At 42.4% G+C, this 144,179-nt stretch overlaps 2 protein-coding genes across 6 annotated transcripts; one reads left to right on the forward strand and one right to left on the reverse strand.

The window, feature by feature from the left end:
- Nucleotides 1-5,842: 5,842 nt before the first annotated feature.
- Nucleotides 5,843-101,495, forward strand: ARHGEF6 (Rac/Cdc42 guanine nucleotide exchange factor 6). Of its 4 annotated transcripts, XM_031445388.2 has the most exons (22): nucleotides 5,843-6,222; nucleotides 7,438-7,521; nucleotides 33,506-33,590; nucleotides 35,727-35,851; nucleotides 37,144-37,345; nucleotides 47,988-48,058; nucleotides 57,610-57,704; nucleotides 60,872-60,967; nucleotides 62,513-62,635; nucleotides 79,478-79,616; nucleotides 82,474-82,533; nucleotides 84,338-84,484; nucleotides 85,979-86,065; nucleotides 87,381-87,459; nucleotides 88,477-88,622; nucleotides 89,694-89,819; nucleotides 91,395-91,415; nucleotides 92,520-92,613; nucleotides 93,741-93,830; nucleotides 96,021-96,120; nucleotides 97,922-97,976; nucleotides 99,097-101,495. In XM_031445388.2, the coding sequence occupies exons 1-22, from the start codon at nucleotides 6,058-6,060 to the stop codon at nucleotides 99,235-99,237; spliced, it is 2,331 nt and encodes a 776-aa protein (XP_031301248.2). In that variant the 5' UTR covers nucleotides 5,843-6,057; the 3' UTR covers nucleotides 99,238-101,495. The 4 variants fall into 4 exon arrangements, with proteins under 4 accessions (XP_031301248.2, XP_064339464.1, XP_064339466.1 ...); XM_064483394.1 differs by lacking the exon at nucleotides 91,395-91,415 and having other exon boundaries at nucleotides 6,027-6,222; XM_064483396.1 differs by lacking the exon at nucleotides 89,694-89,819 and having other exon boundaries at nucleotides 6,027-6,222.
- Nucleotides 101,496-109,962: 8,467 nt separating this feature from the next.
- Nucleotides 109,963-122,230, reverse strand: CD40LG (CD40 ligand). Of its 2 annotated transcripts, none has more exons than XM_010994864.3 (5): nucleotides 121,978-122,230; nucleotides 120,008-120,139; nucleotides 115,792-115,849; nucleotides 113,907-113,969; nucleotides 109,963-111,198 (listed from the first exon to the last, which is right to left on the reverse strand). In XM_010994864.3, exons 1-5 carry the CDS (start codon nucleotides 122,131-122,133, stop codon nucleotides 110,822-110,824), a joined length of 786 nt encoding a protein of 261 aa, XP_010993166.1. In that variant the 5' UTR covers nucleotides 122,134-122,230; the 3' UTR covers nucleotides 109,963-110,821. The 2 variants fall into 2 exon arrangements, with proteins under 2 accessions (XP_010993166.1, XP_064339475.1); XM_064483405.1 differs by having other exon boundaries at nucleotides 122,080-122,227.
- Between the last annotated feature and the right edge of the window lie 21,949 nt (nucleotides 122,231-144,179).

The raw sequence follows: 144,179 nt of genomic DNA on the forward strand, positions 1-144,179 counted from the left end.
AAGTAGTTAAAATATATGAAACAGCTCTTTCCAGACATTTGATCTGGCAGACAATACAGGACTTTGATCCCCAAGAGAAGGGAAACAAATGAGGAAGAACCCTGATGGTCACTCAGATTTTTGCCTAGAAGCAAATTCAGTTCTCTGACATGGGGAGGGGCAACTTGATTGAATGCTGCTTTGAAAAAAAAATCTCTGAAAGACATTTTTAGACATAAACGGGGAAGTCTTAGTATAAACTGAAAAGTGGATGGCATCGGTGAATTATTGTTAATTTTCTTAGTTGTGATAACAAGTCTTGGGTTACGTTGAAGGCAACTGTGCATCTACTTCGTATCTCGGTGGATTTGCCTCTTCTGAACACTTCATATAAGTGAAATCATATAATACATGACCTTTTGTGACTGGCTTCTTTCACTTAGCATAATGTTTTTAAGGTTCATCTCTGTTGTAGCATGTATCAATACTTCATTCCTTTTCCTGGCTGTTCGTGGGAATGTAAATTTGTATAATCATGTTGGAAAACGATGCTTTGAATATCCCTATGAGGGTAAGGACTAACTGTAGTGGGAGTAACTGAATAAACAAGCTGAAAGGATGGCAGGTTGTGGTTAGAAAAATGTAACGTTTGAATTCATGATTCAGGAGGCAGTGAAGTTTGTGTGATGACAAAGGTCAAGATGTGATCTTGCAAGTGGCTGGCTAAAGTGGAGGTGTGTTCAGTGAAGCTAACGAGACATCGTAGTCTGGGTCCAATCAGGACAGAGAAACCATGGAGGGATTTTAACAGGCAAAGGTTAACATAAAGAATTATTAACAATGACAGGGGTTGCCTAGTAAGAAGTAAAGGGAAATCTAAAAGAATATAGGAATAGCAGATGTAATCTATAATAGCAGACAATGTATGTCACTCCCCGTAGAGCTGTGATAACCCCTCTTCTCATGCACAGCTGATATCCAGTCTTTGTTAGGGAAGCGGCCATGGTGCTGAGTCAGTGGAACTTGCTGGACACCCACCCTCTGGAACTTGCTGAAAATGTGCCTCCCTAGGATGCTTCCCCTTCACGGGGGAAGTGTCTCACTACAGACACTTTGCTACAGAACCACCCAAGGGTGGTACCAGGGGAAGCTGCCACCCACTCTGCATGGAAGAAGCCAGTGCTGCAGAAGGTGAGCACTAGGAAAGTGGGGAGCTCGGCAGGACCCCATGGAGTAAGCACACAGGAAACAGGAAGTAAAACCCCTTCTTCCTGCCACGTCTTTCCACCACCATCTACCGATAAAACTTCTTATCATGCCAGCTGTCAAGGTAAAACATATTTAAAGGCCCCAGGTCCATTTTCACAGAACAGGAATAAAGAGGGGCTGAGAGGTACTACATCAGTTACAGGTACAGGAGGTCAGGGAACTGTGTGGTCATGACGTTGGATCGTTGTTCTTGTGGATAGTGAAATATCGCAGGGGTTGGCAGATATTGTGATGGAGTGAAAGGTTATGAACATACTTGTTTCTCCAAGTGTGCCTTTGGTCCACCTGCATCAGAATCAAGGGGGTACTTTAATAATACAGATTCCTTTATCTTACCACAGGTCTCCTGAACTAGAGTATTAGTGAATTGGGCCCCCAAATCTTTTTAACAAGTGCCCCAGTCGATTTAAAATTAAAAAAATTAACTATGAATATTTCAAATACACAAAAGTAAGGAAAATAGGATATATAATAGGTTCCAGTACACCCAGAAACCAGTTTTAACAAATGTTAACATTTGCCTTGTTTCCTGCAGGTCTTTTTATTTTTAATATAATATTACCTATTTTGGCTCAAGTTCCACTCTCATTTCTTTCTCCTCCCTCCCTCACAAGAGGTGACTATTTTTGTATATTGTCATTTGTAAATCACTGCTTTAGGCGCTGGAAAGCTTTTGAGAGTTTCTGAGCAGGGATGTTCCATTATTAAAGAGCAACCAAATGGTGCTCGGCCAGACAATTCATTAGGACGAGAGGATGGAGGTGGGAAAGCCAGTGAGGAGGCAGGTTCAGTGGCCCAGGATGTGTGGTACCAAGGACCTGAAGCAGAGCGAGAGACCTTTGCTCTTTTCAAAGCCTGCTCTTTGTGCCTCTGTGACCTCCAGTCTTTTGACCCTCCACTCCGTTCCCCCTTCATCAGCTCCTTCCCACTGCCCTTGCTTCCCTACCCAGTGTGGGTTCCACGCTCAGTCATTTCTTCCATGTGCTTGCTACTGTCCTGGAATTCCTTGCTTTCTTGACATTTGACCATATCAACCATAAGTTTCAATCTTTATACTAGTAGAACTGTTTCTTCTGCCTGGGGGAGGTAGCCTTGCCTTTCTGATTTACTTTATTACTTAGAGTAATTTGCTCTGGCAACTGTCTAAAATGAGGCAGCTTTTCATCCAGGTGACCCCAGTGGGCTCAATCCTATTTTGAACTGGGCTGGATTCCTGAAAGTACTCAGGATTTGTTCTTCATCAAAAGATGTGAGATGTCAATGATATTGCCATATTTGTTTGTCTATAGAGTATAATTTTGATGAGCAGTTGTGAAAACTGGCCAAACGAGATATGAAAATGTGTTTAAGCAGTTCAGAGGTAAGAATTTCATTGATCAACACATGGATTTTGTTTTTATTTTCATTACATAGATTTGGCCATGGGTCCAAAATCAATTAAAACTTTTGATTGGCTATACTTATTTTGCTCATAAATATGGTTATATCAAACCAAACATTTAGAGGGCAAATCTTTGTTCTAGAACTATGGATAGACACAACATGGATGAATCTCAGAGTGATGATGTTAAGTGCAAGAAGTCAGACAAAAGAAGTTTCCATGAGATCCGCTTTCATTTATACAAGATTCTAGAAAATGTAAATTAATCCATAGAGACTGAAAGGGGCTTGTTGGTTGTCTGGAATTTGGGGAGAAGGGAGGGAAGATGGGATTGAAAGGGCACAAGAACACTTTTGGGGGGTTATGGAAAGTCTTATCTGAATTGTGTGTGTGTGTGTGTGTGATTGTATCACAGAGTATATACATAGGTCAAAATTCATTAAACCTTACATCTTAAATATGCCCAGTTTATTATGTCAATTATATCTCAATAAAAGTATAAAAATCATTAGCAAGGAAAAAATGTTTTGAGCCATTAAGACATTTACTGTGTACCAGGCACTCTGCTGAGGACAGTGTTCAACAAGGCAAACTAGACCCCTTTTCTAGGAAGGGTGCCTTCTGTGGAGGAGACAGATCAACAGGTGATAACAGTAAAGTCTGGGAAGCATTACAACAGGGTAAGGAGGGGAGGCTTTGAAAACATTTAGCAGGATTATCTAAGCTGATTATTTTTTAAATTTTGGTATATATATATTTTTTATTGAAGTATAGTCAACTTACAATGTTGTGTCAATTTCTGGTGTACAGCACAATGCTTCAATCATACATGAACATACATATATTTGTTTTCATATTCTTTTTCACCACAAGTTACTACAAGATATTGAATATAGTTCCCTGTGCTATACAGTATGAACTTGTTGTTTACCTATTTTATATATATTAGTTAGTATCTGCAAATCTAGAATTCCCAATTTATCCCTTCCCATCCCTTCCCCCCTGGTAACCACAAGTTTGTTTTCTAGGTCTGTGAGTCTCTTTCTGTTTTGTAAATAAGTTTGTTTGTCTTTTTTATTAGATTCCACATATGAGTGATATCATATAGTATTTTTCTTTCTCTTTCTGGCTTACTTCACTTAGAATGACATTCTCCAAGACCATCCATGTTGCTGCAAATGGCAGTGTTTTATTCTTTTTTATGGCTGAGTAGTATTCCATTGTATAAATATACCACAACTTCTTTATCCAGTCATCTGTTGATGAACATTTAGGTTGTTTCCATGTCTTGGCTATTGTATACAGTGCTGCTATGAACATTGGGGTGCATGTATCTTTTTGAATTAAGATTTCCTCTGGATATATGCCCAGGAGTGGGATTGCTGGATCATATGGTAAGTCTATTTTTAGTTTTTTGTGGAATCTCCATACTGTTTTCCATAACAGCTGCACCAAACTACTTTTGGAAGAGTATGAGAAGTATTGGTATGAGCTCTTCTTTGTATGCTTCATAGAATTCCCCAGTGAAACCATCTGGTCCTGGACTTTTGTTTGTAGGGAAGTTTTTTTTTTTATTACTGATTCTATTTCATTTCTAGTGATTGGTCTGTTCAAATGATCTATTTCTTCATGATTCAGTTTTGGTGGACTGTATGTTTCTAGAAAGTTGTCCATTTCTTCTAAGTTGTCCAGTTTATTGCCATATAGTTGTTTCTGGTGTTCTCTTATGATTTTTTGTATTTCTGTGGTGTTGGTTGTAATTTCTCCGTTTTCATTTCTTACTGTGTCTGTTTGTGCCCTCTCTCTTTTCTTCTTGGTGAACCTGGCCAGAGGTTTGTCAATTTTGTTTACTCTTTCAAAAACCAGCTCTTGGTTTGGTTGATGTTTTTCTATTGTTTTCTTAATCTCTAGTTTATTTATTTCCTTTTGTGCCCAAGTGTGTGGCCTACCCTAGAGAATGTTCCATGAGTGCTTGAAAAGAATGTACATTCTGTTTTGGGGGATGTAATGTCCTAAAAATATCAACAAAGTCCAACTCTTCTATTGTGTCATTCAGTATCTCTGTTGCCTTATTGATTTTCTGTCTGGAAGACCAGTCCAGTGATGTTTAAGCTGATTATTTGGTCGTCGATCCCTAAAGCTGTGTTGAAAAGGATTCTGAGGCTTAGCAGGATCCCATGCACGGGAGGGAGCAGTGATGGGGAGTACCATGAATTTGCCAATACAAGGCTATATTGTTAAAGTTGGCCTTATCAGAAATCTCCTAATTATATGACTATTTCAACTGGTTTTGAAAACATTTGAGAAAAGTGAAGATTTCTGGTTATAGACCATTTTTTTTCCCAGCATTTTTAAGGCCAAGTGTTTCTTATTGGGGAAACATCAACCTTCCAGACTGTAGCGTAGACAGAGGACAAGTGTTCTTTTGTTCTCAAAAATTCTGTTTTCAAGTGCTTTTTACCCTCTTCTGTGACTGTGTCTGAGCCTTTGCTGAGGGTACTGCAGCTGGATTGTGTAGTGGAACCAGGTCCAGAAAAAGAATCGCTAAAGAATGCAAGTAAACAGGATGTCAGATGTTATCCTATTTCCCTAAACATAGCTTTTCGGCTGCAGAGTAAAATGCCATTCTTCTAGCTTGTGTGTATACACAGCGATGGCTGACAGCAGGCACATCTTCATTTGCTTGGCATGCTGTCACTGTGCCACTCGATGTGTTTTGCAAGGCATGATTGTGACACATCATCTTGGTGAGACCGTATGAGGACATCTGGCCATTGCTTGGAAGAATTATCCCAGCCTACCTTCTCTGAGCCCTGTTGTGCCAGCACAGCACCCCACGAGGCTCAGATCTGTCTGACCTCCGAGCCAGTTGGCATCTTCCTCTTGACAGAAGCCAGATCTTCACTGGGGCTAGACTATTTATTGACAGTGTTTTCCCAGGCTGGCCCATGAGTATCTCATTCCCAAGGTCCCCTGAAGTGCTGGCTCACCTCTGGTTCCCCGGAGCATTTGCTTCCTTCTCTCTCCTCCCTCCCCTGCATCCTCCTCACTTCCTTCCCTTACAGCTGCTTGCACCGTTGGGGTTTTTTTTTTTCTTTTTGCGTGTGTGTGTGTGTGTGTGTGTGTGTGTGTGTGTGTGTGTATTTCTTCTTCTTCTTTTTTATCCTAATGAATTTGTTTTGCAGATTTTTGACAAAGAAATCCAGCGTTATCCAGGATTTTTTTCCATTCAATTTCCCCATCTTTGAGTGTGATATCTGGAGTTTTCAAATCCCCTGATTTGTCTAAGAAAAGTTGTTTTAGAGCTTTGCTCTGCAAGCACCAGAAGAGAACTCATAAAAAGGAAGACGACAGCAGATGCAATCACGGATGTGGCTTAGTCCTTGCAGCTGCCCCAGAGAGCTGTTCGGCGGGTACGGTCCTCAGTAATGAATCCCGAAGAGCGAATTGTGACATGGCTCATATCCTTGGGAGTATTAGATTCCCCCAAAAAGACCGTCTGTGATCCGGAGGAGTTCTTGAAGTCCTCACTGAAAAATGGGGTCGTTCTATGCAAACTCATCAACAGACTTAGGCCTGGCTCAGTAGAAAAGGTAAGGGAACTTTGCTTACCACCAGGGAGCGGCAGTCATTAACTCTGGAGATTTCCAATTGCCAGAGTACAGGGACACTGCAACTTTCATCTCTAAGACTTAGATATTCTTTCTTACTGCTTTTTTTGTGTGTGAGTGTGTGGCTGGAAAAAGTCAGAAAGTGAAATGTTATCCTTTAGGAATTGACCACCAAATATTAGTACGTGAAAAACCTGTTACACTGCTGGTACCGGGGACACGGAGAACGCCCGTGTCACAAGCTTGCTCTGTCATAGAGATGCCTGTTACACCTCCCCGGGTACCGAGGACATGTTTTGAACTTAGGGTCCGAAGAGCCTGTGGACTAACAGGACAATTTCTAACAGAGATTGATGGTGCTTACTGACAATTTGGCTAAAATCAATGTAGATTTTCTTCTCAAAGAAATAAGGAGGAGGAGGAAAGAGAGGCTATTTAGCAACCAGGAGAAATAATCCAACGTGTTACATCAGGTTTGTTAAAACAATAGAAGCCAAACGTATGTTTCGAATGCAACGTGTGTTCAAAGTGAAACTAACCTTACTCTCTTCCAAAAATTCAAAATTTTGAATGTTGGAAACCCATGATCATGAGGATGGATAATTTCTAAAGTGGGCACTTTTTATAAGTGTAACGGCAGTGCCCTATAATTATTTTCTTAAGGTCAGCCGGGACTTTGACTGGGAGTAGGTGTCTCTTGCCTCCTTGAATCAGTTTGTATTCTTCTTGAACAAAGTGATTTACTTATAACGTCTCAAACTTAAAAAACAGTGATGAAAAGGTGGGAAATTGTTGAGAAATGTGATCAAATGTAGAGAACAGCAAAGGGGGAAATATAATTTTTAATAAATTATCATGAGGAGGACGGAGGGAGGTAATAGGTTGAGAGCAGGAACCAAGATAAAAAAAAGTTGTCTGGGGCTCTCTAATTTGCTATCACCAGGCTTTGGCAGAAAGCAGGAGAAAAAATTTGTAAGTAGAGATGGCTTGGGACTAAGGGTTTGGTGACATTTGAAACAAGACCGACCGTTTAGATTTTTGCATCACTTCCTTCAGCGGTTAATTTCTCTTCCTGGAGATAGCAATGTTGCCTCTGCCTTAAAAAGCCTGCCTTATCTAGTTAAAAGCGCAGGATGAATATAGTATGCCTGGCATGGGGTGACAGTCTCCAAGTGACATTTGACTATGTTTCTCTAGTACTGTCTGGAGCCCCAAACCGAAGCCGACTGTACCAGCAACATCAACGACTTCCTGAAAGGATGTGCAGCCCTTCAAGTGGAGGTGAGCCCAGCCAGGTTGCCTTCCTTGTCGTCTTTGTCTTCGTTTCATTCTGCTAATGAAGACGGTGTTGTAGTCAAAGTACTTGCTTTATTTTCACGGTTAAACAGTGGCATCTTTTGGAATCCACGGTTAAGATCAGTGGCCCCCAGTTGTGGCTTGCTAGTTTGTCTTTTCCAGAAACCAGTTCCAGAACAAAACAAAATCAAAATTCAAAATATGATACCTTTAAAAAACAGCATCCAAGCCCTGAAGGCAGGCTTCCGGTGCCAGAGCTTGTGCGGCGTCCGTACTAAGTGGTAGCAAAAGTGGGCCACTGGCTGCTGCAGAGGGGATTCCCTCTGATTACCCCAAACTGGGAAGAGTGGGAAGATTTTTCTCACTTTTTCCTATGAACACTTTACAGCAGAGGCCTTAAAGAGCTGAGAGAAGCTGGCCCTGGGGTACACATTGTATGTTAAATTATGTTGCACTATTTTATGTTATATGGAGCCTTACAGTATGTATAGGGGGTGTTGCTGAGAAGGAGCTGAGACTTTCACCCATGTGTCGAATTATTTAATGTCTTTGAGCCTCAGTGTTTTTATCTGTAAAATGGACACAATAATAGCTACTTCAGGGGGTCGTTTGAAGGATCCAATGAGATACTGCATAATAATTTAGAGCTAAGAGCTCCAATGTCCAAGGATCTATATGGTAATGTATGGAGAACATTCAGCACAGGACCAAGGACATAAGAAATGTAGAGATGCATTAATGGTCTTATTTGTGGAGAAGTATTAGTAGTGATTTGATCCTGGACTCTGGTGTTAGACTGCGTAGGTTCAAATCTCAGTTTTCTCTCACTAGTAGCTTTGTGACCTTGAGCATGTTACTTAAGGATGCCTCTATGCCTCAGTCTCCCCACCTGTAAAATGGGAATAAGAGCAGCACTTGTCTCATAGGATTGGCATGAGATTTCAGTGAATTCATGTCCCCGGAAGAGGGCGTGGCTCACAGTAAGTCTTCTCCGAGGGTTAGCTATTTAGGAGTGGCAGTACAAGTACCTTTGCCCCAGATAAACTTTGCTTCCTTCAGAATTTTTCCAAAAGTTAGCATCAGGCCACGCTGGTTTCAGAATATTTTATTCCAGGTTTCCCTGTTGCCTAATTTTAGCTCTGTGTGTGTGTGTGTGTGTCTGTGTCTGTGTGTGTCTCTGTGTCTGTGTGTGTGTGCACAGTATGGACACATGGGTGTATGTGGCTTTTGAGGTAAGTGTAACTTGAGACCGCTCTGTACCCCTGATGGAATGATGTCTGCTATGAACAGGTCATGGTATTTTTTTATTTGTCAAATAAAAATATGGTGAGGTTGCCAATGATTTCTGCACTCTGAAGCTGCCAGAAGGTATACTGAGCTTCTTTACAGCTCTAAGAATACTAGGTGATACAGAAACACCTCCTGGGTCTGGCATTGTTGGAGAATGAGTCGTTTCACAGAAGTGGATTTTTCTGATAACTAAATGCTTACTCTCTTAAGCGCTCATGCTTAAAATATTTGTATCCACTTTGGATACAAATCTCTTGAAAAAAGTAGAACATAATTTTCATTTCTTAACTGAAGGGCACCAGGCATATTTTTATCTCTTTTGATAATCTGAACATCAGATGAATATTGTAAGGAGGGCATGTCTGGCACCCTGGTTAAGCACATACCTTCTCCAGTTTGACAGACAGACTTGGGTCAGAGTCTTGGCTTGGTCATTTACTGACTGTGTGCCTCTGGAAAAAGTTACTTGACCTCTCTCCACTCCAGTTTTCTTATCTATATAACGGAGATATTAATAATATCCACTGTATAGGATTGTTTTAAGGATCAAATGAGATAATGCATTTAAGGCACTTAATATGTCACTGCAAATAAGATCGGCCCAATAGCTGCTCGCTCTAGGTAGTGCTGTCTGCAACATTATACCTGTGATGGGTGTGTGGTGGTCATCTTGAGGTTCTCATAAGGTCACTATATAAGGAATGGGACTGACAGCTGAGCTGGGGTGCACCCAGCACTCAAGAATACTGCCCATCCAGTCTCAAGATCCCAGGTAGCTAGGAGACACACCTAAACACAAATATTTGCAAATTAAAAAATTATTTTAAAATGGAATATATGTGCTATATACAACATTGTGTAAATGTAAGGTGTACAATGTGTTACTTTGATCCAGTCAGATATTGTAATATGATTGTGATACTTAAACCACATCACGTAAGCATAGTAAAGTATTGTCTGTGTTCACTGGAGTGGGCTTTAGGTCACTAAGGCATATTTACTACTGTTGAAAATTTGTAACCTTGAACAATGTCAGTTTTTGTCCCCCCACCTCCCACCCCGTGGCAACCACCATTTGACCCTCTGTTTTTTATGACTTTGACTTTTTTAGATTCCATATATGAGATCCTGCAGTGTTTGTCTTTCTCTGTCAGACTTATCTCACTTAGCATAATGTGCTCAATGTCCATCCCTTTTGTACCAAATGGCAGAATGTCCTCTTTTCTCATGACCAAATAATAGTCCATTGTGTATGTATACCACATCTTTTTTTTTTAAATTGAAGCGTAGTTGACTTAAAATGTTGTGTTATCTTCAGGTGTACAGCAAAGTGATTTGGTTTTTTTATACATATATTCTATATATGTATGTGTGTATATATATATGTGTGTGTGTGTGTGTGTATATATATTCTTCTTTTTTGATTCTTTTCCATTATAGTTTATTATAAGATATTGAATATAGTTCCCTGTGCTGTACAGTACGACCTTGTTATTTATCTATTTTATGTAATATAGTGTGTATTGCTAATCCCGTACCCCCAATTTATACCTCTCCCTGCCCCTTCCCCTGTGGCAAGCATGTGTTTGTTTTCTATGTCTGTGAGTCTGTTTCTGTTTTGTAAATAAGTTCACTTGTAATATTTGTATCTTTTTGAATTAGAGCCTTTATCTTTTCCGGATATATGCCCAGGAGTAGGATTGCTGGATCATATGGTAACTCTATTTTTAGTTTTTTTAAGGAACCGCCATACTGTTCTCCATAGTGAATACACCAATTCACATTCCTATCAACAGTGTAGGAGTGGTCCCTTTTCTCTGCACCCTCTCCAGCATTTATTATTTGTAGACTTTTTGATGGTGGCCATTCTGACCGGTGTGAAGTGGTACCTCACTGTGGTTCTGATTTGCATTTCTCTAATTAGTGATGTTGAGCATCTATTCATGTGCCTGTTAGCCATCTTATATCACATCTTTGTTTTTATCCATTCATCCTTTGATGGGCATTTAGGTTGTTTCCATATCTTGTCACTTTAGATAGAGTATCTCTCAGGCCTGAAGTACCTAGCACAGTGCCTAGTATAGGACATGCTTTATACATTTTTGTTGATGCTAGAAAACTGATAAAGTAGAAAAAGCAAGAAGAGCAGGGCTTGATTATTGCCAAGAACACACTATTATTTTATATAAAGAAAGAGTGCCAGCTTGAAATGGTCAGTTTGGAAATGTAGAAAAATGAAGTCGGGGACACAGCAGCACCCTGACAGTTCTGAGTGTTGGCTGTGGGGCGTGGTGACCATATTAAAGAGCTGCTGCTTTCTGACCCTCTGGGTGGCCAGTTGGCCTTTCCAAGTGACCTCCATCTCTGTGTTCTCATATGACTCTAGTGTCCTAGGGTCTCTACAGGATCACACAGCTAGCAGCTGGTCAGGGAAGTCTGCTGAGACACCTGGGAGACAAAGGTGTCTCTGAAGCCCCTCCCAAACTTTCATAGTATATATTTTTTTAATATTCCCCCTTTTTCTTTTTTAAAATTTAATTTAAAATTTTTTTATTGAATGAAAGAGTCTTTAAATTCTATCGTGCTTTGCAATTCTCAAGAGTTTCACACACATGATTTCATAATAATCCCAGGATAACCCTCTTTTTCCCTCTACCCCTTTACTGTCCCCCCTCCTCCCCTCTCTCCACTGGTAACCACTAGTTTGTTCTCTATATCTATGAGTCTGTGTCTTTTTTGTTTTATTCACTAGTTCGTTGTATTTTTTAGATTCCACATATAAGTGATATCATGCAGTATTTGCCTTTCTCTGTCTGACTTATTTCACTTAGCATAGTGCCCTCCAAGTCCATCCATGTTGCTGCAAATGGAAAAATTTCATTCTTTTTATGGCTGAGTAATTTTCCATTATATTTATATATATATATCTATATCTATATCTATATCTAAAACATCTTTATCCATTCATCTATTGATGGACACTTAGGTTGCTTCCATACCTTGGCAATTGTAAATAATGCTGCTATAAACATGGGGTTGCATGAATCTTTTCAAAATAGTGTTTTTGTTTTTTTCAGATATATACCCAGGAATAGAATTACTGGGTCATATGGTAGTTCTACTTTTACTTTTTTGAGAAACCTCCATACTATTTTCCACAATGGCTGCACCAATTTACATTCCCACCAACAGTGTACAAAGATTCCCTTTTCTCCACATCTTCGCCAGCATTTGTTATTTGTGTACCTTTTGATGATAGCCATTCTGACAGGTGTGAGGTGATACCTCATTGTGGCTTCGGTTTGCATTTCCCTGATGATTAGTGATGTTGAACATCTTTTCATGTGCTTGTTGGCCATCTGCATTTCCTCTTTGGAGAAATGTCTATTCAGTTCTTCTGCCTGTTTTTTAATTGGGTTGTTTGTTTTGATATTGAGTTGTATGAGCTGTTTATATATGCTGGATATTAACTCCTTATTGGTCATATCATTTGCAAATATTTTCTCCTATTCAATAGATTGTCTTTTCATTTTGTCAATGGTTTCCTTTGCTCTGCAAAAGCTTTTAAGTTTCATGAGATCCCATTTGTTTATTTTAGCTTTTATTTCCTTTGCTTTAGGAGATAGACACCCCCCCCCACACACACACACCAGTTGCTGTGATTTATGCCAAAAGAGCGTTCTGCCTATGTTTTCCTCTAGGAGTCTTACAGTATCTGGTCTGACATTTACATCTTTAATCCATTTTGAGTTTCTTTTTGTATATGATGTTAGAAATTTTCTAATCTCATTCTTTTGCATGTAGCTGTCCAGTTTCCGCAGCACCACTTATTGAGGATACATCTTTTTTCCATTGCTTATTCTCACCTCCTTTGTCATAGATTAATTGACCATAAGTGTATGGGCTTATTTCTGGGCTCTCTATTCTGTTCCATTGCTCTATGTGTCTGTTTTTGTGCCAGTACCATACTGTTTTGATGACTGTAGCTTTGCAGCATAGCCTGAAATCAGAGAGTGTGATTCCTCCAGCTCTGTCCTTTCTCAAGATTGTTTTGACTATTCAGGGTCTTTGTGTTTCCATACAAATTTTAAAATTATTTGTTCCAGTTCTGTGAAAAATGTCATTGGTATTTTGATGATAGTATCTTTTGAAACACTAAAATTTTTAAATTTTAATGAAGTCAAATTCATCTATTTTTTCTTTTGTTGCTTGCCTAATGCAAGGTCATGAAGATTTACTCATATGTTTTCTTCTAAGGATGTTAAAGTTTTACCTGTTATATTTAGTTCTTTGATCCATTTTGAATTAATTTTTGTATATGGTGTGAGGTAGGGTCTGAATTCATTCTTTTGCTTGTGGATATCCAGTTGGCTCAACACTATTGGCTGAAAAGACAATTCTTTTCCCCACTGAACTGATTAATGTAGATCTGTAGGAAGTTTTCAAATTGAAAAGCATGCGTCTTCCAACACTGGTCTTCATTTTCAAAATCATTTTTTCTATTCTGGATCCCTTGTGTGCCCATATGAATTTTAAGATCAGCCTGTCCATTTCTGAAAAAAAGTCAGTTGGAATTTGGATAGGGATTGTGTTCAGTCTGTATATTGCTTTGGGGAATCTCATCATCTGAACAATATTAAGTCTTTGGAACCATAAACACAGGGTGTCTTTCCATTGATTTGGGGTCTTTAAAATTTCATTCAGCAATGTTTTGTCATTTTCTGTGTACATGCCTTTTACCTCCTTGGTTCATTTTATTCCAAAGTACTTTATTCCTTTTGATACTATTGCAAATGGAATTGTTTTCTTTAATTTCATATTTGGATTGTTCATTGCAAGCATATAGAAATACGACAGATTTCTATATCTTGATCTCGTATCTTGATCTCGTGTCCTTCAGCTTTGTTTAATTTGTTCATTAATTCCAATAGTTTTTGGACTCTTTGTGGCTTTCTTGTATAAGGTCATGTCATCTGTGCAGAGAGATACTTTTACTTCTTCCTTTCCAATCTGGATGCTTTTTATTTCACTTTCTTGACTAATTTGCCTGGCTAGAGCCTTCAGTACAGTGTTGAATAGAAGTGATAAAGGTGGACACCGTAGTCTTATTTTTGATCTTAAGGGGAAGCCTTCGATCTTTCACCATTAAGTATCATGTTAATTGTGGGTTTTAATAGATGCTCTTTGTCAGGTTGAAGGAGTTCCCTTCTCTTCCTAGCTTTTGAGTGTTTTTGAAAGGGTACCAGATTTTGTCAAATGCTTTTTCTGCATCTGTTAAGATGACCATTGATTTTGTCCTTTATTATACTGATATATTGTATTACATTGATTAATTTTCATATGTTAAATCAATCTTACATTCCTGGGGTAAATACCAGTGGGTCATGTTGTATATGCAGAGATTTGGACACATCTGTGATTATTCTTGAAGTATCTTTCTTCATAGAAATGGAGTTACTGTGTCAAAATTTGATACTTTTGAATTCCCCTCCAAAAAATGCTCTATGACATTATATTCCCACCAGTAATGTAGAAAGTGCCTTCTTCCTCATGTCCCTGGTGGCCCTGGATATTATCTATCTTTAATGTTTGCTAAAATGTTGGGTGAAAATGGTATTTCATTTATTGCTATAATTTGAACTTCATGATTCCTAGTGAGTTGGGCATCTCTCATCCCTTTATAGTTCATTTTGTATTTCCTTTTCTGTGAACCAGATACATCTTTCTTACTTATTTACAGAATGGAGAGGGCAGGGAAGACACTCAGGCCTCAAGAGAAAATTTTCCAGAATGTATGGGAAAATCCTCATGTCTAGGTGGAGTGTCACTGACGTGACCAGCTAGTCCCTTGACAACACTGTTCTCATAATGGTAGTTTTGTTTTTGTTCTGCCTTTGAACTTGGTGCGAGTCAGGGATACAGTTCTTGTGATCCGTTGAGAGTGGCCTGGGCGGTACCTCTCTGACAGTGTTGTCCTGGCTCCAGCCCCATGAATGACGGGTCTGTCCCAGCTCTAGTCTTGTGGCTTTCCTTTCAGCCAGGCTTTTCCCCGCCTCTTCGCCTCATCCGCAGCAGGTACTGCTGCTTCATCATGTGCCACTCTTACTAGCAACCTATTGCCAGGCATACCCTGCCAGCTCCTATTCTGCTCCTGGGCCAAACCTACTTTGTAAAAAGATGTTTTGTTTGTGGCTGATTTTACTGAATGTGGATGAGGCTCAGTTAGTACTTCTTTTTCTCTTTCTCTTTCTCACCTCTTCCTCCTCTTCCTGCTCCTTTTTCTTCCCCTGCTCCTCCTCCTTCTCTCTTTCTTTCTCTCTCACCAACTGGTATCAGTACGACTTTTTCGTTGCCCCCACCCGCTCACAGCCTCCTGTCTCCCTGAGTCACTCCATCTGCCTTGTCACTGGAACAGCATGGGTGCCCTCCGCAAAGTGGGGCCTGTGGGATGGACGATTTGCCATTTCCCAGGGGCTGCTCTGCAAGGAAGTAGTTCTAGAAGGAAAGCAGCTCTACTAATGATCGGGAGTCAAGGCTAAATCTCCCAGCTCGAGGAGAGCAAAACGTCCCTGGAGCAGTGAGGCATAAGGCCAGGCAACCAAGCAGTAGCTGCCATGGGTATCGGGAGACCTTCCTTCAGACCCTGAACCTGCCACTTTCTCCCAGAGAAGTCAGAGTCCTCTTCCCTAGGCCTCGGTTGACTCATTCGTAAAATGAAGAGACTGGAGTAAGGATTGGTAATGCCTCACTGTTGGACACTGTTTTTAACTGGCCCGTTTCCATCAGTTTCCGCTGGGGAAAGCTTTGTATATTTAGCTGCTCAATTTGAGCTAGTGGGAAGACTAAAGAGGATTTGGTAAGTTTTTGGTCCTTTCTTTTTTTTTTTTTTTCTTTTCGTGTTGAGCCAGTCTGACACTCCTACTGGAATTTCCTTGAGTTCCTTTAAATGACACCCATGACTCTGGCTATCCTGATCTACCGACTGCATTGTCTTTCTGTAAAAAATGGACTTCAAGTAAGGTAGTAAATATTTCCCATCAGTCACAAAGCTTTTCATTCACCCTCAAAGAGACTATTTGATGTGGGGCCTGCTGTCAGAGAGTCCGGGAAGGGCATCCAGGATAGTTCGGGGAAGGGAGGGATGTGTAGGGCCCCTGGAGAGTGCTTTCTTGCTGGGGTGTCTCAGCCCCTCAGCAGAGAGCCTGGGAGGTCCGAGCTGCGTCCGGGGCAGGAGGAGGAAGAGGGCCACTGGGCGAGGCTGCTCGGCGAGGCCGGGATTCGGCCCGAGGCTCTGGCGGTGGCCCGCCGCAGGCTAGGCGGCGGCAGCCCTGGGCTCGGAGCCGAGCCGGGTGGCAGCAGCATGCGCAGTGTGGCCGCCGCCGCTGCTCCGCGGCTTCTGCTGCTGCCACGGCTACCCGGGCGGCGGCGGCAGCGGCGGCTGCTGCTGCTGCTGCTGCTGCTGCTCTGCCCTGCGCCGCTGTCACTTCCAGTTCCTACTTCGGCAATCCAGGTCCGGGTCACTGCTTCCCCGCCGCCGGCCCGTCCGTCCAGGCCGCTCTCCCTCTCCGGGCTCTGGCTCCGGGCTGGAGGGGGCCCGCGCGGTACTGAGCGGGGTCCGGAGCGGCCGCCAAGGCAGCTTCGCCGGGCAGCCGCTGCCCGCCCCGCCGCCGCCCCGCGCGCCCTCGGCCGGCTCGCCGCCAGCGCACCCAGCGGGGCGCGTCTCTCGCACCCCGCTTTCGGCCCCGCGATCCTCCGCCCGCTGGGTGGCCCGGCCGCTCTGGAAACAAGAACTTGAGGGCAAGAATCTGGCTTTCCTTTAGGTTAAAAAGAAAAGGCATTAAAAAAAAAAAAATCCCTGGACTGGAGAGGTTGCGGGCGCTGCACGGAGTTTGGAGACGGGCGCCCCCTCCTCGCCCGCGTCCAGGAGCAAAGTTGCAGCCGCCCCTCCCCGCCCGTGCGAGCTCTGCTCTCCAGTTTCGCCCTGGTGGCGGCCGCGCTCGGGGCAGGGTCCCGGCTCCGGCGGGGTTGAACGGCTCCCGCAGCCTTGGCCAGGGCTCGGCCGCCCGCTCCCCGGCCCCGTGACTCGGGAGGGCGAGCGGCTTCCAGGAGGAGGCGGCGGCGGCGCGGCAGGAGCGAGCGAGCAGCCAGAGGACCAGCGGGCAGCGGCCGAGCCAGGTGATCTGCCCGGGGGCGAGAGGTCAGGGGAAGGGGAGCGCGTGAGGGCCTCGGGTGGGGCCGAAGGTTCCCCGCGGGAGAGGAACCGCCCTTCTTCCCCGGGCCGTGGCTTCCAGCCCCAGCCGCGGGGTCCGTTCTCCGCCAGGGCCTCGCTGTGCTCTGAGATCCCGGGTGCAGGGAGCGGGGGCGGGGGCCGAGGGCGCAGAGCGGGGACGCGCCAAACTTAGGGGCGAGTTGTCCGGCTCTGGCCGCGAGGTTTGCATCAGACCGGATTCCTTCTTTCCCTAGGAACCAGGACGGGAGTCAACAGTACTATTTTTTGATACTGATTTGATCCCCCCACCCCAGTCTCCAGCATCGGTACATTTGGGAATATTTTCGGCTTTGAGTACACAGGTCTGTCGCAGGAATGGTTTGTGGATGGCGAAAGTCCTGTATCTACAAGGCGTTCCAACGTACCCGTGGTTAATTTCGAGTTTTCATTTTCGAGTTATTTAGGAACCCAACAGGTATTTGAGCGATTTCATGTCTCAGCTCTAGAGTGGAGAGCCCTTAAGTTTATCTCTGTCTCTTCGAAAATCTTATTATCTTTATTACTGGTTTGTTATTGTTTCTGGATATAGGGGTGACTCACATGATTTTTTTTCTTAATGTAAAAATAGAGTAAGGGAATGTATTTTTCTATGTAACTATGTATTTTTTTTTGTCAAGAAAAGCTTCACATAAACCAAAAACCATTACAGAATGTGATACAATGCTTAAAGCAAGATTCCAGGGTCCAACTGCTTTTCTAACTTATATTTTCCTGGGAACCCCACAATTTGTCCTTGAACTTCCTATCTTAATTTTGACATTGACCGTGGTAAGAGGAGCTCCGATGACATCATTTGCTCCAGCCACAGTCCTGGTGTTCCGTGACTGAGAGGGCCTGTCTCTAATACGTAAGGCCTGGGCCTGCCCTTGTACTTCAGCTGAGACATTTCCAAGGATTTCTCTTAAGCAAAGTATTATGCTACATGCCAGGCAGTGCTGCAGTCTCTTCTTACATAAGCGAGCTTCAGGCTGGTGTAGTCCCTGGGTGCACTTGGAGCAGTTAATATCAGAGTTCTCAGTCTTGGGGAGGGAGGGTGGTGGTTGGTGATTGGAGTTTGGAACAAAGTACATTTCCAGCCTAGAATTCTCATCTTGCGTTTCTTCACTGCTTCATTTTTGGGGAAAGCTTTCTATTTATCTTGTCTGAAACTCACTGTGCCCTTGTAAAGGATGGAGGAGAGATGGCACTACTTTCATTTGCCAGAGAAACAGAAAAGTTGAGTTAACCAAATTCATACAGCCGATCAGGGGTTTCATCAGAACACTCACCTGAATCTCCTGCCCTCAGCCCAGGATTCTGTTTTGTTTGTTTTTATGAAAACATGACATTTGATACAAAAGTGTCTCATTTCGCACATTTTGTGGATGGTATGTCTTCCAAACTACTGTTTTTTTTCTTTCCTTTTTGCCAGCTCACATCCTAGCTTTGTCTTTGCTCGCACAGGGCTGGCACTGTTCTTAGGGGTGAGGACAGGAGCAAAACTTTCCAAAGGAGGGTCTGTGGTTTGGATTTACTTACTGTCTGCCTCCTCTTCGTTCATCTTCAGAGGTAGCAGGTGCTGAACAGAGTGAGCAATTAGGGCCCAGAAATGTCCGATATTCATTTGACCTCACTAGCCCAGGTATAATATTACTTTGGTCTTTACAAAGAAACTCATTCAGGAGGAGAAATTGGAGACTGCGAGTTTTGTTCGTTGACAGCAATCTGCTCATCACTGGGGTGAGACTTAGGAACTTAGACGCAAAGGAGGAAAAGGAATCAAGTACCTTCCATTTCTGAAGCACCCTACTATGTTCTAGGGACTGTACTAGGTCCTTTATGGGTATTATTTGATTTAATCCTCACAACGATCTTGGGAGGGAGGTGATACTGTGCCCATTATACAGTGGTGGAAACTGAGGTTTGGGGGTGATCCAGACAAACGCCACACAATGCCAATGCAAAACAGAGCCAGAATGTAACCCCTGATGTACCTTACTTCAGACCTTGTTCCCCTTGCCACGTGCCAGGCTGTCGCCCCAAGGAGCTATTGCTAAATACAAGAACACTTAGCCTTGGTTTTCACACAGGCCTGGGGCTGTTTTTAAAAAATATAGATGAGGGGGTCTCCCTGCACTGAGCTTTTGGGTTAATCGGTCTGCAGTGAAACCCAAGCTTTGGGATTTCTTCTTCCTTTTTTTAATGTTTAAATAAACTTTATATTGACGTGTAGCATGCATTCAGAAAACTGCACAGATCCTAAGGATAGAGTTTGATGAAACCTTACAAATCGAACACATGCGTATCATCAGCCCACCGATTCAGAATCACACGGTTATCAGCATTCAAAAGCCACCCCCCAACTTGTGTCCCTTCCCAGTCACTACCCCTCGCCAGTAGGCACCACTGCCCTGACTTCTAAGACAATAGATTTGTATTTTTCTGTTTGAGTACTTTATATGAGTGGAATCATACAGTACATACCCATTTGTATATGGTTTCTTTCACTCAGGGTAATGTTTGTACAAGTCACCCATGTTGCTGTGGATATTAGTCATTCCTTCTTTGTTATTGCTAGTAACATTCCATCATGTGGATGTCCCCTATTTGGTTTATCCATTCACCTGTTGATGTACATCTGGGTTGTCTCCAGTTTGGGGTTGCTGAGTACAATGCTACTATGAATATCCTTGTGCATGTCTTCTGGGGCACATTTCGGCTGGGTTTATACATAGAAATGAGACTGGTGGGCCACAGGGTATGTATATGTTTGGCTTGAGTGCCCAGCGTTTTACAGACTGCCCCAAACTTTTCCAAAGTGGCCGAGTCTTCTTATTATTTGGTGATTCTAATGTTACCAACCTCCCCCTAAGCCTCGGATCTTCTAGAAAATCTTCTCTGCTGGATTGGGCAGCTAGCATCCATTTTCCCATAATCCCTTGTGCCAAGCTACCTTTCTGCTGCCTGCCCCCTCTCCCCATGATCATCTGTAGACTCCTGTATCTCTCTACTAGTCTTGGAGCTTCTCAAAGACAGGAACCAGAACTTGACCATCCTTATAATGCCAGCACTCAGGACAGAACGTGGCACAGAGCAGGTGCTCAGGAAATGTTTATTAAGTGAATGATTGATGGAATGACTGAATGGTCGGAGAAGGTCTGGGCTGCAGAAGGGATGCCCCATCTGTATACTTAGACTTGTGCACGTTATTCCTAGGAGGCTGCCTCCGGCCCTCACTCACAGCCTAATTACTTTTATTTATCCAAGCCTGTTGGAATTATGGGTAATCTGCTTGTGAGTCCCCAAACTGATTAGTAACAGCAAATTAGATTAGATGAGATAAGGTATGTGGAAGCACTTTGTAAACTGGAAAACAGCATCTAAATAGAAAGTAGCGATAAAGGGAGAAGAGGGTAGCTCTAGATTAGACGTGCTGACAATGGGCAGGAAGAGTATATATCTGTGTGTAACATGCAAGCAATGAAATCAACAGGGGACAAAAACTATAAAAAGCAGACTGCCAAACACATAACCATCTGGGCCCTTTTGGTGTGGGGTCAACCCCACACATGCTGTGTGGTCTACTGGCTAGAATTTGTGACTCTCTGCCTAGGTCTGGGTCTGATTTCTGCTCAGGGAAACTTTGTTCTTGAGAAGTAGTAGAGTAGGGTAGTGCAGTGGCCAGGAGCTTGAACTTTGGACTTGAACTGACCGGAGGTAGCCACTTATTAGGTATATGCTAATTTCCTTGGTGGTGGTGGTAGGTGATATTCGGTATATGCTACTATGTTGTTACTGGGTATATGCTAATTAGATATATGCTACCTTTTAGCATTAAATGAGAGAAGGCGAATAAAGCACTTAGCCCCAGTGCCTGGCACTGAGTAAACTCTCAGTAAAAGCTAGTTCCTAATTGGAATTTTAATATATCTCAGTAGGCTGATGTTCACAAGCGATAACAGTGCATTATCAAAAAAGGGACACCTCTTTTGTTAGCAGCTATGTTAAGCAAACTCCATTTAAGAAGTGAGTCATGCTTTATAGAAAGATTTCCTTTAGAAATCTGAACATTAGAAAAAAAAAAACCGTGGGTATAGGAGAGGGTAAACTGTGGGCTCTGTGGGATGATGTCTTCTCCAGGGGTTCTGAAGCTTTACACTAGTTACATTGAGAATTTAGACGGGGATGAAGCTTTAAATAAGAAAAAAAAAATCCAGCCATCTTGTTTCTCAGTTTTGTGCTTTATTTGGCAGACTGCTTGTTGTTGGAAAAACATTTTTACAAAATAAAGTCGAAGGTTAAAATTGGCACATATTTTCTAATACTTAACATCTCTCTTCCGAAGACAAAACAAAGTTGAACGTTGCTGGGAATCTTAGATGAAGAATGATGGCAGCCTTGACCTCTGCTCTCATGTTGAACGGCAGAAATTAATCCTGTCCACATTGTTAGCATCTTTCACTCACTAATTGAAGGTTTTTTTTTTCCTTCTTCTGGACTTGAAATTCTGAGTGCCTTGTATCATAGAAAGTATTTGAATTTACAGAGTGTTGAAATATGTTTAAAATTACTTGTATGTTGTATTTCCGTTGTTTACATATATTATTGGGAAGACTGCATTAAGACAGTTTACATTTGTATGATATTATAGCCCAATGATATCCATGGATCAGAAACCAGAATCTTTAATTTCTGACAACAGATGTGTAATCTTAAGAGTTTTATGAACTGGTTATGAAAGTCCATGTTAAGTTTCCAGCTGATTGTCTTACTGCTGTTCTCAGTGCTTTGCGTGGCCAATTTTTAATAACTGCTGAAAAGAATTTGTACACGGTTTCCTTTGTGACAACTCAGGACTGGAAATATGTTTGGGGATCCAGTTCTAAAGAGGAACTGGAGAAGACAAAGAAACCAAATTCTTCAGAGACTATGAATTATTCAGTTGTTAACCACAGTAACTTCTTTAGCTACCATTTTGTGAGCTAATAATAGAAACAGTTTGGATGGATTCCTCTTGGAATTGAAAAATCAGGAAAGCTCTTCACCCTTTTCTAGTCTATATCTAAACTAGCAGAGTGTGTAAAAGGGGTCTTTTCCATTTCTCATGTTTACCTGGATGCAACAGTTTCACTTGTGTATCTTTGAAAACACACGTATTCATTTTCTAATTACCATTGCTTGAAATTTAAAAATCCACCCCAGAGCAAGATGATTCTTGTTTTAGTTAAACAATTCAACAAATGGTTTTTTATTTTTGGTGATGACTGACAAAAACTTGCCCCCTTGCCCCCAGGAAATAAGTAATAAACCTGTTGAATTGGGCATAGTTGAGGGGGGAAAATAAAAATCAATTGCCTCTATACAAAAAATAAAACCCCGCATAGTATGTAATAATTAAAAAGGAAACATGTAGTTTCTGAATTGGGTTGAATGTGTACTGATAATACCAAAAGGAAGGCATTTTGTTAGAAATTTTGGTCAGTTGAATCTCCCGATGTGAGATGTCAAAGTTATCTTATTTTAAATCTAACTTACTCTAATTTGGTTTTAATGTTGATTCTAATCCAGGCTGTTTCTGAAGGCAACAGAGCACAATATAGCCCCTTATTAAAACCACACAGTCTTGGCCAGCTCTCCCCTACGCCAGCCCCATTCTAATTTGGTCCTATGTTATCACTGAGGTGGTCCCCACGGACCCGTCTTGAGCGGTGAAGACGTTGCCAGCACAGCCTAAGTATGCAGAGCCCTGGGTGCTGCTGACTTGGGGCTTGGTATTGAAAGGCAGTGCCAGGTCTGGCCTTTGAATTGCAAATGAAGGAGGGGTGTATGTCCACTCAGTGCAGAAGCTGCGCCATCTCTGCGTTTCAGAGTTGGCATTGCCACTTCTCTTGTCATCTGGAAGAAAGACATATGACACCAGACATCTGTCTAATTAGCTCCCGGCTTTGTCCTACCCTGGCAAACTGGACCCTACCACACCGAGGGGCATGTGGGTTCAGAGATGTGGATCATCCAAGACGACATATGCATCATTTCTGTTTGACTTCTTGGCAGAAGATTTACCTTCCTAATTAAGTTCTGCTTAGACAAATAGAGTAAAATCCCAGCTTTATACTTTCTTGGGGACTTGAATATTATTACAGAGATCAGACATGTCAATTGAGGGATTGGATAAGGCAGTAGGGAAAAGAAGGAATTAAATTAAGGTGAGATGAAATGCAGCCATTTGCAAAGCAATGGGTGAAAGTGTTATAAGAACTTGTCTCCCCCTAGACGACAATGTACAGGTTTCCCTACCTTTTGGAAGCATGGACATTATTTTAAGAGGCATCTTTAAGGTGTCAGGCTCTTAACATCTTTTCTGAAAAGCCCAGCCTGTGAAGCAGGCCTGAACACTGAGAAACATTCCATCTTGTAATTTGTCTGCTCTTCATGGCTAGGTTTCCAACAAACTGGGGCTCCTTTCCTTAATAATTTCTGTGAAATGTATGCAAACCAACAGAATGTGGTATTTTACCAACAAAAGAATTTTTACCACTTCTTTGGGGAAATATATGTTGTGATAGTGTAAATAACCAGTTTGCATTCTTTGAAGATATGTTGGTGTTTGGGAATGTGTTATGGACTGGGGAAAAATCTTGATTGGGGATTAAAAAAATCAATTTCAAGGAAAGAGAACAGAATGAAAGACAATGTTTGATAGTTGGCATACCTGTGGGTGGCTTCTTTATTTGCTAGATTTTATATAGTATCCTTTTGATTTCATATCTCAAAATAAATTTATGTATTAGTGCCTGGCAGATAGATACCAGGTGTTCAGTAAATATTTATTGATTGGGTAAAGAATGGATGAATCTTTAAAAATTTATTTTAGATAGCTTGAATATCTAACAGTCTATATTTAGAGCTGACTTTTACTCCTAGAAATGACTCTTTAGTGGATGAAAATAAGGCTAAAAGGAAAGCTGAGTATCTCCTAATACAGTGTTAACCACTTTCTTTATGCCAAGCTAGAGCACCTGTTTCCCGTTTAAAAAATTTTTTTTTAAATAGAGGTTCTGGGGATTGCACCCAGGACCTCGTGCATGCTGAGGTCCCCCTCCCGTTTCTAAAAGTTAAAAATGAAAAGAATAGAAAATTAAAGGTATGAGAGATTAGGTCCCATAATGTCACATGGAAGACCTTCGCTGCCTTTCCAGCCCTCGGGTCACTTCTTATTTCTTATGCTACCCAAACTCTCGATTTCACAAGGTGGGAGATTTGCACATCTAGGACTCTGTAACTTTGATTCTCCAAAGTGATCCCAGGCAGTAACTTGGGTTGCTTTTGGCGAGGTAAATGCTTTGTCAGCATTCCTCGCTTCTCTCAATCATATTCTTCTAAAAGAAAAATCTATCTTACCAGGTGATGGAAAATATATGAGCCCTGATTTATCAAGTTCTACCAGAAAAAAAAAATGACCTCTTCCCTGTCTTTCCTTCTGTGGAAGGCATGCCCAAAGGACAGGTGTTTCTGATAGAAGAAATACCTGCTTAAATTGTGGATTAAAATGAAAGACTAGCTTAAGAAGGACTTTGAATGCTGGCCTGAAGAGTGTGGACTTGATCTTGTAGGCTAGGTGACATTAGGCTGGGAGACGTGGATGTTCCCTGAAAGCACATTCCTGAAGTCTCTGACAACTGAGCTCCCGAATGCCCACCTTCTCATGTTTGGATGGTTTCCTAGGCACAAATCTTATTTGGGGTCACATGGAGGAAAATTAATTCATTAATAATTAATTAAAGGGGTTGATTGGTGTCTTTAGGCATTGATGGGCCTCTCTGAAAATGGCATTCTTTGGAAAAAGGGACTCATGTAGAGACATCAGCAAGGAGCACCAAAAGTCTTTGCCAGATGAGTTGTTGAAGGTGATATCAAAATAAAGAAAGAAAGTGGGAGAAACGTTGGCACATCATCATTCTCGCCCAGATTACTGGTGTAAGAGGGCCTCCAGGCGTGTGATTTGTAGTCTTTCCAGTTGCCTGTCACCTTTTCCTGCTTCTCGCGGGTTACATTGCTGGACTTTGGCACGTTCCACCGTGCTTTGCTGTGGTTCGGAGCCTGTTTTAGAGTAAGGGATGAACAGGTGAATGCAGCTGGTATTTAAGCTATTTTACAACAAACTGTTTAAAAAAAAAAGATAGCCAATCCTAGCCAAACAGTAACATCTCACAGGTCTTTCCAGCTTCCCTTCTCTATAGTGCTTACATCAAGCTGCTTTGTGGGGAGATTTAGAGAAAGCTGTACTACCTGGACAGGCCAGCAATCGCATCAGCACACAAGTCAACGAAATCCACCACTGCAGAGTTTGAAGCATCACTGGTCACCTCATGGTCACAGGGCTTCAGTTTGTGGACAAGTACAAGTATGTTATTTTAGACAGTAGATGTTACCTGCAAAGTCACATGGTAATTGATTTTTTTCTTCCTTAATGATTTTTCTTTTTGACTTTACTGTAATTTTGGCCATGCCGTCTCCTCAGTGATGATTAATTACCAATTGGTGAGAACTTTCATTAATTCATCAAATATTTATCGAGTGCCTCCTATGTGACAAGTACTCTTCTAGACACTGAGGATCCAGACGTGAAAAAGTTCAAAAAAGTAAAAAACAGCTGGCTTCATGGGGCTTACCTTCTAGGCACAATCTGAGTTTAAGTTTCTCTGACAGTATATCCTGTCAATCAACCAATGAATGATTATTTATCAAGTGGCTCATGAATGTTGAGTAAGGGGCTAGGGTAGCATGGTGCTTTGGACTTCAAAGAGTCTGCCTACCAATTGGACAGCCAGGACTAGTCTTGCCCCCTGCAGAGTAAAAAGAGAACATTACAGTGGTAGATGATCAAGACCTGTTTTCATCGCCCTCCTCCCTCCCTGATCTTCTCAGGTCTCGTGGGGCTCGCCCTGTGCATGGAATTCGTAGTGAAAGAGCTGCTTCTGTTAGGTGCCCGGACTCTGACCCTGAATCGTAGCAGGCTCCTAGGAGAGCAGGGGCTCCGGGAGCCGGGTCTTCACAGGGGAGTCTCCTTGACTGTCTGGACTGTTAAACAGGCAGAAACTGTCATCTCTTACAGTTCCTGAACCCGTTCTCCCAGTCTTCATGGGTCTCGCTGGATGTGCCGTGGGGAGTTCTAAAATAACTAGCATTGGAGTGTCTAGAGTAGTTTTACTTTTTAAATTCATCCTTTAGCCAGCCTTTTTTATTCATCCTTTATGTGAAAGGACGAGGAAGAAGTATGAAGGATGAGGACGTTGATTTGGGACCACACATTCAGACATCCTTCAGTGTAAAGATGGATTCTTTTCCAAAAGTTCATTTTGAAGTTCTTGCAAGGAAGACAGAAGACATTCTCCCATAGAAGCAAAGTTCCACGTGGTGATTCTGCTTTCTGGCTGGCCCATCACAGCTTGCTCAGGAACTAGTGTGGCTGGACTCTGGAAGGCACAGAGACTAAGGGGCAGGTGTGACACTAGGTCTCTGGGAAAATGTGTTCTGTGGTCCAGTTTGCAAGACAAAGAAATGTCTCCTTCTCTGAAGGGGCTGGGGACGAGGGACTCGAGGAGGACACCCCCAGCTCTGGTGCACAGATGCTCCAGAAGCTGAGGCATCGCCCGGCTCCCCCCACCCCTCAAAACTGGCAGCCGGTGTAGCTCCAGGGACAGGAGCACAGGAGGAGAGGCGGGGCGCTGGTGGCAGTGGCTGGCTGGCTGAGCCGCGGCTGGGTCTAGGCCTCCTGCTTCCTGTCCTTGGCTTGGCAAGCGCAGTTGACAAGAGAGATTTCTTCTTTCCCTTTCCTTCATGCCTCCTCTCTTTTTTGTGAGATTATCCAAAGCCAGTTGTTCTCTCGCTCTTTCTCTTTTTCATCCTGTGTCCATGTCCTCCAAGATGCCTGTGTCACTCCTCCTTCATTCGCCTCTTTCCTGAACACTTACTATTCAACTGAAGATAAAACTCTGTGGTGGAGAAAGTGGTTTTTCCCCTAAATGAGTGCTAGCAAGGAAGGATGGAGATCATAAGGTGTGATACGTGGATGTTGGTGATGCTGAGGAGAGCATCCGGAAGTGGGTTTGGGGACTTTGCCGTGAGGCATGAGTAGTGACAGATTATGCTCAGCTCTTTGCTTCTATTACAGGAGCTCTGTGGGGCTGAGCTTCCTGGCTCTGGATATCACGATGGCCAAGTAATCTAGAAGCCCGAATTAGTTAGCTAAGGTGACTATATAAATCCACAGAGACAAAAGGATGTAGATGATCAAAGCTGTCCACAATTGCAATCCGAGTCCCACGAGGCAGTGGCAGCAAGGTAGAGCCAGAATTTATAAATAGGCCATTTTAAAAAATGACATTTTGAGAAAATCAGCTATAAACAGGTAATAATTCCGTTAGGCTGCAATACTCCAAACTCCCTTTGCTTTGATTCTATGTTATCCGACAAATTTCTAATTATAATTTGATTTACTATGTAGGTTTCTCTATTGAGAGAGAGTGATCTGGCCATAAAATGAAAGTAGCCAATCCTCTTCATGGTTCATTTTTTATTTTTAGCAAAAATTAGTTAACTGGCATTTTGGTTTATGCATTGGCCTTTTGTGAACATGGTTAATGCGGGTCCATTTTCAAGAGCCTTGAGAATTCGAGACCAGGTTCTGGACCTTGGGGACCCAGCCAGGATGCTGCCTTTGGGACCCCCTATTCAGAGGATGGCCCAGCTGGTCTTTCACTGCACTCCTTTAGTCAAAGACATCTCTCACTTTCCAGATGGGAAACTGAGCCACAAAAAAATAGTGTTGCTTTCCTTCGGTCCTCACAATGGCTCAGCAGGGACACGTGTGGGATTGGAGTCATGGTCTCCGAACTGTCACCTCACTGCTTTTTTCAATACACCGACGTTATTGCAGCTATGTGTGTTAAGTCAGAACTTGTTCCCTAAATTGCTGAAATGGAAAGGAAGGAAATAAGAGAGAAGCAGAGTGGTGTTTGCTCTCTTAAGTTTGCTCCATACCAAATAGGAACGGCTATTATTTAAAACCAGGCAGGGTCCAAATGCCATCCACTGGATTCTAGTAAGTGGAATACCAGTGGCACATTGAGCCCAATTTTGGAGCAAAGAGCATCATTGGTTGCTGACTTTCTGCCTGCTTTTGGTAGGAGCTGCGTGGAAGCATCCCAAGTCGCGTTCACAGAGCCAGGAGCACTGCCACCCAGTGAAATATGACTAAGCAGCTCAGATTTGCTTGCTCTGTCGCACTCGGTAATGACATTTCCTCCAAAGTTCAGGGGTTAACAGAGGCAGCGTGCTCAGCTGTGAGGATTAGAGAATGTGATTCAAGATGGGCTAAGTTAATTTAAGATTTTATTCTGTAAGAACAATAAGAACAAGGAAAAGATGGAATGTTCCTAAAATATTTGGAATTTTTAAAAACAGGCCTGAAAAAGAAGCCAGGTCCATTTGGTCCTACTGAATCACTTGCTTTGCAGTTGATTAGATTTTAATAGTTGAGTAGTGGAGCCCATTGTCATCACCTGAAACCCTAGATTCACTTTATTTTTTTAAATATAAGTTTGTTTATTCATTTACTTATTTTTAACGGCGGTACTGGGGATTGAACCCGAGACCTCATGCATGGTAAGCACACGCTCTACCACCTATCTATACCGTCTCCCATAGATTCACTTTAAATGAAGCTGATTGAGTGGTACTGAAGCCGTGAGACATTAGAGACATTACCCAGGTCTGAAATAGTGTGCGGGATGGCTTCTTCTCTTAACAAGGATGTGGCTGGAGCTGTGACTGGTTAACTCAGGTGCTTACAGCGTGATGCCAAGGAATGGTTTAGCTTGGTCCTATGACCACGGGCTGGACCCCCTCCCAGCCAACACCATACATGAATGGATGGTGGAATCAGATGAATAAACAGAAGTACCTCAGTGCCGCCCTAACCCCCTTCAGGCAAACATTACCAGGAGCCTTCTGGGTCAGGGCTGCCCCTTGAAATAAGGACAGAACAGGAGTTAGGCAAAGCCCCTGCAGAGACAGCTTTGTCATATGGGAGATTTTTCTCTTTGGCACGATTAATTGAATTAAGTCATCTTAGGGGTTGTAACAAACTTGCTGCAGATGTTACAGATGCTGCTCATATTGACAGCAGCGAGGGATTTCTTTTTGTGCACAAATGCACAGACTACTTTCTCATTTTTTAAAAAAATGTCTCCTGAAACATTAAGTCCGCATGCAGGACTACCGTGCCCCTCTGACCACTTTCTTCTGTATTTCTATTGGTCCCATCACTTTCCTGCTTTGTGACTTAATGACTTTGAGTCACAATTTACTTATTTATGAAATGGAGGAGATCATTGTACCCACATTGCAGGCTTGCTGGGAGAATCAAGGGCGATGAATGGATGGCTAGGATGAATCCAAGCATGGTGCCAGCACAGAGCACCGAGCAAGGGCTCAGTAAATCAGGAGGTTGTAGCTGCAAGATGATTGGTTGTTTGGGGGAGTTTCTTGTCATGTGCTCCCTTGCTTTTGTCAGTTTAGGGAAAATGTCATAAAATAGCGTACACGTGGAAACTGAAGACTACTCCAAAAGGATCTATTTGTAAAGCCATATAAATATTAACTTCTGTGCAGTTTATACTGGCAGATCCCCAGTGGCTCAGAATTAACACCTGGTGTTTAGTGGATGGAAAGTAGGTTTGGCTGTCATTGTGGATGTCCAAAATGGAGAAATGTGGGGAAACATTTAAAAATGCAGTGTCTTGTCTGGTTTCAGCTCCTGCTGTAGGATTGGACCTTGGGCTGGCTATATGTAAACATTTAAAAAAATCTTTAATGAACTTTGATCCCCGTCTCTCCTGCTGCTTACCCAAAGTAGAGTAAATGTTTTGTTGTTGTTGTTGTTGTTATACTTGAACCTTGCCCCATCCCATTGCAGGCGTGGGACCTTGAAACCATCTAGCAGTCGTCTGAGGAGCCATCCTTTCTTTCCTGTTGGCTTCACAGTAGTGGTAGATGGAGGGAGGGGATCCTGTTCATCTGACCTCCCCAGATCCAACAGGAACTCACCAGCCAATTTCTGCACCAAAATAGGTATCAAGAAAGTTCAGCTGATCTGGGGCTCAGTTTCCTAGCACAGACACTAAATAAACAGTCAAGGGAGGCTTGCAGAGAGTACTGGAAGTTGAGTAGCATCTGGTCTTTGTATGGGGAAATCACATACATACAGCATGCAAGTCCACATTTGAATCATCTTTTAATGATCCCAGATCCCAGATGGAAAAGGGGAATCTGTTCTCCATTTTGTACATATGAATGATTGGAATCAGTCCTAGGCCGATGGCTTGTATTAGAATCTACTTTTCTTTGCTCTCCTCACACCCTTTCCCCGTTGGGACAGTCTTCTTTGCTTTTTCGCAGTTGGGCACCAGTGCCCTTCATTTTCCTCCACATCAGAACCTCTAAACTCGGTCTCACACCTTTCATTTCCACTGAAGTGTACAAGACTGATAACAGCTGAAAGCACTGCACTCCCTCCAAATAATATTTCCATTTTAGTAGGTGACCAATCTCAAGGGCATGGAAGAAAGGTCTGGGGTGGAATTTTCGGTATCATTCTATTTGAGACTTGGGAAGGCGTGGCGCAGCGGAGGGTGTTCATGGTTATAACTAATCTTCCATCTGCTCTGAAATCATAACCCTTAGGCATTGCCTTCTCTACTAGTCCCTAGAGGCCCCTTCCAACTTCTTCCTATGTAGTTCCGAGTGCTTCAGAACAGCATCTGTGGGTAAATTCTAGTGTGTTGAGGTTTTCTAAAAAAGGAACTGTATAGTGCAGGCAACTTCCCTCAAGCAGACACAGTGCCTCTCGCTGATGCGGGTTTCATTTTCTGATTAGTTTACTTGCTCTCAAATGCAGTCAAGTACCAATGCGAGTAAATACTGCCGGTGTTGCCATGTATAGGCAGTCAATTAACCTGGATAAGGAACGACATAAAAAGAAAGGGGGAGCTCACAGACTTAGAAAACAAACTGTGGTTACCAAAGAGGAAAGGGGCGTAGGGGAAGGATAAATTAGGAGTTTGGGATTAGCAGATACACACTCCTGTATATAAAATAGATTAGCAACAAGGACCTACTGTACAGCCCAGGAAACTACATTCAATATCTTGTAATAACCTATAATGGAAAAAAATCTGAAAAAGAATATATGTATAAGTGTGATTGAATCACTCTGCTGTACACCTGAAACTAACACAACATTGTAAATCAACCACAGTTCAATTAAAAAAAGAAAGGGGGAGGTTTCTATCACAGCTTTTGCTCTCAGTCTTATTCTGCTCATATTTACATCTGTTTATTATTTTAGAGACTACTCATCTCCACCACACCTACCCAACGCACACATCCACAGGCGCACACATACTCACATGCCCATTAAGAATGAAAGACTAAAAGCAAATGAGTCTTTTGCCTTGTTACCATTTTGGCATATGTGTCATTAACAACTTTCCCATCGATCAGTTCGAAGGGAGATTCAATAACTGTGGAATCCCCTAGGATACTAGATACTCCCTGTAGGGTCGTTTGCATCTTGTTCACCCAGGCCTTGGCAAACTAAAACAGAATGCCTATCAGTTTATTCCTGGAAATCTTTGCATTTTGTATTGTAGCATTCCAGAAACATATTTGGATCACAGTGTCATTTAACTCTTTAGTAATATTGGCATTCCCTTTGCTAAAAGGCTATATTAGTGTCTTATTTTCAGATGTGATGGGGCTCTTCTGTCATTTTAAGTTTGAATGCGAAATATTCATTGATTAAATGAATAAAGAGTTGGGAGCCTCAGAAGAGGCAGATTTCTGTAGGTTCACATTTACATATTTTTTTTATTGAAGTATGGTCAGTTACAATGTTGTGTCAATTTCTGGTGTACAGCATCGTGTTTCAGTCATACATACACATACATATATTCGTTTTCATATTCTTTTTCATTATAGATTAGTACAAGATATCGAATATAGTTCCTTGTGCTATACAGGAGGACCTTATTGTTTACCTATTTTATATATAGTCGTGTGTATCTGCAAATCTTGAACTCCCAATTTATCCCTTCCCACCTGCTCCCTACTCCCAGGTAACCATAAGTTTGTTTTCTATGTCTGTGAGTCTGTTTCTCATATATTGTTTATATTGATGCCCCCCCCCCCCAAATTTGAAAAAAAATGGATACTATATATTTTCATTCTAGGGGCAGATTTAGGTCTTCAAGATTATGTACACAAAAATGATAAAATTAGGTCTTGATGGGGCTCCCAGAAAACATGCAGATTACAAATGAAACAAATGACTCTACCTAATAGGAAGACAGATCTTTGTAAATCTTAGACTCATTCCCCACCAAGCCCCACATGAAAAGGTGCATTTTATTCCCATCACCACATTTGGGGGGGAAAAAAAGATGCAAACATCCTGGAACGAAATGTTTTTAGAAGGTGCATTTCCATCCAGAAGGCGGCCGTCTGGTTACATACAGGTATGTACACCTGCATCATCGGCTGGCAGATGAATAGGTTGTGCCTGTGCTTGAGAATACTTATCGTTTCAAATATACGTATGTGAGATTAGAGGACGTCTCCATCCGTTTTAATACATTGAATACATTTTTAAATTAACGAGTAAATTGTCTTTAAAACAAGTACTGATTGGGATCTTCCCTAGGGACAGGGGGATATGAGAATGATGGCTGCAATGGGCAAAGTGAAAATTTGTGCTTATTAAATATTTTGCTGCTGGCAGTTGAGTCATACCAGGAAGGCCAGAGGGCCTATCTGGCAAAGTCACCTAAGGCAGGAAGAACTTACAGGCTCAGGCAGGCCAAGGTTCAAATCCATGAAGATGAGCGGAGGGGGGCCAGGTCAAACAAGAGAAACCAGTCACTGAGGCTGGGCGCAAGGGTCAGGCCGGGGCAGAAATGGGTGCCTTTGAGTGATGTGAGGTGGGGAGGCCAGGGAGTTGGGACCCAGTGGGTGACCACAGGGAGCGTCAAAAAGGCTCCCTTCTTCTTTGCGGACAGTTAAGGACCTTCTGCAGGTGACCAGCATTAACTGTAAGCCATGCGTAGAGTTTCCGGTACCTGGGCTGAGAGTATTGATGTGTTCGGGTCAGAGGAGTGGCTCTCATTTCCCATCACTACTTGTCTCTGCTCGCCGATGGCCTGCCACATGTCATTAGGTGCCCCAGCTGCTGCTTTCATTTCTCCCAAAGGTATACAGAGGTTTGGGTCTTAGCTTTTACATTTTTTTTTTTCTCCCGAGAGCTGGAGGAAGTGGCCTGGTCGTTTGGTTTGTTGAGTTGAATACTTAGAGTTTCAATTTCTTTTCTCATAGGTATTTGATCCTGATGACCTGTATGCAGGAGTCAATTTCTCCAAGGTTCTGAACACTCTTTTAGCTGTCAACAAAGCCACAGAAGGTGAGCAGGGCTTGTGATGTCTGAGTTCTGGGCGTCATGTGTTTCTGGTCACCCTAGGAGCCAACTCTGGCCAGGATTGTTCACTGGGGACAGATTTCTCCCTTCCCTTGAAATAAGCCCCAGTGGGGGCCAAATGCTTTAATTCGTCAGAGTTTAGGATTTCAGCATACTTATCACAGATGTTATTCTAATGCCCTTAGTATAATGAAACCCAAGAAACAATGTCATTCAAAGCTATTGACTAGGCAACCAAGTATAACAAGACAGAAAATAAAGAGGAAAAAGATCAGTTCCCTTTTTTGTAAAGTTTACAAAATGTAACCGTTACTTCCCTTTCCCCAGCAGACATATTTTTCTCATAGTTTTCTTGTGTCTTTGTCCGGGTTAAGGAAGCCTTCAGTAACCTTGCATTGGAAATGAAACCTTGGATTCAGAGTGAGTGAAAAGCATGTCCTTGATTTAAATGTTTAGTACCCATCACGTTGGAAGAATTAAATATAAATCCTAGTAAATGTGAAGAAAATGATGATAACCTTAAAGTTTAAAGTATAACTTCTTCCTTCTGTGATATAGCATCTTACCTATAGCTGGGTGGTAGTCACCATAGTTAAAATGCGACGAGTCCTTACCCCGGGTCTAGGCTGTCCTAAGAGCCGTCGGTGGTCTCATTCAGTCTTTGAAACCACCCTAGGAGGAGGTATCATTATTAGGTCCATTGTACAGATAAGGAAAGTGAGGCCCGTAGTTGCCAACCAAGAAAGTAAGCAGCATTCCTGGGGTTCAGACCCACATCTGGCTGACTCCACAGCCCTGATGCCCAAACACGGGTCTCGTTGCTCAAACTGGTTGAGAGTCAACAGGCTGTTTGCCCAGCATTGCCAGGTGCCACAAAGGAAGTGGAAGACAGGGTCCCCGCCCTTGAGCAAATTACTGTCTATTTAGGGAGACTCAACTTACCCACGTAAAGCAATTAGAGATCAAGGGCAGACAATATAATCAAGTGCCAGATAGGCTGGAGCATCTAGGAAGCTATCAAGTAATTATAGTTTTAGTCAAAGGAGCTGTATATAATAGCAATAAATGTAAAAATACTTCTCTGAAGTTGTTCTTTTGCTATTTGGAAGGAAATGCTTTTGAGCTATTGCAGAAAGTACAGCTAATTCAAGTAACTATATTTAACACACATGACAACTCTCCAGTTCTGGGCAGGGAGGAGCATATAATTCTAACATTATGCCATACAAATTATACGTTCCTCTGCCAAACTCTCCGAGCAAGTTTTACAGTCTCTTCCCTTGCCACAGATATTTATAAAATACAAGGAGGTGAAAGTTAAACCCACAGCATCAAGGAAATCACTTGGATACTGAGCTTGTCGCCTAGGGAATGTTTGGGCTTGAGACTTTTGCAGTTTATATCTTTTAAAAATAAATGGAGAGGAAAAGAACCCTCATTTGAATTTGTCAGGAAGCCAGCTTCTCTCTTTCGCACATGCTCAGCATACTGAAAACACCCAGCTCAGCACCGGTCTGATCGAATTTCACAAGGTTTCAAGGAAGGAGAAGGCTCTTGAGTTTGATTTAAAATTTCAAAAAAGATTCTAGTATCAAGATCGCATCTTTCCCAGACACGCATTCTCCCTCATTCTCATCCCACAGCCCCACCCTGGCGCAAGGGGGATTTTACATTCTCTGTGCCCCACATGCTGTTCCATGTGAGGAAGAAAAGAACCACTCACTTATGGGCCAAAAAACAAAGAGAGAAATTTGAAATATTTCAAAGTAATGAGAGCCACAAACAGCTGTTTGGTACCCAATATAGTTCTGCCTGGGCTAACAGGGCATACTGTTGCAACTGGTTCAGGAGGGAAGAGTTGTAGGGAAATGGGTTAAGAGAAAATGTGGTTCTGTCGTTGTTTTTCATTCTACTGGAGAGCAATGGCCAGTAAGGTTAAGAAAGAGAAGTTGGCCACCAAAAAGGGAGGGGGGGGAATGAAATATGCTGGGCATGTTCATCATGATAACCGAATTATGGTCAGATTGCCTTTGATAATGTCCCCTGAAAGAGAATGTTATTCTGTAGATGTTTTTCTGACACAAGCGGTCCTCTTGACCGTGCCTTTTCCTCTTTTCACAGATCAGCTATCAGAGAGACCATGTGGACGTTCCTCTTCTCTTAGTGCTGCTAATAGTTCTCAGACGACCCCGCAGGGAGCAGTTTCTGGCACAGCTCCAGGGCTGCAAAGGCAGTCAAAGCCAGTGGTAAGTATAGTCTCCAATTCCCTCTGCCTGTTTTAAAACCTGGAAAATTCGATTGCTATCTCGGTTACATCTCCATAGGTGGTGAGATGGCCATCCTGTTTGTTTGGGGCGTTGTGAGGAAACAAATTTGAAACCTCGCACCAATTCAGGCTGGCCCCCTCGAGCAAATCAAAGGCATGTGGGGCAGAGAGTCAGCAAATCTGGGTGGGAGCCCCAAAGTTTCTGTCCCTTCCTAGAATTGAGCAACTGAGGATGCTATGCAAATGTCAGTCGTTATGATGACTTCCTGAGGGAAGTTCGCTCTTATTTCCCCTCTCCCTCGGCTTATTAGAACTAACTAGTGCCTGGCACGTAGCAGGCAACCAATATCTGTTTCTTTGTCTCATCATCAGTTTCTTTCTCTTTGCATTCCCGTCGAGCCCATGATGAGCTCCCATGTTGGGCTAGCTCAGTTATCTTTGCATTTGGTCTTAAGGGGAGCTTGCGCTCTGTCTTCTGCTCCTCTGAGACCTTTATTCCTTGTTAAAAGCCACCCACTTGCTTTAAGCCATCAGGAGCTATTACTTCCAAAGTGCTTTAATTACTTCCAAAGCACTTAACCTTTTGAGATCACAGATCCCTTTGAGAAGCTGATGAACACTATGTTGGTTCCACACCCCTTGGGCCCTCTCGAATTGTATGCAAAATCTCCTGTGCGTGAACTTACGGGTCTGTGTTTTGGGTACAGGCTCATTGTGCTATCAGCTTCTCAAAGGGACCATGACAGGTTAAGCTCTCCTGATTTAGGTAACTCTGAGATATTTGATCTTTGCATATGACTAAGTCTTAGCCAATTTAAGATGTTCTTAGTAATTGGGAGGTGGGAGGCAGATTTGATGAGAGTAGGTTAGCACCTAATCTTGGCCATGTAATTATGTAAGACTATGTCTGGGTGTTGGGTCGAGGCCGGGTGGGATAGCTGATTACTCTACTTTGTTTCCTGGCTCATGTAAATAAGTATCTTTAGATAATTGGTGAGGGAGAAGGAAGGAAAAGCTATGACTGCCTCCAAAATACGCGTTATCACAAATGCAAAAGTTTGCAAACGATTTTGAAGCCTTTATTAATCCCCCGACCCCACACTAGCCCCACCAAAGGCCTACTCATGTTAGGCCTAAGTTAAACATTCAAGGCTGAGGTGGACCTGGGGCTTTATTCTTGGTCACCCCGCTTTATCTTCCTGAATTCATAGAATCTCTGCCCCTGCCTCATTTAGATGAGCGCCTAATCTGGTGTGGCTTTTGTTTCTCTAGGAGATGACGGAAAATGGAAGCCACCAGTTGATAGTAAAGGCAAGATTCAACTTTAAGCAGACTAATGAAGATGAGCTGTCGGTCTGTAAGGGGGACATCATTTATGTCACTCGAGTTGAAGAAGGAGGCTGGTGGGAAGGAACATTAAATGGGAGAACAGGCTGGTTCCCTAGTAATTATGTCCGAGAAATTAAATCCAGTGGTAAGTAAATCTTTGCAAAGCATTTTTGAATGTGACTCTTGGTATTCTGACAGATAATCTTGTGCTTTTAATTGGTGAACAGAAATTGTTTGTACTTGTATGTGTATGTCAAAAATAAGACTAGAACAGAACTGGGAAAAATCTGTGATTCGATATTTTGAAACGAAGTTGTATTTAGATTACACCAAGGCAGCAAAAAACTAAAAAAGCAGAAGAATTCAAAGCTCAGACAACTGTTCCACCTTAACTATGTCCCCTTCTGTCAACTAATTCTAGCCCACATAATATAGTACATAGTCCTTCCTGCTAAGCTAAGAATCACCATGGCAGAATACAATAATAAGAGAGGCCATGTGCTAACTTCCTTTTTTAGCCCTAAGCTCTGTAAGCAGACCTAAGTCTAAATGCTTCAGAGATGTGTAGGAGAAATAGCAATGACAGGACTGCAGGAAGCTGTCTGGCCGCTTTGATTGTGAATAAGATTGTTCTTAAGTCATTGCATACTGCTAACTGCTTACCCTTTTTCGTAATGATACCCAGAGAATGAAATCTAATCACGCATCCATAATCTTTCTAGAACTTTCTTAGGTAACTTACTTGCCTTTTATTATTTAAGAAAGTCGGTCCCACCTATATTACCAAAGCTCCCCCACCTCTGCATTATAAAAATATGTCACAATACAGATAAAATAAATGTTCAGTTATTCATTTTATTGTATCTATTCACTCTTCAAAATATTTACCCAGGGGCTCCTTTAAGTAGTAAGCTCCTTAGTGCATTTTTGAATGTCTCAAAATTAATACTATTAATTAACAAAATTATAGGCCTTGAGATACAATTTAGTTTCATACTTTTCTGTGTTGTGTGTTGGGTGAAGGTGGGGCATCTCCTTTACTGGAATAAGTGTTTACTAACAGATTTATAATTATATGTGGATGTGTAGACTTAGTATTTTTTATTACTGGGAAGTCAGAAGTTTCTGTTGAGCCCTGAAGTATTTTCATGGGCTTTGCCTGGAACTTCCTTGGTTTTGATGATTTTCACAGCTGATTTTTATCCCTTGCTACATCTTTCAGTTGGTGTAATCTGGTCGTTAGGATCTCTAAATAATTTTCCAGATTCACTCTAATTCTGTTCCCTGATTCAGTGCCTTCATCTGCAAAACTAAAAGGAACAGCTCTTGCTTCCTTGCCTGGGAATCCCAAGCATTGTTGAGGGGACGTGAGAAGCAGACATTATAGTGTCCCTCACTGAGATGCCTTGTCTGGCGGTCTGGCCCCTCCCTGTGGACCGCCCTGAGCTTCCACCCATTCCCTTCGAGTTTCTCCTGTACTCTCTTTGGTTTAGAACTCAGTTAAGGACTCACCTGGCAAGCTCTGGCTCTGGTTTGAGCACTGAGGTAACCTAAGCTTTAGGAGCATCTTATCCAGCTGTCAAAGATAGGCCTGGATAGCTGAGGCCAAGGAGGCCTGCTCCTTGGGGAAGGCCCAGGACTGGAAGTATATGAACCGTCTCCCACCTAGTTTATTGCAGTAGCTTCCTCACTGATATCCCTGCTCCTGTCCTTGTCACTCTTAGAATCTAATTTAAACTCAGTAGCCAGATTCTTTCAAAATCTAACTTGAGTAATATAATGACTCCCCATCTCAAAAAGAGTAAAGGTCAAGGTCATCCCAATAGCCTACAAGGCCCTCCAGGATTTGGCCTCTTTTTAAAAAAATATTTATTTTTATTAAAAAAATTGTTTATTTTGTGGGGGAGGTAATTAGGTTTTTATTTAGTTATTTGTTTTAATGGTAGTATTGGGGACTGAACCCAGGACCTCGTGCATGCTAAGTATGTGTTCTACCACTGAGCTATACCCTCCCCCCCAGGATCTGGCCTCTTGTTGTCCCTCTGACCCCCTTTCTGACCTGTCTCCGCCTCGCTCATTCCACTGCTGCCACACTGGCCTCCTGGTTGCCTGTTCCAGATATGCTCCTGCCTCACCTGCGGTCCCTCCACCTGGAGCACTCTCCCCAGATATCCGCACAGCTGGTTCCCTTGCCTGCTTCAGGTCTTTTCTCACTTGTCATCTTCACAGTAGCACCTTCCCTGGCCACCCAGGGGAAAATTGAACCCTATTTCCACTGCTCCTATACCCCTTCCCTGTTTTAGTTTTTATTTACCATTTCTCTATATCTAACATAGTGTACATTTACTTATTTATTTCCTTTACTGCCTGTATCCTACCATTAGACTGTAAGTGCCACCAGGGCTGAGGTGGGTTTTTTTTTTCTGTGTTGGTTTGGCTCAGTAAATATTTGTAAAATGAATGAGTATTGTGGGACAGGTCATTTAATTCTGTTCACCTTGTTCATTGAGCACCTCCTGAGTACTTGGTGGAGAGAGAGTTACAATAATCTGTCCTCTTGGACCCTGACCCCAAGGACCTGACAGTCTAGTAATCAAGATAGGTGTGTAGACAACCAACCATGATACGATAGGACAGAGTAACACAAAGTTCTACCTATGAAGCTTTTGGAGGAGTAAAGAAATGATTTGATTAACAATAAACTAAGAGGAAAACAGCACTTGAATTGGGTTTTGAATATTGAAAAGAGGCTTCTGACTGGCAGAAGAAAGTTAGAAAGAGTCATCAAGTTAAAGCTGGGAAGTAGGAAAGCATGGGGTGGGTGGTAGGATGATTTGGGTTGATGAAGAGAAGGGGGGGCTTGAGGTGGAGCTACATTAAGAAGGATGCCAATGAAAAGCTTTAAGCAGGGGATAGCATGTGGTTTAGAGAGATCTTTCTAGTGGTGGTGTTGGGGCTAGATTGTAGGGAAGTGGTGGGGATGACCAATAAGGATGTGGGGAAACCAGCAAAGACTACTGCAGAGGTCCAGGCAACGCAGATAGTGGTGTGGGAAACTTGGGTAATAGTGGAGAGGAAGAGAAAGTGGATGGATGCAGTAATAGTGTGAAAATAGAATCAAGAAAAACTTGCTGATGATTAGTTACGATGAAAAGAGAAGAGGTGAGGATGACTTCAAGTCTAGGGGTCCAGCTTGCTGGTGAGCTCATTGAGGGCACGTGATGTCGTCCACCTAGCCTTCCAGCAAAAGTTTATTTACAATGACTAGGATATTGGTCTTTGACCTGGGCACTGCTGGGGCAGCAAAACCTAAGGCATACCTCTTGCCCTCATGATGTTCATAGTCTAGTGAAGGGAAGATATTGTTAGCATGATAGGTAAGGTCTAAATACAGGGCACTTTGGAGAGTAGTGAGCAGAAGAGGGGTCCCTAATTCGTCCCGACAGGGAGATCAAAGGGAAATTATTCATCTTTGTATACCTTTCTGTCTCCAAAGTGCCTAATGCAGTGCTTTAGACATAGGGAATGTTTGATACATGCTGAACTCCATTAATAGAGAAGATAGGAGGAGGAGGAGATTGTGTGTGTGTGTGTGTGTGTGTGTGTGTGTGTTGAGGGGGATGATTGGCACTGAAGATGATGGGTTGTTTTGGGACATGTTGAGTGGAGGTGCCAGCATGTCATAGTTCTGAAGATTTCTAGCAGGTTGGCCATATGGATTTGGAGCGCGGGAGTGAGGTTAAGAGCTGGAGATGAAACTGACCAGTGACAGTATGAAGTGATGGACGAGGGAGTGTAAAGTAGATAGCAGATCATCAGTGGACAGAGAGTACGCTGTGGCCGGAGAGGTTGGGAGAGACTTCCTGGAGGAGCTAGGGCTTGAGTGGAATCCTCAAAGACCTGGAGTCTGTGTGGACAGGCCAAGAAGAGAGGGGAGGACCATCTAAGTCGTAGCAATTGGCTGGGGAGAAGGAAAACTGTGATGGATCTGTGGTAGGATCGAGCAGAGTGAGTTTAGAGGACAGTTGGAAGAGATTAGCGAGGTGTAATGCTAAGGTCTTCCTGGGAAGGTAGATACCGAGTCTTTGCTGACTTGAATTCTTTCCCACCCCAAGTCTTGCTGCCCGCGCTAAACAGTAAGAAGACCAAAATCGATGTAGGGTGCTGCTGAGGGACATTATAAATCCGATGCTGTGCTGTTTTATGTTTGGTCTAGAAAATACTTGTCAAGTTTTAAATTTCTTTCCATGAAGTCCATCCTGATGTGTAAGCTTAGAAAAGAAAATTTATCTTTGAAGAGTTTTTAAAAAATGATATATAGATTAAATGCCTATCTCAAACAAATGAGACCTTCAATTTAGCGTTTTACACCCCTCTGCTGTACAACTTCTGGGTCCTTTATGAACTGAATCAGGCGTGGAACTAAAGAGCTTCCCATCTGCTTACTATTGGGGCAAATGGGTAACACAGGTCACTTGAATAGTCAGCAATTCTGACAAATTGGTTCATGGTAGCCTGGGGTACCATTCAGGCAGATCCTTCAGATTCTTGAGTATGGTCTTAGAGACAAAACCAAGCAACCTCAGCCCCTACAACCCTCACCTGCAGACGGCTCTGCTGCTGGGGACCTGGGCTCAGTTTTCTTCCCTCGAACCTATTATTGACAAGGGCACCTCATGGTCTGGGAAGTTCGCCCTTGGGGAGTGGTCTTTTCTGTCTTAGATTCCACTGTAGCTTTTATTTATTTTCTATTTATTTTTTAATTGAAGTGTAGTTGATTTACAATGTTAGTTTCAGGTGTATAGTTATAAATATACATATACATATGTGTAAATATTTTCAGGTTCTTTTCCATTATAGGTTATTACAAGGTATTGAATATAATTCCCTGTGCTATACAGTAGGTCCTTGTTTATCAATTTTATAGATAGTAGTGTGTCTAGAGATAATTATGGCTGAAGCCCTGGGGATAGCTTCTTCCTCTCTTCTGGAGGAGGTTGATTTCTGAGGACTTACAGAACCACCAAGCTAATACTGTAGAAAGTCAAGAAATAGAATATTTGAGTATAAATCACACACACACACACACACCTCCTTTCAACATGAGCTTATGGCTGAAGATAGAGTAGGTTTTTTTTTCTTCTCTTGACGGAGGCACCGGGGGTTGAACCCACGACCTCATGCACACCAAGCATGTGCTGTACCACTGAGCTCTACCAACCACTCCCCCAAGATAGAGTAGGTTTTTGTGACCATGATGATTGATAAAAGCCTCTCACCAAGGATGATGGAACCCAGACACTGCTGACATTAGGAAGCCGTTGTTACCAGTCTTACCTGCCACCTCTCAATTTCTTTTTTTTTTTCAATTTCTTGTTACGTGAGAAAAACCCTATTCTGAGCAAAAAATTTTTTTCAAAAATCTATGGCATGAAAAATATACACATATGAATAACTTAGTCATTATATAAACTACAGAAGATATATTAAGGGCCTTTGCTCCTTTATTTCATTTGAGTCAGAAATATATTATAAATCAAAATTAGACATTGATCCAATTTTTAGTCCTTTCTCTTAAAAGTCATTGGTAACTTGTAAATTAACATGTTATTTATACATCAGAATAATTTCTGCCAGTCCATCAGTGACATAGTAAATTATATCTCTCTTTAATTTTTGTCTTTGTTGCCAAAAAAAGCTAAGGGTTTTGTCAGGACCTTGCATTAAAATTTTCCTGGCAAAATTTTCATGCCAAGAAAATATTGAGGCGAGTGTGATTGGAGCAGATGTTTTAAGCCAGTTCTGTTTTCTGCAACTGATTCAGTTTAGGGGTCATTAAATCCTTCTAAAACTTCTTATTAGCAGGTAAATATAGATGTCAAATGAGGGGATTAGGTGAGGTGGCTAATTAAATTTGTATTAAGGCAGATTAAGAAGTGACTTTTCCTACTCATTATAAACCAAAACTCCGATTGGGCTTTATATCTAGACTTCCTGTTTTAATCCCCTGGGTGTATCACATAGATGTTTCATGTCCAGAAAAAAACTAGTTGTCACTAGATTTCTTTTTGATCTGTCACCATCAACTGGCATAAGAATCTGTACCTCAGCAAGGGAGGAGAAAGAAGCAAGAGTTAACTGGAAAGGGGTTTTTAAAAATTGAAGTATAGTTGATTTACAATGTTGTGTTAGTTTCTGGTGTGTGTATATATATTCATATATATATATGAAAGGGATCTTTACATCAGAATTAGGAGGGTTTCTTATAGTTATGGTACTGTTATTGTTTGAGTTATTTTATGCTAAATAATCCGTGTGAATTCTTCACTACACTGATTTTTTTTCACTGATTTAATTGAATTGACCACTTTTTTCATTGCCTTAGAGACACTACCTTCAAGTGTTTATGTTTTCATGTTAGTTCTGAATAGGTCATATCGGGGAGAAAGACATTTCCTTCTACCCTTCTAGGTTCTTCTGGCTGGTCTAAGAATTAAATTGACATGAGACAGATTCACAGGAGAAAATCACACGAAAGTTTAGTAACATGGGAGAGACCCAGGAAAACTGGGTGAGTCACCGAAAAGGACAAAACCCTCACCTTAAATACCATCTTCTGTTCAAGACAAAAGAGGATGTTGGGAGTAATGGTTTGGGACCTCAGAGGGGAGGAGGACAGTTCACATGGGGCTGGAAAAGCAAATGTTTGGTAAACAAATGTTTGCTGGGCCCTTCAGGGACAAGGGGACAGGCAGTGGACTCTGATCTCTGAGTTTCCCATACCACGCTAAGCCCATATTCTTTGCAGGTGTCTCTGCTGATAGCTCTATTCCAGGGACAGGCTGTCCATCTAAATTCTTTAGGCAGCTGAGGGGGAGGTAAAAAGAAAAACACCCTGAGTCCTTTGGACCCTGACTGTTTTCAGCTCAAAATAATCCACGTGCCAAAGAGAGAGATATTTTAGGCTAGCAAATTTTGCTCCCCTACGGTCACTTTGAACCACCTGCAAGGACCGAACTTGTCTCCTCTGGACCTCCACGTATGTATTCCTTCTCTGCATGTCCCTGAGAGCAGGTTTCGGTGAGAACTGCACGCAGTGGGAGTCAACAGGGGCCGGCTGGGGGTGGGGTGCAGAGGGCAAGGGAGGAACCAGAGGCAAGAAACTGTCACTGAGGCCTCATGCTGGTGTTTCTCTCTTTGCATCCACACCTTGAATTTTTTCATGGAGCCAGTCGTTTGCAAGAGCTACATTTTAAAAAGATTTTTCCAAGGTGGTCCTTCCAAATCTGTCTTCCTTCTACTCTCTGTGTTGCTCCCCCGTCCTACACCAAGACGACGGGGGAGAACTGGACCTTCCAGCACGATGCTGAGTCAGAGCAGTGACAGCAGGCGTCCTTGCCTTGTTCCTGATCTTCGGGGGAGAGCATTCAGCTTTAGGTCTCTCACCACTGTGAAAGATGCTAGCTGTAGGTTTTTGGCAGATGCTCTTTATTGACTTGAAGAATTTCCTCTTTATTTCTATTTTTTTCCTGAAAGTTTTTTTTTCTTGAATGGGTGTTGAATTTTCTCATGTGCTTTTTCTGCATCCATTGATATTATCTTGTGATTTTTCTTTTTAGACTATTCATGTCCTGGGTTCAATTGATGGATTTTTGAGTATTTAACCACCCTTGTATCCCTGGGATGAGTTCCATGGTATACAATTCTTTTACAATACTGCTGAATGCTCTTTGCCAGTACTTTGTTTAAGTTTTTGCATCTAAATTTATGAGGGGTATGGGTCTGCAGTTTTCTTTTTTGTACTGTCTTTGTCCAGTTTTGGTGTCAGTGTAATATAGTGACTTTATAAAATGAGTTGAAAAGTGATCTCTTCTCTTTTATTTTCTGTAAGAGACTGGGGAGAATTGATATTCCTTCTTCCTTAAACATGTGGTAGAATTCTCCATTGAAGCCATATGGGCCTGGAAATTTCTTTTTCCAGAGTTTTAAACTTATGAATTCAGTTTCCCTAATAGTTATAAGGCTATTCAAATGGTGTATTTCACATTGGGTGATTTGTGGTAGTTTTTGTTTTCTGAAGAGTTGCTTCATTTCATACCTGATTATCAAATTTATGTGTTTAGAGTTGTTCATAGTACTTTTTTATTATCTTTTCGGTATCTCCGGGGTCTGTAGTGATACCTCGTGTTTCACTCCTGATATCAGTAATTTGTGTCTTCTCTCTTTTTTTTCTCTGTCTGTCTTGCTAGGGGTTTGACAGTTTTATTTTATTAAAACAATTTTTTTCACTGTAATTTTTTTATTGACGTATAGTTGAAAGTATAGTTGATTTACAATATTGTGTTAGTTTCAGGTGTACAGCAAAATGTATACATGTATAAAGATATATTCTTTTTTTCGATACTTTTCCATTATGGTTTATTACAGGATATTGAATATAGTTTCCTGTGCTATACAGGAAATCCTTTTTGTTCACAATTTTATTCATCTTATCAAAGCGCCAGCTCTTTCCGCACCCTGTTCGGCCACCCAGGGATCTCCACGCCAGCCACTGCTTCCTTTTCAATTCCTGTTTCTCCGTTCTACTTTACACAGTTAACATTTTGTTTCATTTTACAACAACCCATTCCTGTGGCCTTTCCTCTTCTATCTCTTGGCGGGCTCTCCATTACTTTTCACTCTTCCTTTTAGCCTTGCTTTCGAAAGGTGACTGCAACTTGCTGGTTTCTTTAGAAGATTTCATTTTTAGCAAGACTGATTTTCATCATAATTGCACAAACAGCTGGGTTCTAAGTAGAACCATGATGGCTACATCGTAGAAAACTTGCCTAATGAAAACCTAAAAGAATGGAGTAACTGTCCATTTTGAATATGTCTGAAAGTGCAAAACTGTGGAGGACTAAGACAAACACCAGGCTTGGCAATATAATACTTGGGTTCAAGTCCTGCCTCTGCCACTTACAATCTCAAGTAACAGGCTGGGTGGCTCTGCATTGCTCAGCTTCCCCCAGGAAAGCCTTGTGAAGCCACCATGTGGATCCAGGCCGATCTCAAAGTAGCATGAAGCTTCCCCAAACTGGCTGTGCCCCGTTTTCCATCATTGAGGAGTGACAGTATTGGCCCGCATTGCTGCATTTTTGCTTTATTTCCACTTCATCCAGCCTGGCTCGGCTGGACAGTTCACCGTCCAGGAACAGCCCTGCCTTGAGCATTGCCATTTCTACAGCTCTGCTTCTGGAACCTTCTCTGCCTAGAAAATTCTCTACTGTCTTCTCGGCCTGTTGGAATTCCAGCCACCCTCTAGGGACAGATCAAGTCCCCCCAGCCCAGCAAGGTCTTCTCTGACCATCCCAGATCAAACTGATGGCCCCTTTGTACTCTAGCGGGAATCACTGCTCATGCCATCAACAGGGCCATTCGGTAGCTTAATCTCTGGATACCGTGTGGGTTAGGAGCACAGGCTCTTGTCAAGACACACCTGGGCTTCAGTCTTGATTCTACCATGTCCCAGATTCATGTCCTGAGGCAGCTGACTTCAACTTCCCGAACCTTAGTGACTTCTGCAAAATGAGATCATCTCTGCCTGATAGGGTTGTTGTAAGGATCGAATAAAATGCCTTAAAAGCTGTTAAGTGCCAAATAAACATAAGGGATATTTTAAATGTAATAGTAATTAGAAATCAAGGTTAAATGGGAAAATAATAATGTTGTAATAGGAGAAATACAAAGCTGTAGGTGAAGTAGGAAAGGTCCGTGTGTGTGTGTGTTCACAAACACATATGGAAAGACATACTTTAAAATGTTACTCTGCGGGATGGTTAGCTTCTGAGTGATGGGCTAATTATTGGTTTTTTTATTTTCTATTTTTGCATTTTTAGGGTGGGAATATAATAGATTTAAAACTAGAAAATACTATTTTTGAAACAGAAAAAAATCAATGCCTGTTGATATTACTTGATTATTTATCCTCCACCATACTTCAGAAAGAGTTTTAAAGCAGCACACGATATAGCAAGATAAAAATGGACTATGAAACAAAATGAAGCAAAGGAGAAAATGAGGGGAGGGAAGATAGTATGTAGGGGTGCTGTTAAACATTTATGATCACTGTCTTGTATTTTTATTAAGTGGTTTCTTTATTAAAGAAGAAAATGTCCTAGGATGTCTCTCAGCCATGAGTTTAAGAGCTAAGACTAAGCTTGTAAAAGAAAGGCAGCATTTTACAGCACAATGTAGTGATATTAAAATGATACATAAAAGAAGAGATTTTCTGCCAGTTTTCAATGTGTTAAAGATACTGATTATTTTATTTTTGGCACAGTTGACAGCCCCAAGAGAGGTTGGCCACTACTGTCTATGTTATATTATACTTGTCTAGTAAGTTGTAAGTTAAACACACACACACACACACACACACACACACACACACACACATTTGGTTAACGCTGGCTTTGCTTATCGGTTTTGAATACGTTGAATGGAGAGGCAGACTGGAATGAAGAAACAGCCCGAACTGGACCTGAAGTTCTTGCCTTGATCCTGTCATTAACAGGCTAGACATCAACTCCTTGGTTTACTCTCCCCCTCAGAAATTGAGGACCCTGGACAAGAAGCTCTAACTTGACCATCTATAGTTTCCTAAGATTATAGTTTCACTTGTTTAGGAACGTACATTTCCATCGCTCCTTCCACTTGACAATATTTACAGTATGTTAGTTGACCTGTGTAATAAAATGTTCATCTTAGACTTGTACAATATTAACATAATTTCAATGTCTTTTTCACAGAGAGACCGCTCTCCCCCAAGGCTGTCAAAGGATTTGAAACTACGCCACTTACCAAGAATTATTATACCGTGGTGAGTGTTCAGATAAAGAACAAAAATTTTCTTGACCCTCTATATGGAGAACCACTGATGTGTTGAGGTGACAGAAACAGAAGACTGGGTAACATTGCATTGCAAGGGTGTAATGTCAGCTGCGTTACAAGGGTGTTCTTCTACTTGTAGGCTGCTTACAGACGTCTAGAGGTTTCATATCCACTGTACTGAAAAACTCAAGGGTAGCATAGAGAGTCACAGCAAGGCTTCTTAAACTGCGGTAAAAGGGAAATCGGCTAATATGTAGACATTATGGGGAAATCCAGCAGTTAGAGATAGCCTGACCAGATAGTTAGGAGGTGAATTCCCAAGTTCCTCTAATGCAATAAGTCTTAAGTGATTGCATACTATGATTTTATTTTAGAATCAACCAACCCATTATGTTACCCTCTGAAATACTATCAACTGTGTTCTTGAGAAGAGCCTAAAGGGAAGACTGCCCTTTGGCACAGAGGGAGGACTGAAATGGCTCTGGCTTGGACACAGATATATCAAAATATATTAGCTATAAATAGGGCATGTGCAATACTCAAAATAAGTTCCTGTTTGAAAAAGAAATTGTATCCTTTTCCTTAATCTACTGTCTGCTTTCCTTCATGTCTCCTTTCCAGACTTGGCTCAGTCACTAATGAAAAGGTTCAGGTCTTCACGACCCCTGAGTCTCCCTGTCTGGTAGTCCTGTCCTTTTCCCCCATTTCTGCTGAAATAGTTTCACTTTCCATCCTGTGTTCTCTGTGCATTGGTACTGTGTGCGCCTTTCATCGTGTGCATGGATGGACAGTTTAAAAATATGTCTATATTTGGTTTCAAAATTTTGAATTTCCCTCTTCAGTGAATTTGCTCCATCATGATGACATGAACAGTAGTTGGTATGAAAAATGAAGTTTTTATGAAAAATCAAATGTGGATAATAATCATAGGGGACAATTTGATCACTATTTTCCCTCTTACATTTCTGAGGTTAAAAATATGTTATCCAGCAGAGTGTGGCTCCTTTCTCCCTTTGTCCCTGACCCCTTCCTTTTTTTTTTAAACCAGTAGTGTTTTGATGCATTTTTTTCCCTACATATGTATAACTGTTTATTATTACATAGCTGCAATCATACTATAGACACAGTTTGTGTCCAGATTTTTCACTTAACGTTACATCATTTTCAATGCTTTATTTTCCTTCTCTTTTCTTCCCCCCTACCCAGTTTTATGAAGATATAATTGTCATCCCCCACTGTGTTAGTTTAAGATGGACGGCATAGTGATTTGACTTACATACATCATGAAATGATGATCACAATAAGTTCATTGAACATCCGTCATCTCACAGAGATACAAAATTAAATAGACAAAAATATGTTTTCTTGTGATGAAAACTCAGAATTTACTCTCTTAACAACTTTTATATATAACATACAGCAGCGTTAATTTTATTTATCATATTGTATATGACATCGCTAGTACCTATTTATCTTGTAACTGGAAGTTTGTACCTTTTGACCACCTTCATCCAATTTGCCCATCCTCCATCCCCTGCCTCTGGTCCTGACCACTTCTTTAAGCTTCCAGGTGATCCCCAATGATTTCATTTTTAATGAAAGGGCTCAGCCAAATGGTGGATAAAAATCTTAGCATAGCTGCTTCTCCCTGTGGGTCTGGAACTTACCATGGCTCTGCTTTGGAGCTCTCTCTGCCTCTGCTGATTCTACCAATTTAAAATGTTGTTGAGATTATCCAAGGCAAACAAACCTCTGTGATTCTTATGGGTGTTATGTAAATCCTAGATAAACGACATACAAACTCAGATGTACTGTGGTTTGTATCACCCACCTCCTGTTAGAATTCATGTGCATTGTTTCCATTTCCTCGCTATTATAAACGATTCTGTAGTAAACATCTTACGTGCGTAACTTTGGCAAAGTATGTAAAGATCTGTAGAGTGGAGTCCTAGAAGTTAAATCGTTGAGTCAAAAACATATATGAATATATACACACATATATATTTATTTTTAAAGTTTTGATAGATTTTAGCTCAAACCTTAGACTTAATAAAGAAAACAGAAGTTCTCAGGGAGCCTGTGATGGCCTGTGAAGGAACTGGAGAGCTGTGGTGTGAATATTGCTGAATTACTGAGACCAGTTGGACCGATCGTTCTGTAACTGGATCTGCCTGTACTAGACTCTGGGGATAAGCACCTGTTTGCAGATATTTCCCTGCATCCAAATAGGAAAATATAATCAGTAAGGGCCACTATTATTTATTTTTTCTGACTTTCTTCTCCTTTATTGTAACGGATGGCAGATGCCTAAGCGGTCTGTCTTACAGAACATCCGTGCAGTAGGAAAAGAAATCTGAGGCCTGTTAAATAACATCAAAATCCCAGGAAGCCTCCTGTAATTCTTGCTTTACCACCCGCTTTCTGTTTACCCCCGTTTTCTCTCTCCTTCATCTGTTTACCCACTTGCTCCCATCTTGAACTCTTTCTAGTGTTTATCTGACCTTTTTTTTAAAAAAAAAATTTATTTTTTAGAGCAGTTTTAGGTTCACAGCAAAATTGATCAAAAGGTAGAGATGTTTTGTAGACCCCCTGTCCACATGCATAGCCTCCCCTACTATCAGTGTTTCCCACCAGAGTGGGGACATTTGTTACAAGTGATGAACCTCCAGTAACACATCATTATCACAAAGGCACAGTTTACGTTACCATTCCCCCTGGGTGTTGTACGTTCTGTGCGTTTGGACAAACGTGTAATGGCATGTATCCACTGTTAGACTGTTCAGAGTAATTCCACTGCTTTAAAAAAAACCTCTACTCACCCTCCTTTTTAAAAACCACCAGCCTAAACTACCTTACACATCTATCCTTTTATTCCTTCTCCCTATCCCCTTTTCATTTTTACTTACCATTTCCTGTCTTACTTATGCATGCGTACCTTGCATCTGAGGCAGGGGAGGTGACTAGAGTTTTTGGAGTCTATCTCTGTTTTGCGGAGTCTGTTGGTAACAGGGCATAATGCCATTTGTTTTGTAAAAGCCAAGAAGCTAGAGGAGTGACATTGATCACTACACTTGAATGTAAACAGGTGACCCTACTGCCATATTAGTCAAATGATATAAATACAATAATACATTGCCTTTTTCCATCTCATAGGAATTGACCAACATGAACTCATTTTTGTAGGCGTCATAAGTATCTCAGAATTCCTATAATAGGATGTTTTTGCTTTGATTTAAGGTTTCCTGAAGCCATTATAGTCTTCCTTTATCGGTGGACATATCTCAATTTTCAGCCTTTATTTATGCATTTTAGTCTCATAAGATACTTTCTTCATAGTTACATGACTCGTTCCCTTTGGAAGACAGAGTTATAAAAATGAGCTCACTCTAAAGCCTTTCCAGGAAATGTAGAAAATATATTTTACTGGAAAATCAATAGCCCAGGGTGGAGGTACAAAAGGCCTGTACCACTTTTTCTATGGCTTCTCACCATCTGTTTTACTCTGAATTTAGTCAAAGGTTAATTGAGCAAAAGGATCCTCAGTTGTCCTTGTGAAGGCAGAGGCAGGGAGGCAGAGGCAGGGAGGCAAAGGCAGTGTCTGGACGCAGTCTATTTTAGTGAGTTTGAGTGGATTTCATCTCGATCACATTGTACTGCTCTGAAGTTGGTTGGCCTGCCAGACTCCTTGCCTTCTGACTCATCACTGAGGCCTTCTGTTTGGGAACACACAGCCTTCTCTGTCTGCTTCCCTTTTTATCCTTTTACAGTCGATGCCCTGTGGCCTGAAAAATAAAGAGCCAGTCTCAGAAGTTCACCAGTCGGTCTTTCGAGATTGAGGAAGGCAATAAAAGTCCAAGCGAATTTGGGAAAGAACCCCCAGGCACCCACCCTGATGAGCATGTCTACTCATCAAACCACAGCCAGGGCAATATTTAGTACATCATCATTCAGACACATTTTGTATTATTCAATGAAAGACTCATTAATCACCTCTGTCAATTTAGTGTGTAAAGTCAGCCTTTAGCCACCCTCAAAACTTGCAACAATGTGAGTTTAACGTACGTTTCCATTCAGCTCTCCAGAACTAGCTCAAAGGCAGCGGGAAGTGTCTGCCTACCTACCTCTGTCTGGTCCATGCAAGTGGTTCCTGCACAGATGGAACCTTTACAAAGTAGGCTGCTTCTTCTAGCAAATAAACCCATTGGAACAGGACATTTGGCACGTTTCTTGCAAAGTCTTAGTGATTTCTCCTAAAGGAACTCCAGATGATAGCATTTTAAAGGAAATTGAAGTAATAAAGCCATCATGGAATTAAAGCAATGATGTTTAATTGTCTTAAAAATCCCATTTTATGATGTAAATAATATCTGTGTATTTTCTCATTTAAAAATTCGCTTGGGCAATGACTGGGTTTATTTTTTTTTCTTTTCTTTTTTCTTTTCTTTTTCTTTTTGAACAGACATTATAATTTGGGTAGCGTGACAGTTACAGACAAAAGTGCTTGAAAGGGGAGTGAGGATGTGAAATTGCTCTTTATCAGCAGGGTCTCTTGAAAACTGTGAATAAAGGGGATGGTTAGATGACTTTGTTCTCTCCTTGAATAGAGGTGGGAAGGCATACCACCATCCCCCTTTTCCTCCAATGCAAATACTATAGACAAACAAATAAATATTGCTACAAAGGCATAGGAGTTTTACCTCTTCATAAAATGTGGTACTGTTGAATTCTAGTGCAATTCTCTCCATTTCTAAGAATAAAAAAATGAATGGCCCTGAGCATGAGTATAAGTAATTACTTAACACATTGCAGTGAACAACAGCCCAGCTATAATGATGGACAAATTTGAGTTTGGAGGGACCCTATACTGGATAAAGACTTGGAGTCAAAGAAAAACCAGAAAAGTGTCTAGTAACAGATGAGTAATTTGTGCATTGACTTTTTAAAAAACACCTTTATTGACATATAATTCACATACCACAAAATTCACCATTTTAAAGTGTACAGTTCACAGATTTTTAGTAAATGATTGGAGTTCTGTGATGATCCCCACCACTTTGTAACATTTCATCACCCCAGTAAGAATCTCTGTACCCATTAGTAGTCACTCCTCCAGCCCTTGACAGCCGCTGATCTACTTTCTGTCTCTATGGGTTTTCCCTATTCTGGACATTTTATATAAGTTGAGTCATATAACATTTATTCTTTTGTGTCCAGCTTCTTCCCTAGCATAATATTTTCAAGGTTCATCCATGTTGTAGAATGTATCAGTACTTCATTCCTTCTGTACCAGGTTTTGTTTATCCATTCATCAGTTGATGGACCTTTGGATTAGTTCCACTTTTTGGTTATTATTTATAATGTTGCTGTTAAAATTCATGTGCAAATTTCTGCATGGACATATGTTTTCATTTATCTAGGAGTGGAATTGCTGGGTCACATGGTAACTCTGTGTTTAACTGTTTGAGGAACTGCCAAACTGTTTTCCACAGCAGCTATAGCTCTTGACATTCCCACCAGCAATGTGTGAGGGTTCCAGTTTCTCCATATCCTCACCAACAGTTGTTATTGTCTATTTTTTTTTATTATAGCCACTCTATATGAGTGTGCAGTAGTACTGTGGTTTTGATTAGCATTTCCCTAATGGTTAATGATGTTGAGTATCTTTTTATGTGCTTATTGGCCATTTGTATATCTTCTTTGGAGAAGCGTCTGTTCAAATCCTTTGCCAACTTTTAATTGATCATTTTTATTGTTGAGTTGTAAGAGTGCATTATAGATTCTGGATAGTAGACCATTATCAGATTTATGATTTGTAAATATTTTCCCTATTCTGTAGGTTGTCTATTCACTTTCTTGATGAGGTCCTTTGACACACTAAAGTTTTTAATTTTCATGAATTTCAATTTATCTATTTTTTCTCTTGTTGCTTGTGCTTTTGGTGTCATCCAGGAGTCCTTTGCCAAGTCCAAGGTCATGAAGGTTTCCTCCTCTGTTTCCTTCTAAGAGTTTGGTAATTTTAACTCTTGAATCCATTTTGAGTTAATTTTTGTAAATCATGTGAATTAAGAATGCAAATTCTTTCTTTGCATGTAGTTGTCTGGTGGCACCATTTGCTGGAAAGACTGTTCTCTCCTTATTAGAAGTTCTTGGCACTTTTGTCAAAAATCAGTTCATCTCTGGGCTCTCAATTCTGCCCCATTGATCTATAATCCTATCTTATACCAGTGCTAAACTGTCTTGTTACTGAAGCTTTTTAGCAAGTTTTGAAATTTGATCTAACTTTGTTCTTCTTATCTTAGCTCCACGATAGGTAAGGTGTTTTTATTCCCTGGCTTTTTTCAAGATTTTTTCTTTTTTTAAAATTTTTTCTGGAGTTTGAATATGATACACTTAGGTGGTATTTTTTTTTTAGAAAGAGGCATTTATCCTGCTGGGTTTTCTTGGAGCTTCCTGGATCTGTAGCTTGGTGTATGACATTAATTTGGGGGAAATTCTCAGTCATTGTTGTTTCAAATATTTCTTCTGTCCCTTTCTCTCTTAATTCTTCTCCTGATATTCTCATCACACATATGTTGCACCTTTAGAAGTTGTCCCACAGCTCTTAGATATTCTGTTCCATTTTCCTTTTTTTCTGTTTGCTTTTCAGTTCTGGAAGTTTCTACTGACACATCCTCAAGCTCAGAGATTCTTTCCTCAGTGGTTCAGTCTATTAACGAGCCTATCAAAGACATTCTTCATTTCTATTATAGTGTTTTTGATCTCTAGAATTCACTTTTATTCCTTCTTAGTATTTCTTCCTGCTTACATTACCCATCTGTTCTTGCATGTTGTCTACTTTTTCCACTGTAGCCCTTAGCATATTAACCATTATTGTATAAACTCCTAGTCTGATAATTCAATATTCCTACCATATCAGATTCTGGTTCTGATGTTTGCTCTGTCTCCTTAAACTGTGTTTTTTGCCTTTTCATGTCTTGTAATGTTTTGTTGGAGGCCAGATGTGATGTACTAGGTAAGAGGAACCGCAGTAAATAGGCCTTTAGTAATACGGTGGTGAAGTATGGGGGCAGGGGAAGTGTCCTCAATTCCTATGATAAGGTCTCAGTCTTTTGGTGGCTTGTGTCTCTAGCCTGTGAACTTCACCAGTCCTTCTCAGTTTTTTTCCTACCTTAGGTAGGACAGGACGGCTAGAGGGAGCTGGAGTAGAATATTTGCCTTCTCTTACGTATATTAGACTCTGATAAAACTCCAGTAGGTTAAGGTGTGGTAAAACAGACCTTGTTATGAAGAACAAAACGCTCTGGTGTATTTCCAAATGGCCACTTTTCCCTTCCCCCTTCTGAAGCACATGGGGAATTTTCTTCCTATCTTTATTGTAAGAACCTGGTAGGGCTACTGGAGGTGAAACTCACAAAAGTGTGGGTGTGCTCCTCTGTGACTAGGCACCCTTGTGTTTTTAACTTTCAGACTTGTCTGCATGAGCCCCTAGCAATTCATCAATTCCAGCTCAAGTTTTCCTACCCTGCTACCAATTCCTGTGGAGGCTTCTGCTCATGGTTTTCTGGTCCAGCAAGTTTTGATGCTTAGTTGGTCAATCCATCTCTCCAGTTTTGGATGTAGCATTTTCCCCTCTGACCCCAATTCCTTGATAGATGTAAGAGACTTTTTTTTTTCCAGTTTGTTCAGCTATTTACTTCTTGTTAGGATGAAGTAATGACTTCCAAATGCCTAAAATGCTGGCCTGGAAACCAGAAGTCCTCTTTCTTCTTTTTTGATATAGGCATTCACAACTATTTACAATCTCTAAGCACTGCCTTAACTGCATCCCATAAGTTTTTTAAGGGCGTTTTCTATTTTATCTATCTCATGGTAGTGTCTAATTTCCTTTGTTGTGCTTTGACTTTCTGTAGGGCTTTACATTTCTATTCCATCGCTGGATCGATGTCACAGAGCACCGGTACCTCCAGGCCTGGAGATTTACGCGTACACCTTTAGGGAATAAGCACCCTCCCTGAGGAACAGAGAAACTGAAATAGACATGAGTGGCTGGGAGGAGGGGCTACAACTTAAGCCATCCTGAGGCCTGTGTCATTGTCAACCAAGGGTGATATTGCCTTTCAGAGGACATCTGGCAGTGTCTAGGCGCATTTTTGGTTGTCATACTGGGGTCGGGGGTGGTGTGCAACTGATATCTGGTGGGTAGAGGCCAGGATGCTGCTGAACATCCTACAGTGCACAGGACAGCCCCACACAGCAAAGTTATCTGCTCTGGAATAGAAGTAGTGCTGCCATTGAGAAACCTGTTTTTTTTTAACCCCTTAAATTGATGAGACTGTTTCCCAGCTCACCCAGCACCTACCTGTACAGTGTCTCGCTACCTCTTCACAGTGGTCCCTGAGGCAGGTGAAATGTCACAATCTGAGATGAGGCAAGTGAAGCCTTAAAACTGAAGTGACCTGTCCGTCAGTAGCAGACCTTCTAGTCCAGTAGTTTCCCCTTAAGCCCACACTTACAGGGACCTCCACTTGCTTTGTCCACTCCACCTGTCAAAAGCTGTCATCATACACTGTCTTGTGAGTATACGTCAGGCACATTGGTAGGCTAAGGGGCTTCTCCTGGCCAAGAAGGCTTCCACTGTCTTGTTAGCACCCGTTCAACATCCCCCTCTGCAGATAGAGTAGAAACTCCCTAAGGGTGGCATGGCCTTTGGCACAGAGGAGGCACTCAGTAAATTTATGTTGAATGGATTAGGAGATATGAAAATGTGAGCTTGGTCGTCTCTAGGAGCTCGAAATGAAGGTTGTAGCTGCCTCCAGAAGTGGGGCTGCTGGGGAAAGAGAAATTGTGGACCAGTAAGTATGTTGGTTGTTTCGCCTAGGGGATTTTCATGTGATTATCATGAACAGTCCTGGTGAGGGCCATTTCCCTGGTTAAATTCCTCACATTGCAGCTTCCTTTTCTCCTTGAGATGTTCATACTAGCCCCTTTTACTTTAATTAAAATAAACCTTGCTAAAGTAAATGAACCCTGCTTGAAAATTCAGCGTCCTCAGATTTTGTCACCTAAAGGTCTTATCAAAAACATAACTTAAAAAAAAACTTTTTTGATGTTTGACATCAGTGATCGTGAAATTATCCTGACATTGAATCTAGGTCTTAAGGTAGATGGTCTCAATTTTCTCATCCATAAAATGGGAATGGTGAGCCTCTGTTAGCTGAGACCTTTCCCGGAGGTAAAATGATTTAAAGCACCTGAAAGCATGCTGAACTGTACTGTGTAAACGTCAAGGCCTTTCCAATTACGGGTAACTCTGAATATATGTGTTCGTGTGAGTTATGCAATATAACCAGTTGTGCCATTATTTAAGGTAGTTTGCTACAATGAAACAAAGTGCATTCAGATTTTGTGCTTCTTACTTACAGTGCTAACCTGAGTAAATAGGACTTTTTCCCCCTAATAATTTGGTTACAAGATCTAAAGATCTCTTTTACCTTGGACTTTCCTGACAATTACAATACCTTGACCTTTGTTTCTCCATAGGTGTTGCAGAACTTCTTGGACACTGAAAAAGATTATGCTAAAGAACTTCAGTCTCTTCTTGTTACTTACTTAAGACCCCTCCAGTCCAATAACAAGTAAGATTTACATTGTAAACCCCTCGCTAAGTAAAGCAAGATAATAGAAGCAGATGGAGTCATTACTCTTATGTCACTGAATAATTGATTTTGCCCTTTAGAAGAATTTCCACAGATCACAGGTTGCCAAGAACATGGTCAAGGCAACAGAAATTATGCAAGATGTTGCTTTTGGAGAGCTTGGCTTTCTTCCTCTTCCGGCTGTGGAAGAGTTGAGCAGATCTGCATTTCTTTCTGTCAGTTTTTCTCTTGTCCATTTGAAAAGTGATACATCTGGTTTTACCTTCCCGAAAAAGGACTTGCTGGCGTTTTTATACAGAAAGCACGTACACTGGAAATTCTTGTGCTCCCTCTTTCCCATGCTCTGACACTGGACAGAGTGCGGTGGCATTTTGTGAACATTCTTAAGAGCAATTCAAGCCAGTATTTCACCCAAGCAAATGGGAATGAGAAAGAGATGGTAAAATGCCTTTAAAAAGAAAATGTTCAAACTTTATTCTGGTTTTAGAAATCTGAAAGGCCTGAATTAAAAACTTAGTTTTCACCAAAGAAAATTCATTTGTGTGTGTGTGTGTGTGTGTGTGTGTGTGTGTGTGTGTGTGCTTGTAGGCAAGGTATATTTAACAAGTAATGACAGGGGGTGGGAATAGCTCAGTGGTAGAGCGCATGCTTAGCAGGCACAGAGTTCTGGGTTCAATCCCTAGTACCTCCATTTAAAAAAAAAAAAAAAGAAAAAAACCCATAAAGGCTAACTGCATTTGTTTATGTTTTTGTTTTAATTGATGAAACTTTTCTGGAGATTTAGCAGTTGGTCCTTTAGTGGAGGATGGAAGCCTCCTCTTTTACCTCAGGAAGAATTGACTTTTGCCGGACTGTTGCCCAAACTGTTGGCTTCAGGCTTAACTAAGTTTAATGTATTTCGCTATTTTCTCCCTTTTTCTCAATCATGCCTACTTTGGCATAATGTCTTGGTAAAGTTCCCACTTGGTTATTTTCATGGCACTATGGGAATCTTACTTCAGTATGAAAAGACTTTGGATTCCTGTGTTTTGTAAGAGTTTAAGCGATCAACCACAAAGCGGCTTTTGTTATGATTATGTAAAACATGAAGTGCTGTGTGAATCATAGTTCTTAGAGCTGAATGGAACCTCAATGAATCATTGGGTCTAGTGCCCTGGAAGAAATGACTGTCTCCATTGAATAAATAAGAAAACTGAAGTCCAGAGAGGCTTACTGCCCTCTTACTGGTATCACATGGCCAGTAAGTGGCTGGGCTGAACCCACCGCGTCTCCTGCCACCGAGTGAACTGTGGTTCCGTGTTCTAGAGGTGACAGGCAGGGGAGGAGAGGGAAATTCAGGTGGTAACCCTGGGAGCGGAGATGAGAAGACTTGATGAAGGAGTGACTGATTAGCAATCAAGAAACAGTGCAAAGAAAGGAAAGGAAGAGTCAGGGCAGAGATGGTGAGAGACCTGAGTCAGAACTGCACTGTTCCAGAGAAATTAAACATGCAGTTATAGTCAGTTTCAATTGGTTCTGCCGTGTAGACCCCAGAGGGATTTGAGCAAACCAGACTGTTGACTGTTTGACCCTGAAGGGTCCAGATAAGCCCACAGTCAGGTTCTTGCTGCTCTAGGAGAACAACAGCTCAGGAAACTGGCTCGAGGTTTCGCTTTTGACACCCATGAGAGGGGGTTTCCAGCTTGTGGTTCAGGAGGGCATCAGAGCAGAGGAAGTGGGAGGTTTCTCTCCTCTAGGGGTTACTGGTAACGTCTGTTTGGGTATTCCTTTTCTTTGTCAGCAAAATTTACTCTCCTGGAAACCTTCCCCTAGTATTCTTATATTAAGGAGGAAGGGCAGGTGGCAGACATGGGCCTTTTAAGTAAATCTTCAGCACAATTTTCTCTCAGAAGGTGGTTGAGAGCATGGACTCTGGAGCTAGAATGTTTTGGTTCAGATTCTGGCTTCAGCATTCACTGGCATCATGACTTTGATTTGCTTAACCTCTCTGTGCCTGCGTTTTCTTATATGGAAAATGGAGACAGCAATAGTACCTACCTCATAAAGGTGGTGTGAGGTTAAAATGAGTTGTTATTTGTAAAATGTTTACCTAAGTGTTAAGCACTATGTTAGTGTGTTAGTGTAAGTGCCGTTATTGTTTTCATCACCTACAATTTGGTAGGGGAAGAAGGGATGAGAAAATTCTGAGTGCAGAGGCCCTGGAGAAAATTGATCAGTTTGCCTTTGACTCCATTCCATTCCAAAAACAAACAAACAAACAAACAAATCAGTACTATTTCCTTCCCTGCTAATCCCTCTCAAGATTTCCTTTAGTTGATTTATGAGCATTTTAATATAAGAGAAGCTGGATTTTGTTCTTTTTCCCTGTGCCATGTATAATATCTTTCAGTTAGTTTCCCAGCTCCTCTAGAGGAGAGTACTCAAAAGTTTTTACACTTATTCCCAGCTATGATGTATTCTACCCAGTTAGATATTTAGATATATTTTTTGAAGTATAATTGACATATTATGTTATATTAGTTTCAGATGTACAGTGTCATGATTCGATATTTGTATATATTGTGAAATGATCACAATAAGTCTAGTTAACATTCATCATCATACATAGTTACAAAATTTTTTTTCTTATAATGAGAACTTTTAAGATCTAGTCTCTTAGCAACTTTCAAATATGCAGTACAGTATTATTAACTTTGGTCACCATGCTAGACGTTACCTCTCCGTGACTTAACTTATTTATAATTGGAAGTTTGAACCTTTTGACCCCTTTCACCTACTCCACCCAGCCCTCCCTGCACCTTTGACATCCACCAATCTCTTCTCTGTAGATGCTTAGATATTAATATTAAGCCCTTGTCATTCATTTACTCTGCTTTGTAAAATACCTAAATATCCCTTATAAACATTCATTTTTTAGGATCATTATTCTAATTATAGAAAACAGAAATCAAGGAAAGACGCTTTAGAAAGTTGCTTAAGACCACAGAGTTGGTGTAAATTGCGAAGCAAAAGTTATAAATAGAGGAACTGCTTTCCTTGTCCCATTTGCCAGTTAGTAGAGCAAACTCTCCACTAACTAGACTAGAGGTAGATAACTAGTCATCCTCAAGTCCTCTTCACTGAAACTACATATCTACTATTTTCAGTCTGAGTACTGTGGAGTTTACATCTTTATTGGGAAACTTCGAGGAAATATGCACATTTCAACAGACTCTCTGCCAAGCCTTGGAAGAATGTTCAAAGTAAGTATCACATATTGCCATTAGGATAGGCAGCAACATTGTTCTTTGTGTGTTTTGTTTTCCTTTGAACTGATATTTTAGATACGGGAACTTTATATGTATGCATTTATTACAACTTTGATAGATTGTCCCAGTACAGAGGAAATATACAAAGTGGTGGTATTCACAGTGTCAGACCACTAGTTACATATCAGGGCTCTACATTTAGTCAATTATTTCTAACTATTTAAAAATCATATCAACAAATAAGGTCTAAATTGACCATAGATGATGCCTTTGTCATTGATTAGATATTTTTCTTTTGTATGTTGCCAATTACTTGGAAAAGTTATTCAGATTATTCATTCAGTTCCACGAACTTATTCTTCTCTTTTAATCACTCCTGGTATCATGTCTACTGTATTAGCAGTTGAAACACATAGAAAGTGGGGAAAGGAAAGATGTATCTTTTATTTTTAAATTTTATTTATTTATTTATTTATTTTTTATTTATTTAAACAGAAGTATAGTCAGTTACAATGTGTCCATTTCTGATGTACAGCACAATTTCCCAGTCATGCATATACATACATATATATTCGTTTTAAATTTTGGAAAAGTGTATCTCTATGTGAACACAACACATCCTTGATGGCTAGCTAGATTGTTGAGGTTGTTCACCTTCATAGTGCAGAATGAACTGTAATGATCATCAGGCAATATATTTCTGGAGCAAGATTAATTTTCCAAGCAGTGGATCTCAGAGAAATTGGTACCTTTCATCGTCTTTAGGGAAATTGGGGCAATTGCCTGTTTCTTGAGTTTTATGAGACCCAGGTGGTTGTCCAGGGAGAACATGGTGAGAGCCCCCACTAAAGAGACCTGAAGAGCCACTCCAAATGGTGAGAGGGATCCGGATTATTGCTATGGCAAGATGATTACTAAGTGAGAAGAGCAGATTACTAGCTAGATTTGTAATATTTGTTTTCTATTTTATAGAGAAACATGAAAGTCCAAGGAATATGCCAAAATTGTTACACTAGATATGTCTGAATGGTGGAATTCTGAGTAATTTTTTTTCTTTCTTGTGCTTTTCTGATTTTTCTACAAAATGAAAATGGGTAGCTTGTAATCTTAAAAATCTGAAGGTTACCTTGCTTAGCAACCACCAGGCCACCAAGACTACACAATAGTCCTTTGTGATGTGTCATTTTTGATTTAATTAGTTTTATCTGTACTTGAACTTCATATAAATTAACCAAGAGTATTTTTAGTGTGCCCAGCTAAATTTGAATATTATCATTTGAATAAGTACCTTAAAAAAACCCTATTAATTCCAATTAGGTAACTGGCCCTATGTATTAGAGCTATGTTTGGTGGCTAGAGATTAAAGCCATGGACAAGAACTTGCATTTCATAGATAGAATGGTTATAATATAGAAGTTTTTTTTAACTTTGGCAAAAGAATTCAGAAGGTTTGCATGTTGCCGGGTTTAATTGGAATCATCTTCCTTTGTCCCCTGTGTCCTATTTCATATTTTTGTGTTTCACCTGTTTTGCTTACAGATTTCCAGAAAACCAGCACAAAGTAGGTGGTTGTCTACTGAACCTCATGCCTCATTTTAAATCTATGTATCTGGCTTACTGTGCAAATCATCCTTCAGCTGTAAATGTACTCACCCAGCACAGGTAAATCGTTAACATTTCCTATGTTTAGCTATTTTGCAATGATATCCCTTCCTAGGACCACCTTATTTGGAAATCTAAGGTGTCCAGCTGAGCTCTTGATTATCCCCATTCATTGTACCAGGAATTGATTCATTGTTATATGGATTGATTGTCCAGTAATGCAACAAATAATTTACTCAGCACCTACTATATGCAAAGTCCTGTAGTAGTTGATGGGGGTACAGTAGTGAACAAGGAAGAGCAGGTCCCTCCCCTCATGGAGCATAGACTCTTGAGGGAAATAGACATGAAATTAAGCATTGTGAACATGTTGTATTAGAAAAGGGTAATTAAAAGGATACTGTGAGACTTTGAACGTGCTATCAACTTAGCGTGGGGTGAGGGAAGGGTCAGGGAAGGCTTTCTTGAAGTAAAATTCTATTTAGATCCAGCCATCTCCTGTCCCAGTGAATGTTTTATCCGAGTTGCTGACAGAGGTAAACTGCCTAGATTCGTCTCTTTTACTCTCCCTTTTTCTGGTAGCGGAAGTCTCAAGCAGTAATAGGGCTAAAATACAGCTATCAACAGGGAAACCAATACTGTGAGCTGTGTGTCAGGTACTTTAAGCAAAGGTCTCTGGTGATAATTATATATGATACATTGTTTCAGATTCATGGAGAACAGCAGAATAGTCTCTTCTTTAACAGTCCTTGCAAGGGACCCAGATAAGTTCACGTCTCTCCTACCCTTTCTTGCCCTCTGACAACTCATCCTTGACACCTGCTCTGCTGCATCTGGGCCAGAATACTGTAGGATAGACTTGAAGACACAGTTTTGACTTTGAAACTGTGTGCTAGAAATCCAGGTGGGACAGTAGAAAGAACAACACATAGAGGCTCTTAAGACTGAACTCCGAGACGAGATTCAGAACAGACATGGATTCTGAAGGCGGCTCAAGACTGAAAAGATGATTCTTCCCTTAATCTGGCCAGACTTGAACTCCCAGCACCAGGCTAGATCACTAGTTGACACCAAACCTCAGGAGTGACAGAAAATTTGGTTTTGCCCTGGTTCATTCATTAGGAGCTGTGTTAGCTTTATAGAGCTGTCACATAAGGGCATTTTAAAGGTAAGAGTTCAGTAGGTCCTACTTGAAGGTCAATTTTATTTCCCTGGTTAAAGTTGTGAACTCTGGTGGAATAGCAAATATGGAAGTTGCAGTTTAAAGAAAGAGAAGCCATGACTCTGGATTATTTAGGCAAGTGGCTGAATTGCTTAGAGCTCACATTAGCTAAGAATAACACTGACAATGTGCCAGGCACATGATGTAAAAGCCTTTGAGGGAGTTACTATTATTACCATCACTGCTTTACAGATAAGACATTGGAAGGTTAAGTAATCTGCCCAAGAACTCATAGCTGTTAAGTGGTTGAGCCAGAATTAGAATCCAGGTCTATCAGACTTCTAAAAAAAATGTTTTTATTCAGACATGTAGTTCACCTACAAACAAAATAATCTAAATGCAAAGTTAAAGAATTATAACAAAATGAATCCCCATGTATCTACTACCCAACTTAAGAAATAAAATGTTACCATTTCCTTTCTTATATAACAGCTTTATTGAGATATAATTTACATACCATACAATTCACCCATTTAAAGTGTACAGTTAAATTAGTTGTAGTGTATTCAGCTGTGCAACCATCACCACGTTTGATTTTAGAACATTTTCATCATTCCCCAAACAAACTCATACTCCTCAGCAGTCACTCCCCATTGCCAGCCCAAAGCAACCACTAAAATACTTTTTGTCACTATGGATTAGCTTATTTTGAAAATTTCATTTAAGTGGAATCACACAACATATGTCCTTTTGTGCCTGACAACTTTCACTTCACTTTCAAGATTCATCCATGCTGTAGCCCTTATCAGTACATTGTTTTTTAAATTGTTGTTTAATTGCCATATAATGAAAAATATTCCATTCTATGGATACTGCATATTGTGCTTCTATTCACCAGTTAGTGGACACATGGATTGTGAACGGCGCTACTGTGAAGATTTATGTACAAGTCTTTGTGTGGACATGCTTTCATCTCTCTTGGGTAGACACCTAGGAGTGAAATTGCTGGGTTATATGGTTAACTCTATGTTTCACTTTTAGAGGAACTGGGAGACTGTTTTCCAAAGTGATTGCAGCAATTTATATCCCTACCAGCAATGTGTGAGGGTTCCATTTTCTCCATATCCTCACCAACATTTGTTATCATCAGTCTTTTTTTTGATGATGATACGTTTTATTGAATTTCAGACCAGTCTTTTCGATTATAGCCATCCTAGAGGGTATGAAGTGATACCTCACTGTGACACTGATTTACATTTTCCTGATGGCTAATGTGTATCTTCATTTGGGGCACTGTCTAATCAGATCCTTTGCCTATTGTTAAATTGGGTTATTTGTCTCATTATTGAGATATGATTCACATACCATAAAGTCACCATTTTAAAGTGTACAACTCAGTGGTTGTTAATATATTAGGTTGTGCAACCCTCACCACTATTTAGTTCCAGAACATTTCCATCACCCACAAAGAAACCCAAAACCCAGTAGCAGTATTCTCCATTTCTCTAGTGGCTAATGATGTTGAACATCTTTTCCTGTGCTTGTTTTTATTTTAGTATCTTCTTTGGAAATATGTCTGCTCAAATCCTTTGCCCATTTTTAGGTAGGTTATTCATCTTTTCCTTGTTGAGTGGCAACCATTTCTTTATATATTTTTTATATACTCTTAGTAGGTGTTTGATTTGCAAAAAATGTCTCCCATTTTATACCATTTTTTTCATTGTCTTTTCACTTGCTTGATGGTATCTTTTTTTTTTTTGAGTAAAGGTAGATTTATTTAGAGATACATCAAAAGGCAAGCGAAAGGCCACGAGGTGTGGGGGTTGGGTGCTTAGATTAGAGTAAAAGTAAGTACACACTCCACAGACAGAGGGAGAGAGAGGGGGCGGCCATGAGGCTCTGTGTTGCCAGTTTTTATGGGCTCAGTGGCTTCATATGCTAATACGTGGAAGGCCCAGTCTAAGTAGCCTGGGGAAGGGGCTGGGATTCCCAGGAAGTTGGCCGTTTCCCACTCTTTAACCTTTTGTGGCTAGCCTTGGGACTGTCATGGCGCCTGTGGGCACGTTATTCACCATCTAATAGATTACAGTGGGTGTATAATGAAGCTCAAGCTCTGCTAGAAGTCAAATCTCCCACCGTCTAGAGCCTCAAGGCCTACTGGGGGCTGAATCTTTTGCCATTCTGGTGGTAACTGTTGTGTTGTTCCTTGAATGGCTGTGACTTGCCCCCTTCCTGTCTCATTCCCCCCTCAGAGATTTTACTCCCATAATCTTATGGGGGTGCAGAGGGGCGACGGTCCGTCTTCTGAAACTACTTCCATGCTGAGTAGGGGCGTTGATCCTGCCTATTAGGGAGTAAAAAATTTCTGAATGTCTAGTCTAGGGGCCCCAGGGGCAGGACAGTCTTTTGTGTTTGTGTCCAAGGGCTGAGGGTGTGGGCTGGAATCCTCGCACAGCCAGCATCTAATGTGGGGCTGCTGTAACCCACTGTTTCCATTGACTTCTGATGAATTTTCTTAAAGATGAGACACCTTTGTAACAACAGTTTAACAGTCTGTAATGACAAAAAGACTTAAAGGGCATGGTTAAACATCTGTAATTGATAAAGAGACTTGTTTGTAATTACTAGAATCATGGCTGATTATATTTAACTTAACATATTAAATAATCTTAGTTAACTTAATATCTAAGATGCCTCTGGTTTTCTTTAAAGCATCTCAAAGTTAGCTGGAGCTACAAAGAATTTTCAGAACTTGCTAAATATTTAAAATCCTGATTATGCATGAAACTTTTTTAGTATTTTTTCACAAAACTCTTACTAAAAACATACATCTTACTTTCCCATTGTATACTGAAATATTTCTTATTTTAGGAGCTTTAATTACATATATTATAATTTTAACCCTTAAAAACCTTAAATCTCTGGCAAAAACCAAGAAGCAAGCAACTGTGAATTGGTTGTCATATCACCGTTTCTTGACTGGAAACTTACATTTTAGTTTTTTTCTCCTAAGGCAAAGGTAGGTAACCTTAGACCTGCCCAGCAATTAATGTTTTAATATTTTAAAAAAAAGCAGAGATAGTCAGTGAACTTTTTAACTTAGTTTCAAGTTTTAAGTACCAAAATTTGGAGGCAGTTTTAGATAGATATTTCCAAAATAAAACTCCTATGAAGTTTACCCCAAATCTCTTATTTGTTTACTTTTTGAAAATTTTTTTACATTGAGTTACTTTTTTTTGTTGACAAATTTGTAACAGATATAATAAAGTCTTACTTGACCTCTAGTAGGCCCAAGCACAACAGAAGTATTATACTTAACGTTGATGTCTCTAAAGACATATTTATATTAATTAAACCAACAAGCTTAAGCGAGCTTTAATACCAATACCAGTACTGAACACTTTTTAGATAACATGAAACTGGAATTTGTTTTGGCCAGTTTTCTCTATGTTTGAGTATTTATATAAGTACCTAATTTCCTGTAAGCCAATTAAAGAGCTCTTTTACCATTTAATTTTGCCAATACCATACATCTGTGACATATAAACCAGACACCTTAGAGTTTTCATTTTAAAGTTTTAGTCATGAATCAGATATAACTAAGTAAAACCCATTAGCTACAAGAAGTTGGATTTAAACTGGGTTTTTGGCAGATAGAACAAATCAAAGTTGTCCATCTAGATGGCTAAGCCTTTGTACAAATATTTATGAAAAGGAGACAAAATTTTTAGTTGTCCTTAACAAATTAAGTTTCAAATTATTCTCACCCCCTCCTTTTTTTTTGAGATTTGTATTTTAAAAAGATGGTGAGATCAGAGTTCCCAGAGAAGACAAGGTAGACTATTTGTATCTCAAAGGCATAGGAAGGCAAGTTTCTCTTAGAAAGACTTTGTTTCCTTAAGGCCAGGAAAAAAATCTTTTTTCAATATTTGTCTCTTAAGATAAATACATAGGGGAGGTTTGGGGAGTGGTAGAAGGGTCGGTGGGTTTTGTATCCTTTTTGGAGCCACACCTCTGGTCCTGTAAAGACTAGATTTGTAAAACAAAGACAGTTTTGTTTTTCCTCATTTAGCTTAGGGGAGACTTTTCCAAAATATTTTTATTAGGCTCCGAATATCAGCTATGGTCAGTTTAGTCCAACTGATGGCCTCCCATTTGGCCATCTATTTATGAACACTTTTGAGGAGCCTTCCTGGGTTTGAGAAGTTTTTTAATTAAGGTTCTTGGTTCGGCCCTTGATCTGAAGAGGCTTGCCTACAGCCTCACGTGGTCCCATTTCTGATGATAACCTGACAACAGAAGCTCTGTCAGGGACCTCAGTTTCCCAGACAGCAGGGTTCACTTGAGAAACAATATGGGGGACAGATAGACCTCTTCTGGCTTGGGACTGAGGCAGGCTCCCAAAGCCAAGAGTTGACATTTTTTTTTGGTGCGTGTCTTTCATGTAAGGGTCTCTGAATTGGAATTTACTGAGCAAGTAGGTCCCTTTCCAACAAGGGGATGGAGCACTCAGCCACCAGCAAAAACTGATGTGTAAAAGCCAATTTTTTAGTAAGCACTTGGTTTGGGGCCTTCAATTGACCCCCGTTATTACACAGGCTTGGGAGGACAGGGGTTCAGGGAAATCAGTCAGCACGGAGTAGGCGGCTCCTGTATCTAATAAGGAGACAACTTTTTTACCTGCCATGTCAAGGGTTACCCGAGGCTCCTCTGGAGAAATGACCAGGTGGCCTGTGGGAGCCAGGGAGGGTCCCGGGCCCCGTCAGTCTTCAATCGTCTCAGCCATCATTGGTTTGGGAGCCCCAAGCCCCCTTCGGGACTGAGGGCAGTCCCACTTCCAGTGGCCTTTTTGTTTGCATGTGGGGCAGGGTCCTGGTGGACTTTCCCCATACATGGGGCATGTTTTTTAGTGGCCCTCCTGGCTGCACTTAACACGGGTTCCTTTTTGGTGAGACAGTGGCCCTGATCCAGGCATCCTAGATCCTGTCCTCACCGTGGGTCTCTGTGGAGGGTAACCCCGAGGTGGTGCAGGGATGAAGGCTGCCGTTAAGAATTATGCCTTTCGCTGTTGTACCTGAATCCTTTTTGCCTCTTCAACCCTGTCTCTGTTGTTAAATACTCCAAATGCCAGCTCCACGAGCCAATTCCTGGGGGTCTGGGGTCCCACAGCTGCCTTCTGTAATTTCCTCCTGATGTCTGGGGCCGACTGAGTGATAAAATGGGTGTTTACCAGGACTTCCCCCTCAGGGGTCTCAGGGTTAATATTAGTATCTTTTCTAAAGGCCTCCACTAAGTGGCCCTGGAAGACGGTCAGATTTTCATCTTTTCCCTGTTACTTCTCTCACTTTGTCATAGCTGAAGGGCTTAACAACACACTTTTTCATCCCCTCTACGAGGCAAGTTACCGTATAGTTTCTGTGTTCAAGCCCTCTACCTCCCTGGTGGTAGTTCCAGTGGGGGTCTTGGTCAGGGACTGCATCCCCCCGCCTCGGTAAGGCAGATTTTATGTCCCTGGTTGCAGACAGCCAGTTCGTCGGCACACAGTGGAGCTGTGCCGAGGATCCGGCTTTTTTCCTCGAAAGTGCAGCAGGTTGAAAGGAGGACCTGTAGGTTCCCCCAGGTCAGCTCATAGGCCGTTGTCAGCTTGGCAAATTCATCCATAAACCTACTGGGGTCCTCAGAGAAACGTCCAAATTTCTCCTTGCAAGTAGCCAAATCGGTCCTAGAAAAAGGGACATGAACTCTGATTGTTCCTCCATCACCGGCTGGCACTTCCCTTAAGGGGCAGAGTTTGCTGGTAGGAGGTTGGTAGGTGGCCCCACTTCGAGTAGTGCTGGCAGGACTTTCCTCTGGTGACGGAGATGAGGACGACTTCCCCTCAGAGTTGAGGGAAGTGGGACTCCCTGGCTATGGACACTGGAGAGCTGGACCCATAAGGGGGTCATCTGAAACAGAGAGCTCCTGTGGGGGGAGACGCTTTGAGGGCACGCGAGCCAGGCATACCCGGCAGGAGTTTCCTAGATCTGGGTTTTGGGACAGGGTCAGGAACATTTGGGTGTATGCCCCCCCCCCCCCCGTTTACCTCCTCTTTTACAAAACAGATCTAGCTGTAAAGATGGTATTGTAATTTAATAACCCATTATTTGGCCAGACCTCTTGGTCCCCTAGTTTGTATAGGGGCCATGCAGTATTACAAAGGAAAATTAACTCCTTTTCCCTCAAACTATCCTGTTTAAACTTTTCCCGGTTAATTAATGCGCATCCTAGCGGGGAGTCCTTTGAGATACTTGTAGTTGTCCCCATTTTGGTTAGGATGTCCTGTCCATGAGCCTGAGGTGGCTCCTTTGGACTAGTTAATGAAAGGAGCAAGGGCCAGTGGGAGAAAATGTGACTAGAGTCCCAGGGTCTAAATCCTTTAGAGGGAAGGAGCAGACCTAGGTCCTGAGACAGCTAAGCCGATTACCTTCTATGAGAGAAGGGGAAACAAAATAGCTTCAAAAGGTAGAAATCTAGGATGAAACAGGAATGCTATAGCCACAGCGCTTCCTAGACCAGAGATCCTTAGGCCCCCTGAGGGAGTGCCCACCTGCAACTCCCACTCAGGGGTATAACGGAACTGACACCCTGCCCAAGGGTGCAAGAAACTGCGACCCGTGAAGACAGCGCTTGCCAGCACCTCTCGCTCAGGGGTGCTTAGACCCTTGACCCCACCGAGGGGTGCTAGAAACCGTGATCTGCAAGGGGAGTGCCTGCCTGCGACTCCCGCCTTAGGATGCAATGAGGCCCTGCACCGCGAGGACGCTCGGGGAGGGCTGGGCCGCAAATTTTTAAAGGGGAACTCCCGGAGTCCCCTAATTTGGGCCCCCTCTCGCAGTTCCGGCCTCCTGGAACTGGACCAAGATCGCACAGAGAAGAGGAATTGGGCTCAAGGAACCACAGAGGGGAGTCCGAAGAGAGAGAGCGATAGAGGAGAGAATGAGAAAAGATGGAGGGGAGAAGAGCCTTGGGCACGGTGGGCTCCTTCACGGCTAGAGAGCTGGTCTCTGCCAGATCCCGCAGGCAGCGTCAGCTGCCACCTAAGGGCTACTTGGATCTGCACGGCGCGGGAGAAACCCCCTGCCACCCTCCGAAGAGAGGGGAGCCGTAGCCCAATAGGCGGATCGAGATGATGCCCTTTGAGCCCCATGTCTTTATGTAAATGCCACACGTTGGGCGCCAGAGAGATGATGCAGGAAAAACGGATGTGGGGCGTGAGGAGGGCCGCGTCCCAGGCTTCGGTTGAGCCCCTGGGACGTGCCCCGCCAAGGGTGGGCCCTTGGCTTCCCGCAGGAAAGAATTCAAGTGCGAGCCACCATTGAGTAAAGGTAGATTTACTTAGAGATACATCCAAAGGCAAGAGAAAGGCCACGAGGTGTGGGGGTTGGGTGCTCAGATTAGAGTAAAAGTAGGTACACGCTCCATAGACAGAGTGCGGGCCGGCTCTGAAGGAGGAGGGAGCCACTGATGGTATCTTTTGAAGTACAAACGTTTTCATTTTAAGTTTAATTTTGATAATGTCTAGTGTATCTATTTCATCTACTTTGCTTGTATTTTTAGTGTTATATCTAAAAAACCGGTGCTTAAACTAGCTTATGAAGATTTATGCTTATTTAAGAATTTTATAGTGTCAGCTCTTAAATTTAGTTCTTTAATCCTTTCTCAGTTAATTTTTACATGTGGTGTGTGGTACGGGTCCAATTTCATTCTTTTGCATGTGGAAATATATAATTGAGTCTTCTTTTTTAAATCCACTTTGACAGTCTCTATCTTTTAATTAGCATAATTAGACCATTCATATTTAAAGCGATTATTAAAATAATCGGATTAATATCTACCATGTTTGTAACTGTTTTCTATTTATTGTAGTTGTTCTTTCTTTACTAGCCCCCTTTTACTGCCTTCTCTGGTTTTAGTTAAATATTTTACATGAGTTCATTTTCTCTTCTTTCTTAGCATATTATACTTCTGAAAAAATTTTAGTGATTTCCCTAGAGTTTTTAATATCCATTTACAACTAACTAATCTAACAGCACTTTCACATAACATTTTACCATTTCACATGTAGTGCAGGTACCTTACAGTAAAGTAGTCTCAATTTTTCCCCTTCATCTCTTATTGTTCTCATTAATTCCATTTATCCACAAGGTAAGATTACTCAAATACTGTTGCTATTATTACTTGGAATAGTAACCTATTAGACTTATGAAGAATAATAAAAAGAAAAGATTTTATTTTACATGCATTTATTATTCTCTGACACTCTTCATTTTTTATATAGATCCAAGTTTCCTTCTCTCTAAAGTATTCTTTTAACAATGTTTGCATAGAAGGTGTACTGGTGACAATTTCCCTCAGTTTTTGTTTGCCTGAGAAAGTTTTATTTCACCTCCACTTATTTCCTTTTATTTTTATTGTGATAAAACAAATAAAATTCTATCAAATTTTTTAGATTTCACATATAAGTGATATCATATGATATTTATCTTTCTCTGTCTGACTTACTTCACTTAGTATGATAATCTCTAGGTCCATCCATGTTGCTGCAAATGGTATTACTTTATTTTTTATGGCTGAGTAGTATTCCATTGTATAAATACACCACAACTTCTTTATCTAATCATCTGTTGATGGGCATTTGGATTGCTTCCATGTCTTGGCTATTGTAAATACTGCTTCTATGAACATTAGGGTGCAGGTATCTTTTCGAATTAGAGTTTCCTCTGGATATATGCCCAGGAAGGGGATTGCTAGATCATATGGTAACTCTGTTTTTACTCTTTTAAGAAACCTCCAGACTGTTTTCCATATTGGCTGCACCAATTTACATTCTCACCAACAGTGTAGGAAGGTTCCTTTTTTCCCACACCGTCTCTAGTATCTATTATTTGATGATGGTCATTCTGACTGATAAAAGGTGATACCTCATTGTAGTTTTGATTTGCATTTCTCTAATAATTAATGATGTTGAGCATCTTTTCATGTGCCTATTAGCTATCTGTATGTCTTCACTGGAGAAATGCCTATTTAGGTCTCCTGCCCATTTTTTGATTGGGTTGTTATGGATATTGAGTTGCATGAGCTGCTTGTATATTTTGGGAATTAAGCCCTTGTGGGTTGCATTCTTTGCAAATATTATCTTCCAGTGTGTAGTTTGTCTTTTCATTTTGTTTATGGTTTCCTTTGCTGTGCAAAAGCTTGTAAGTTTGATTAGGTCCCATTTATTTATTTTCACTTTTATTTCTTTTACCTTGCGAGACTGATGTAAGAAAATATTGCTATGATTTATGTCTGAGAATGTTTTGCCTACGTTCTCTTCTAGGAGTTTTATGGTGTCATGTGTTATATTTAAGTCTTTAAGCCATTTTGAGTTTATTTTTGTGAATGGTGTGAGGGAGTGCTCTAACTTAATTGATTTCCGTGAGGCTGTCCAGCTTTCCTAGCACCGCTTGCTGAAGAGACTTTTTTCTCCATTGTATTTTGTTGCCCCCTTTGTCAAATATTAATTAACTGTAGGTGTGTGGGTTTATTTCTTGGGCTTTCTATTCTAGGGGTAGTTTTTATTTTATTTTATTGTTTGTTGAGGCGGGAGGTAATTAGGTTTGTTTATTTATTTATTTTTAGAGGAGGTACTGGGGATTGAACCCAGGACCTCATGCATGCTAAGCATGCGCTCTACCACTTGAGCTGTACCCTCCCCGCTAGGGGTAGTTTTTTGAGGCCAGTCTTTGAAGTTTGTCCTGGCACGTCTTAGCACTTCGTAGCTGTCTCTTTCCCTGGGTCTCTAGTGACCAGTCGGCCTATTGTGTAGCTTGTTGCTCTTAAGTAAGAGAAGCTACCAGCCTCCTCTTATTTGCTTACCACCCAAATCTTCGTTGTTTTTCCAAGAGCCCTCAGGCTTGAATTTCCTCACACTGTTTTTCAACCCATTCCTTTGAGGAGAGCTTCAGAGCCTCCTCCCCCACCCGGGCAAAGTCTTTGAGCCACCACTCCGGGTGCCGGGCAGTGCAGTGGCCTCTGGTCTTCTCTGTTGACCTCTCCCAGCACAGGACCTCCATCCTACGAGTGAGCTGGGGTCAGGGCGCTATGGCGCCAGTATTTCAGCCTGTTACTCCTAGGGTAGAGCATCCTCCCTGTGTGCAGGGGCCGAGCGGAGAAGGAAGCTTCCATTCCACCTCTCAGCCACTCTCACCGGGAACGCAGCCGAGGTAGGCCCGTGAGCTCTGGTGTCCTGGGGCCCGGAGCTGAGGGGGGAGGGAGGCCTGTGCTCTTGTCCACGCTTGCCTGGCGGAGCTTCTGCCGAGCTGAGCTGGGAGGAGGGCGGGACGGAGCTAGCAGGTCCTGGCTCAAATACCACCAACTCTCCTTGTTCTTGCTGAGTTTTAGAATATTTTGTTGAATAACTGCTTTCTTTATCTACCGGATGCCATTGGGACACTTTCTAGAGACTTTCAATGGTTGTTTCGATAGGTTCCAATATCTCTGCTTGTTTCCTTAGGGAATGGGTCAGGCTGGGTCCACTCCTATCTCAGCCTAAACTTTTTTTTTTAACCACTTTTATATTGTCTCAGTTTACAATTCTGTCACTTAGAAGCTGTGTTACCCAGAGTGATTCACTTAATCTTTAAGCCTTAATTTTCTCACTTGTCAAATGAGGCTAAAACCACCTACCTCGCAGGGTTGGTGTGAGGCTTCAAGGCAATAACGTATACAAAGTGTCCGGCACGTAGTACAAGGTAGTTGCCACCACTGCTCACTTCTACTTGATCCATCTTCTACCAGCTCCTAGTTGTTTTTTAGAAAAAAATTATGCAATATTTCAGGCATACAAAGAACAGAGATAAAGTACACCCACGTACCCAGCTGAAAGAAATTAAAGCTGCAATGGGAGTCTTGGATTTACTTCCCAACATTTCCTGCTCCTCCCTCCCTCACTCGAGGGAACTGCAGTCCTGAATTTATTTTTATCAGTTCCAGGAATGTTTTTATACTTTACTACTAATCTTCAATAAAGAAAAAAAAATAGTTCAGAGGCATTTTTCCTGTGATGGATAAACATCCTGTGTGGATAAGGGTAAGTTTCTTAATACCAGTCAAAAGAGATCCCCTTCATGTTAGCTCACCATTTATATGAGCACACAGTCTTTTCCTTTTGATCAGAGAATAACAATTCCGGATGAATGCCAGAAAGAAATGGTGTACCTCAGATGGCAGATTTTTGCAGTGTTCAGAGAATTTTCTGTGGTAATTCTATGTGTAAGTGCTACTGACTGCATTTACCCACATTAGGAGTTTTATTTATAAATAACAGAGTAGTGATTCCTTCAAACATTATGATTTAAAATTTGGTCCACGGTTAATGGAAAGATTCCCAGCTTTGAGGGGGAATTATTATACCCTGTTGGCTTGATTTGGGCTAGTGATGTTTTTTGAGAATTTTATAATATCCCTTGAAATGATAGAAGACTCACTGGAGTCTCATAGAACTGAATTTTTATCTTAGTGGTGTATTTACATGTAAGGGAGGAAAATTAAATTAAAATACTTGGGATTCTCCGATGTGCTTCTACATCTCAGCCATTTTATATACATCTTTTAGTAGTTTATGCTGACACACTAGAGGCAAAGCGTAGTTGAATGAGATTTGCAGCAAAATCAGAACAAAATCTTGTTTTGTATGACGGTTTCAGCTGAAACAGGGACATTGGCGGATTTCTGCTAAAGCTGTAGGTGCTTAGTAGCAGGAAAATCACTGTGAGTTCCGAGCAAGCCAGTCAGGTGTACTTTTTCATTTCGGCCAGCAGGTGGCAATATCACACTAGGAATGCTTGTGACGATTGGCAGTGAATTGACATGAAGCCTGAAAAGTGTATGATTGTGTGTTGGTGCCTTGTTAAAAATGCAGTAATGCGTTATCTGAATTTGGATATATAAGCAGACCCCAACCTTGATATTGTTCCCCGTATTTACATATATCTGAATGACTACCCCAGTCTTTTGCTCTCCTCTGGATGAGATCTTTTGGGATTTCCCCTGTCTCTCCCCTTCTAGCTTGCGAATGTAGCTCTTGTTTCTTCCTGGGAGTAGTTCACCCTTACAAAAAGCACACTTCTCTCCTGTGCTTCGATGTGGCATCTATCTTTTTCACGAGGGAGAGGTAGCCCTCAGGCAGGTCTGGACCTTACTTCCGTCTCTATGACAGTGACTACCACCACCACCATGTGTACATTTCCTCTTGTTAGTTTTATTCACCCTCCGTTTACCACTGTTGTCAGCAGTGAAGACTTTAAGAAAAACCCAGCGCTGTGTACTTGCTTCCGGGACAAAGAGCATAGGAAAAATTATGAGACTAGATTCTGTTCTGTTTCTGTCTTTGAGCAACCGTGGAAGGGCGCAAGTGAGACTGGTCACAAACACAAAGTGGTGGGGACACAAAAGAAGCAGCCGCTTAGGCTCTGGGACTGGATAAGTCAGCAGCATACTGGGATTTTCCACTGGCCGGAAGCCCAGCCTCCCAGTTCTTCCTGCCTCACCCCTCAACTCCCCAACTTTCCAGACCACAGTGATTCCCACGGGAGGCTACTGCGGAGAGAGTGAGACAAGAAGGGAGAAGTATCTGATCCCTTTCTAGCTGCTTTCAGTAGCATCATCATCATTTCAAGCAGAAATCTATGCAAAGATTCTACAGGAACATCGTTATATGAGACAGTTAAGCCCTGTCATGGTATTATAATGTACAATAATTTTCTTGAGTTTTCCAGCTCAACCCAGAATATACTAGAGCCCCATCCACCATGCATTCTTTAAGTGTATGTTGAGTTTCAAACAACATCCAGACATTGAAAACTACTTCTGCTGTATCACATCACATATACAGAACATGTTAAACTTGAAAAGCATTTCAAACAGGCTGTGTAAAATGAAAAGCTGCTTTTTAAAGATTGTTTTTTGGTATAATGATACATATTTGTGTATTATATTTGGGTATAACCATATCAATTGGTGCATTCAATTTATTTGTCTAAGTAAAATGTGTCTCTTAGGATCTAATGGGCAGTGGCTTTATAAAACAGTTTTATTCTTTTGTTACACTAGTAAAATGTTATTTTTCCCCCAAAGCCAATGTTTTATTCTGAGATAGTAATCTCATGTGGTCTTTAAAATTTTTTTTTTTAAATTCTTGTATAATATTTAACAAGCCTAGAAGTTAGAATGCCACATGGGAAGTAATAAAGTACACATTAGCATTTGCTTTTAATGGCTGTAAGCCTCGTATCAATTACAGTAGAATGTTGAGGATGCGGGCAGTTATTTAGTCATGGAAAGGAAAAATAAGACTTGTTTACCAAATTGAAAAGAAATTAGGAAAGCGATTTTCTCAAAATTACGTTTCTACTCAAATGCACTCTCCAGCTGCGAGTGATTTTCCCAATTATATTTTATATGTGATGAATTTTTTTTTAAGTCTAAGCCAAATCTGATCCAGAGGCAAGCGGTTATACTCACCTAGGTGTTTCCTAGTCACTTGCATCAAGCACCATTTCTTGTGGAAGCTCTCCCTGCATTATTTGAATCAGCTCAGCTCCCACCCTCCTTTTCTTTCATGGTTTAGACCTCAGAGATGGCCCAAGCCATCACTGTCCACCTTGAGCATCAGACTGTCGTGATTTCCATCAGACCTGGATATGAACTCCAGCCTAGCTATGTGCTTACTTTTACTCGCCCTTCCTGAGTCTCATGTTTCTCATCTGTAAGATGAGGATAACACTTGTGTTAAAATGTTGTTGTGACTATTAAACAAAGATGGGTGCATGCAAAGATCTTAGCATGAAACAGTAGCCTTATAAACCCCAATATTTAAGCTTCACAATTTTAGGAGGAAGTAGGTTTTATCTCTGTTTTACGGATGAGTCAGCTGAGGCTGATAACTGATCCAGGGTCACCAGATCTGTTTCATGGTTTCAAGTCCAGGGCATTTCCCTCCCTTGGCGGCTTCTGGAGCAAGACTGTAAAAATGGATAAAATAATCAGGATGGATTGTTAGATGTGACCACTCAGAGGAGATCTCGCTTCCTTGGAGACAGCGATTCCCAGCCCTTTTGCCCTTTGACCTACTAGTGATTCTGTGTGACTCAAGGTTGCTGGTACAATAGCTGAAACTCCCTTTTCTCTACTGTTCACAAAAGCCTGAGAAGAGGGAGACTGTCTATAATAGGGGTAACTTGCAACCTCCCCATCCCTAAACCCCCTAGTATTTTATCACCGATAGCAAGTTTCTTTGACCACATTTTACAACTTACTGCAACATGCCACAGTTGGGAACCGCTGCATAAGATGTGTTTTAGAGAGAATAAGTAGGTCATTTTGTGGTAGAAGGTTCCTACTGGAGACTGATGAGAAAGATTGATGGGGCCAGTGGGAGTCTAAGAAGTTAAGACTTGAGCTTGCAGGCAATCAGAGGTTCTTGGGTAGGAAAGGCACAGGATTTTTTTTTTGAAGTGTAGTCAGTTACAAGGCATCAATTTCTGGTGCACATCATAATGTCCCAGTCATGCATATATATACATATATTCGTTTTCATATTCTTTTTCATTAAAGGTTAATACAATGTATTGAATATAGTTCTCAGGCACAGGATTAAAATAGTGGTCTGCAGGGTGGTTCAGAAGCCAGGAAGCCTGGAAGCTAGGAAGTCCGCTGGACTGTTGAAGTGAACCAGATGGGATGACATGAAGGTCCAAACTAAATCATTGGCAATGGGAATAAAAAGGAGCAAAAAGACACAGGAAGGCTTGTGACTGATTGGATTTGCATGGGCGAGCAAGAAGGAAAAGGGATCAAGTGATAAAGCAGAAGTTTCAAAATATGCTGTCAGTTAGGCAGCAGATTTCTTTCTTTAATTCTATTTTGCATAAATGTATATTACAGTGATCTTGCAGCCCAAGACTCAGTATCCTGCTGGTGGAAGGGAGACACTCCAGAGGATGCTGAAGGGCAGAGAAAACCCAAGCTTAGACCCAGACATTTGCAGGACATAGTTCTGAAGATACTAATAGTCTTTTTTTTTTTTTTTTTTTGAGCCGAGTTGTTTGGGTAGCCTGCTGCACTGTTTTCAGATCCTAGGCTAAGTGACTTTGTGGTTCGTCATACAAACGTGCTGCTATCTGAATTTAGGACTTGATTCTGGAGCATTACAAGTGGGTGTCCTGGTGTTAAGGGAGCATTTGGTGAGTTACTACCCTTGGCATCTCACCAGCCAATAACTAGAATGTTTACAGTGACTAAGAAAAGATTTTTTCAAACCTAACATTGAGGTCATTTGATAGGTTGTATGCCTTGGGTCCAGGGGTACAGGCTCCTTAAGGGCAGGGACTTTTGTTTTCTTCCTAGCTGTATCCCCAACAGAAAACAGAGATCTGTCACTTAGTAGATGCTCAATAAATCATCGTTGGATGAGGAGATGAAGCCAGGGGTCATGAGTGTCATCACCGTAGCCTGGTGCCACGCGCCATGCTGATTGCATAGGAGGAGCTGGAATAAAGGTTTATTGAATTGAGTTGAAATATATTGGACAGCATTTGGGCTGGTGATACAAAGTTTCATTTGATTTCCTGTTTTATGAAATAGAGTACAAGAACATTCAGCTGAGAATTCTTTCCATGAACTATTAAGCAGTAACAAAACTGTATTCGTTCTTTTGCTAGTGATGAGCTGGAACAATTTATGGAAAACCAAGGTGCAGCCAGCCCAGGTATCCTCATTTTAACAACAAGCCTCAGCAAACCATTCATGCGACTGGAAAAGTATGTTACTCTCTTACAAGAGTTGGAACGGCATATGGAGGTAAGGAAAGGCAAGCTTTTTTAAGCTTGTGTACGAAGTCTGGGCCTCTGCTCTGGAGGGAACAGCTGGTCTGCCTCCAAATTAGCCTTGCAGCGGAGTTCAGAAAAAGCCTTGGTTTCAAAATTTACTTGATCCAGGCTTCCCTCTTCCCAGGCTTTTAGTTTTCCTCTTTATGCAGTAAAATCAGAAGGGGACATTCTTTTTTTTTTCTTCCAAGATTTTTTACTTTCTAATTTATTTTTTCCAGCTTCATTGAAGTGTGATTGACCAATAAAAATTATATACACTTAGGCTGTACAACATGATTTTTTAAAGGTGTACAATGTGATGACTTAATATACATATACATTGTGAACTGTATCAAGGTGCTTAACACATCCATCACTTCACATAGTTACCATTGGATTTATGATAAGAACACTTCAGTTCTACTCTCTTAGCAGCTTTCAAGTGTACAATACTGTGTTATTAACTATAATCATCGTGCTGGACATTAGATACCTAGAACTTATTTGTCATGTAACTGAAAGATACCCATCCTTTACTATGAAATACTCATGATCACTCTCCCTCCCCTGACTTCTCCGTCCTGTTGCTTCCCTCAAGTCTCTCCTAGCTTGTTGACTTAGGTTTTCTTCTGCCCTCTCATCTGTAGATGGTGGTTCAATCAAACTCGGCCCAGAAATCTGTTGCTCTGATATATGAACCAACTTTATTGTGGGAGATAAAACAAAACAGTGTCAGAAAATGTAAAGAACAGTTTTCATTGTAGACAGAAGTGTTAATCCCTAGAGCACTTCGGTCATTCAGCTTTCTGACTCTGGATTACAATGGAAGAGTCTGGTATTTCCTTACAGATGAACAAATGGGTCCAGTATGAGTTTCTCTCCCTCTGCATCCATCTGTCTACATCAAAGCTACCTCACATTTTTGTTTAGAAAGTTAGAGTTTACTTGCAACGGCTGTTAACATAGCTCTCATCTTTGGTAACTATTAAGATTTGCAGTGAGGCATGAGAATTGAATATTTTTGCTTCAAGAGACCCAATCCTCGTATTAAAAACCGATTGACAGGGATAGTTTCTTGAGCTGTTGGTGTGCGATCGCGCGTGGGGGACTGAGGCGTGGGTGGGAGAGGAGGGCTCACTGGGTGAGGCTGCCTCTACCCGACCTGCTCTTCCTGTGTCTGGGGAAAGGTTTTGAGGTTTTAAAGGGTTTGATTATCTTTAAAGAAAAAAGGTTGCACACTGCCGGTCTTGTCAGCATTTGTAAGGATTGAAAGCGTGCACTCTGAGCGAAACCGCATTCTCAGGTTATTTGACCTGCCGGAAAGCTGGAGGCAGGGTAGCTAGTGCGTAAAGCCTGCCGGAATGAAATTTCAGTTAGGGCTCGGGAAGGTGCTGACCTCTGGATGGCTTTCCAAAAGCTAAAACCAGTTCACTGAACCGTTTGAGGTTGGCCCCTCCTTGTTTATTACAAAAATCCAGAAACCAGTGGCCTCACTTTCTGAAACTGCTCGTGCTCGAGCACGAATGTAGCCTTCCTTTGAGGAGAAAAATCCCCAGAGACTCGCACTGCCCCGCTCCTCTGTCTTGGCCCTCCTGGTCTCCGAGCCGCTGTCTACTCCTGCCTTCATGGGCTGTGGGTCACCTGCCTGGGGCTGCCTTTCATTTCCCACCATCAGATCATACTTGCCCTTAGCCTGAGTTCACCATCTGGGGAGACCCTTTATCCGACATTATGATCATTTAGTCTGGTAGAGTAGAACTTGAACTTCTCAGTTATCAGCTGATTTGGGTAAGGATAAGTTTGTTTGTTTTGGAGGAGAGGTAATTAGGTTTGTTTGTTTATTTTTATTTTTAATGGAGGTACTGAGGATTGAACCCAGGACCTTGTGCATGCTAAGCACGCACTCTACCACTGAGCTATACCCTCCCCCCTAGGATAAGTTTAACTCGAAATACCGCCTGTCTTTTCATAAGCCATGCTGATCTTGGCCTGGGTCAGATCCCTAGTCTCCTCAGTTCTGTATTTTATCACCTAAGGCTGGTCGAACAGCAGATTTTGTCTTCCCATTACTCCAGCTGAATCCCAAAGGTTAGCTCTGTGTCTCCCGCAAGAAGCTCTACCTTGCCTTCAGAAACAGTTATGGAGATGTGGATTCCTCAGAGCCATTTTTGATCCTGTCCACTTTTCGGGGTTATAAGTACCATGGAATTCCAGACCAAATATAATAACCTTGCTTAAGAAGGAGCATATGGTTTGCAACTTGGGATTTTTTTCTCGTCTGCTGTGCTGTGCCTGCTGAAAGAAAATGGAGGCATTTTAGGAAATGAGATTGGGTTGGGTTTTCTCTAACCACTGCTCTATTTCCACAGTTCTCTGCTTCTTGTCATTTACTAACAACCTGATCAAATGATGCTCCCCAAATAATTATTATCTACAGTATAACAGCAAAAAGGGAAATGGGAACTCTTGCCTTAATAACCATACCTAGTATGTTGTTACCAAATATATAGTGTGTTCCCAGCTATCTTAATTTCTTCTTCACCTAATCATTAGAGGTGCTGCGATTCCAAATGCGCAAATGATATTTTATTTTTTAATCTTGAAATTAGCGTACAGGAAGACTGACTTTTTTTCTTTTGGTGCACAGTCCTATGGCTTTTAGCACTTGTATAGATTCAGATTACCAGCACCCCCCCCCCCACCATCACGATCCAGACCAGCGCCATCACCCCTCAAAATGTCATCTTTCTGTCTCTTTGCAGCCACACCCTCCTACCACCCCCAACCCCTGGCAACCACCGATGAGCTGTTCTCCATTAATGTTGTTTTAAAATGTATTCTTTTAATAGGATACGCATCCAGATCATCAGGATATTCTGAAAGCGATCATAGCATTCAAAAGTCTCATGGTAGGTGATATTCTAAAATTATAATTCTCCATTTTGTCCTTCACAGAGTGATTTGTGTATAATGTTTCCTTCTGCAAAGGTCTTTAGAGTGGAAAGAAGCTCTAGTGACCGTATCGCAGTGATTGTTTCATATAATGTTGGCTTCCAAACATCATGCTTACCTGTGGGAGGTTGCCAGGCTGAGGGTATAAAGCACTTACATTTGAAGTCTCTGCCACATTAAGCATGGCTGTGTAGGTGGGGGGTTTCCTTTTGTCTCTTGGTCTTTACCCCAGTGTTGCTCACCTTACGTCTGTGCAACTCGTCCTTCACTGATTGACATCAAAACTGGATTCATCTGCTTATGCCAAAAGGTGTGAGTCTATTTGCATATGAAAAAGAAATCCTTCATCAAACCTAAAAGGAAAAAAAACCCTACTAAAATACAATTTCTTTATATAGATTGCTCTCAAAGATACCTTAATCTTGTATCTTGAGCATGATGGCTAATGTCTTCTTGAACCCACTGATGTAAACTCACCTGGTGGCATTTTAGGAGGAAAGAAAATGTTATTTGAGGTGACTGATGAAGTTGAGCTCCATTTTAGACATTTCGGTAGCATTCCGAGTGATGGGGATCAATGTTTAGTTATTGATTCTTGCTGTGGGGCTGTGATGTCACATTCACCATCCCTCGTTTTTATTGCTGTTGAAAGATCTATACCTGCTGTGTCCACAGTTAAACAGCAAGTTGAAGACCAGAGTGTAAGGTGTCAGGTTAAAATCGCTGTTGTTGGTAAAAAATACTCGAACATTGCCAGTTTTACATGGTCCAACCTAATAGAATGGCCTACTGAAACCTGTGACATTTATTATTATTCATGTCCCCTTTTTTTCTAAGTAAATTGAATATAAAATGTCTCTTTTTAAAAATGGTATTTCATTTTAATCATTTTACATGTTGTAAAACTTGCTCTGATGGTTATGGTATATTTATTCCCATTCTAGATGCTTCAGAAATGTGTACAATTAACTTTATTTCTTCAAGTTTCCATTTAGCTGAAGGGGCAGAAGAGATTTTATTGAAAACACACCCCAAAACACGATGACAGTCATTTGGAAACAGGAACATAACTAACCATAGGCTTATTTTCATAGTCAGTTTGGAGTGAATACTGTTAAATTATTTTAAGATAACTTCACATTTTCTGAAACAGTGATATATATATGTATATATATATAAATATATAGTATATATGTACTATGTATAGTATTCATACCCCAAATATTGTTTCTTGGCTTGAATTTTCATTTTGTATTTGTGAAATTCAGTTGTATCTCTTTTTTCTAAGCCTTTTAGGGATAAAAATGAATTTAGTATTTGTTTATAGCAATCTACTACTGGTCCCAAAGCAAAGTATAGGGCTTTAAGATCAATTTGCTTCACTGTGGCAAAAGGAATTGAATTTCATTTTTTAAATTAAGATGTTACTTGGTTGGAAATTGAGAGTATGTCAGAGAAATAAAATTGCTTTGTAACTAAAAGCATTATTTGCACAAAGGTAGACAAGATGGAGAGGAGCTGGAGCAGGGACACCAAGCAGCAGATGTGAACCTACCTTACAAAACGTTCGGGGGCTCAAGGCTAGAGATTTAAGGTAGTGGGTCTTTCTGTGGGTCAGGAACAAATCTGGTGATGGGACTCGTGTCAAGGAATAGGGACTCGGTGGAAATCTGAGAGTCAGAAGCCACATCTTACTTGCGTCTTGTTTTAAGTCTGTTTCAGGAGAATTCCTACTCCATTATGTTCTGCTTTGGTCTGTAGGGGCAGTGCCAAGATCTCAGAAAGAGAAAACAGCTGGAGTTGCAGATACTTTCGGAGCCTATTCAGGCATGGGAAGGGGAGGATATTAAAACCTTGGGAAATGTGATTTTTATGTCACAAGTAATGGTGCAGTATGGAACATGTGAGGTAAGTGTTTCCAATCTCAACACTATTTCTTCCATCTGTCATATTTTTCTTCCTTTATTTCTTCTCCCATCAAGGTCAAATATGCTTGAACTTTCAAATCGGAGCACATGTCCTTTGCCCAGCCCCCTGTGTGGTGCTGTGGGAGGGAGTTAGGAGGGAAGAACAGCACCGATCTCTGCCTTCAAAGAACTCATTAAAGACAGGTTAAAAGACAAGCTGCAACTAGAAAATAAACCAGAATAGTCAATGCCATATTGTGCGATCACAACAATGGATCCCATAGAATTTCAGAGAAGAGAGGGAGCAAGAAGACTTTATGGAGGGGCCATGGAGAGAAAAGGGGAAGATTCTGTAAGGTAGAGGTCATTTTTATCTCAGGAGAGAGCAGGAATGCAGCCTTTTTCCCCAGGGCAGTGAGGAAGCCTGTTTGTTAGGAGCAGAGGAAGCGTCCTGGGCAGATGGGTGGAGTCAGACAGAAGCAGGTTATGGAGAACCTCAGATGTCAGGCAAGCGTAGTTCAGAGGGATGCAGCATGAAGGTCCTGAGAAGGAGAGAAACACCACGAAAGAGGTGTTGAGGACACTTTGGCAGCCATGGATGTCAGATAAACTGGAGGGGCTGGGACTAGAGCCAGGCCGGCTGGGTTGGAAAGTGATACATACCCTCCAAGGAGGTGGTGGCAGAGAGTATGAAACTTAAGGGGCAAATCTGAGCCCTGTTTAGAAGGGAAAGCCTATGGGAAGCGGTGAGCCAAGGACTAGAGGAGATGATGGATGTCATTTTAGACCTGGTAGCTTTCGAGGACGGTAGGTATCCAGGTGGAGACGTCTTGTAGGCAGCTTTGGGAGCCATACAGAAATGTGCGTAGGAGGTCAGACTTGGAGGCAGATTTACTTTTAGATTTGGATGTCTTTGTCAGACACGCCTTCCTGGGAAGTAAACATCCAGGGAGAAGCACAGGGGCCTGAAAATGGATTATGTCTTTTAGGAAGAGGGCGGGGCTGGGGAAGAGGGTTGATTATGTCACCTGGTGTGAGTTATCAGGTATTAAAATTGTCTTCCTTGGTCTTTGGGGCTGAGGAGGGGGGATAAATTAAGAGGATGGCATTAACCAGTGCACACTACCATGTATATAAAATAAACAACAAAGATTTACTGTATAGTCCAGGGAACTATATTCAATTATATATTGTGCTCTGGTTGCAGATTGAGCAGGAAAGCATTAACTTTTCAGGCTCACATACTTGGGAAACAAGCCTGGTTTTTTTTTGTATTTAACTGTTATGTATAGAAAGGAGACAGATAAACTGGGTTTATATCCATTACAAAGTAAAATCCGATGAGTTTTGTACTTTTAAGTTGAGTATCTTTAAAAAAAAATCACTGTGTTTCATCGCTTTATTTAAGATCTATGTTACAAGAATGATTCCACAAATTCGTAATAAAAAATGCACAATTTTTATTCTCCACTTAATATTTTTCATTTCACTTCAGGAAAAAGAGGAGCGGTACCTCCTATTATTTTCAGGTGTCGTGATAATGTTGTCTGCAAGTCCTCGGATGAGTGGCTTTATTTATCAGGTTAGTAGATTTCATATAAAGCAAATAAAAGGACCTGTAATGAAAACAGGTTTCCATCCAGATGCAATATTTCCACTATTGTGTTAAAAGCTCCAGCCAAGTTAGATGGATCCTAGATAGATGGATAGATAGATAGATAGATAGATAAAGGATAAACTCAAGAAATCCAATCGTCTAAATATAATTGAAAGAAACATTCTAACATTTTAACATTGTCTGCCACCTGGAAAACGAATTTTCTGTTTCTTTATGTATGATAATATCATTCTAGAATATGTTGTGTTCATAATTTTTAAAAAATTTAAATTGTCAGTGATAGACCTGAGACATTTCTCTCTTTCTTCTACTCATACAAAGTAAAATAAATGATCAAATTAAAAAAAAAAAGGAGTTCAAAATTTGTAGATACTGACAGGCATATGCAGAATAGATAAACAAGATTATACTGTATAGCACAGGGAAATATATACAAGATCTTGTGGTAGCTCACAGTGAAAAAAATGTGACAATGAATATATGTATGTTCATGTGTAACTGAAAAATCGTGCTCTACACTGGAATTTGACACAACATTGTAAAATGATTATAACTCAATTAAAAAAATGTAAAAAAAAAAAAGCTCCAGCCAGAAAAGGCAAAAATGACCCTTCCTTGTAATTAAACAACTTATAAGAGCAGATGTTCCCTTGATCAGAGACCTTTGTGTTACCATAATGAGTTTATTCTGGATGTCCACTGCTCTGCTAGGTTATGAATGTATAAATAGAAATCTAAGTCTGCAACTAGATAAATTAGCACATCATCTTACAGGCCCATATCACATCATTATTGCCAAGAAAATGTAAAGCTGTGTCCTCTGCCCCTATGACTGTCTTAATACATCATGTGACTCGGGTTTCTGAGATAAGTCATTCAGCTCCTTCGGAAATTAGACTTTCTTCAGCCTGCTCCCAAAATATGGAGATTATAAATTACTGTTGCGTAATCTATCTTGGCCTAGTAATGACTCATTTTCTTAAAATTCGAGTCTCTACTTGGTTGACTGATTCTCACGATAATGTGTTAGAAACGTAAACTGTGTGTGAATCCTAACCTTATGGGCTAGAGCGTGTTAGGAAAACTCAACCCACATTTTTGCCTTGCTTTCTTATCTGATTAAAATTTAAAGCAGGGAAACACATTATCTATTGACGGACCGGAGAAATCTGTCTCGCCATAATTCAGCCCAGATTCCTAAGAGGGTCAGAGAATCTAACAGCAAGAAGCAGAGGCCTGTAATAACCACAGAATTAATGGGAATTTTTTTTTCTGATAGGGAAAAATACCAATAGCAGGGATGGTGGTGAATAGATTAGATGAAACTGAAGGGAATGACTACACATTTGAAATCACAGGTAGGTAATTTTCATTTTCATGTAGCTACTTCGAATCCTTTTTGGAATGAAGTGGGGTTAAATAAATCAGTGCTATTATTTTCTGTTATATAGTCCCTGAGCAAGTTCTACACGAGCATGTCAAAGTATCCTCCATTTCCCGGGGTGACTGGGGTACAGCCATAGAACTGGGAAGCCTCCTGGTCATTCCAAAGTCTCGGCTTTGCCATTAGTTTCAATCTTCTCTTGCATGAGAGCTCCTTGTTAGAGCTAAGAAATAACAAAATGGACTGATGTAAATCAATTTTCTCTACTGTCTGTCATCTATTCCCTGGTGGCAGAGGAGCCAGAGATGTGGACTTTTATCAGCAATTTTATCATCAGCCTCGGAATTAGCGAGATCTGGTCGCATTTCTAAAAAGTGCCAAGAAGTCATGAAACTTTCTTCACGAATTGAACAAAAGGCCACATCTCGCCTAGTCTCCGGGACGTTATGGCCTGTTGTCCCTTTGGCCAAACCTATTTGGTATCCACGTAATGGCTGTACTTTTTGCACTGATGCGGTGCAGGGGCTACCCTGGGATGTTGGCCCCATGCCTTATCCCTTTCTTTCCCAACAGGGAGCCTGAGATTTGGTGTTTGTCCCAAAGACTGTAACCAGTCTTAGTTGGATCTTGTTTCAACTTTGACATTGGGTAAAGCAGTACAATATTCTCATTTTTGACCATGAACTAGATGGACAGTGTGCTGAAATTTTGGGATTGTGAGTTTGTTGAGAAGTGAAGTATTATACTACTTTCAAGATTCTGTAAGCAGTACAAACCAAGGATGCTTTTATAAATCAGATATGAATATTTATATCTTTATTATCACAGCTTATCTGTTCCTGATAAGTTTCAACAGAGTTAGCCCATAGGTATGAAAACTCCTGAAAATAGACACCCAAGTTCTAGTTGCTCGGAAGTGTTTTTACAAATGAGGTGAGCTCAAGGTCCTCCTTGCCTTTTGTTTCCAAATGCTCATAACGGGATGATGCAGGTAACATAGTAGACAGAATTGTGGTCCACTGTGGCAACAACCAGGACTTCCAGGAATGGCTGGAGCATCTGTACAGGCTGATCAAAGGACCTGCCTCTTGCAGTTCGTTATCCAAAACATCATCGTCGTCTTGTAGCGCTCATTCCGTAAGTAGACCATTTGCCCTGCCCAGGGATTATTGAGTGTCTTGTCAAATCCTGCCTGCAGAGGACTTACAAGAAGTGGTGAGCATGCCCTTAGCCTTTGGATGGCCTGTATTTGTAGGGTCTGAAGTATAGTCAAACCTCACTAATTCTGATAGTTCGTTATGGAGGGAAGCCCATCCAAATTAACATGAAGTTTTACTTAGAGATGTGCAGTTTTGTCTGACAATACTAAGTTACTCCAGCTAACTGCTAGCAAAGTTTTTCTAGCCCGAAGTCCTGGTCGGATGTTTTAATGATGAACAAGATTTATTTTAATTAGCAACTGTTATGCTCAGATTAGTAATGTGCTAAGTCAGAAGAAATAGTTTACCTTCATAAGTATGTGAACGTCTCCATGTAATCTCATTTACGCTATCACATTCTCTCAGGAACCTTTAAGGGTAAGCTTTGAGCACTGCCTTCTTCCAAGTTATCATACATTTAGAATTCATGGAATTTTGAATTGATGAGATTTTACTGTACTTGCTGAGTGAGAGCAAAGATACACTGTGTTTTCTATTAACACTCAAACCTGTGATGTCCAAATTCCAGTTTTGAGCACAGTGCGTTGTGGGAAGGAACAAGGGCTTTGGGCATCCGATCTGGGTTCAAATCTTGGCTTTGCCAATTGCTGGCTGGTTACTTCACTTTGCTAAGGTTTGTCTTAGGGTTTTCAGATGAAATAACCTATTTAAGCACCCAATCGAGTGCCAGACACTTGACTGAACTCATTAAATGTTGACCGTCACTCCACTTTCCTCCCTGTCAGGGGAAAAAAACACCTGACTTGAATGAAATTCCAGGAGAGAGGGAGGACAGGCTCCTGGGGTGTTGAGTCAGTTCTGTGCTGTTCCTTAGAGACCCCATAGTCTTGCCCGGAAAGTGCCAGTTCTCCAACTGGAGACTTGTTTTCCCCTCTTCTCCTTTCTGTGGCTGGCTTTGCTGATCCAATGAAGCTGTGTTCTCTCACCCTGTGGCACAAGGTCGGGTTCAGAGGGCAGACTGCCAACATCTCATCAGACATTTTCCCAGTCTTTTAGCTCTACTGGACAGCCCCGAGGACCCTTGGAGCCTCCTCAAATTATAAAACCGTGGAGTTTAAGTTGTCTGCGACCGGCACCTCCACTTAGACCATCAGCAGCACTAGGTTATAAAGAGGTAATTTTGCTACATATGGTATAAAATGCTTCTGCCAAGCTAATTTTGTAGCTTAGTACAAAGACTTCTGTGGGAATGTGCTAGAATTTATGATAGGTGATACCTGACAGTCAATCTTGAATTGCTAGACTCGGTGATTTTTTTCATTTCTTAATTTTCTACTTCCCCACTGTCTACGGATATTTCCTGAATATCTGCGGGGCTTATGTGCACTGCCTGAGTTTCCCCGGTCCCCTCCTGCAGCGCCTGTGGTTTGCCTTTATGATGAGATGATACTTCTATAAATTGGTAATGATGTACACACATCTCAAACAAAAGCCACTTTTCTAGAGTCGGATTGCTAACCAAAGCAGACCCAAGTCTGCATTTTGAATCATTTTGATCTGTTAAACCAAATCAGTAAAAGTCTTATGGGACCAAGCCATGGGTCTGAACTGTGGAAGTCTGAACTATTTGCTGCAGTTGGAAAGGGAAAAGAAGTAATGAAAGGAATGTCTTTTAAAAAGAGGCTTCTAAGTGACAACCCTAGAGGACATTTGGTATTTAGGTAGTGTGGGGATTTCAAGGTTTTTTTGTTTTGTTTTGTTTTGTTTTCCTCTCGAAGTTGCAGTCAGGAAATGTCAGTCACTAGCTTCTGTAACTATGTGGCGTGTTACCTTTTCCATCCAAATGGTGTCCCCCCCCCGCAACATGTTTCTCATCATTTCAACCTTCAGAAAAGATCTTCATTTATAAATAGGTCTTACTGAGTGAAGATTTAAGTTTGTGACAGTTATGAGACATGTCTTAGAATTATGGGGCAAAGGCAATATATATTTTTGTATGAAATGTGTGTTTTGATGAGTGATGCAGACTTAGCTCGATCTTGAGTTTCTTTTGATTTAAAACACCATGCTATGATTCTGCATAACTCCTGCCTCTAATTCTTAGTGCAGTAAAATTAGAGCAATATTTGGATAGTGGAGGATTTTTTGATCCTTTCATCCTGACATGATAGAAGAAACAATCCTTGAGCTAAATCTTTATTATGTACTTCTGTTCAGAATTTGGCCAGGAAACAGCCCCACAGGTTTGCTTTGGAAATTGACCTGTGATACCTGCAATCATCCAATTTCCTTCTCTGATTACCTAAACCAGGAGTGCCACTTCATAGTTATCTAAGTTCCCCTTTTAATGACGGATACTTTATAATTGTCAGTTACTAAATTCAAATTAAGGTGAGCTTTGAAGGGTAAAGTTGACTTAATCCTTCGCAGAACTAATCCATTAAAACTAAGGCATGATCACTTTGTTTCTGCTGGGAGAAGAGAGTTAATTAATACAATCTTACTATGTTGTGTGTATTTCAGTTATTTTCAGCATTTGTTATTCTGCACAGAACTGTATTTCTTGGGCTTTTGCATGATGATATTGCCTCTGAAACTAATGTGGGAAACATGATGAAATTCTCTCTGTGTAATTTATGATAACACTAACATTTCAAATGTTGTTTTAGAATTATTGATAAATGGATTTGGTCACTATAACCATCGACCTCTCACGCTCATCTTCTCTTTCTTTACATATTCACTTTAGAGGATGTCTTATATCTTAAAGGTAAGGGTAGAACCATCTCTTTGCTGTACAGTGACGTCATAATGCTGTGCTATAACCTTTGATGAATGAACCTTTCCTCTCTGCTTGTTTTATGCCTTGTTATAATTTGGTGGCTAAAATATGAAGATTCAATTCTGACATGTAAGTACTGTCTTCAAAAAGCAGGCCCTTGTGAAATACATATAAAAAATGTATAAGAAAAGGCATGGTATAATGCCTAAAAAAGGCCTGTTTTCCTGTTTTTTTTTTTTTAAATGCTATTTTCCTGTTATTTTTGTCACATGTGAGTTTTTCATGTCTGTCTGTTTTCAAGTCAAAGTGGATTACTGAGCCTAAGTGGAAGAAATTAAATTCTTTTGTTGTATGTATTTTAAGGTAGTAATTGATATTCAAGCATCACGTATATACATTGCGTGGGAGATTGGGATAAGATGGTCACTGTTTACTTGGGTACTTAGCACATTTTTAGACCTGCTGGTTATTCATATGGCAAAGGCAATGCCAACAAATCATATCTCTTTTATCCATTAATGAAAAATATGGCATTATAGATGTATATTTAAGCTTAGCTGTAGGTACCTTACTCCTAACCCCAAATGATTTATCGGGAGATCCTTCAATTGGCTCTTCTCTCTGACTACAGAGAATGTAATTAGTCTCTCTGCCTTAATTTTCCAGTCCGACAAATGGAAATTGATATTCTTCTTTGTGGGGCTGTTGCTAAGGAAAATTTATTTAACTAGTTTTGAAGCTCTTTGAAAAGCGGCATTATACCACGTTAGTGGCTACAATTGTTATTTAATTCCCTGAAAACTGTATCAGTGGGGAAGATAAACCAAGTTAGGAATACATCCAGTACTTTCTCTGCAGATGGTACCCTAAAGGCACTTGGCATTTGAGACGATAATGTCATTGCCTCGGTCTTACTTAACCTTTTAGACTTTATTGGAGCCATTTTTATTGTGTATAGTATTAAATTTTGATCCACTCCTGAATGAGACTGTCAAAATCAGAGAGAGCCATTCTATTTAATTTCATTTGCTCTTTTTAATTTGTTTTTTTGGGGGAGGATCTTAATTCATAAAGAAACCTCTGTCCTTACAGGAGTCTAGTAAAAGCCCCAAAACAATGAAGAAGTTTCTTCATAAAAGAAAGACTGAAAGAAAGCCATCGGAGGAGGAGTATGTCATCCGGAAAAGTGAGTGTTTTGTACGTGTACAAAGGTGGTTATTGATGAACTCACAAAGGAATATTGCAGACAATTCAAGCAGTTTGGTCTCGGCATCATCTTTTACATAAAGAAAAATGCATGGAAGGCTTTGGTCACTTCGAAGATTTTGTAATAAGCCGTCTCCTGCTGCATTTCATGTCATCTTAGGCTGACACCATCTGGATGGTTTTTGTGTTGAGTATTTGCCCTTACCTGGTTTAGAACCACTAAAGGGACCCATTTGTTATGGGTTCGTTTTTTTTCCCCTCTAAGTTTCTGATGCCTGAGGTATTTGCCTTTACTGAGATCGACTAAATAGCCCTGAAGGCTGAGATCCTTCTGGAAGTTGAATGTTCCGTGATGTTCTCAGTCAGCCAAGGAATCAGCCTGCTGGCACGTAGAAACACGGCTGGACAGAGAGACAGACTGCAGAGTCGGTCAGCCAGTCGATAGGTGTACATTCACCTCTGTGGCTCGGAACCAGGGACTTTGGGACCCACATGAAGGAGGCAGTGATGTATCACAAAGGGGTGACAGAGCTGTTTGTTTCAGTCGGAAACTGTCTGGACAAATCTTTGGTGGACTCTAACTTCTGCATCCCCCATCCCCCACCCCACCCCTGCTGTGCACGTCAGCATGTTCACAGGATTCTGCCGTCCAGTCATTTCAAGAATGAGTTGGAGGGGGCGGTGAGGGAGGGAGAATCACTGACTATGCTGGCTGGTGGGAAAAAATGGGTGGAGTTAATGGGGGAAAGCTTCCTTGAGATTGGAAGGAGAGGAGGGGTATGGTGTATGGGATGAGAACTGAGGCCAGAGCCAAGCCCAGTGCTGGCTCTGTGGCCTCTGAGATGCTGACTGGACTCCCCAATTTAGAGCTCTGGGTGGCTTCTGGAGGAGGCTGCTCTCAGTGCTCAGCTTGCTGATGCTGACCCCAGAGCTCATTGGGGACACTGCCACTCTTGCTCCTTCATGGGGCTGGTTGGCTTTTCCTCCTGCCTTCGGTAACACCATCGGTCGGAAAAGCCAGTTTCCAGCACCAGAGTTCACCGCATCGTTTTGAGGGTCCAGAGGCAGATAACTCCACAAAGAGTCACGGTTCATTCCATTTGATAGGTACGGCTGCTCTGGAAGAGGATGCTCAGATTCTGAAAGTGATCGAAGCCTACTGCACCAGCGCAAATTTTCAACAAGGCCATGGCTCAAGTAGGTGCCCCCAAGCCACTTTCTCTAATGAGTGAGGTTTCTCTTCTACTGCTCCCTGCCTCTTAGAAAAAGAGAAAAGCACCCCAGATGGGCTGCAGGGTGTGGAAAGCAGCTGATTTGCAGCGGAGGAGCCGTGCAGGACTGCATCTTTCAGATAAGCTGGTTTGAGCTGCCAAGCGGTTTGTTTACCCACTGTTTCTTTTCACCCAGAGAGAAAGAGAGATGCAAGAGAAAAAAAGTTGGAGGTGATAGAAATGAAAAAATTAATTTTTTAAAGAAGTCATTCTCCTTTGAAGTACACAGATAAACTTCAGCAACACTAGTTAGGAATTAAAGAGCCCAGAGAGTTCCTGTGTCTGTGAACTGATGCTAATCTCTTCTTATAGGCAGATTTGGAGAGGAAGTCAAAATACTATCTTTGATCAGCTGCATATTTAAGCAAACAGTGCTTCACCAAATTCAAGTTTCAGAGTTGCTCTGAAAATCTGGCAATGTAGCTGCTTAGCAGGGCCCGTTCAGGGTGTATACAATTTATCACCTAATTATTAGGTGAGGGTATTTCCCCCAACAACTTTCAAGCTAGAAACAGAAAACGAGATAATATTTTCTGATTCATCCTGTGCTTTTAGAAAAGCCAGGTCACATCGTTTATGTTCTTTGTCTTCCATTATTAGAGACATTCAGGATACCCTGTGTGAAGGTTTTGCATCTGCATAAGAGATGCATTCTCCAGAACGTTCCATCTGGACAGCCACTGACCCCCGGCTTGCGCGTGGGAGGGCTTCCTCGGGTGGACTGCCTTGAGAGATGCTTTCAGTCACCTGTCCCTAAGGCTGCTGTGGGGAAAGCGTTCGATGTGAAAGTTGACACATTTGACTGTGAAGGGGGACTGTCACACCTGCTTCTCAGACAAAATCTGGCTGCAGCTTTGGGCACGCCCAGCTCTGATGACAAGTTTGGAGGAGCCAGGAAAGGAAAGTGAGAGCACTTTTTATCACAAAAACGAGGAAAGAGAGGGGCACAGAGACACCAGAAGCCCTCATACGAAATCTGACCTCATCTCCTCCCACCGCCTGCTGTCTTGACACTGATGGAGGCACATGTTCGCCCCTCCTGCATAGCCCCCCTTTCATGTGGGGAAAGCGTCAAGTGTCTAGCACAGCGCTTGGCATGCAGTAAACCTCTTGGTGGTGCCCAACACCGTCCGTCCCTCCCCAGCCGGAAGTCCTGTTTCCTAGAACTGACCGCTGTTGTTTCTTGCTGCATCCAGTCAATTGGTCAGTCAGTCGGTCTGTTACCCACTTATTAAGCACCAAGGAAGTACCGGGCCCTGCGGAAGACAGAGACACATCCATCTCAGGAAAGGGGAGGTGATTGAGTGAAGGCAGCGAGTGTTCACAACTTGAAGGAACGTGGCTTAGAAAAGAGGAAGCCAGTGGCTCAGGGAGACAGAAAACGGAGGGCTCCAGGTCCGAGAGGAAGGGTCTAGAAGGGAGGGGGAGGTTGGAGGTGCAGGAGAGCTGTCTGGTTAGGTCTCGTGGCTGCTCTGTCACCTCTTCCATCCCAGAGCCTGGAGACTGGCTGAAGCAGAGAGCGGTGAGGACGCCTGCAGCTTTGCTGCTAATGTGATCATCTCCCCGCCCCCTCTGCCCGTGATCAAATGCTCTTAACTGACCTCTGCCTCACCCCATAGGATTGCAAAGAGGACACATGGCAGGGAATGATGCTTCTGAGGTTCTTTAAGCATGTTGTGTCTTAGTGCAATGCTGCTCTCTGCTTGATTTTTACTAAACCACATAGCACCATAGCCCAGGGTGTGGTGAGCCGCTCCCTGAAGGTGCACAGGGACGGGATGGTGGCTGGCCAGCTCTTTGCTCGGCAGGAGGCCAAACGGGAAAGGCTGGGGTCTTGGTTGAGGACAGGTCTCATGGTGGCCCTTTCATGTTATGTTTCTGAATTTACAAAATGTGCCCTGCCCGGGGGATTGAATCTATGGATTTGGCCATTTCAAACTTCTCACATCAAGAAGATTTCATCAGCTAGTGTTGGGTGACTGTGCTCGGGGTGCCAGGCAGCCGTGTGCCATTAGCAAAGATCCCACAAAAACAATAATAGAAAGGGACTAACACCCAACAAATCATCTCCACCAGTAACTCCCCGCCTCCCGCCTCCCGCCACCCTTGTCTGCAGGTACACGCAAAGACTCCGTTCCACAGGTCTTACTCCCCGAGGAAGAGAAACTCATCATCGAAGAAACCAGAAGCAACGGCCAGACCATCATCGAAGAAAAGTGAGTAGAGCGGGCTCAGCCTTTTTGGATTTGTCTGCAGGCTGGAACGGTTCTGGCGGGGCCGCGTGGCTCTTGCCAAACCTGCCCTGATGGACAGTCCCTCCTCATCTGGGAATGTGGCCCTTTTTGCTGATCATGCAGTTGGGAGCCTGGGGTGGGCTCCCTCACAACCAAGGGAAGAGGGAAGGAGAGGCTGAGGGGGCAGAGCTCTCTGCATGGCTGGTGCCCCTGAAGCCAGCAACCTGTACAGTAAGGGACTTCAGGGGACACGAGACAACCACTCCAGATGGGTTTAGGAGGTGTTGGGAAGGCCATAGCACAAACTCCCCCACCCAGAGGGAAGCCCCGCACGTTTATTGACTCAATCACTGGACTTTCACAGACTCACTGAAACTCCCACAGCAATCCAGGGAGATAGATAAACATTATTTTCACCACTTTTACAGTTGAGGAAACTGAGGTTCAGGGAAATGATGTCCCTGGCCTACCTTTGCTCAGTAGTGAGGGTGACCTAATGGGGGAAAATCGGGTTAAATACCATGAGGCTCATAAAATAAACACAAAGTAGACAAACAATTCATTTGTTTAAACTTGAGTCATTTCTGAAGTCAGGCCCGAATTTGCATAGGACAGCGTATTTCACAGTGCTTGGCATCGTCGATGCATTTTTCCATCTGGTGCATGAAGTGATGCGGTCGGATGGTAAAGCGCTTGGGCTCAAGAGAAGAACAGCCCTGCTTCAACTCCAAATTCACTGCTTGTTAGTGCTGTGCCCTGGGGCAAGTTTTTTTGCCTCTCTGTGCCTCAGTTTCCTCATCTATAAAATGGGTATGATAGTAATACTTTCAGTGTTGTGAGGTTAAATGGAATAAGAAGTACCAAGGCTGGCACATGGTATTCACTCAATAAATGATGACAGTTATAATTAGTATTATCATAGGTATATTAATTGCCACTACAACTTGGTGGGGTGTTCAGGAAATGTGATATTATCCCCATTTTGTATGTGAAGAAAGTAAGACCAAGAGAGGATGAGAAGACGACTGGTTACCCAGAGCTAGAGTATTGGTAAATTGTTGGATCAGAACTAGAACCCAGATCTCCAAAGTCCTCAGAGCTAGAGTATTGGTAAATTGTTGGATCAGAACTAGAACCCAGATCTCCAAAGTCCTCATCGAGGGAGAGAGCCAGAGAGGAAATGGCTCTTCCACAACTCAGCCAAGGCTTTTAATCCTTTTTTGGGATATATGGAATCTTCCAGAAATGATGCCCCTCACTTTGTGTCTTGTATGATGGTGTCGGGTCAGATAGGTGAGAAGGGCCATGGCGTAGTGTGGATATCGTAGGGTAGGCAGGGCCTGGTGACACATCTTGTTACAGTATGTCTGGTGATGGTCCTTCCTGCCTTCCAGAGAAAAATCAAAACCTTATGAGGAGCCCCAGACTCTTTTTTCCTTTTAATCATTTACTTTTATTTTTCCTTTTTAAATTGAAGTATACTTGGTATACAATTTTATATAAGTTAGAGGTGTATAATATACTAGTCTCTTTTTTGGGAGGCCAGTGGCAGAGGAGGAGGGAAGTACAGAAAAGGTGCGGTGATGTGGAGTTTGAATGTGCATGCATGGTGGCAGTTGTCAGTCCGTAAAAATGAGGAAGACGAGGACCGTTCATGGAGGTCTCTCTCCTGATCAGCCAGAAAGCCCACCATATTTCCATAAAGCTGCTTTTCTTCTTAAGTATTACTTAACAATACTGAAGTGCCAGCTGTTAATCTCTGAGCTTTATCTTTGTGTTCTAGGAGCCTTGTCGATACTGTGTATGCCTTGAAGGATGAGGTCAAAGAGCTGAAACAGGTAATGAAATAGGAAAGTCATTTTCTCAGATCCTAATGGGCCCACTCCCTCTTCCCTGCCACGCGTTGGTAGATGCCCTGAGGAAAGGGCCAGGAATGAGGCCGTGAGGTAGGGACTCTGATTTCCCTTGTGTCATCAAGGTGGGTTTTGTTGATTTCACCACGTGGCCTTGGGTTTCCATTTCTGAACCTTGCTTCCGTACCTATAAGGGATTGACAATGGGGTCCCAGACTTAGTTACAACTTTCATGTTCCCTGACATTTGCCAACAGAATTTAAGAAAAGACAAGTGATTCATGAGTGCAGAGGTGTCAACAGAACCATAGATGGTAATTTGTGGGCTCCTCTGCAGATATGATCCAGTGGCCCACGATGTACATTCTTCCTCGTAGGTGAGGACTGACTGTACCTGGTAACAGGGTAAAGGATGGACTGAAGGGAGAGAGACCAGAGGCTAGAAGACCGCTTAGGAGGTTATTACAAAATTCAGGGTGAGCCCTGATCAAGTCCTGAACTGAGGAGGCAGCGCCACTGAGGCTGCGGTGGAGGAACATGGATGGAAAGGAAGGCATGTGGCAGAGTTAGAGCCTGTGGGAAATGGGGCCGTGATGCGGGGATTACGAAAGAGCCAGAGATTGACGTTCGATATGGTAGTGTCCTTCACAGAAGTCGGGAACCACAGGAGGAAGAGAAGTTTGGGGGATGGCAGAGGTACTGAGTTCACTTTAGGACGTAACGAGTTTGAGGTACTTGTAACACATTGAGGTGGAAATTTCAAGTTGGCGCTGGGGACTGTGGACTGAGTGCTCATGAGATGAGATGCGATCAGTACCAGAGAGACTGGAGAGGCCCCTTAAGAGATACTGGACTTGAAAGAGAAGAGACACTGAGAGTGTTTAGTTTGAAGAGGGCCAGGGCCAGAGCCCTAGAGCACGTTTGTATTTCAAGGGTTGGTCAGCAACAAGGCGGAGAATCAAGAGGCCACCTTGTCCTAGAAGCTGAGGGAGAGGAGTTTGAAGGAGGAAAGTGTAGTCAGTGGTGGAGGCTGCCCAGCGGTTGAGCAGAGAGCCCTGAGAAGGGGTCCGTTTCTTTGGTAACCAACCAGCCTTTTCCCATCATAGGAGAATAAAAGAATGAAGCAATGCCTGGAAGAAGAGTTGAAATCAAGAAGGGACCTAGAAAAACTGGTCCGGAGGCTGTTGAAGCAAACGGATGAGTGTATTCGGGCCGAGGCCAGTAGCAAGAGTGCCATCCTTCCATAACCATCACTGTGCAGTGGGCAGAGCATGCCTCCAGGGCGTCGGGAAGTGTCCAGCTGAATAATCTGACTCAGTCTGCTCACTTCTTTGGTTTTTATTTTGTATCTTAGTCTCTCTCTCTCTCTTTGGTTGAGTGTTTGTTATTTGGTTATTGATTGGTTGTTTTTTTCCGACAGGGGTAAGAGCAGGAGGTGGGGGGAGCTGCCTTCCGGAGTCTTTTCTAATCAGTGAGAAAAGGAAAGCTAACATAGGCAGATGACTTCCACGGTCTTCAGACGGCCTTCCATTCATAGTGCCTCCTCCACGGCCATTCTCGGCTCACTCTTGTTGCGCTGGCTGCTCTCGCAAAGCTGCTGGCCATGGCTTATGACATGTGAACTTGACTTCTTCCCCAATGCTTTCCTGTGCCCAGAAGCCCCTCAGTAGCTAATTTACAGAAGGCAGCACTTCTGGAACTCTGACTAGGGTAGGGTGGACACCAGCACATTTGCCCAGTGATCCAGATGCCCTTCCTTAAACCATCATGTGCCACCCCTCAATGCACACCTTTTTAAAATTACTACCCTATGTTGTCTATAAGACCAAGAAAACAGGAACGCCCTTATTCCTTTTGTGTTGGTTGACATTTTAACTCTGTGAGGCAGAAGCTCCGGTCACCCACGCCAACACCAAATGCATTAGCAAATTGCACTGGGCAGTCCTCCCCTTTGGCAGCAGAGTGGCCCACCTCGTCCCAGTGCATGGTAGGTTTTGTCCCTCGCCTTCTGCCTTGTGTGTAAGTTTTCTATTTCCCCAGTGCTTTCAGCCAACCATACCAAGCGGTGTGTAAACTAGTATGTGTGCGCTTTGCTTTTTACAGATATAGACTGTAAGCAGTTACTTTTTATCTACATTGCATATTCAAGTTGTGACCTCTCATCCTCCAAAACAAACTACATTGAGGAAATGTTGCGCCCTAGCAGACAGCTTTAATTCACTTGATTGCTCCCCCATATACGCTGTGAGAAGCTGTAATATTCTTCCGCCTCTTCGAGTAGGACTCTAAGCCTTCTTTCCAGAAATGTGCTGTGGGTCCAGTTTGTATAGCTGGAAAGAAAAGGCCCCTCTGGTAGCTGTGTGCTGTTTACTAGTGAAGCTAATTATTTGGAACTGGTTTCCTCAAGTTGCTCGTCGAGTCAAATCCTCGCCTTTGTAAGTATCTCAGAAATTAGAACTGTGATAATGCAGGCGTAGAAGAGGGTCACAGAAGGACAGCACACACCCAAAGTCAACACAGTTGAAGGCTGGCCTGGGGCTCTACCACCGAGCAGTCCAGCCTGCCCCTGTCTCTCCCAAAGGCAGGGGAAATTGGGCCAGGTCGGGGAGATCACCAGAAAGAGAGGCCAAGGGCCAATGGACCGATCAAAGTTGTCTCCCAGATCCATTTGATGGGTGTCTATAAGTGTGGGTTTTGCAAATGTTGGTTAGAAACCAGACTTGAAGCTTGAACCCCCCGGCTTGCTAAGCCCTTTTCTTTTCTAGTATGGGCGGGGGGGTGGTCTCCATTCCCATAGCTACACAGTATGGGGCTGTTGACTGCTTGCTGCATGGCAGAAATTACACCATCCATGGGAAATGGACCCTTCCTGCAGACCAGCATCAGCCAACCACACACCGCCGTCTTTGGACGCTCAAGACCGAAGAAGATTTCTAGGACTGGCTGTTGTTCTATTTTTAGCCCAACAGTTTAGAGACGCCATTCTTCACCTAAAAATTAAAAACAACAATAACAACACAGATCATAGCATCTGCCCTGTCTGTGGTCCATCAATGGCTTGCAATAAATGTGCAAACTCTATCCCTAGGACACATTTTTGTGATTACATAATACTTTCGTTGATAAAGTATCTAGGATTGCTTAAGCTATTGAAAAGGTATTTCTTTTAAAGTGAAGTGTACATATGCATGTTTTGGGGACTTGGCCCTTCTGGTGAGAGGCCCTTGGTTCTCTGGGTAACGTAGCTTGTGCAGAGTGGTGGCCATGCTCACACACTCAACAATCATATACAGGAAATGAAGCCATGTTAACCTGACAGCAGTGTCTCCATAGTTGTGTTGTTTACAAGACTCTACAAGTGGGTCCCGTTACCCTGTAGTTAAACTGCTCCTCTTCTGTCGTGTCCCTTCTTACCCAAGCTTCAATTTTCTAACTTGTTTTTATTTTGAAAACTTTTAAAATCAACATTTTCAATAAATAAGAATAACAGTGCTTTATAAAATAAGTCCTGTGTTTCTTCTTCTTCTTCTACTTCTTTTTTTGTTTTTGTTTTTGTTTTGCTATCTGGTGTGCAGAAGGATTTCTTATGCTGCGTCAGCTTCCTCTCCCGTTCCCTTGTTAGCTGCCCACTCTCATCAGGCCCCCTAGCCAGCTTCTATCTTTCCCACTCAGGGCAGATGATATTTGTTCCCCACTTAACAGAGATAATATGGACCACGAGACAGAACCTTCCAGAACTTTCCACCCCTCTCCTCCTGGCCCCAACCTATCAACTATCTGTACCTCTTCTCACCATTTTCCTTCCAATATTAGAAAAAGGGATACTCACTTTCCTGTCCAGGCTTATCCCTTTATCTTCAGTCTTGTTCCCACCCCTCTTTATATTTTGCAGGATTTTGTCAATCAATAATCTGCAATATTTTGGCCACAATTGGAATGCTGGTGTCAGCAGTCAGGGTGAAAATATTTGCTCCACCTCAAGACAGATACCGTGGATATTATCTGTTGCTACTCAGCATCCATCCATCCCCCTTTTTGTCCCCACCTCATCCCTGAAGTCTGAAAAAAAAATACATATTCCAGACTCCCTTGCAGCTAGAGTTCCAGATACAATGCAGGTTCTGATATATTTTCTGTTCAGTTAATGAGATGCCTTTGCACAATGTGTGAAAAGCTTCAAGTAGGCAAAGGCCATCTTCCAGGGGCTTGGTGGCTGGCAGGCAGTTCCAAGGATATGTTCGTGGCTTCTACAGTCCAGTGTATCTATTCACAGTTTGGGAGATCAGAGTGGCAGCAGTGATGGTGGTAGCAGCAGCATCTTCCGAAACTAGATTTGGATCACAGCTACAGTGTTATGCATGACCCTGAAGCCATTAGTCTAATGGAAGCCCCCTGACGTCCCCTTCTATAGCCAGCAGTTTTGTAGGCACCTAATGTTACCTTTCTGCTTTATGTTTCCTACGCTGAAGCAATGGCTATAACACAGCACCGCCCATGGGGGAAGCCCTGTACTGTTTTACGTGGATAAGCTCCTGTAACCCGCACAACAACTCCATGAGGTATTCACTATTGTTATCCCCATCTCACAAGTGAACAGGGGTGCAGAGGTTGAATATGCTAGTCTGTGTGGAGCAGGGACTTGAAACCCAAGTCTATCTGCCTCCCTAATCCATGCTCTTTCTACTGCATTTCCTCCTCTGTCCTTGGCACTTGCTAAGTCAGCTTCTACCTTGACATCAACTCTTGTGAAGTCACTGATGAGCTCTTGTTGACAAATCCAGGGAGCCCTTTCAGTACCTATCTTGAACTCTCGGCAGTATTTGATGCTTGCCTCCTTGATAGATCTCTCCTTCCTTGGCCTTCATGAGCCCAACTCTCCTGGCATTCATTCAACCCTTCTGACCACCCCCTCAGTTTCCTTTCCTGGACCTGCCTCCTGCCTACCCCCCCCGAACGTTGCTGACCCTTGATGTGCTTTCCATAGCCTCTTCTTGGACAGTCTTGTCTACTCGTAGAAGTTCATTTGTCAAAATGCAGATGACTCCCTTGTCCATATTTTTCCATCCTGATCTTTTGCCTGAGTTCCAGACCCATGGAGGCAGCTACTTTCTGGACATCTCAGCTTGGATGTCCTACAGCTCCTCAAACTCAGCATGTCCAAAACTGGACTCCTTGTGCCTGGTCCCAAGTCTGCTCCTCCAGTGTTTCCTATCCCAGGGAACAGCATTCCTGTCCACTTGCCCCAACCAGAAAAACAGGCATTATCCTTCATTCCTTCCCTTCCTTTAACCCTGTATGACATTTATACATTAACCCTTTAGATGTCTATTCATCAAGTCTTAACATTTTAAACTCTACTGTGGCCCCATGGACCTTTATCCTCCATTGCCTATTTTTGCCACTTGACATCTCACCCTCAAGCTGTTGCATCCCTTTGCCTCTTGTAGTCTGGCCTCTTCAGTGCCAACAGGATGATTATCTAAAATATCTATGTCATTCTTCTATGTCCTCATTTAAAAACATAATCTCTTGCTACTCCCCACCACACTCAGTAAAGTTTAATCTCCTTGAATTTCTCTTGTCTCATAAAATGCCATTTGTCCTGCCTAGAGTCCCTTTCTCATCCCTGTCCATCAAGCAAATTCTTTCCTTTCCATTTAGAGTCGGCTCAAGTATCTATCTGAGCTAATGATTTCTAAAATGCACAGATATATGTGTATAGGCATGGGTATGTGTACATTTATACATAAGTAGTATGTATGTTTGAATCTATTGGAATTGCCAGATAAAATACCAGACATCCAGTTAAATTTGAATTTCAGCTGTACATCAAATATGTTGGCATAGATCATGTCCCAAATATTGCATGGGATATATTTATACTAAGGTTTTCAATGTTTACCTGAAGTTCAAATATACCTGGGTATCCTGAATTTTTATTTGCTAAAGCTGACAGCTTTAATATGTATGTGCGTACATATGTGTATATAAACACATGCATTTCTTAGGAGAAGTGACATCATAATAGCAAGGCACACAGCTAGTGCCCAGAACTTGGTTTCTAAACACAGTACTCTTCACTGAAAGGACCCAGGGATCCTTGGAGAAATGGCTGATTCTCTGACTGAGGCAGGAAAAGTACAAGATTCACCTGGAATATCTTGTGCCAAGAAGTAATGTCCAAAAATACGATAGGGGCATATTACGGAGACGTAGGTGCCAACTTGAAAAGGCTCTTACTGACCAAAGAAGGGCAAATTTGAGCACCAAAATAGAGACAGTAATGAGTTGGAAAACATTGGAAAAAGTAGAAATCTATGAGTCTATGATAGTAAATGCATAAATGGGGAGAAAAGGAAGACTCTCGTTTACAGGACTGTGCTGAGTGGTGACTGGTAAACGTGGAAGGAACACTGAGGTTGGAAAGATCACCATTTTGCAATCATCACAGTAAAGACCAGTTCAGGCAAAAATAAATACAGGGGGAAACGTTGATGATGGGCACGTTATCTGCATGGCCTTAAAGCGGTTCCCCAAGGAGAACTAGTTGTGAGGTGGAAAATAGTAACCATAGCGATTGGACAGCACCCTACCTGAGTGATCAAAGTTCACATCAACAATGAGAGGCAAATGGCCATCGTGTGCCTCCAGACATGAAACCCTAAGAAGGACACAACATCATTTAATGTGGAGTTTTCCATCCAGGAAAGCATACCTTGAATTTAAACAGAAGGAAACACCAGACAAGCTCAAAATAAGGAACATTCTTTTTTTTAAAGGGGACAGATTGTTACTATATTAGTCTAAAATGTCAATGTCATTAAAGACAAAGGCTGTGGAAATATTGCAGATTAAAGGCAACTGAAGAGACATGACAACTAAATGCAATGCTCGACCCTAGACTGGATCCTGTGCTGGAGAGGATATTATTGGCTCACTTACCTGAACTGGAATATAAATGGAGGCTTAGTATCAATGTTAAGTTTACTGAAGGTAACAGTGCTGTGGTTATAAATAAGACTATTTTTATTCTTAGGAAATACACAGGGAAGTATTTAGGGGTGAAGGCCATGATGAACGCAACTTCCTCTCAAATGATTCAGAAACCAGTTTTACCTTGTACTATTTCTATATTTGCAACTTTCCTATAAGTTTGAAATAATTTTTAAATAAATTTTTCTTAAAAGCTCAAACATTGCCTCCTCAGGAAATCCAGACTCCAGCATCCCTTTTTGCTCAGTCATCACAGTGCACTTGATTTGCTTGTATCTTTTTTCCAGTAAATTTATCCGTGTGAATTCCCAGCCTGATGCAGGGTCAAGCCCATAGCACCTCCTCAATAAATATTTGTTGAATGAGCCAACGTTCCAAATAATTTGAGGCCTCTGCTGTTTGAGAGAATTGTGAAGACTTGCCTTGGTGCCAACAGCAGAAGCCCACGGGGGTTCCAAGCTTCTGCAACCCCCAAGCCTGCAGGGTCCAGTTAGTGACCCAGCTTCCTCCTCAGCTGCGGTAGAGCAAACCCCTCCAGGCAAGCAGGCCAGAGGGCAAGTTATCTCTGCCAGATGAGCACAAAGGCTGTTGCTAGATTGGGCTTCAGCATGAGCTGTTTGGCCTGGACACCAAGATTTTTTCTCACCCCAGACCCTCTGTGAACGAATGCCTCCTGCCTGCTGACCGGAACCTTTTCTCAGTCTTCACACCTCTGTGCTTCCCCACGTTCCATGTTCTACTCTCTCCCTCCGGGAATCCTTTCCTCCCTAGGGCCCCTCCTCCCTCCGACATCCTCCAGGACTCATTCTGTGCCACCGGTCCTGCAAAGCCTTTCCTGACACCGGCCTTCCCCCGCTTGTCTGAGTTACGTGTGTTTCCTTTGTATTTCCTGTGACACCGGTCCTTACACCCGCTGCAGCACTGACACTGGGCTTTAAACGTTTGCACACCTGTTCTGCAAAATTCTATGAGTTCCTTGAGGGCAGGGACTGGATCCTATTTATCACGTGCTTAGCACAGAACATGTCATCTCAGTGTGGGATGGGTGGGTGGATGGCTAGAAAACAAATCTTTAACTCTTAGCAGTAACAAAACATGTGAAACAGATCTAAGATGTATTGAAAGTTACATGTTGGATTTCAGGTGGTTTACAGTCAGAGAGGTACAGAAGATAAGAGTAGAGTTTGTGACCAAATGTTATTGGACTTTAAGTGGGATTACCTTAGGAAAATGTGATGGATAATTCAGTGGAACTCCGGGAGTTTTCTTGAGAGTTGCTGAATTGCCTGCAGGGGTTACTCAGAGGAGTGTAGTAGGGAAGCGGGAAGTTTGTGTGCTGATATCCTTTAGATTGGAAATCAATGATCATAGATTTTTTTTTTAAAGACACCTTCTTAAATATCCTAAAGATGGAACTGCCCAAACCTGCTGAAAAATTTGGGAACCCTTATCCTCCAACAATTAATTGTTTTTGACAATGAAACTAAGAAAGTCTTTGCTACACACAGATCTACTCTAGTGTTCGGTATATGTTCTAACCTTCTCTTTTTTTTTTGCTTTCATTTTGTTTCCCATTGGGTGTGGTCTTTGGTCTACTACATGGGCGATGCTTTTCATGTGTACCTGGGCTGCCAGGCATTCTCCTTGGTCTCAGAGGTTTCAATCATTTTAAGATGTCGTCTGGTCTACCTACACCACTGGGTGCAGACTGGTGTGCTGGGGGCCATGTGGGGGTCCACCTTAGTGCTCTTTATCTGATGGTCTGTTCCAGAGAGCAGATTCTGCAGGGAACTTTCTGTGAATGGTCTCGTCACATCCTAAGAAACCTTGCAAAGCAAGTATTCTCATCAACCCCACTTTACAGACGAGAATGATGAGGCCTGGAGGAGATGATGTGACTTTGTTTATGGTTATAAAGTTGGTAAAACTGTGGAGCCAAGATTAAGACTATCTGTTTGACTCCAGACTTAACCACTGCCCTACAATGAAAATTTCTGGTTTTGTTTTGTTTTGTTTTTTTAATGGAGATGTGTTTCACAGAGAAAAAGAACGTAACAATCATGTTCTATGTTTCTGTGTCAGAGTACTTCAGGCTGCTCCAAAGGGTGCTGTAGCTTCTAACACATGGTCTCAGGCCCTATGGAAATAGTCCAATTCAACACAAAATGTGTTCCCTTCTGGAGCCCAGGCGTCTATATGTTGTTTCCCTTTAACTGGGGCACCCTGTACTGACAGCTTGCCAGGCAAGACTGTCTTTTGTAGCCATTTACTTCCTATCATGGAACAGAGACAGTCATGTTTTATACTTTGTTTATTTTATATTCATCTGGAAATAAAAGTCATTTCAACCATTCCTCCCCCCTACCCCTTAGATGGAATACAGAGTGACACGTTCATGAAAATGGAATTAAATTCGATAATTTATGATCAGACTATTATAGGTAAATCAGAAGTGTACCCAAGGCCTTGTCATTTTTTGGAACAACTTTGAAAAGATTGAAGTTTGGAACCAACATCCTGTACTATTTTGCCAACTCTCATGTACTATTTTGCAAAGTATAATAAAAATATTATCTATTTTTATCTACAGTATGATTTTTAGTCATTCTCTACTCCCTGAGTATATTTTATCATATGGATATTTTTGACATAATGAAAGTATTGCGAATTCTTGCTTTCACCAACACAGAACTACCTCATGGACTACTGAGTTAGAAGCAGCTATATGTATTCATTCATTGATTCCTTCATGCAATGAATAAAGGGCCAATTCTGTGCCAGACCATGGGGTAGACACTGAAGTTACCATGGTGAACAAGACAATGTCTCGGTCCTCAGGTGGGTCCCAGCATAGCAGGAAACACCTCGATCACGTCAGTGCTGTGTAGCCGAGGTGTGGGGCCAGCGGAGAGGGGAGGGGTGTTCCAAGCAGAGAAAAAAGCCTGCCTTTGTCCTAAGGTGGGAAAGCATTTGTAGCCTTGCTTAGAGGAACTGAAAGTTGGAACTTAAGACCCTGAAAGAGATACTGGTAGGAGAAGAAAGAAGTTAATTATTTTGGTCCTTATTCTAAGGTCATGAAGAAGTGGGGGAGTGGTGACAGCTGAACTGAATGTTTTGCTCCGGCTGTGCACGGAGCATGGGGAGGGAGAAGGCGTGGAGACAGGGGGTCTAGGAGGCTGCCGTGGTATTCTAGAAGAGAGATGGCGGGAGTGTGGACTAGGATCATGGCAGCAGACATAGAAAGAAGTAGATGAATTTCAGAAGTATTTAAGAAGTAGGGTTGATGTGTCTGGCTGGTGGAGTTGGACATGGGAGTGAGGACGGTGAGATACAAGCCTGGTTTCTGGCTTGGGAAGCAGGGCAGTGGGGGCGGCCACTCGCTGGAATGGGAAACACTGAAAGGAGATCCCAGGATTTTGAGGGAAGATCGTGTCCCTTTTGGATGCCTTGGATCTGACATTCTGGACCCACCATTTGGAAATGTGGGCAGTCAGGGACCATCTCTAGGGGGCAGGTCAGGACTGAAGGCAAGACATTAGCAGCAGCAAGGGGGTTGCTAACCCCAGGAGCTGGGAGAGACAGCCCCCTGTGAGCACATAGGGCAAGAAGAGGAGGCGGAGGACGGGCCGGAGTTCTCGGGAAGGGCGAGGCTGCTCTCAGGAGGAAGCGGTCTGAGAGGCTGAAGGCACCTGTCTCTGTGAGGCTGAAGCTTAGGAGAGCGTTCTGGGCTGGGGCTGTGGGGCGTGGCATTTACAGGGCAGTAGCAAACCTGGGAGCAGAGGAGACGGCCAAGAAATTGTTGATAACAGATAGCGTCAGCCACTTGGTTACCAGAGGTGGGGGTCCTCTGGAAGACAGTGATTCCCAGAGAAGAAGGCGGCGGCCGGTTTCACTCAGAGGACGTGCGCCTGTAAAGACTCAATGATGTGTCCAGCCTGGACGTGGATTCCCTTCTCACGAACCCTCCTAGACGGGGAAGGCCTCTCATCAGCCCCGCTCCCGTCGTCTCACCCAGGCAAGCTGGGCCCTCAGCTGCCGCAAGGGAGGGAGAGTCATGGCCTGTGTCCTGTCTTCTCTCTGGACTGGGCCAAGGTGTCCCCTCAGCTGGACAGGGCCCTGCTTACCTGTGACAGCATCCTGCCCAGCGTCTTCACGCTGCCACAGCCGCTGCCCGCCTGCCCCAAGTCTCCCATGCTGAGGGCAACACCGTAGAAGGATCTTTGCTCCAGACACAGGATAGCACTGTGGCCACCTCCCTGAGTTCCTGATCAACGAACGTCACTCCTGCTCATCCCAAAGTGCTCTCGTCGGAGAAAGTGCACAACCAAGCAAGTTTGTCTAGCATGACTTCAGCCTGGGTTAGAAATTCCCACTCTGAGCATCTTCCAAGTCCCTCAGCCAAGAAGAGGACTGTGCCGTCCAGAGGCCTGACGGCAGGGGCCGTGGCCAGGAGCTGCCTCACCTCTCCTCACTTCCCTTTCTTGTTGCTGCAGGAATGTTTTCCTGTTTGGACATGTGTTTGCTTCCAGGAAGGATGATGCAGCTGCTTACATGAAAAACCCCTCAATCGGAGGTGACAAGACCGAGGGACCAATACTTCCCCTCACTTTGTCCTTTGCCGTGTCCCCTTGCCTAATGTGGAACCACTTAAAGATAAGCAACCGATTCTCATTTAAGGCCGGCCCTCTGGCTTTGCTGAGCTGTGAGGAATCAAGAAAAAACCCAGGCTCTTTTCAATCCCCTGCAACCTTTCCAGAGCAAGCCTTTCAGTAAATTGGCTTCCATGACATCCATCCACTGAAGGCGCTCCCAGCCTTTCTGCGAGTGTGCTTCGTGCTGATAGTTTGTGGCACCACGAGTTTCAGCAGCAAGTTCATGAAAACATCATAAAGGTTGGGAACATTCCCTCCAAATGATTCCTCCTCCCCCTCCCCCTCCCCCCAGCCCGGCCTGGGGCTTCAGACGCTCAATAACAACAATAATGTTAAGAGGTCTTTATTACTCACAAAATAAATAACAAGATAATCACAGGTTCACTTTGGAAACAACGGGGACTGCAGGTAGATACAATAGATTTCCTTTAAATACAGTCATTTCTGGAGGAGGAGGGGGCAGGCTCTGAGCGGCCCTCTCTGCCCCGCCCCGTCCCATCGACAGCGGTGGAGACAAACCAGGTTGAAATAAGACACTTGATTAGCAACAGCCTGACTCTGTGTGTGAGTGAGTGAGTGTGTGTGTGTGTGTGTGTGTGTGTGCGTGTGTGTGTGTGTATGAGAGAGGAAGAGAGAATGAGAGAAAGAGAATGAAGGTCCGGGTGGCTGGTGGGGGACAGGTTTTTGTTTCTCCACCGTATTACACTTTCTAAAGTCTGCCCCCTCCTTCGGGGTCACAGGGACCCAGAACCAACCAGAACTGAATGTGACCTGAGGCTCCCTCTTTCCCTTCGGCATCTTGACCGAGGAATTAAATACATTCTCCACTGAAAGACCCTGCATGCAAAGAAACACAACTAAACTTGGCTAATTTTCTGCTGTTTACTCAGAATTCAACCTGTGTGCAATGGCCTCGTCATTTCATAGGACTCTCCGGGTGTCTGCATCAGTGGGGCTGCCGCTTCGGACTATAAGCTCTTAAGGAACAGGGCCTGTTTGGGTCTCACCTGTCCCATAAGTCACTCATTGCAGCCCTACATGCCTCGGGATGTATAATAAATAGTTTTCCATGAGGAGGGTCCTGGGATTATAAATAGGCAGTTCAACAGGGGGTGGTCCTAACTGCTTTGCTGTATGGTGAAGGCTGCCAGCATCAGCCCAGCCACAGCCTGCCAGCTTACACCGGTCAGAGTTTGAGTAAGCCGAAAGACGTGAAGCCTGTCCCGTGGCTCACTTGGCTCGGATCAGTCACGTTGACAAACACCGAAGCACCGGCTTGCAATTCGAAGACTCCTCCCAAGTGAATGGATTGCTGCCCGCAAGGTTTGGAGGAACTGTGGGTGTTTGCAGCTCTGAGTAAGATTCTCTCCGATCCACCTGTGGACCTCAGGCAGAGGCTGGCTATGAAAGGCGCTTGATTCAAAGCTTCTCGATTGGAACAGAAGGTGACTTGGGCGTAGATGTAATAGAGTCCTTGTCTTTTAACGGCCAGTTGTTTCCCGTTTTCCAGGGTGACCAAGTTGCTGCTTAGGGTGTAGTATCCTTTGGGGGCCCACTGTAGAACTGTAACAGAGAGGGGGGAAGACCCGTGGTGAGGTGCAGCACGCACATTTGACATTCTAACAGAAAGTACAGCTTAATATTGGAATAGTGTCTTCATTTATGAATGGAAGTTTGGGGCGTCAGGGATTCTTTAAGGACCCCTCCAACCCTCAGAGTCTACGTAGGGGCTCTGGCCGACCTGTCAGCATAGGCTGCACAGGCAGGAGGAGCTGGGTTCCAGTCCTGCAGGCTTTATTCAAGCCGGGGCAAGTCACTGAATCTCCCTGAGCTTCAGTTCCTCACCTGTAACACGGGGCTAATAGTACAGCCTATTTCAGAGACTTGTGAAGATTAACTAAAGTAACAATGCACAGTGAGTTTCCTTCTCCCTTTAGCGCTTGGAAAGCCAGTTTGTCCTTGAACTTGAGAAAGCGTGCATGACTTCATAACCCCACCTCGTAAATTACGTGTGCCAAACTATTCAAAGTCCTTGCTAATATTAACAGCCGTATTGTGCTTTTCTTGAATTTTACAAAGTCAAAGCCGATCTTCCTAGCTCAGCCTCAGCACAGAGAAAAGGCAAGACCCCACTTCTTCCTACCTGATCATGCTCTTGCAAACCCGACCCGCCTCCCACAGTAGGGACTAAAATTAGGCAAGGAAGTATGAAAATAAACCTGTCATTTCACTGTGTGTTTTGATCTTCCATTGTAGTGGGCGCCACCAACTTGAAAGTGCCTGTGTTCTTGTGGCTAAGACGGAGTACCCACCAGCAATGTGCCATTTTGAGATGTTGAGTGGGTTCAAAGTAGTGTGTGCACCCGATTTCAAATCTCAGCTCCCACAGAGAGCTAGACTGCTGGGGGTGGGGGTTGGGGAGAAGTGAAAGTATTGATGCATTTGCTTCCTTGAGCTTTTTTTTTGGTAACTCCTATTTGGTGGTCTTAGGTCTATCAGGGTACAAGACCCAACCTCTCGAAACTCATCCTTTAGTAATTAGGAAAGCCATCCTGAGTCGCCCGACAGGTCCAGACCACTCTAGAAATGATGCTTCATTATGAGGTTTTCACTTTTGGACCACCTGACTGAGAAAACAAGGGCAGGTCCCCTCTCTTTGAGTCCGCAAAGTTTCCTTTTGGACCTAATTTTCTTCCTTGCTGTGGATTGTAGGTCAAGTTCGTAGAAGCATGACTAAGTAGGACTTACAGGTTTGGGACTGGGGTTGGGGGAAAAGTGGGACTACCTTCCCACCTGGTCCCCTGCAGACCTACTGTGATACTCTAGAACCGCTAGCCATCATGGGCCTTTCGGCCGAATGTGAGCACCGTGAAATCTATCCAAGGCAAGCTATTCTTCTAGGAGATGTCTCTGTTGCTGTCATCCAATCCGGATGAGACGGTGTCATGTAGGTGGCCACCCTAGACATGCTGAGATAGTTGTGATATTCTCCCATAAGTGTGTTTTCTGGGAAAGGGGTACTTGGCAGAATTATTAAATACTGTGGGAGTAACTGGTATTAAAAAAGGGCTTTATGTAACTCTTCTGACAGCTAAACTAAACTACAGGAAAGTAGGCTAAGCAATGATACGTTACACTTGTATAGCGCTTGACAGCATAACTTTCTTCCTCATTAGCTGATCTGATGCTCAGAGTCACCCTATGAAGTCAGTGAGACAGGAAACTGCTACGGAGGTAAAGGGACTTGCCCAAGGTCACCCAGCAAGAAGTAGTCATGGTTCTTAAACCTCAGCTTCAGAAACTTCCTTTCCAGGGCTCTGTCTCCTGTATTACCATCCAGGAGACCCAAGTATGTGTTGCACCCACTGAGAAGCCCAAGCCACCTCAGAGATGAGGCCATAACTCCTTTCCTCTCTCTCTGTCTCTCCCTGTGTCTCTCTCTGAGTCTTTGTCTCTCTGTCACACACATGCGTACACACACACACACACGTGTGTGTGTGCACACACAAACACTACTTAGAATTCTTCATGCTGAAGTTGTCAAAGACTGCTCGGATGCCCTCGGACTGCGTCTATGAAGATGGGGAATTTTATGCTAATGTGCATGTTTCCATCCATTTATCAGATGCGACACATTCTCCAGTACCAGCTACCGTGAGGTACAGATTTGGGAAAAAAAAAAGATCTAAAGGCTCGAATGATGGCAGGACGTATATGGAAATAAAACCATTCAGAGTTGAAAAGATTACAGTATGTCGTCTAATGTTACTTCATTGGAAAATCTAACGTCCCGGCACCTAGTGATCTTTGCAGAATGAGTTTACCTTTCATTTCCCTGAGGTTGGCCCCAGTGAGGCCGGTGTGCGTCATACAGGGATTGACAGATGGCAGGAAATACCCCCTGAGGCCCATTTACCCACAGTGAAGAGGGGTTAGGATGAGGGACGCTCCCAGTCCGGAGGTCACAACCTGCCGTCTCTTCTATGTTATCAGAATAACGGCCCCTCCCCCCAGGAATTCATCATTTAGAATCAGCCATTGAGCAAGAACATAATGAAAGCATCGGGATTGCTTCCCACCTCCTTTGTCCCTCCAAGTCCCATCTGTGCATTAGAGCCCACCTTGAAGACAAAGGCGAGCACATAAGAGGTGTCCGGGTAGCTTAGTAACTTGGGCCCCAGAGGAAGAGAGGAGCCTGATCATTAGGCGCATTGCTCTAGCCTCCTAGCCCTCCCCCTCAGAGGGCTGATGCTCGGATGCTTTGGACTTACCAGATGCTGTTTTACTGCTGGCCTCACTGATGACGTGGGCCGCGATTTGAGGCTCCTGATCACCTGTAATGAAACCAAAGGCCAACCGTCAGGCCAAAGAAACACAAAACGGGTCATGGAATGATTCGGTCTAGTTCTACAACTGTGTACTAGAGACAGTGCTTAGATAGGTTATGTGAAAGGAAAGAGAAGATGGCCCAAAATCCCCCTCACAGAGGGAAAAGTTGGCTTCTAAAATCTGAACAATTGAATTGGCTCTTTCCACTGAGCCCATTCTTCTAATAGTTGTTCAGTACTTGATTCCACTGTATATAGATTGACACAGGCTGATCTTCATTCAACATATTTTGAATCTGGCTTTTAAGAACAATTCCCATCTATTGGTCGTCTTAGTGGGCCCCAAGGTCATGTCTGTACACTTAGCTACTAAGATGCTGATGGTGTCTGATTTGGTCAAGCACTGGCCACACTGCTGTATCCCTCTCTAATGCTCATGTAAAAGGCTTGCTCCTGAATTAGATGTGCAGACAATATGTGAAAGTTTCTTTTTTTTTTTCCAGTCATGAGCCTGGTGCTGGACCCTCTGTAGTTGCCTTAGAAATATCGAGTCAAGTTGTATGACCTAAATGACCAGTTTTCTTAAGTTTATCACTTCCCCAAAGTCAGCTAGGTAGCACCCACATGAACCGTTACCTCAAATTTCGTTGCAATTAACAGACACCATGGCACCACTCAACATATTTTATCGTCATTCTGAAAGCAAAAGCTTCATGGAAATCAGGTGACCCTTTGCATCCAGACCAATAGTTACAGCAAGTTCTGAGTACTCTTTGCTTCAGAAAACAGTATCAGTAGCTCTGTATGGTTGTATGCATGTATTTCTTTGTATTAAATTTACATAAGCCGTATGGTCTTTTTCACTGACTTTGTGATATAGTAGTCTCTCTAATAGCATCATCTATGAACACTTCTTCTCAGAGGAACAGGAAAAGTTAGTATGTCCAGAAAGGGAGGTGACTAGGACAAGAAAGGGTCATAGAGGAACAGTGGAAGACATGGAGGAGGTTTACCCTGGAGAAGAAAAGGCTTGGGGGCCATGATTGCTGTTTTCAACATCTGGACAGCTGCTGTGTAGAAGAGGAATAATACTTTGCTCTGTATGGCCCCAAAGAGCAGGACTGGGTTCAGTGAGTGGAGATTACAGGAACAAATTTTAACTCCAGAGGAAAAAAGACTTCTCTCGAGTAGTATGGTAATCTTATTGTAATTATTAGAGCCATTCAAAGCTGGACCAGGCTGAATTATGAGATAGAAAGTGTCTGGGCATGTTTGATCAGAGGCGAGGTGGTCAGTGCTGTTGTGAAGAAGATTCGTTCTCTGGGGATGGTGCAAGGATGGAGAACCGTCAAGGTCCCTTCTGACCGTGAGCTGTTTGAGATCCTCTGATATGAAGAACAGGGCAAAGAACAGAGTGGTCACACTGAATCACTCCTTCATCCCCGAGGCTCCACTGGTTCCCCGTGAAACATGGTTCTCACTAAGTGATGAATGACACTGCCTCCAAATGATGCCTGTCTTTGTCATCTTCTCTTCTGTAGGTGGTACTAGGCTGTATGGTTGCTTTGATTAAAGTGTTGAAAATCATGAGATTTCTTCCTACTTGGTATCGTCAGCATTAAAGGAGCACAGTCTTCTCCCTAAATATGTCCATACAATTCCTTTCCAAATCACAGGCACCAGAGAAGGTGTTGATTTGGCAGTTGTGTTCCTGCTTTATTTCCAGGGCTAGCAGTTCCCTGATTTGATACTGGGTTGTCCAATATAACTGGCCTAAAGCTTCCCTTTAGTTGTTAAGTATTCATAGAAACGGTAAAGAGCCACCTACCTTTGTGCATTTCAAAGTTATTTTCTTTCTTCTTCACTTCTTTGCTTTGCATTATATCCTAAAATAAGAATCATTGCAAAAGGTCATTTTGATGGGAACTCTGGTGGGGAACCTTAGAAAGAGGTGCCATTCATTTGGTAGCTGTCACTACTCTGTTGCCTGTTTCTGGTGAGGATTACCCTGTAGACTCAGATCCTGTCATTAATTCCATCTTACTGATCGGGAGCCCCCGGCTCTGACAGATGAGCCGACAGCCGAGAAAGCCCAGGGGTAAACTTGGAAGGAGAATTGGAGCTTTATTGTCTGCCAGTGCTCTCCCCAGACCAAGACTGCGATCCTGCCCCTTCCTATGACCCCAGCCTCCCTGGCTTTGACAGGTATTGACCAATAATGCTGAATGGGGAGCTGATTCTACCCGGGGAACTGGTATATAGAATATTATTAAACAGAAAGCAAGGTGTGTCTCTATTAGAATAAAATTGGTCTGAAATCTAGTAGGAAATGGGAACAGTACGTTTGAATTTAGGAAGAAATCCCAAACTATGACAAGACCCTCAGACATTTTTTATTGTGTTGTCTCTTTCAGCAGTCTGAAGAGATTCTCTTGTTGCTGGTTGCCTTGTGTGGCCTGTCTTTTATTTTATTTTATTTTATTTTATTTTATTTTATTTTATTTTATTTTATTTTATTTTATTTTTATTTTTAGCAGGAGAAGGAAGGATTTATTATTACCTGCAGCAAGTAAGGAGAACAGTAGGATCTCTCCCAAAGCAGTGTCTCTGGCCCATATTTATTTAGAATAATCAGCATATAGGAAACACAGGTCACCTGCCAGTGCCGCCGAGGTCCCAAGGCAAATGCTGCACTTCTTAAGGGGTTTCTTTTCGCTTAGCAACTGAAGGAAGGCTAGAGGTACTTAAAGGAGCTAACAGGTTGGAAGGTAATAAAGGCTTCTGCCGCCATTTGAAGGATTGAAAGATACTGAATAAAAGACCTGGCTGGCATGAGGTCCCCCATGGCGCCTGAGGCTGAAGCCAAGGGTAGACACTGTGCGCTCACACTCATGGGCCGGGCTTAACCCTCACCATCACGCGGTACCCTGAACACGCAGGAGGGAGGCAACAGTATTTTCACATCTGATAGTCAGAGTCTTGTGTGCCTTCCTATTCCTGCAATACACCTGCTATGGGGCCTTTCTTTTCCGTGCCCCCTCAAAGAAGTCAGTGTTGTGACTCTTGAGGGTCCTGTTGTAGGCTGAGCACAGGGGCCACACAGGAGGGTGTAAGTCACGGGGCCTGAGGGGAGCCTGTGCCTCAGGACGCTCTCAGGGGCCACAGCGCCTCAACTTTCCACTTGAGCTGAAGCGTGGCAGTCAGCGCGGCCGCGCGGCGACAGGAAAATGTTTGTGAGATAACAAGCAAACAAATGAGTATTTCATGTCTTTTCAAAAGATGGAGTGTGATGATTGAAGCTAAGATACTTTTAGGCTGGTGGTTGCATTGGTGTCAGGGCTGGGCCAAGACGAAAACGTGAAGTCAGCAGACTTTGCCTTTTATGCGCACAGCCTTGCCTTTCCGTGAACTTCCCCCAACCACTCTCCCCGCAGCCCTTTTTTTTTTCCCTCTTGCTTCACTCCCCACCTTGATGGAAAGACTTTTTCAAGTTGACTTTCAGAAAATCTGGAATGAGTTATGTCTCTCTTAGTGGGAGCTCCATGTGGCAGGTCTGGACAGGTTGACCGTTAACAGGAAAAGGAGATGCTGTGACGCTGTTAAAGACATCTCGGGCACTGGTGGGCAGACCACCATGAAAATGATCATTCTAGCAGGGAGTGGGGCGGGGGAGTCGGTTCTAAGGTGAAATCATACCATTTAAAATGCTGCTTCCGTTTACCCTGTCATAAGGCTAAAAGCTTGGTGCTGCCTTTCTCAGGAAATAATTAGTTCCTTGTCACTCAAGGTGTTCAGAGATCGAGTGACCACTGGGTAGGGACTGTGGGGAGAAGACTCAAGCTCTGGGTTGATACTTGGATCTTATGATTTCCAAGACCCCTTCAAGTCCTATGATTTGGAGCCCCCAGCTTCAAACCTTAGGTTACTCACAGTCACAGTCAGACTGTGTGACCCAGAGAGCCTGCAAATGTTAGCTCGGAGTATAAAAATCGAATTTGGGGTTATTTTGTAGTTGACCTGTTGGGTTAAAAAAAAGTCCAAAATTTTGTTTTAGAATGAAAAATTTGGGGGAATGGTTATGAGAACGGGGCTCAGTCATGGGAGGAGAATCGGCTGGCCGGAGTACTTTGTGTCTAACGGTCGTGCACATAATAGGTGCAGACGACATTGACTTTGATTCCACCTCACTGCAGTAGACCCAAGGGGCTTCCTCTGCTGCACGAAAGGCATCTGGCTTACATGCCTGAGAGGGTCTGCCCGTCACAGTGTGAAACTTTGGAGCTGTCACTTTTTTCATGGGCAGAGAGACCAAACCACCTTTTTTCCTTACTCTTAATCCTGGGTAGCTGATTTGGGAAGATTTATCTATCCATCCTGAAATCAAGCCATTAGGAATTGGCCATACAACTGTAAAACTCTCAGTAAGAAAGAGAAAGGGAGGGGAAAAAAACCCAACAGCCACTCTCACTGCCATCCGGGGGCGGGGGCGGTGGTGGGGGCTGCTGAAGGCTGATCACCTAATTACTGAATGTCAGAGCTGGTCATGCCCTTACAGATCATCTCAGCCCTCTCATTTTATAGATGAGAAAAGTGAGGCCCAGAGAGGTGAAGTCATTTGCCCAAGGTTACACAGCCAAGCCCATTGAACATGCTATTTGGATTAGGAACCATTGTCTAAAAGTGGCTTTATTCATATTTAAATTTGCAGTACCTCCCAATACCCTGTAATGCTGACCAGAACCCTCCAAGAGCCAGAGAAACTCAGATCACTTCCAACAAAGAGGAGTCTTCATCTAAAACCTGAATTAGCGTAAAGAAGCTAAGCGCCAGCCCCAGATTTGAGCTACATTTTGATTCCTGCAGGTGACTCAAGGGTAAGCTCTCGGAGTCCTCACTACTGGATTAAATGACACACACAGGAGCACAGGAACAAGCTCAGAAATAAGACCTCAGGCCCCTCACTCCCGGGTTAAATGACACGCTGTGTGTGAGAACTAACTCCTGTTGGTTTCTCCAGATACCCACCCACCTGGCCCAGAGCTGCCCTCAGCCTGAAGGGCGGTCTCCTATTCTCGACCCTAAAGTTCCCTGAGCGCGGAAGGTATCTGACTCAGTGTTTTGGGAGGGAAGCAGGCAGAAATTCTTGATGTTCTACCCCAGGAGGAAGAGCTCCGAGACCCCTTGTCTCCAGCGATGGAATTAACACTGTAGGCACAGCCTCAGGAAATGTTCTGAAAACTCTTGCTCTAGGTACCCATCTTCAAACTCTCTCTGCCTCAGGTCTTGATTGGCCTTCAAGCAGACTGGGCTTCATGAGCAGGTGGTATTATACGGGGTCTGGGTCGGGCAGTCCTAAAAAGGTCCATCACGCATTCCCCACCCATCTCCTCACAGGAAAAGGAAACGATCTCCCTTACATGACACTTGGAATCTCACCACAAGAGACGTGTTCCTTCATATGTTAGAGTATGTCAGTGTTATGAAGTTCCCACTGCCCCCAGTAAAGGCAACACCTTACCCTGCCTTAAGCCTTAAGCCTTAAGCCTTATTTAACCGCTGCCAGCACCCCAGAGGCCAGTGGTTATTGCTTCCCTGGGAAATGGGGACCAGACCATGGGTCCACAATGGGAAGGCATCAAGGTTTGGATGGAAAGATGAGAAAATGCAAAAACCAAACTTGGCAGACTTCATCATTTTCCCAGAGGCATCTGCATGGATGAGCTCCTGAGTACGGGTAAATGTGCCCATGAGAGTGGACATTTTCCCCAGAGAGAGGCTTTTTTGTTCTTCTTAAAGACATTCCTATGAATGAGCACACTTCCAACTTTCCCTTCCCTTTTCACCATAGGATTTTACTTTTTGGGAGGATACACATACCCACGTATATATGTGTGTACATATGTATGTGTATGTGTATCTATTATATATATATATATAAAACAAATGTTTAAACTCTTACATTGTCAGGTTTCAGTTTCCCGATCTAGCAGGTTTCCCCACTAAAACTTTTCAATGACTCTTTCCCCAATAACTGAGCTCCTTACCTTGACCAGGTCTTCAAACTGGCTTCTAATTTCCTCACAATTCAGTAAAGATAAGGACCCCTCTCCTTTGTTGCATCTCTGTATCGTTTTCATGAACACAAAATCTTCATGAAGATTCCTTTCATCTTCTATCTATTTGTGAAATAACAGGGACATGAGAAATTGTAATTCTGAAGGAGAGTGCCGCCAATGACATCTGCCTCTCCATTCACTGCCGTGGCATCAACAACACGAAGAGGACTTTGCAGATATACATGGGGAGTAACCAGTTATTATACCAGATTATTGATATTGGGTATTAGTTGTTAAAAAAAAAAAAAAAACGACAAAAGCCAGCAATGAAAATGTCGTATTATCTGAAATGCTAGGCAGAAATCACAGCTATCCTAATGAAATTTCATCACCTTTTCCCTTGTATTTTAGCAGCCACTTTCTATAATGGTTATATTTCCCATAGCTTCAGTCATGAGTGGCCATTATTAACGCAGTCTATAACATAGTTTTCTGGCTGAGCTGATTTGCCCACTTCATTTTAGTGTTTGTGATGCAGGGCTTTAGAAAAAGAAGTTAATATGCAATATGTGTCAATTACTCGAGTTCTAATTACATCACTCTTTTTAACTTCAGTATTTGTAGAAAACATTTGCATTTTTAAAGAGATCACTTGTTTCATCGTCAACTACATCTGTGCCATTTTCTTGTATTGAGATTACATTTTTAGATTCAAAACAAGATCCAGTTAGCCGGCGGCTTTCACTGTCATTAAGAGAACACCTAAATGCCAGGGTGAATTTGAGTCTACCCGGGCCAGTACTTCCCTTGTAGAGACGAGGTTTAATGTCCAGGCATTTGATTAGCAGAGTCCACCAGGCCAAACACAAACAAACAACCAGACTCAAAGTCCCACTCTTTTCTCAGCAATGAAACCTCAAATTTGAGTAACCTAGTAAATTGCCTCAATTGGCCCTGCTCCACCTGATCCTGATAAAAAACCTCATGGTCTTAATCCAACGTTGGTATCCCAATAGAGGCCACCCAAATGTCCCTGAGAAAATGCAGTCTCCAAATGCTGTACATCCACAATTCCCATATCCAGACTTTTAGGAACAGCCAAATAATTGATGAAATTTCTCCTTTTCACCTATGATCGATATTTTATCAACACAGCAAATAACCCATCAGTGGAGGTGGGTAAACGCATCAAAACAAGATAAATCCTCATGATTATCTTTTCCTAAGAATGCCAAACAATCCTACTAATTTATTTCATTCTTGTTCTTTAAGTCCAACTATTTAAGAATGTAAAACATCTCAGAGGGAAACTGAGAACTCTGCAACTACAATCAGCATGTGAAGAATTAGAGAATACCACTTTTACTAAACGGCAGCAAATTTGGGGACTTATCCATGTCTATGCTAACCTGAAACACTATGAATTTTCAGATCAAATTGACATTCTGCTTCTCCAGTGGAAAATTTAAAAGAAAAAAAATTGTCTCCACCAGAAATAAAAAGTTTACTTTTTAAGCAAAATCTTAGCGAATAATCACAGCTAACGCTACATAGTGCTTAGTTTGTGCTCGGCTCTGTTTTAAGCTCGTCACAAGGTTAAATTCATTATGGGTCAATCTGTTATAGATTCACTGTGAGCTGGGTACCATTATCATCTCCATTTCTCAGGTGTGGAAACTGAGGCAGAGAAATGTAAACTAACTTGCCCAGGATCACAGAGCTAGTAGGGGACAGAGTCAAGATTTGAATTCAGGCAGTTTGACTCCGGAGTCAAAACTCTTGACCAGGAGACAAGAATAGACTACCTCATTAACTAAACTACAAACATTTTGCCACAAGACCACTTATCTATTTGGGTTCTTACCATTGTATGTCATTTGGGTAGAACTAAAATCAACGAACCCACCCATCACTAAGAACCCCAAATGTACTTCATAAAGGCCCACGATCCATCTTACCTTGTCCAATCTTCTGTGAAGATACACAGCAAACAGTGCTGACCCAATCATCTGGGTGATAAGAAAAACTGTAAGTAAATACATAAAAATTTTCATACTGACGGGTGGTCCAGTGGTCACAGAGCGAGGAGAAGGTTGGCTGTACGTTTCGATCATGCTGTGTTAGAGTTGAAGTGATGTCTTCTGACCGAGAAGGTGCCAGAGGCAGCATGAGAAGACTGTCAAAGTGGCCACCTTACTCAGGATTAGTTAAGAGCGCACAATCGTCGCAGCCCACACTTCCTGGAAAATGTGCTTCGCGGTCTTCTCTCCCAGCAAAAAAAGTTACGTAAAGGTTTTTTTTTTTTTTTTTTTTAAAGCATACCCATATCATTCACTTCCAGGCTTTCCCTTTCGTTAGTAAAGAAGAAACATGTTTCTTCTTCCATACATTCATTCTTGCCTTGAAATGTCATAGACTTCCTAACAGACAATGGCAGTATTTTCCTATCTCTGTCAAACTTTTGGGGTTCACCCGTTTCAAGGAAAGTGACAAATGAATCCACCAGCAACAGACTATGTCAATTTCAATCTTACTAATGTAAAGCGGGAACCCAGTATATGGGGAAAGAAAGAAACATCAACACAAGTTTGGATTGATTTTATGACTGGTGTACCACTAGCTAACTGCTTCTTAAGACTTCTTTCATCTTCAAATCCAACAAAATCCCAGCAGCTTTCCAAGTCAAGGGTACATGGTGGAAAGCAAAAAGGAGGGCTGACAATGATTAAAGAAAATTTAGCTGGAGAGATAATTCAAGAGAAATCTACTTCTCCAAGGCCAAAAGAAGTAGGGTTTTGGGGGAATTCCGGCCAAAACTCTGGGATTAAAGCAAGTAGAAATGTTACCTTGATTTAGCCAGGTTGCCTGTCTACATTGATCCAATCCATCAGATAATTGGTGGTGCCGATTTATCGGTTCAGAATAGGAAAAACAGGCTGCAGTTAAGACACTTGCATTCTAGCCCTTGCTTTACCAATAAATTGCTATCAACCTCGAGCAAATCACTTTACCTCTCCAGATCTCAGCTTCCTCCTGTCCAAAGGGGTAGTTGCGCCTACCTCACCTATCCTAGAGGTTGTTGTGAAATCAGGTAAAGATGTGCATGAAAGATCTTCGAAACATGTTTAAGCAATAGAAAAACACTCTCCTCTTGAGTTTATTTGTTTAGCCTATGATATGAGTTTTCCAAATAACTGCCAACTCCTTACATACTAGTAAAGAACAAACGAACAATAACAGCATCAAAAACACCCAATGTTTTGACAACAAATTGAATCACAGAAGGGTATAGAATTACACATTTCCAAATGGCTTTTGATTGTCTTATCAGATTGCCTTCAAAACAAAAGCGGCTATGGAAATCCCTACCCCACATCCCAAGCTGGTCTAGAAACCATGATAAGATTGCTTTGGTGATTCCTATAAAATTGTTTTGAGAGACAAATAGGAAATGTAACCAGCACCTCTGATAGGCATGCTATCTGCATAGTTACCATCTGCTCTCTTCCCCGCCCACGCCCCAGCATCCTGTCCTGGGCCCAGATCTCACTACATCTGCCAAGTAGGTGGCTTCAATGCATGTGATAAACTTTGATCAGTCAAGTCAGAGGCTTCGGTTCTTAGACAAGTAACCTTAGTTCCACTAAAGGAAAATTATCACGAGAGCTAAAATGGGCTCGAGGACTTCTCCAGAGCCAGTTTCACATAGTTACAGCAGGCCAGACCTGCAAGGACCCTGTGACGTCGATCAGTTCAGCCAAGCCCCCAGGGAGAGGTCGCTGATGGGGCCACAGAGATGCAGACAATGGCACATGGGTTCACGTGACCAACTTCAAGAAAGAGTGGTTGTCCAATCTCCTTGCCTCCACTTCCTGATTGCCAGCCTCCTGCTGTCTGGCTTCTGCCCACATTCTCCTGAAACTGCTTCCATCATTATTAGCAAAAGAGTTTTGGCTGAATATTTTTTAGAGTTAACTTTTAGTGACATTTCTATTAGCTGTTGACCTATTACTTTGTTGTCATCCTTCTGGAAATTCTCCCCTCTTGCCTCTCAGAATACTTCTTCATGTGATTTCCTTTGTGCATTGAGCCCCTTAAACCTTTGGTATCCCCCATCCTCATTCTCCTCTCTTCCTCACTCTTCCTCTCCTCTCCCCTCCCCTCCTCTTTTTCTACATGTTTGCCTTGGGTGATTCCTGTCCATTTTCATGGTTTTCCTGATCACCTTCATTGTGATAAACCCCAAATGCTTAACTGCAGCCCTGAACTTTCGATTTGTAAGTACAGCCAACTCTGACCGTCTCCACTGGGATAGCCCAAAGCCACCTTGCATTTGGCTCCAAACTTCACTCATCTCCCGACTCCACTTCCAACCCAGACTTGTTCTCCCTCAAGTCTTGCCCTATCTCAGTGGATGGTAGCACTACACCCACATAATTATCCAAGTCAGAGACTCAGGAGTCACCCATGATTTTTTTCCTCCCTCTTGCCAGGATTACTTCCCAATCCCAGTGGCTTCCTCATCCCAAAGCTTCTTCATTGCCCCTACTCCTTTCCATCTCTCTTTCCTTACCTGTCGCCAACATCCTGGTCCAGGTCCGCATCCCCTCTCTCCTAGATTACTGAATTTGCACTCACTTCCCTTCCTGTCCCACCCCATCCATCCTCCATACCACCAGCAGAAGGTTAATTAGAAATCTTACAACTGACCGTATTATCTAGTCTGATCCCCTCCCCACCAAGGCTCTGTATCAGACCTAGGGGAGCAGATTGACAGTTTCCTGGCATCTTCAACATGAACGAGATTAGCTCCAGAATAGCCTGCTGGAACTTGAATCCCTGAAGCCTCTTCTTTATTCCATTCTTCTTCTGCCTGGTCCTCTAGTTTGACGCAGCATTGGCTACCTTCCCAGCTTTCAAATTTTAGCTCCATTTTCTGATTTTTATTCTGTATCAGTTGTCCTTTGTGTCAGGACCTCCCATACCAGTCTCTCCCCCAACAAGGAGTGACCTACCCACTCTTGGGCCCCCTTTAAAAATCTTCAGCTGCCTGTTGCATCCAGAAGTGATTTTGGAACTAGGTTACCAAGAAATCCATGGACCTGTGGAGTATATGAGAGTGCTAGCAGCTAAAGTCAAACAGTGACCATCTTTTTCTTAGTTAACAGAAAGAATTAAGTGAATGGAATGAATTGTTTCATTTTTCAGTTTTTCTTGCAAAACATTGTCTCAAATCTCTGTCACCCTTTTCTACTACTCCTTTTCTTCTAGCGAGTGATTGATCTGCAGCAAATAAGCATCAAGGAAAAAACTCAGAAAACAATGGATCAAACTTCAACACTTTGTTTTTGGTGTGACTAGGCTTGTGGTTGTGATTTTATAATGATAACCTAGAACACAGTCATAGTTTCTGCTAGGAAAATGATTTCCAGTACACAAGAAAGAGTTAAATATATCAGCATTTTGTTTGTTCTACAAAGGGCCTCTCAAGGACTCTTTCCCTGAACATGTCTGGAAACCCTAGCCTAGAGGATGGTGTTTCCATTGTTGCACAGGCTCTGACCCCTGCCCACCTTTCTGTCTCATCTCACAACTCACTCATGCTCAACCTTGAGCATCACCCATATCAAGCTAAGTTTATTTCCTTAAATGTGCTGTTTGTTCAAGCTGTTCCCTGTGAACGTAATGACTCTGTCCTTTTTTATCCACTAATGGTGAAGAGACACCCTCTCTCTGAAACAGGCCCTCCCAGCTGACAAGGTGCCCTCCTCTGTGCTTAATCTAGCATAGAATATGCCCTTCCATCATAATTGACTTGTCTGATTTTCCTACCATTAGCTTCTAGAGGAAAGAGACAATCTTTTTTTAAATCTCAGAATCCTCGTTTCCTGACACATTGTAAGAAATTAGTAAATCTTTGCCAAATTACTAAATTTGCTTTTAAGGGGATAGAAGGGGAAGTTGTAAAATATTCTAACCTGGCAGAATAGCACTGGCTAGCCTCTCTGGTGATCGAAATCACAATATAGTTGCTTTATGTTTTTTTCTATTGCTTTAATTCTCTCTCTTTCCTCTGGGGTCAGTTCCATTTGTTTACGTTGGCCCTTCTCCTTCATGTTGATAGTTTTCCTTGAATGTCTGATAATCTTTAGTTGATTGGTTGCATTTATGAATGAAAAACTATATTAGCTCTTAGAAGTGGATGGCGTCGCTTTCCTCTACAATTGTGTTGACTTGTCTCCCCGCCAGACCTCTCTCCAGGACAAGAGGGCTGACTGTGGGTTCTGTTTAAGTGGATAGGGCTTGTCAACAAGCAGGCCTGCCTTTAGGCTCTGTGGGTGGAGAGGCAGGAAGGCCGGGACCTCCACAGCTGATGAAGTAACGAGGGCTTCTCTCTGGAGGTGGAGCCCTTTAGCAGCTTGACTGAGGCTGGTTTTCCTTCTGTTTTCTTTTTCCTGTCTGTTGTGGAGGTCCCAGCATCCTTCCTGGAGCCCTCCCCAGGAACTTTAGCCTAAGGGCAAAGGCCAAATATTGCTGCTGACAAAGGGTCCATGGGGGAAGGGTGAGAGGGAGAAGAGGGTCCATCTGTCCCAGCTGTTCCACTGTGGCTTAATGAGTTACCATAGTGATTCCTTCACAGCCTACCCCTGCTCTTTGCATTTACTGCCTCTGAGGTCGATGCCTCCTTGAGAAAACACACTTTTACCTCTGATTTCTTGAATTGCAATGTTTTCTGCTCTGATTTCTCTGTTAGCCCGAATTCATTTGCTTTCTTGCTTCCCGGTATCCCAGAAAATTTATTTCACATTGATGTCACCTTTTGTATTTCCCATGGTTGCTGTGGTTTCATTCTTTTTACATTTGTTTTTGACTGAGCAATACATTCACATGGTTAAAAATGTAAATGATACAAAAATGCCTGCAGGTAGAGTCTTCCGCCTCTTCCTCCTCATCCCATTGTCACCCACTGTTGTCAGTTTCTTGTGTGTCTTCCAGAGATGCCTTTATGCACATTCAAGCAAATTCGTAGATATTCTTTCACTCTTTTTTTACACACAGTTGTACACAATACACTGTCTGCATCTTTGTTTTTGTTTTCATTTAACAGTACACCTTGGAGATTATTCCATGTCAGCAAAGTGCTTCTTTTTTAACAACTGCATAATATTCCATTGTATGAGTGGCATGCCATCATTCATTTAACTAGTCTTCTCTTGATGAACATTTAGCTTGTTTCCAGTCATATGATATTAGACAATGCTACAACAAATAACCCTATACTTACTCACTTTTTAAAGTTTCTTTTCAGACATTTCTGTGAGACCTGGAAAGCTGAAAATCACATTTTTTTGAACATTGACTACTCAACATGTTAACCTAAACACATCACCCTCAAAGGAAAATCATTTAAAAGTTATTATTTATTTTCCATTAGTCAGATCAATGCATAGTAAATTATCCACGTTTACATCCTCTTCAAAGCGAGCCATTGCATTTTAAAGCTGCCAATACAAAGTCCTGTCTAGCCTTCAGGGTTTTGGTTGCACCAGGTGGGATTCTCCACACAGGTCTGAAGCAGAAAGCCAGAGATGACGTGATCTCTGGTGTGTCCATTGAAGATGCTGCGCTCATTGGCGAGATTGGTAAGAAGCATTTTCCAGAGACATTTCTTTCAAACAGTTCATTTGCTCAAATCAACATTTACTGAGTGCCTACTCTGGCCCAGGTAGTGAGCTGGGTGCTGGGGATACAAAGGGAAAAATGATAGTCCCTACCCTGTCAGGAGCTCCCAGTCTAGAGAAGCCACCAATATATGAGTAGACAACCATGAAACAATATGAAAAGTGCCACAGTAGAGGCGAGCACAGAATGCTGTGGGAACGTTAAGGAGGACTATCTACCCAGTAGAGAAGTAGGACAGAAAGAATATCAGGGAAGACTTCCTGGAGGAAAATACACCTGTGGTAAAATTGTATCCTGACTTCTAGCACCCCACTGACAAATCCCAACGTTCATTGTCCATCTACTGTCCTCGTTTTTTCTAGTCTGGAATCTTCCACTTCTTTTCATTCTGCAGTGGTCTTCTAGTTAGCTATACTCATTCTGACACTCCAAAAGCTTAGGAGAAGTAATATAGGAGGGGCTTGGGGCTAATCATGTCCAGCATAGATGAATGGCGTTGGGGACGGGGATATTTGGAGTGCTGGCCTGGTTTCGGGTATTAGTTTTGATAGTGTGACCAGAATCCTCAGTCTCTAGCTGCCTACCTCCCATCCCACATCTCCAAGGTGAATTTTCTTGGCAAATGCCCACTCTTTGTTTCTGACTTGTGGGCACTATGACTTCACTCCCTATTAGTGTAAGAATAAAAAAACTGTATTTGTTTATGTGCTTAAATAAACAAGAAACACAGTTGTTACCACTGGGAAGTACAATGGAGTTTAGGGGGAGCAAGTTTTTACTTTTTGATCTATACCTCTGTGTTCTTCGCACTATTTTTATAATGAGCGTATTTTACCATTGTAATATTTATTTTTTAATAAACTTTTAATCGAAGTAAACCTTTACACACAGAAAAGTGCACAAATCATAAGCTTAACGAATTTTCATAAAGTAAACAGACCCATTGTAATCATCACCCAGACTGTAGATGTGTAAGCTTTTATTAGTATCTCTGAAACCTTCCTCTTTTCTCCTTCCAATCACCTCCTCTACTCACAAAGGTGACCACTATTCTGCCTTCTATCACCAAAGAATCATTCTGGCTGAGCGTTCCAGTTGCTCCTTATCTTCACTAGCACTTGATATCATCAGTATCATTTATCTTAGCCGTTCTAATAGGTCTGTAGTATTAGCTCATTGTGGTTTTGATTTGCATCAAAATTTTTTTTTGATTTTGCTAACCATACGTCCTCTTCGGTGCCAGCATCTTACATAAATATAGAACAAAATCATTTAAGAAAATTGCTGTAGGATCTTAAGCAGTTATTGAACCTTTTTTTTTTTTTGCCTCAGTTGCTTTGTCCATAAATCAGGGATAATAATAGTTCTTGCTGTATAGGGTTGGCCTGGAAATTAGATGAGAAAATTATGCAAGGTTGTCTGCTCCACGCCTGACAGGGGAAATGTTTGTCAGTGTCTCTTTGCCCTTCTGGCAAAGCCTGGAAAGAAGGCAAAAAAGAGAAGGTTGTCCTTGAGGCAGTCAGCGGCTTAGTATCTGAGCGAGAATGGATGGGTGATTCTTCTTTCTCTAGCTCTAAGGAAAAAAACTCCAGAGTTGTGTCCTGGAGGTAGGATTCCACGTCCTGCTGCCTCCCATCCCGCCCCACCAAACAACAGGAGCAGCTTTGAAGGAACTTCTAGAAGAAATTCTAGTCATCCCTGGGCTCTTGGATTCTGCTGCATCCCTTGTATGATTTAAACACCCACTGCTGTGTGTCTAGCAGAGACTCCAGCTCCATGGCGCCTTTTTGTATAATTCCTGAAGGTTCCTCCATTGATGTTCCCTATGGCAGGACTGCACGCAGGCCCTAGTGGCTGGTATCAAGTCGTCAGTGTCCGTGCAGCAAATATTTGCCCAGCACTTAGCAAGCACTAGGCTCTCTGAGATATCTGTGGAACCAAAATGAAAAAGAAAGGACTGCTAGTTAAGGAGCTGGAAAAGCAAGGAGTTGACCATGGTGCACTGGGGAAGCGAGCGCCTCAGTACATCAAGGACAGTGTCTTGCGAAAGCATGCAGGAGGAGGAAGGTGAAGGCATGAGAGGCGCCAGCAAGGTTCCTGCAAGAGGCAAGGTGACATCAGAGCCCTGAAGGAATTTCCTGGATGAGGGGAAAATGCATTCCAGGTACAGGGAATAATAGCACGTACAAGGACCCAGAGGCTGGAGACCAGGGGCTCTTTTTCCTCTTGAGGCTGCACGCTCGGGACCACAGCCTTGCTCTGGGCTCTGCGCAGCTCTCCAGTTTCTTCCAATGGGACCTTAAGGTAGAGCATCACTTTATTAGGCCTTCATAGTTAAAAAAAAAAATCCCCTTTGTTCCAGGGTGAAGGGTCTCAGGGATCCAGTGCTGTACAGGTGGGTACATTTTTGGCATCCATCTTTCTTCAGAAATCAGCCTGATATGATTGAATCTGTAAGACTTGTCTGTGTGGTTCTGGCTAAGTTTATACAGTCACTGCAGTCTCAAACTGCCTTCTGCCTTTCCCCTGGAGCTCCAGAAGTCCGGTAGGCTGGCTCCGAGCTTCTTTGCCCCCAAACCCTTCCACTAGCCTCCCCGCTCCCCGCCCCGCCACTGTCCCCAATCTACCATTACCCTAATCTTTCTTGAATTGTTCGGGGTTTGCTCCTCTCTCTCTCCAACTTCTAACTGCTGTCCTCCAAGCTGCCTTCTTCAGTTCTGACCCCAGGCTCAGGCAGTCCCTCCCCATCCCTCCGGTGGGCCGTTTCAACAAGCCATTGGGGCTGTTTCTGAAAGGAACGCTTCTGCTCCTGACTCATCTCCTAGGTCGTGTCATAAGAGACTCTTCTTAGTGGGGACTGATCAGTCCTCCCACAGTGTCCCTAGGGCCAGCCCCAGGGTTTCATGAATGGGGAAACTTAGGCTCAGAGAAAGGAGATGAATTACCAGGGTCAGGCAGCAAGCTAGTGGCAGAGCAGAGACTAGCCCAGGCCCCAGACTTCCAGCCAATGCTCTTTCCCAGGAATCAGGCCGCCTCTCAGAAGGCTCAGGTCTTCTCGCTGCCATCAGCTCCCACCCACTGACTGTGCGGCGCACCCATCTCTCTCAGTACTTCCTTCCTGAGCCGCTTCATTAAGACCGAAGCTGGCCGGTCCAGGCTTCTGACTCGGCAGCCCAGCAAAGAATATTCAGCCATGTCTGCATCTGATTAAGGAAGCACCAGGGGCAGGAAGCACTTTTTTCTCTGGCAGGATAGGGGGTGTGAGAGAAGGTGGGGAGATTCAATTAAATGGTGAGATGTTAGGGACCATGGGGGCGGGGTGGGAGGTGGAAGGGCTGTATCAAAAGATTTAGGATTACTAGTTAAATACATGTTGGTACAGAAATGTATTTACTGGTTTAGAAGGACCCCTGTGATACACTGTTAGTGCAAATATCATGGCAAAAACAGAATGTTCCCATAGTTCCATTGATGTGAAAATAAGCTGAGACTGTCCCCAAAGTGCCTATGAGTGGTTGTTAGAAATTAGCTGTAGATTCCCCTCCACTCTCTGCACCCATGTTCATTTTTGCCCAGAGGTTAATGGTTGGAAACGATTGCCACAACCTTGGAGAGCTGCTGCAGCTCAGGTGTTCACTTGCAAATAAATGGAGCTGAGAAATTTTCTCCTTCACGTGTCCCACAGCTAACAGCGCCATCTTGTTGAGTGTGGATTCAGAACAGCCCCCACTAGAGCACATCTCCAGCTAGTCCAATATCTAATCCAATCAGGGATTTTGACCTCAAGAGGTGTTCTGACTGGGACGAGCAGGAAGCCCTGGGACCCCCTACTGTCATAGGGCCACTGATGCCTGGAGACCTCTCTCCTGGCAAGGAGGAACCAACCGTATCTGAAGCCTGTTCAACTAGGCAATGGGATTGACACATACTGGGCTGAATAGCCTTCCCCCCCAAATCTGGTTCACATGGAAGCTTTGTAGATATGAGTTAAATTAAGACGAGGCTATACTGAATTCGGGTGGACCCTAATCCAATAACTGGTGTCTTTATATGAAGAGGAAAATTTGGACACAGACTCAAATTTAGGGAGGATGGCAATGTGAAGATAGAGGCAGAGATTGGAGTGATGCAGCCATAAGCCGAGGAACATCAAGGATTGCTGGCTGTCACCAGAAGCTGGAAGAGGCAAAGAGGGGCTCTTCCCTAGAGCCTTTGGAGGGAGCATGTCCCTGCCAACACCTTGATCTCGGCCTTCTGGCCTCCAGAACTGTGAAAGAATGAATTTCTGTTTGTTTTAAGTCACCCAGTTTGTGGCACTGTGTTACAGCGGCCCTAGCAAACTAATACAACGCTTCTATGGAAAAAAAAAAATGGCCCCATCTGCTGAAATGCTGCTCCAGTCGCGACATGAGGAGAATGAAGCTCATTAAAGAGGACACACTCTCAAGCAGAGGGACTGTGCGGCCCCTCTGATTTTACTCCACACTGGTCTTGATGTGCAGAGAGAAGTGAGTCTGGACGGTACCATAAGACTTGTCTTTGGGTGATAAATTCTGGGCGATTTTTGTCCTTTTGCTTTAACTTGTCATATTTTCTAAGTTTCCCACATGGATATATATTACTTCTGTAAAAAAAATGTATATCTTTATCTACATGTCATCCATTTATCCATCTACCTATCTTTAATTAGTAGTAGGCTTGCACGCTCACAGAACCCTTCCATGTGAACTAGGCCCTGAGTGCCTTCATTTCCTGTCAGCCCAAGGCTAGGAACTAGTCCCTAAAAGCCCTGGCAGGGGTGAGGGTAGACAATAGTAAAGCCGTGCACTTATATGGTATTCGATACTTTTCAAAGAGTACACCTCCATTTCCATCAGCCCATTCACCCAACTGCCCCTCTGGTTCCTAAGAATCTGAGACTCAGAGAGTTGTTGGAGAACTTGTCTAAGGTTTCATTGCTAATAACTCACAGGGCTGTGATGCCCGGTCCAGTCGCAGTTTCTGGAATGTAAGATCTATAAAGACGATGCGTGTTGTCTGTCTTGTTCTCCAAGCACTTGTATCTCCAGCACTTAGAATGGTGCCTGGCATACGGTAGGCGATCAGCTCACTGTCAGTGAATGCATGTGACAAAAGCAAGCTCGTCCCTGGAAGCATTTTCTGCTACTAGGAACGTTTTTGTTCAGACCAAGCTGTTGGGCTCTGTAGAAGGCGGTGGGGCTGCTCAAGAGGTCCCACCCTCTTCCCAATCCCTGTCCTTCTACACAAATTGCTCCTCTGCCCCCCACCCCAGACAAAGGAGAGCTAATTTCCAAGCCTCGCACGTCTCCGCAAGTGGTATGGTTCAAGGTGAGTCTGGAAAGGGCTCTTGTCCAAAAATAATGGCACTCAACAAAAAGACCCAGAGTCTGGGAGAGGGCAGGCTTTGCCGATGAGTCAAATCACAGAATGATTTATTTGGTTCTGGGACAAAGAATAGGACACATCAAGAAATACTGACAGAGAGAAAGACATTCAGAGAGAAGATCACTGCAAGGTAGCTGGAGAATGGTCTCAGTTCAGGAACAGAACACGAGGAGTGCAAAAAATGTTCAGAAGTAAGTCAAGAAGGAAGACTTGTTGAAACAAATGGGAAAAAGGAAGTGGGGTGGGGCAGGCATAAAACACTGCCTGTCATCCTAGCCCAACCCCCAGTTCTTACATCCTTTCCTAAGGACATCCCCCCGCAGCCCTCCACACAAGTGACATCTTCCTACAAGGCTGTGTGTGTGTGTGTGTGTGTGTGTGTGTGTGTGTGTGTGTGTGTAGGAAGGGGGTTCCCAGAGGGCAGGCTTTGTACAGAAGGGCGGGGCTGCCACTCCTCCCCTCCTGTCCTCCCTGCTCCTTTTTAAGTGCAAATTCCCAGGAAGCTTTAAAGTTGCCCCGCTGCCCTGCCTGGGAGGGTGGGGCGTGGCCACTCTCCTTGCTGAGAAGTATGGGGTCTGAGGTCTCTGGAAGCCCAGAAGCCAGGAAAAAAATTGGAGAAGAGGAGGGGCTGGGGACCTCTGAGCACTGGGGTCAGGGAGCAGAGCTCTGGGGACCCCACAGGATTTCACAATTCTCTCCTTCCCTGACCTTTTCCACACAGCCAGGAAAGGAAAAGGAAGCTTAAAAAGGATTATGGGCTAATTAATTGTAGGTAGGAAGTCATCTTAAAAAGGAAAGCTCACACCACCACTGCACCATTTTCTTAATTAAAGACGATTTCTAGCTAATTTGCTAGACAAGGAGAGAGGTGCAGTTTTGACAGCAGAAACATGCGAGAGATCACACATTTCTGTGTCCAGGTTGAGCCACATGTATTCTGAGAAAGGGAGTCTTCCAGGCCTTTGAGCTGTACAGGAGGGGAGCTTCGAGAGCGTTTTTCTTCTTTTCCAGCACTGCATACTTCTGCCCCGAGCATTCTAGGGTTCGTCAGTAGCCTCCAGGTACAAAATGTCAATTGCCAACACTCCTGTTGTCATATTCCTGAACAAAGACCTGTCTCAGAATCTGCTCCCAACCAGGAGCCAACTGTTCATTCGCAGCTTAGGACACACAAGAATTTTCCATCAGTGGGGTGGGTATCCACAAAGTTGGTGAACAAGGAAAATTACTACGTTTTCAGAGTTAGTGTCTCTGAAACCGGAAATGTGAACAGAGCTGACTTGGTGCTAATACTTTCTCTTACTCCTGATAAGAAAGAGGAAAGACTGTGTGCAAAGTAGCAGTGATGTGCAAAAACCACAGCAGAGGTTTTGTGAAGAGGAGCAATTGTGGCTTTTGCACAAGTTATTCCTAAACCGAGGCTGGCGACAGCATATGACACCTTTCAAAGTAGCTTCTGGACTGGTATTTCACTGAAGATCTCTGAGCAAGACCGGAAAGCCAAAAATCTACGTTTCATGACCTCTGCAGGAAAGTAATAGTTGCATTATGGAACATTCTAGAACGACAGGCTCAAACCATGGCCCGGAAGAACTGTAGTAGGCCTTTTTGGGTGGGAGGGGGAGAGGCAGGGAAAATATAATTCCCAATTAGGTTTCTGGTAGTTTTCCACTCTCTCCCCCCACCCCTCACCTTGTTCTGTGGCTCTTCCTTAGCCATCTCCTCTGGCACAGGGGCTCTGATCCAACAGCTGGGGAAAAGGATTTAGAGGAAACAGAGAAGAAAAATTAATGTCAATCTCAGGAAGTCTAGAACGTTTTTAACTCATAAGTTGCCTGCCTATGTAAAGAATCTGCATCACGTACTCATTGTACTGGGAGTGCCCATAAGTATGTCATGTACTGAGATGTAGCCTTGGAAAAAAGTTTCACAGTAAATATTATTTTAGAGCTAATCCATATTTGGATTAGAAGAAAAGAAGAGAGAAAGTTTACCAGTATACAGAAGGGTATCGCCAATGAGGAAGTAAGTGAACAAGAAGAGCAAAGAATTGGCTTGATGCAGTAGAAGGAATTTCTTCGTCCCTCATGGAGTTCCTTGGGTTGGTTTAAGCCCCTAAAGGATAAACTAGAAATGTTTTAGATAGCTAACTCTCCTAAATAGCATAAGGCCCAGACAGCTTCATGAATGAATCCTTTCAAACTTCCAAGGAACAGATAATTTTGATACTTAAAAAAAGGTTCCAGAACAGTGAAAAATAAGAAAAGCTCTCCATTTTTAAACCAAAGCCAGTGTAATATTAATACAGAGTTCTGACAAAGGAACAAATTAATTTCACGCTTCAAGGAATTAGAAAAAGAAGAAAAAATTAACTCCAAAGTTAGCAGAACAAAGGAAATGAAGATTAGATTCGAAATAAATGAAATTAAAAATCAATGGAAAAAAAATCAATAAAACTAAGTTGGTTTTTTGAAAAGATAAATAAAATTGACTAACTCTTAGCTAGACTAAAAAAAAAGGAGAGAAGACTCAAATAAGGAAAATCAGAAATAAAAGAAAGGACATTACAACTGATGTCACAGAAATAAAAAGGATCATGAGAGACTGCTACTACTACACCAACAAACAGGATAACCCGGAAAAAATGGATACATTCTTAGACACATACAACCTGATAAGACTGAATCATTAAGAAACAGAAAATCTGAGCAGACCAATATGAGTAAAGAGATTGAATCGATAATCAGAAACCTCCCAATAAAGAAAAAAACAAGTAATCTGATTGAAAAATCGGCAGAGGGTCTGAAAAGACATTTTTCCAAAGATGTTCAACAGGCACATGGAAAGATGCTCAACATCACTTACCACCAGGGGAACGTAAATCAAAAGTACAATAAGCCATCATCTCATACCTGTTAGAATGGCTGTTGTCAAAAAGATAAGAAATAATAAATGTTGGTGAGGATGTGGAGAAAGGCAACCCTCATGCACTGTTGGTGGGAATGGAAATTTGGTGCAGCCACCATGCAAAACATTATAAAGTTTCCTCAAAAAATTAAAAATAGAACTGTCGTATGATCCAGCAATTCCTCTTCTGGGTATTTATCCAAAAAAACCCCACTAATTCAGAAAGATAAATGTACCCCATTTTCATTGCAGCATTATTTACAATAGCCAAGATGTGGAAGCAACCTAAGTGTCTATTGATTGATGAATAGGTAAAGAAGATGTGATGTGTATATATATACAATGGAATACCACTCAGCCATAAAAATAATGAAACGTTGCCATTTGAGACAACATGGATGGACCTTAAAGGAATTATGCTAAGCAAAATAAATCAAACAGAGAAAGAAAAATACCCTACGATCCCACTTATGTGTGGAATCTAAAAAACAAAGCAAACAAAACAAAACAAAAATCATAGATGTATAGAGACCAGAATGGTGGTTGCCAGAGGGGTGGGGGATTAGGGAGTGGGCAAGACAAGTGAAAGGGGTCAAGAGTCATGGGATGCAATGTGCACCATGGTGACTATAGTCAGTAATATTGTAAAGCATACTTGAAAGTTTCCAAGAGAGTAAATCCTAAAAGTTAACTTTATATGGTAATGAATGGTAACTAGATTTATTGTGATCATTTCATAATGTATACAAATATCAAATCATTATGTTGTACATCTGAAACTGATATAATGTTCTATGTCAATTATACCTCAATAAAGTTTTTTAAATGAATATTCACTATTTTACAGGTGAAAATTAAAAATTGATTAACAAATGAAACAAGCAAAATAAATCTCCCAACATAGGAAAGCCTGGAGCCAGATGACTTCATTGGTAAATACCATTCATTCTCAAACTCATCCGAAAAACTAAGAGAAGGCAATACTTCCAAACTCATTTTATGAAGCCAGTGTAATGACACCTGATAACCAAAACCAGACAAAGACACCGCAAGAAAAAAAAACCATAAGACAATATCCCTAATGAATATAGATACAAAAATCTTCAACAAAATACTAGCAAACCAAATAGACACAACATTGTAAACTGACTACACTTCAATTAAAAAAATATATATATATACACAAAAAAATACTAGCAAACCAAATTCAACAGCACAGTAAAAGGATCAAACACCGTGACCACATGAGATTTATCCCCAGGATGCAAAAATGGTTGTACATACAAAAATCAATCAAAGAGATGCTCCACATTAACAGAATAAAGGATAAAAATCACATGATCTTCTCAATAGATCAGAAAAAAATCATTTGACAACATTCAACACCTTTTCATGATAAAAATCCTCAACAAACTAGGAATAGAAGGAACACACCTCGCCAGAGCAAAGGCCATATATGACAAGCCCACAGCTAACATCATACTCCAGGTGGAAAGCCAAAAGCATTTCCTCTAAGATCAGGAACGAGACAAGGACGCCCACTCTTGCCATTTCTATTCAATAGAACTGGAAGTAGCCAGAGCAATTAGGGCAAGAAAAGGAAATAAAAGGCATCTAAATCAGAAAAGAAGAAGTAAAATTATCCCTGTTTGCAGATGACAGGATCTTATATATAGAAAAATCTAAAGGTTCCATTTTAAAAACTGTTAGAAATAACAAATTCAGTCAAGTTTTGCAACACATAACACACAAAAATCAGTTGCATTTCCATACACTGACAAATGATCTGAAAAGGAAATTAAGAAAACAACCTTATTTATAATAGCACCAGAAAGAATAAAATCCTTAGGAATACATTTAACTAAGGAGGTAAAAGACTTGTCTACTGAAACTAGAAAACATTAATGAAAAAATTTAACAAGACACAAACAAATTAAACAAGACATTGCATGTTCATGGATCAAAAGACTTAATAATGTCAAAAAGTCTTTTTTTAAACATTTTTATTGATTTATAATCATTTTACAATGTTGTGTCAAATTCCAGTGTAGAGCACAATTTTTCAGTCATACATGAACATATATATATTCATTGTCACATTTTTTTCTCCGTGAGCTACCACAAGATCTTGTATATATTTCCCTGTGCTATACAGTATAATCTTGTCTATCTATTCTACAATTTTGAAATCCCAGTCTGTCCCTTCCCATCCCCCTCCCCCTTGGCAACCACAGGTTTGTAGTCTATGTCTATGAGTCTATTTCTGTTTTGTAGTTATGCCTTGTTTGTTTGTTTGTTTTTAGATTCCACATATGAACGATCTCATAAACCCAAAGCAATCTACAGATTTAATGCATCCCTATCAAAATCCTGATGGATTTATTTACAGAAATAGAAAAAAAAAACTAAATATCATAAGGAACCACAAAGGATCCTGAACAGCCAAAATAATCTTGAGAAAGAAAAAGCTAGAGGCTTCATACTCCCTGATTTCAAAATAGATTACAAAGCCATAGTAATCAAAACAGTATGGCACTGGCATTAAAAACAGACATATGGACCAATGGAACTGAATAGAGAGCCCAGGAGTAAATCTACATATACACTGTTAACTATTTTTGACAGGGATGCCAAGAATACACAACAGTGAGAAGGCAGTCTTTTCAATAAATAAGTTGAGAATTCTCAATGTCCACACACAAAAGAATGAAAGTGGACCCTTATCTTACATTAAACAGGAACTCAAAATGGATTAAAAACTTAAACATAAAACCTGAAACTATAAACTTCCTAGAAGAACACATAAGGGGAAAGATTCATGACATTGGTCTTGGTAATGATTTCACAGATATGACACCGAAAGCACAGGAAACAAATACAAAAACAGAAAAGTGGGACTATATCAAACTAAAAAGCTTCTGCACAGAGTGAAAAGGCAACCTACAGAATAGGATAAGATATTTTCAAACCCTTTATCTAATAAGGGGTTTGTCTCCTCCAAAAAAGTAATGAGCCAATTTAAAAATGGGCTAAGGACTTGAATAGACATTTCTCCAAAGAGGACATACAAATGGCCAACAGGTATGTAAAAAATACTCAATGTCACTAATTTTCAGGGAAATGCAAATCAAAACCACAATGAGCCATCACTTCACAGCTGGCAAAATTGCTATTATCAAAAAAAAAAAAAAAAAGGCAACAACTGTTGAGGATGTGGAGAAACTGAAACCCTTGCACATGTTGATGGGAATGCAAAATGGTGCAGCCACTATGGAAAACAGTATGAAGGTTCCTTAAAAAATCAAAAATAGAGTTACCATATGATCCAGCAATTCTACTTCTGGGTATATATCCAAAAGAATTGAATAAAGATCTCAAAGAGATATTAGCACTCCTATGTTCATTGCAGCAATAGCTAAGATGTGGAAACAGTTTAAATGTCCATTGACAGACAATCGGATAGTGTGGTATAGACATACAATGGAATACTATTCAGCCTTAAAAAAGAATGAAACTCTCCAATATGGGACAACATGGATGAACCTTGAGGAAATTATGCTAAGTGAAATAGGTCAGTCACAGAAAGACAGACAAATACTGCATGATTTCACTTATGTAAGTTATCTAAAAATAGTCAAAATCATAGAATCAAAGATTGGAATGGTGTTTGCTAGGGGTTGGGGCAGGGGGTATGGGGAGTTACTAACCAATGGGCATTAAGTTTCAATTAAGCAAGATGAATACGCTCTAGGGATCAGCTGTACAACATTGTAGCTATACTCACAATAATGTATTGTTGTACACTTAAAAAAATTGTTAAAAGGGTAAATCTTATGTTAGGTGTTTTTACTACCATAAAATACAATTTAAAAACCTGATAAAGAACATGGAAAATTAAACTGCCTATCAGTTTCACACATAAATATTTACTGAAACTATGCTAAGTAAAATATTAGTAAATGGAATCTAGCAGTGTGTTAATATACTCATACCTTCACCAAGAGGGACCTGTTCAAGTACTGCAAGAAGAGTTTAGTATTGGAAAAATCTATTAATCGAATCCCCTTTAGTAACAAAACACTATTGTGGTAAATGGTGAAAAAGCAAAAAAATTCAACATCAATTCCTGATAATGCTTTTAGGAGAGAAAGAATAGTGACATTCTTCATTCATAAGATATATTTATATTTCAGTCTTACTATACCTTAGGCATGTCACATATTCTTTGTGCCTAAGTTTCCTAATGTTTTAAATAGTGATAATAATATATACTTCTCAGTGTCTGAGGATTCAATTATATACAAACATACATACGTAAAATGCTATCATGCAACACCCAACTCCCCTCCCTTCCCCATCTCTTACTGCCTTGCTTTCTCACCTGTGTAACACTCATTAACACTGTGTGCGTCACACTAAGGTAAGTGATAAGATATCAATTTTCTGTCTTCCTGGTTTTTTTTTTTTCATTTGCATCAGTGGATGTAGAATGTTTTTACTGCTGCTTTAACTTGTGTTTGGTAATGCATGATCTTGTAAACAAAGTAACACTTCCTGACCACCCTTCCATGCTCACTACTAGAGCCTCTTAAAGGAAGATTGTACTTATTGGTTTCATTGGTTGTATTAACCCATTGGTTTCCAGCCTCATTTGCCCATTAGAATCACCTGAGCATCTTCCCCCCGTGTTTCTACTGGGTCTCTAGAATTGCAAACTGGTGCAGTAGTCATTTCACTCCCAGTTACAAATACTTTTACTACCCCTACACAAATTGACATATACAGTCACCCCTTGGTTTTCCCGGAGGATTGGTTCCAGGACCAAGAAACCAAATCCACAGATGCTCAAGTCCCTTACAGCGGTCCCTCTGTATCCGCGGATGCTCTGCAGGCTCTGCATCTGCGGATACAGAGGGTCAATATTTGATCAGCGGTTGGCTGAATCCACAGATGTGGAACCCACGGATACGGAGGGCCGACTGAATGTCATTTGATTCTGAAATCAGCTTTGATTCATTACTAAAAATTAACTGAATGATTTAAAATACCTAAAAGACCACTCATTAGAGTGAATGAACTTTCAGAAAGAAAGAGAACTTAAAAAAGGCGGGGCAGAGAGCAAGTAACCATAACTTGGGGAAAAAATCTCAAAATTAGGTACAAGAAAAAAAGAGAAGCAAGACAGGGTCAAAGAATAGAGAATCCAGATTGGCAGGACCATAGAAACCAAAGAGAGGGAAAGATGGAAGAAAGACTAAACTCAGCCTGCTTGTTTCCCTCTCAAGCACTGCCCCACTCCTCACCCAAGGAATGGTTTCTCGGCTAAGCAGCTTGGCTTGACTCTCAGAACCAGAACCACACCTCCTGGCTTCAAATCCCAACTCCATCATTGTCCAAGCACACAACATCGGACAAGTTGCTCAACTCACTGTGCCTTCGTCTCATCACCTGCAAAATGGGGACCACTACCGCCTCTGCTCCTAGGGCTATTGTGAAGCCGAAACAAGGCACTGAGAACAGCACCTGGAAAACAGTATTGTGTTGAGTGTTAGATTGTTGTTTCAGTACCCCCATTGTAGACCCTCATGGCACCATGTGTTTCTCTGCTGTAGCATTTGTCCAAATTGTCATCTTATAATTTCTTTTGGTGATTCATGAAGTCAGGTCCACTGGAATAAACTCTCTTTTGAATAACTCAAAGCCAACTGACTTGGAACCTTAATTACATCTTCAAAATCCCTTCACCTTTGCAGTACAATGTAACGTCATTATGGGAGCGATATTCCCATCATATTCACAGACCCTGCCCACAGGCCAGGGAAGGGGATTATAGAAGGCAAGTACACCAGGGCGTGGGAATCTTGGGGACCATCTTAGAATTCTGCCTCCCACCATGATCATTTGATCTTTCTCCCGCAGGATCATAAAGTCCACAAGGCCTGGGGCCCTTTGTGTTTTGGGGGATGAATGAGTGAATGAAAAATGGAAGAGAATGAAGGAAAACTAGTTGGGGGTAGATGTGTTCGGATTCACTGAAAGCCTTACTACTAGGTTCAAAAAGCTGAGGGAGCCCTTACAACTTCACAAAAAGTTGTAGAAAGCTGTAAAGCAGAGAACCCAGATGAACATCAAGGCCAAACCGTTCACTGGGGCTTGTCCTGTGGCCAGAGGCCATGGGGGAGCTGCCTTGGGACTTCCAAGGAGTTCCCAAACCCCTGGGTCTCCACACGCCCAGCTAGCTCCTTACCAGCACCTGGAACCTAACACCTGGCACCCCTAAGACTGGGGCACCATCTGATCTCAAGTGTTTATGAAGAGATCAAGGGCATCCTGAGTGAGGGAAGGAGGGGGAGAGATGGCATCTAAGGCCCAACCGAAGAACTTCAGAGCACGAATTCAACCCCTCACCTCAAAGGTACCAGGCTTTTCTGCTGGGCGTGTGTGATGTTTTGCAGCTGCTACATGGTCTGAACTGTACCTCACTCCATTGTCCTGCCGTTCGCTGGCCCCCTTTCTCTCTTATCAGCTGAGCCCCTGTTCGGGGCCAGGACCCAGGGGCTTCAGTATTTTTACCACACCTTGATTGAGATAGAATTCCCATTCCGTACAACTGGGTGCCTTTCAAGTGTATACATCGGTGCTTCCTAGTATAGTCACACGCTGTGCGCCCATTGCCACTCTAATTCTAGAACATCTCATTTAGCAGTCGTACTCCATTTTCCCTCTATCCCCCACTCAGTTTTGACTCAGGCAGGATCCCTGCCCCCCAGGCTCTCCCAGGCCTGTGCCACCCTGCTGGGCTCCGGGGCTCAGAAGACCAAAGTTCTAGGCCTGGCTGTGCTCCTGGTCAGCTGTGTGGCCGTGTGGCCTTCCTTTTCTGGGTCTCAGGTTTATTTCAGTGTAAGATGAGGGGCCTGGACCATGACCTGTTCCCTGCAGGACAGCTGTTCTTAGAGTCTCCCCGCCGATGGCTGCTGTAAGCACGCTCCCGGTAGAGGCCAACAGCCCGCATCCTTACTGCCTCCACTGTGTCTTCACTTTCATTCACCTCACCTGCAATGTCCCCTCTCCTTCCACACCCACTTCGTACCCCTCCCTCCCAGAGCCAACCCCAGCTGAGTGTCTCCTCCAGGAAGCCCCGTAGGGTTCTCTTTTCTCTAAACTCCTATGGCAACTAAATCGTCTATCACACCCTTGGCCCTTCCTTATGGATAGAAGATCTGGGCTGCTAGTGGATGGCGAAGGAATGGTATCAGATATTTTCACTGCATCCCACACTGCCAGCCTCTTTTTCTATCCAGTGCCTGGTATTGCTATGTCTTTGTGATTCTTTCCTGTTGACACCTGGCAAGACATCACAGTACATCAGAATGAGGGGTGAGAGTGGGAAGGCAACAGGAGGGGTGAGCACGGGCTGGGTATTCGCTCTTCTGCCCAGTGCAGGCTAAGATGTGTTGTATCTCACCGGAGGCTCCCAGCAGCCCCTGGGGAAGTAGAATCCAAGCTGGGAAGGTTTCAGTTACTTGGCTAAGCCAGTAAGCAGCCCAAAGCAGATGAAAATCCAAGTCTGTCTGAGTTTGTGTTTTTAACCTCTGTGCCTTGCTGGCTCCCACTCCACTTGGAAATACTGAAAGGGATGTGGCCAGAGAAAATCCAAATTCCTCCTGTAACTAGTGGGTGTGGCGCTCACTCTCAGTGGAGAGCAGAGGTGCTGTGGCTCCAGCATCCCTGTGCAGCACCGGGCACACAATGGGCCCTCAGCTCCTGCTCGCTCAGGCCCTGGGCAATCTGTCAAGACACTGAGCTACCAGAGCAGGTTTATGGGAGGCTGTGGCTGCCCCCCAACTGGATCTCAGTAGGGAAAAGTTTACCTCAATGAGTCTTCATTTCTGTTAAGAATTCATTTTCAGTTAGCCAGGGATTGCTTTAAAATTGTTCTAGAACCCATTTTATTATTTTCACAGAGAGCTCGACATTTTAGAACACTTTACCACCAATGCCTGATGGAGCTCTGGTTTTCTGATGAGAAAAGTGATAAGGGCTCATTGTGGGAAACTTTAAAATGCAGAAAAATATAAAAGAGGAAACAAAAAGCACCCACAACCCAAAGATAACCACTGATAACATTTTGGATTATTTCCTTCTAGGCCTACCAGCTTGCCTG

The sequence above is a fragment of the Camelus dromedarius genome, chromosome X, assembly GCF_036321535.1.
Source record: "Camelus dromedarius isolate mCamDro1 chromosome X, mCamDro1.pat, whole genome shotgun sequence".
In the NCBI taxonomy this organism is placed as follows: Eukaryota; Metazoa; Chordata; class Mammalia; order Artiodactyla; family Camelidae; genus Camelus; species Camelus dromedarius.

Excerpts from the sequence above, each read along its gene's own strand:
- ARHGEF6 (XM_031445388.2), top strand. The coding sequence starts at position 6,058 with ATGAATCCCGAAGAGCGAATTGTGACATGGCTCATATCCTTGGGAGTA. Across the intron at positions 82,534-84,337 it reads TAGCATTCAAAAGTCTCATG|GGGCAGTGCCAAGATCTCAG; the intron begins GTAGGTGATATT and ends TTTGGTCTGTAG. Across the intron at positions 87,460-88,476 it reads CTACACATTTGAAATCACAG|GTAACATAGTAGACAGAATT; the intron begins GTAGGTAATTTT and ends GGGATGATGCAG.
- CD40LG (XM_010994864.3), bottom strand. The coding sequence starts at position 122,133 with ATGATCGAAACGTACAGCCAACCTTCTCCTCGCTCTGTGACCACTGGA. Across the intron at positions 115,850-120,007 it reads AGTTTGAAGACCTGGTCAAG|GATATAATGCAAAGCAAAGA; the intron begins GTAAGGAGCTCA and ends TTCTTATTTTAG. Across the intron at positions 113,970-115,791 it reads TAACTTTGAAATGCACAAAG|GTGATCAGGAGCCTCAAATC; the intron begins GTAGGTGGCTCT and ends GTTTCATTACAG.